Source organism: Rhipicephalus microplus, chromosome X (assembly GCF_043290135.1).
Source record: "Rhipicephalus microplus isolate Deutch F79 chromosome X, USDA_Rmic, whole genome shotgun sequence".
In the NCBI taxonomy this organism is placed as follows: domain Eukaryota; kingdom Metazoa; phylum Arthropoda; class Arachnida; order Ixodida; family Ixodidae; genus Rhipicephalus; species Rhipicephalus microplus.
Window position 1 is genome coordinate 447,874,780 of NC_134710.1, and position 144,179 is coordinate 448,018,958.

General features: G+C 45.5%; 1 protein-coding gene across 2 annotated transcripts; it reads right to left on the reverse strand.

Moving 5' to 3' along the window:
- Window positions 1–2,505: 2,505 nt before the first annotated feature.
- LOC142776623 (uncharacterized) lies at window positions 2,506–100,672 on the reverse strand. 2 transcript variants are annotated; one of them, XM_075880591.1, is made up of 6 exons: window positions 100,434–100,672; window positions 99,406–99,569; window positions 96,530–96,653; window positions 93,871–93,964; window positions 77,102–77,397; window positions 2,506–3,084 (listed from the first exon to the last, which is right to left on the reverse strand). In XM_075880591.1, exons 1-3 carry the CDS (start codon window positions 100,518–100,520, stop codon window positions 96,641–96,643), a joined length of 264 nt encoding a protein of 87 aa, XP_075736706.1. In that variant the 5' UTR covers window positions 100,521–100,672; the 3' UTR covers window positions 2,506–3,084; window positions 77,102–77,397; window positions 93,871–93,964; window positions 96,530–96,640. The 2 variants fall into 2 exon arrangements, with proteins under 2 accessions (XP_075736706.1, XP_075736705.1); XM_075880590.1 differs by having other exon boundaries at window positions 2,949–3,084; window positions 93,871–95,842.
- Window positions 100,673–144,179: the final 43,507 nt, after the last annotated feature.

Here is a 144,179-nt window from a genome sequence, read left to right on the forward strand (position 1 = left end):
GAGCTGCCGTAGGTGGTGTCATGTTTATCGTCACTTGAAGCAGAAGTGATCGCTGAAACCATCCAAATGTTCTATGTTACAGTTTCAGGTGTTCTATGAACTGTTTGAATCCGGTGCGTGGTAGCAAATGCCTATCAATAACTTAGAGGACAAAATTGTGCAGGCCACCCAGATAATCTCAAGCTCAGAATGTGTGTTGATAAAAGATGACGCAATGGTCTTTTTAATACCTATCATGACACCGCCCCCTCTTTTGAAAGAGCGGTCACATCTATATTTGTTATACGTGTTAGAAAAGGAAAAAAACCTCTTATCTTTAATTGCAGGACGCAGCCATGTTTCTGGTAATACATTAATATGTGATCTACTTTCTTCCAAAAAGAAAGAAATGATATCACGTTTGGATGGTATGCTTCGTATGTTGGGGATTGATAGAGACAATAATGATAAGATGGGGTAAAGCTTTGGTGCTATGTGAGTCTGTGCGCATGCTTCCAATCGGAGCTATCTATTCAGCAGAAAACCTGCGCTTCCAGCACTACCAAAAATATAAGTTGTCGAGTCGATGCGCAGTTTGTCCACAAAAAGCCTGAACACTTTGTTTTGCACTTACGGAAATCGAATAAGTTTTCGTATCGCATGCCGAGTTTCGGCGAGAAATCTCGAATGGAAGTTGATGTACACATGACACATGACACATGACACACATGACAGAATACGTTCTTTATCTTTAAAGAGGGTCAGCTTGAAAATTACTGGTCTTTGCTTATCGTCTCTACATTTTCCCAACCGATGTCGGGTTCCAATCGCTGTTCATTCATTTTAAGGCCAAGCTTATCTGCAGAGAAGTCAATTATTTTTTTCTCTGACTTTGCCCAATTTTCCGTAGTGTCATCATCCAAACCAAAGAAGAGTAGATTCGAACGCCGCATTCTCTTCTCGGAATCGTTACAGCGGGCCTTAATAGCCGCTACCTGCTCGGACACAACACGTAGAGCGCCAGAATCTGTCCCGACGTCAGATGGGTGTCTTGACGCTGTGGCCCTTTTCAAAGACGCAACTTTGTCGCTTAAAAGATTCATTTTGTTGTCAGTTTCCACTTGCTTCTCCTTGGCGGTCTTCAACTCAGCCAAAGAAGCCTGGTGTGATGGTTAAGGACGTTTGTCACTATGTTTGTTTATAGCGGACGAGAAAGGATTAACAAGAACAATTTAAGCGAACAAAAGAGGCTTTATATTGTACACCAGAGAAGGAAGTGACAGGAGAAAATAAAACTATATATCCAACCCTATACGCCAAGCATCACACAACATGCACGAGACCGCCATTAATATGCGCAGAATTCGCGGCTACGCTAACTCAGTGTACAGCGCGTATAGTTCTTGGTTCGTAAGAAGAAAGCGCTGTCTCACAGTTCGGGTCCCCGTCGTCCCGACATGATGCGGTCGTCGACGTGCGCGAGGGCAAAGGTGGCACGGCTGCAACGGCTGACGGCACACGGGTGCGCTACCGTGTGCAGCGCCGTTGAGTCGGACGTCGCGGCCAACCCAGCAGTCAGGGTCGCAACTCCCGAGGTCCAGGATCAGGCCACGGCTCACGAGGACCACACCCGGAAGGCCTCGTCCACGAACCTGCTCCCGGCCACTGCACCCAGGCAGTAGCCGTTCAGCAGGCCCCGTCCTTGGACCTTGTACAGGCCGACGGAACAGACACACCGAACACTCGAACAGACACACCGGAGCTCGACCTGGCCGACACGTACGTGTCCCACGTCCGGCTCAGGAACGCTGCCAGGAACTCGTCCTCTCGAGCGGCTCACCGCTTCGTCTGCCTTCATGGCCTCAACCCTCGAGCTCCTTTCCGCACCAACTGAGGGCCAGATCGGCGGTACGACAGACGCCGATATGGTGCATGGCAGGAGGCGGTGGAAAGGCGCTGTAAAATGCGCTCACTTGCCGATGTGCGATGCTCTGGTGACGACGGCGTTTGACGGCGTGGGTGCGACTACGGAGCAGTCAACCCGCATCGGAGACGCGATGATCCATGCGTGTAAATGGCCAGTCCGTCCAGCGAACAGCTTGCGTCGAGACGCGATGCTCGGCGCAACCGTGACCATTAGCCAGGCCACGTACGTCGCTGTGCCGAACGTCTGACTAGGGAGACGCCTCACCGAGATCCGCAATGTCCTCGGCAAGGAAGAGAACAGCAGACCAGGCCGCGCCCCGAGATGCAGTACTCGTGCCGGCAACGTCACTGCAGCTGGTAGTTGGACGGCAGTAGCGTGGACAGCCGCGTTCCCTGGCCGGAACCTGGATCACCTGCGTCCGACGCTTCGGCCCGCTGTCTCCCGTCTGCCGCTGCTTCTGCTCGTCCACAGCCACAGAGCTTACCGCCACGTAATGGTCACACGTGGCCCAATCGTGGTACGCCACCTTGATGGGCCACCACAGGTCATCAGCTGATTGGCTGACCTCACGCGCATAGTTGGCTCAAAATCCCACGCGCCTTGCCCCGCACTTCCGTCGTTGACATCGTTTTCTTCACTCATCCCACCTGGCATTCTTCGAATTTGCGAATGGCATCTAAGGCTTGGGCAAACGATCCTGGTTAAGTTTTTGTCATGGGGCCAGGATTACATTCTATATCACCCGAAAGCAACAGCAAAATGGCCGACAAGGATCGACATTTGAAAGTTAACAAAGACACTAAATAATTCAACATGTCAGCATACTGAGGTGGGCACGACACTGCCAAAAAACTATAGTTACTACTCCTAGTACAATTTGTACCTTTCAGGTAACCAACCTGTAACAACAGCCATCGGAAGTTCAGCATCGTAGGTGCGATGTCATGCCCGAAGAGGGAGACTGCTGGTTGTCCTTTATATCCCTCGCCGGCCTCCTCGAACTCACTTGATGTGATCCCAGGTTGCCAGGTGGGCCAGTCGGGTTTGTCTAAGACCAGTGGTGGGTGAATTGAAGTGCGCAATCGTCGGCGCAGCTTGGCAGGTGGCTGTAGCATGTCAGCACTCGTTCGTCCATCTGAGCGTAGACTTTCGGGTGAGACCATCCACGTTAGCGCAGCCTGTAACAACAGCCATCGTAAGTTTGGCATCGTAGGTGCGGTGTCGTGCCCCATATCGTTACCATGCCCCACATTGTGCCCCAGATCGTGCCCATATCGCCCCAGATTGTGCCCCATATCGTGATCATGAAACATATCGTGATCATGCGTCTTTAAGCCTTTGCCAAAATCATACCATACCTTGTTCCTTTTTTCTCAGTGCATGTCGCTTTTGAAAGGGCAGCAGAGTAAATTTATTTTTCCTGTCCTCGCCCTGAAAAACCGAGTACGCCCACTTTTAAGGAATGCTTCTTCACCATGCGTTTCTATCTGACGTGTAAGATAGCAAACGCTGATAACTAATTTTTATGCAGCTGCCTATGCGGCTCAGCGTGGTCGGGGCCTGGATTGATGGATGTATGAATGCAACGTGGTGTGCCACCAAGCTCGAAAGAAAAAAGCTGAAAATAAAATGTCCTTTTTATGTTGGCCTAATGCCTTATCTATTTCGAGAAAACTGGTGTTATTCCAATAAAGACAAATAACTATTCACGGTCCATCTTTCTGCCTACTCAAGCAGAATGACATCATTTCCCTGATTGATTGATATGTGGGGCTTAACGTCCCAAAACCACTATATGATTATGAGAGAAGCCGTAGTGGAGGGCTCCGGAAATTTAGACCACCTGGGGTTCTTTAACGTGCACCCAAATCTGAGCACACGGGCCTACAACATTTCCGCCTCCATCGGAAATGCAGCCGCCGCAGCCGGGATTCGAACCCGCGCCCTGCTGGTCAGCAGCCGAGTACCTTAGCCACTAGACCACCACGGCGGGGCGACATCTTTTCCCTACTCTTTCTGTACTATCTCTCTACTTTCCTAAAACCGATAACCTAATCGTCTCCTAGTCACTTCTGCCGCGGGCATGATGAGCTTTCCATGCTTGTCTGTAAGATGCATTACCTCATGTAGGCTCGTATCCACACGTATACCTTAGCTGAGTATTGCCACTTTGAACAATAGCATGTTTCGTCGTTTTCATAGCTCCCCCACAGCTTCTACATTGTTATTCGTCGTTATTGACGGTGATGATGTTTGATGTTTTGTGGCGCAAGGGCCAATTCATAGCCAAAGAGTGCCAGTTCAATTACTAGAGATATGAACAATATTTGCCATAAGCGGCTGTATAAGGGCCATAAATTCCTCGCGCTAAGGCGGGTAAAACGTAGAAGTAATAAAGTTATGACCATGTTGTGAAAGGTATGGTATTAATGAATGACAAAAGTTTGTGATAATCAAAACGATGGTAGACATGTACGGCATTAGCACAAGTGTCTCACTCGTTCACATCCTCGCGTCGAAGGGTAGTAAGGCAAGTGCATTGTTAAGAGTACCCACCGCATCGGAGACCTCTCTGGAGACGTCGTGCTACAGAATTCCCGGGTATATGACATGAAAAATATGGACCTCTCTTAAAAAGCCAACTATAATTTATCTGTAAAAAGTGGTTCTCTTCCAACGAACATTGCAGGATGAAGTGGTTTCTGCTGTGGGTAGGGTAATGGAAAGTGTTGTCTTCTTAGCGTGTCTAATTCTTTGCACTGGATTAGAATAGGAAGTCCGATGAGCGCTTCCCGACATCTTTCACACAAAGGTGGATTGCCACCAGACAAAAGAAATGAATATGTAGCATATGTATGTCCTGTTCTTAACCTTGTAAGCATTATTTCTGTGTGGCATGATTTTGATACTGGTAACCAATGACCAAGTTGCTGTTTGATGACATGCAATTTATTACCTTTGTGTGTGTCCCATGCGCTCTGCCAATAACCCCGGAGCTTTTCTTTTGGAAAAACTTTCAACCCGAGTGCAAGAACTGGTATCGATGAATTGCTAGCCGTTTTGTTGGCGGATCCAGCTAGCTGGACCACCTGAACGTTGTCTTGTATTTCGTGGAGTCCTGGCACCCAGCACACTACAATCTGCTGCTTAGACGAGTACACTGTGCCTTACTGAATAAAGCGAGACAAGGACAAGGTTTTTGTGCTTTTTAGGTGTTTTCAGAGCTTTTATTACACTTAGGAAATCTGTATATAATATAGCCTTCTGTAGTTTTCTTTGTTTATTGTGTTTTACACCCCAAGTATCGCATAAGCGTCGCCGGTGAAGATGCTTGTATCATAGCGCAGAATGCCGGCTTCTGAAAAGAATGGGCCGACGGCTGCGAGTGAGACAGGAGTGTGAGACTTTGAAGCATCCGTAAAGAACTCAGAAAATATTTATTTATGTTGTAGTTCAAGAAAGTATGTCTGAATATGTGCAATTGGTGCGTGCTTCCTAACCTCCAAGAAAGACACGTCACAATCTATCGCCTGCCACTGCCACGGTGGAATGCATACTGCGGGAGCCATCAAACGGTACTTAAGTGGCACACTGGTTTCTTTCGCTAAGGCTTTTACACGGAGTGTGTAGGGCTGTCTCATAGAAGGCCATTTCTTAAACACAGCAAGGCTTGACATATCGTTATTTGTGGAATTTGAAGGATGTTGCTTGTCTACGTTCACTTGAGATTATATTTAAAATACATGTAACATCTCTGTAGGTGGAGTGACCATTCGTTCGATTCCACGTTCAGCCTTTCCACGGGGCGAAGCACCCGTAGAAAGGCGGCTGCTTTAGATGATAAACAGGATCAAGCATTTTAAAAGCAGTAAGTGTTGCGGACTCATATGCTATTGCGCCATGGTCTACGTGGGTACGTATGAGGCTTTTATATAAATTCATTAAAGACTTCTTGTCACTTTCTCATGTAGTGCGTGTGAACACATTTAGAACATTTATGGCTTTTATGCACTTGGTTTTTAAATGCTTGATGTGTGGTATGAAACTTAGCTTAGTGTCCAATATTAGGCCTAAGAATTTATGTTCATTATTAACAGCAAGACGATGTCCACACAGTTGAATATGAGGTTTGAAATGAAGGCCTCTCTTCCAGGAAAATCAGACATACGTGCTTATCTGTGCATTCAGCAGGAGCCAGTTTTTTTCTGCCCAATTAGAGACTTTGTTAAGACAGAGCCGAATCTGCCGCTCAGACTTGGCCAGTATACAAGACTTAAAACCTAACTCGACGTCGTCAACGTATGTGGAGTAAAAGATATTTCGAGGGATAGACAAGCGCGAAGAATTCATTTGAATAATAAAAACTTTGCATCTAAGTACACCACCTTGCGGCACTCTTGTTTATTGGACCAATGTTTGGAAAAGAACGCTGCCCACTCGGACACGGAATGTCCGATTTGACAAGTAACTTTTGAATATGTTAAACATTCTTCCACGCACGCCGAGTTGAGACAGGTCTCTTAATATTCCAAAGCGCCATGTCTTATCGTAAGCTTTATCAATATCGAGGAACACAGAGAGAAAATATTTTTTACGAACAGAAGCGTCTCTGGTAATGTGCTTCTTTACGAACGAGGTGGTCTGTGGTGGATCTTCCTTCTCGTTACCTGAACTGAAATGGGTCAAGTAAATTGTTTGTTTCAAGGAAATGTACAAGTCAGCAGTTTATCAATTTTTCGAAGACTTTTCACAAACAGCTCTTAAGTACAATAGGCCTATAACTCGAAACTGAAGAAGAGTTCTTGCCCTCTTTCAAAATGGGACTAATGATGGCATCTTTACAGGAAGTAAGGATAGCGCCAGAAAACCAGGTGGCATTGTACGAATAAGGTAAGTTTTTGTGTTTCGATTGGTATAGGTTTTTAAACATTTCATACACCACACCGTCAGAACCTGGGACAGAATTACTGCTGGAGTTTACAGATGTTTGGAGCTAAGCTAAACTGAAAGCTTTGTTGAATGCCTCGTATCTGGTATATTTGTGTTCGAGAGTCTCCTTTTCTATTCTTGTTCTGTTTTTTGGGAAGCTTCAGTACAGTGTGACGAGCTGGACACCCGTTCGAAGTGAGCACCAAGGAAGTTCGCCTGATATTCCAAAGTATCACCCTGTGTGATTGCGAGTGGCAGTGTGTGTACTTGTTTTCCTGTTACCCTACCAATCGTTTTGCAGACTTCGGCTTCCTGTGTGTATGAATTGATCCCTAACAAAAACTTCGGCCAGCTTTCTCTTATGATCTGCTGACGCGTTCTCCTGCTTTGAGACTTTATTTTCTTAAAACTGTCAAGATTTTCGGCTGTCAGTGTGTTCCGAAGCAACCTCCATGTTCTGTTTTGCTGTTTGCGCGCGTTTCGGCATTCAGAGTTCCACCACAGTGCACGCCGTTTTCCAGGGTGTCCATTTGTTTGTGGGATACATTTCGTTGCAGCATCAATCAAAAACGCTGTGAAGTAGTTTACAGCAACATCAATGCTCAAAGTACACATACCACTCCAATCTAAACAAGCGATGGAATAAAACTGTTGCCAGTCGGCTTCGTTTATGAGCCATTTGGGAACACGTTGGGGACACTAAGTTGCTGTAATAATGCTCAAAACTACGGTGAAGTGGTCACTTCCATACGGATTACTTCACTTCACATTATTTTCATTAAAGACCTCGCAGGGTGGTATTACATAAGGGGTGGGGTTAGCATATTAGTGGCTACATACAAAACAGTGGTTACATACATATACAAGATAGTGACTACAATGCACGTACAGTATAGTGGCTACAATACAGTTATTTAGACATACCAAGTTTTTTTTTTGGAAATTGAGGATAAGCAGATAGTTTCGACGATATCGCGGGGCAGGCCATTCCAGTCAGCTGATGATTGAGAAAGTCGTAGTGTGGCTGTGGGGTCGAGTAACTTGTAAATGGTGCCTTGTGCGATTACTGATGACTTTCCACTGGAGTAGAGACACGAGATGGCGATACTATGCTTAGGCCTATGGATGAGTAGGTATTATTAGCGAGTTTGTAATATGTTGGTGTTTTTCGATTTAGGAGACAAGCGCTCGACGAGAGAAGGAACTGTTCAATCAGTCGACTTCGGACGTCGTAACGAGAGTCACCCCGTAGCCTGCTATGTGCAATAAAGTCTCCAAGCAGAACATAAGGCTCCGGAAGTTCATAAATTAAACAATGTAAATCACGTTTTTGCAGCTGATAGCTAGGAGGCATATAAATAGTGCAAATTGTGATCAGTTTATGGAAAAGAACAGCTCGAACAGCTACTTCCTCAAGGGATGCTTCGAGTTGTATGTGTGTGCATGCAATGCCTTGATTCACTATAATGGCAACACCTCCGGATGATGTCATGGCATCATCACGGTCCTTTTGGAAAATAACGTATATAAGAAGAAAGTTGGTGTGTTCTGAATTTAGGTGTGTTTCTTGTACACACAGCACTTTAGGTGAGTGTATATGTAAAAGTTCTTGGATGTCGTCAAGGTTTTTGAGAAGACCCCTGACGTTCCATTGTATAGCTTGAGTGTTCAGGGTGAATGTAAAGTAGTACTGTGTGTACGAAAAGCGAGTGGCTGTTTAGGCGGGGAGTTTAAGTTCACGTAAGATGGTTGTTACCAGGCCCTGTTTTCTGATTTTTGTTTTCTTTGCGCGCTCTAAGGACCCACGCCACTCTTTCGGCAACAAGGGTAGCGACGCATCCATTGCCTCCTCGGAGGCACTGGATGCCCGCACGTGTGAGCTGTTAGTTCGAATTTCGGACCTCGCCTGGTGAGGGGAGGCCTTGAGACCTGAGGACCCTGGTGTCTCCGGTCTCTGTTCGTGAGTAGGCTGTGTAGTCTGGACTACAGCCGCTTTGGGGGCAGGTGTCACAACCACCGGTTTGGTATGCACGGGCCGAAGGAGTGGCCGGGGCTGGTGCGGTGGTGCCCCCTGACGCGCCGCATCAGCATATTTAGGTTGATAGAAAGGTGAGACTCTTCGCCGTGCTTCCTTAAATGAAATGTTTTCCATCACCTTTAACGTAATATCTCTTTTTCTTTTTTCCAGTACTCGCAGGAGTGTCAATTAGTGGCATAGCTTCCTTCACAGTTTACACAGTGTGGCGGTTGTTTGCAGTTCCCAGACACATGGCCTAGGACTCCTCATTGTGCACAAGTCTGGTGACTACGACAGTTTTTTGAGCCATGGCCATACCTCTGGCATTGTAAGCAACGACGAGAGTTAGGCATGTACGGCCTGAGAGAAGTCTTCATGTACCCTGCTTGAATAATTTCTGGCAGATTATTGGAAGCGAACGTGAGTATTAGGTGTTTTCTTGGTGTTTTCTTGTTTTTTCTGTTGATGAACCTTTGTAAATTGGTCACATTCTGACTCTTCCACCCCTCCAGAAGTTCCTCTTTGGTAAGGCCAACCAAATAAGCGTCAGATACCACTCCACGAGTTGTGTTCTTTGATTTGTGTGGAGTTAGAGTGATTGGAGCGTCACCAAAAGATGAAAGATTGTCTAGCTTCTCAAACTGCTCTTTTCCTTGAACTTCGAGGAGGAGGTCTCCGCTGACCATTTTGGTAACTTTCTACCCCGCCAGAAGAGTTTCTGTAACACATCTACCACTTTTCTCACTAAGCATGACATGAAAATGGGGGAAGTTTTTATTTGAATGGCTGAAAAAACCAGTCTTCGGTGCGTACGCGCTTTAATGCGGTACGATTATTTAACAGAGGAAAAGTTCTGTAGCGTCATCATCACCATCATCATTTCTCAATCACCACGCCGTGGCTCTCGCGCAGCTGATGCTAGCTCGAGCGGCGCGAGGATTAGAACAAGCTAGGCACTTGGTGTGTCGGACGTGGACAGCCACCGTGTCTCCGTTTGAGGCGTGGAATAAAGTGGCGAGAGAACGACACAACCACGTTGGCCGCCGTCTCGTCTTCCTCTCTCGCTACATAGGTGACCACGGACACACGAACAAGCGACCTGCGCTGCACTACTGCCACTGAGCTACGCGGCCATGCTCCAGTCAGCACAAGCCTGGCAGCCTCAATTCGACCCGCCACTGCCCCTGTTCCGGACCTCTCGCCTAGAGTAGTGGTTCGAGGAGTTCGCGGCGGCCTTGTATCACAACGGCATCTGGATCCAAGAGCTCATGTACGAGGTTGTTACAAGCTGCCACTCTAGCGTCGCCAGCCCGAAGTCGGCGACGGGAATGGCAGCAGGTTGGTTCGTTCCGCACGCAAGCAGAGACAGTGAAGAAATCAGAGACGTGAGAAATCAAAACAAACTTTACTCTAGTGATATTGCAGCACACGGAATCTAATACAACATTTCAATACAACTAACAAAATACATCAACACTTGATACAACTCAAAATTATATAAAACCAAAACAATAAACCAGCTTAAGAGAGAGAACTATTACAAGCTACACAAACTAACAACAATAGAACTACGGAGTAGAACAGGTGAAGGCATACGTGTGATGACCGGCAGCGTGGCGTCTCCGACGATCGGAAGCGAGAAGTCGAAGAGAGTTCTGGCACGACTATGATGTCGGCGGTGTTGCAACGCTGGTGGCTCCAGGAGGCTAGTACTTGCAGGTGACTTCGAGCAGGTTGAGCTAACTCGAGGCGAAGTCCCGATGTCTACGTTGCAGACGTTACTATCGCGTCACAACTAGACGAACGGCTAAGTTTAGGTGGCCAGCCGATACAGAGCCACACTAAAAACTTCTAGAAGAGATGCTTGTTGATCTGTTTCTACACCACGTTGGTCAGCGACTAGTCTGCCTAGCAGGGCAAAATCCTGCGCTTGAAACCCCTCGTGTCTCCTCGCTCTCTTCCTTGGGGACAAGAGACCTCTACCTGGGTCCAATCATGCGCGTTTAATTGATGGGAAACTCCGCCCCAAAAATATTTTGACCCCACCCCTTTTTAATTGGGAGAGGGCCCTCAACTAGCGAGAGTGACAACCTGTCGGGTTGTTGTCATACGGCTTGGCCACCAGAGCGTTTCCCATGCATTTCCCCGTGGGAACGGTCAAACGTTTGGCTCTCAGCCGGTGCGTCTCGTAGTCTAATCCTTGTTCGGGGTATACCGCGGCCTTCTACGACCTTGCAGACGCCGCCACAGTTACAAAAGGATTAACCGTCGGCGGCGACGTTCTAGGAAGAGCACCCCAATTTGCACTTCTCGGCTCCCTTTCTTGCGCCGCCGTTCTCACGGTCAGTCGGGGAGTACGGCGCCCGTTAATTGCCGTGACGCGGTGACGCCAAAAATGGCCGTCCGAGACATTGCCCTCCACTTTCAGAATGTTATTCATAACATTTGTTCACAAGGAGGGGAATTTTTCGACAACAAGGAACAAAACACCACCAACAAGGGAGACATGAGAACTGTCCCTCTCGTACACAACATAAATAGGCAGAGTGCATCAAAGTGACAACAAAAGGAAAAACAAACAATTGTTAGAGTACCAGATTCATTTACACGCAACAATATCAATGCGCCATACAAACAAGAAGAGGAAATAGCCGTGTACGGCAGCCATCAATACAGAATACACTTCACGAATGTATACTACGAAACAAAACGGAACAGGTGCGCTCCTCTACTGTAGTGCAATCCTTCGATGTGCATTACAACAAGTAAAAACAACCAATGCACCAAGCAAAAAGAAAATAACTCAAAATACACTTCTTATACAATGAAAAACGCACATACAAACAAAAAACAACCGACGAAAGAAAGAAAAACATGCTCATAGACTTCAAGTCTCAATGCGCGCAACGACAACTGTACCGGGTCACGCCAATCTTAATCAATTTACGAAATCATTCGGTTTATGCTAACATCTTCCTCAAATGCTCATCCATGCCACATCCCCATGGCAGTGGAGGCATACGATGCCACACTAAACGTTTGAAAAAACCTGAAAAATGATACATTTTTCGGTTTTTCCCTTATGCAAATTTTCGCACTCACGATTAAACTAATTCGATGCTAACTTTCAGCCTTTGGCTCGGCGGTTTTCCTTCTGAACAGTTTACACCGCATCACGTAACTTGCAAAAATTATGACTGAAGTCTGCATCTGCAAAGCAACACTAAGTAACCATACTTAGCACGCACGTGCAACAATTCTTCAAACTGCCCGCCCCCCTTTTCTCAATTAGATTCGCTTGAATCGCACACGATGGGGTCGCGCTCCCGGCGGCTTTCGAGCACGCCAGAGGTTACAAGAAGCACGAACGCCAGACTGTGTCCTGCTGTCACGCCTCATTCTGCATTTCGGTCGGCTCCCCTCAGGAATGTGCAAGGGACGCCAGAAACAGAGGGGAAGCCTGGGTAATAGTGTCTTTGTGGTCGCCCCCACGCAGTACTTAGCCGTTGTGCCTTTTCGACTTTGAACCTTCGGGCAAGGCCGCTTTCCCGAAGTCGTCGAATGAACCGCGCCTTTCGTTCGGGTGACGCACCTCCTTTTCCCCCTCTACACCGGGCTCGCCGCTTTGGGCCTCCATGAACGCCACCATTGACGTTTCTTGAAACGGATGAATGGCCTAGCCTTTCGTCTTTCTCGAGATAGAGTGGGATCTGCCCTAGGCTTACACAGTGCGGTGCGCTTCTGCTTCTTTCGTTTTCGGCGATGTTTGCTTGCCCCCTTTCTCTCGATGTCATCATCAAGTCGCTTCGGGACCTCAAAAGTTGGGAAGCAGCTCGTTGGAGCTGGTGCTAGGTCTTCCCTCCCGATAACGCTTTTTGAACTCTGCGTCACGACGGCCTGTCGGGCCAAATTAGCTTTGGCAACACTGATGAAGCCATTAACTGGGCCCCCTCCGACGACATCGCTGCATTCCTGAAGCGTCGCGTTCTCGCTCTGATTCGCCACTGTGCTAATCATGCCTACATTTGACGATGTCGAAACGTACTCTTGAGGCACGAAGGAGGTTTCCAGCATCTTACTGGGCCCAATAGGGCTGCTGGCACTCTCCTCATCCACGCAAGGAGCGTCTTTCGACATCGTCTCTACCTCCAGACCGGCCAAGGCCTCGTTCTCAGCATACTCTACCTTGATGCATTCTAGAATACGCGGGCCCTTTTCTGGCGCGATCTCTGGTTCTAGCGCTTCCTGCCACACTTTAACGTTCATCGCTTTCCGACGTGCCTCGCTTTCAGACTGTTGTCTTTCTGTTTCGCGCTTTCTTTCAGACTGTTGTCTGAGCTGCTCTTCTTTTGTCCAGACAGACGTTCCGAATATCCGGAGCATCTCTGCCTTAACTACCTCGTAGTTGTTCGCGTTCTGCTGACTGAGTCGAGCAACAGCTTCATTTGCCTCGCAAGGCAGAACCGTGAGTAGCCCTTGACACCAGGTGTCTCCCTCAAATGACAGTTTCTCGCCGGCATCGCCGTGCTCACTGCTGGATCGGCTTACCCTGCTACCCTCACTGAGGCGAATCTTTAATTGCAGTAACTGCACTTCCCGTTCTCCGGCTTCCCTTGCCGCTTTCCTTGCCGCTTCTCGTTCTTTCGCCCTTTCAACGCGTTCTCTCTCCCTTTCCTTTTCCTCCCGGGCCAGTGCCCGCTCTTCTCTGGCTAACGCCTGTTCCTGCTGCTCCTTAACCCATCGTCTCAGTTCGGCGCCCTCGAGGCCTAACTGTTTACCGTACGCGATCCACTTATCAAAATCCATACACTCCATACTGCAACTGTCACTATAATGCCACTATAAACACAGCGCAATCATTGCAGGATGCAACCGCTTCAACTGTGCGGCTCTATCACAACGCTGTCCGCACGGTTTTCGTTCACCCCTCACTGTCTTACTCTTGTACGGAACGTCCTGTCTCGCGGACGTCAGTTTTATTACAAGCTGCCACTCTAGCGTCGCCAGCGCGAAGTCGGCGACGGGAATGACAGCAGGTTGGTTCGTTTCGCACGCAAGCAGAGACAGTGAAGAGATCAGAGACGTGAGAAAACAAAACAAACTTTACTCTAGTGATATTGCAGCACACGGGATCTAATACAACATTTCAATACAACTAACAAAAAACATCAACACTTGATACAACTCAAAACTATATAAAACCAAAACAATAAACCAGCTTAAGAGAGAGAACTATCACAAGCTACACAAACTAACAACAATAGAACTACGGAGTACAAAGTTCGAAGATATAAACAGGTGAAGGCATACGTGTGATGACCGGCAGCGTTGCGTCCCCGACGATCGGAAGCGAGAAGTCGAAGAGAGTTCTGGCACGACTGCGATGTCGGCGGTGTTGCAACGCTGGTGGCTCCGGGAGGCTAGTGCTTGCAGGTGACTTCGAGCAGGTTGAGCTAACTCGAGGCGAAGTCCCGTTGTCTACGTTGCAGACGTTACTATCGCGTCACAACTAGACGAACGGCTAAGCTTAGGTGGCCAGCCGATACAGAGCCACACTAAAAACTTCTAGAAGAGATGCTTGTTGATCTGTTTCTACACAATGTTGGTCAGCGACTAGTCTGCCTAGCAGGGCAAAATCCTGCGCTTAAATCCCCCTCGTGTCTCCTCGCTCTCTTCCTTGGGGACAAGAGACCTCTACCTAGGTCCAATCATGCGCGTCTAATTGATGGGAAACTCCGCCCCAAAAATATTTTGACCCCACCCCTTTTTAACTGGAAGAGGGCCCTCAACTCAGCGAGAGTGACAACCTGTCGGGTTGTTGTCATACGGCTTGGCCACCAGAGCGTTTCGCATGCTTTTCCCCGTGGGAATGGTCAAACGTTTGGCTCTCAGCCGGTGCGTCTCGTAGTCTAATCCTTGTTCGGGGTATACCACGGCCTTCTACGACCTTGCAGACGCCGCCACAGTTACAAAAGGATTAACCGTCGGCGGCGACGTTCTAAGAAGAGCACCCCAATTTGCACTTCTCGGCTCCCTTTCTTGCGCCGCCGTTCTCACGGTCAGTCGGGGAGTACGGCGCCCGTTAATTGCCGTGACGCGGTGACGCCAAAAATGGCCGTCCGTGACATTGCCCTCCCCTTTCAGAATGTTATTCATAACATTTGTTCACAAGGAGGGGAATTTTTCGACAACAAGGAACAAAACACCACCAACAAGGGAGACATGAGAACTGTCCCTCTCATACACAACATAAATAGGCAGAGTGCATCAAAGTAACAACAAGAGGAAAAACAAACAATTGTTAGAGTACCAGATTCATTTACACGCAACAATATCAATGCGCCATACAAACAAAAAGAGGAAATAGCCGTGTACGGCAGCCATCAATACAGAATACACTTCACGAATGTATACTACGAAACAAAACGGAACAGGTGCGCTCCTCTACTGTAGTGCAATCCTTCAATGTGCATTACAACATGTAAAAACAACCAATGCACAAAGCAAAAAGAAAATAACTCAAAATACACTTCCTATACAATGAAATACGCACATACAAACAGAAAACAACCGACGAAAGAAAGAAAAACATGCTCATAGACCTCAAGTCTCAATGCGCGCAACGACAACTGTACCGGGTCACGCCAATCTTAATTTACGAAATCATTCGGTTTATGCTAACATCTTCCTCAAATGCTCATTCATGCCACAGCCCCATGGCAGTGGAGGCATACGATGCCACACTAAACTTTTGAAAAAACTAGAAAAATGATACATTTTTCGGTTTTTACCTTATGCAAATTTTCGTACTCATGATTAAACTAATTCGATGCTAACTTTCAGCCTTTGGCTCGGCGGTTTTTCTTCTGAACAATTTACACCGCATCACGTAACTTGCAAAAATTATGACTGAATTCTGCATCTGCAAAGCAACACTAAGTAACCATACTTAGCACGCACGTGCAACAATTCTTCAAACTGCCCGCCCCCCTTTTCTCAATTAGATTCGCTTGAATCGCACACGATGGGGTCGTGCTCCCGGCGGCTTTCGAGCACGCCAGAGGTTACAAGAAGCACGAACGCCAGACTGTGTCCTGCTGTCACGCCTCATTCTGCATTTCGGTCGGCTCCCCTCAGGAATGATCAAGGGACGCCGAAAACAGAGGGGAAGCCTTGGTAATAGTGTCTTTGTGGCCGCCCCCACGCAGTACTTAGCCGTTGTGCCTTTTCGACTTTGAACCTTCGGGCAAGGCCGCTTTCCCGAAGTCGTCGAAATGAACCGCGCCTTTCGTTCGGGTGACGCACCTCCTTTTCCCCCTCTACACCTGGCTCGCCGCTTTGGGCCTCCATGAACGCCACCATTGACGTTTCTTGAAACGGATGAATGGCCTAGCCTTTCGTCTTTCTCGAGATAGAGTGGGATCTGCCCTAGGCTTACACAGTGCGGTGCGCTTCCGCTTCTTTCGTTTTCGGCGATGTTTGCTTGCCCCCTTTCTCTCGATGTCATCAGCATGTCGCTTCGGGACCTCAAAAGTTGGGAAGCAGCTCGTTGGAGCTGGTGCTAGGTCTTCCCTCCCGATAACGCTTTTTGAACTCTGCGTCACGACGGCCTGTCGGGCCAAATTAGCTTTGGCAACACTGATGAAGCCATTAACTGGGCCCTCTCCGACGACATCGCTGCATTCCTGAAGCGTCGCGTTCTCGCTCTGATTCGCCACTGTGCTAATCATGCCTACATTTGACGATGTCGAAACGTACTCTTGAGGCACGAAGGAGGTTTCCAGCATCTTACTGGGCCCATTAGGGCTGCTGGCACTCTCCTCATCCACGCAAGGATCGTCTTTCGACATCGTCTCTACCTCTAGACCGGCCAAGGCCTCGTTCTCAGCATACTCTACCTTGATGCATTCTAGAATACGCGGGCCCTTTTCTGGCGCGATCTCTGGTTGTAGCGCTTCCTGCCACACTTTAACGTTCATCGCTTTCCGACGTGCCTCGCTTTCAGACTGTTGTCTTTCTGTTTCGCGCTTTCTTTCAGACTCTTGTCTGAGCTGCTCTTCTTTTGTCCAGACAGACGTTCCGAATATCCGGAGCATCTCTGCCGTAACTACCTCGTAGTTGTTCGCGTTCTTCTGACTGAGTCGAGCAACAGCTTCATTTGCCTCGCAAGGCAGAACCGTGAGTAGCCCTTGACACCATGTGTCTCCCTCAAATGACAGTTTCTCGCCGGCATCGCCGTGCTCACTGCTGGATCGGCTTACCCTGCTACCCTCACTGAGGCGAATCTTTAATTGCAGTAACTGCACTTCCCGTTCTCCGGCTTCCCTTGCCGCTTTCCTTGCCGCTTCTCGTTCTTTCGCCCTTTCAACGCGTTCTCTCTCCCTTTCCTTTTCCTCCCGGGCCAGTGCCCGCTCTTCTCTGGCTAACGCCTGTTCCTGCTGCTCCTTAACCCATTGTCTCAGTTCGACGCCCTCGAGGCCTAACTGTTCACCGTACGCGATCCACTTATCAAAATCCATACACTCCATACTGCAACTGTCACTATAATGCCACTATAAAAACAGCGCAATCATTGCAGGATGCAACCGCTTCAACTGTGCGGCTCTATCACAACGCTGTCCGCACGGTTTTCGTTCACCCCTCACTGTCTTACTTTTGTACGGAACGTCCTGTCTCGCGGACGCCAGTTTTATTACAAGCTGCCACTCTAGCGTCGCCAGCACGAAGTCGGCGACGGGAATGACAGCAGGTTGGTTCGTTCCGCACGCAAGCAGAGACAGTGAAGAGATCAGAGACGTGAGAAAACAAAACAAACTTTACTCTAGTGATATTGCAGCACACGGGATTTAATACAACATTTCAATACAACTAACAAAAAACATCAACACTTGATACAACTCAAAACTATATAAAACCAAAACAATAAACCAGCTTAAGAAAGAGAACTATTACAAGCTACACAAACTAACAACAATAGAACTACGGAGTACAAAGTTCGAAGATATAAACAGGTGAAGGCATACGTGTGATGACCGGCAGCGTTGCGTCCCCGACGATCGGAAGCGAGAAGTCGAAGAGAGTTCTGGCACGACTGCGATGTCGGCGGTGTTGCAACGCTGGTGGCTCCGGGAGGCTAGTGCTTGCAGGTGACTTCGAGCAGGTTGAGCTAACTCGAGGCGAAGTCCCGTTGTCTACGTTGCAGACGTTACTATCGCGTCACAACTAGACGAACGGCTAAGCTTAGGTGGCCAGCCGATACAGAGCCACACTGAAAACTTCTAGAAGAGATGCTTGTTGATCTGTTTCTACACAATGTTGGTCAGCGACTAGTCTACCTAGCAGGGCAAAATCCTGCGCTTAAATCCCCCTCGTGTCTCCTCGCTCTCTTCCTTGGGGACAAGAGACCTCTACCTGGGTCCAATCATGCGCGTTTAATTGATGGGAAACTCCGCCCCAAAAATATTTTGACCCCACCCCTTTTTTAAGTGGGAGAGGGCCCTCAACTAGCGAGAGTGACAACCTGTCGGGTTGTTGTCATACGGCTTGGCCACCAGAGCGTTTCCCACGCTTTTCCCCGTGGGAACGGTCAAACGTTTGGCTCTCAGCCGGTGCGTCTCATAGTCTAATCCTTGTTCGGGGTATACCGCGGCCTTCAACGACCTTGCAGACGCCGCCACAGTTACAAAAGGATTAACCATCGGCGGCGACTTTCTAAGAAGACCACCCCATTTTGCACTTCTCGGCTCCCTTTCATGCGCCGCCATTCTCACGGTCAGTAGGGGAGTACGGCGTCCGTTAATTGCCGTGACGCGGTGTCGCCAAAAATGGCCGTCCGTAACAGAGGTATTGGAATACCGTCTTCCACATGACCTCAAACACAACCTGACATACTTCTCCTGGAGCCCTCGCCCGTAAGATCACTTGCAAGATGCCGTGCTCAAGTTTTACGGCCTTAAACATGCTTCTACTCCCAAAAATGACACAACTACACCTGGCTCATCACCTTCCAGGACGCCTCTCGCTCCACAACCAGTCCAGACCATTCCCCTGCCAGCAACTGGCCATATATATTCGACACCGGCTGCTGCCCCGTGCACCGTCGCATTCGCCGCAGAGACTTGGTCGGCTGAACTGTCTGTCCCGGGCAATTCGACGACCTCAGCTGGGCCAGCTGACCTTCCTGCAGACTGCCCACCTGTCCCGGCACCTGTGGAGGCCCGCGACAGCACTCACACTATGGACCCAGAGCCCGCTGTGACACTGCACGCCATCAGTTTCCCCTGCACACCGGTGCCTGCTGCTCAAAACCTCGTGGAGTGCCAGCACCTACTAACATCATCCTCGATGTATCCTACAGAAGTTCAAGCCCCTGAGCATGCACGGCTGAACGTGAATGATGCTGTGACGATGTAAGGAAATCCCGAGGGCCGCACGCCTGGCTCACCACAGGGGTAGCACACCGTGCATGCCCCAACAGATGCGCAGTTAAACCATCCACCTACTACTACGTACGCGTGCTTGAGCATTTCAACACCGTCGACGGCCATGACAACTACGACGCCACATACCCGCCGCTCGATCTCGCATCACCAAACGTCGGTTCTAGCTCGAACAACGTTATCTGCACCCTACTCGGCCGACCAGGCGGCCGCCACAGCCGGTAATGTGCCACCGGAAGCGATGGTACCAGCACGGTAAACACACTACCAGGGTTGACCGCACTCCCTGTCGACGTTCCTACCAGCTCCAACAAGGAAGTAACACTTGACCCTCGGGACTGGCCCTACTACGCTCATGCTACAGTCCATCTTTCAAGCATCAGTGTCTGAGTGCGCGCGACAATCGACCGCACCGAAACGGCCCGTGGGTGTTCTCGGCCCTTGACCATTTTTCACATTGTCGTTTTACTCGCTATCGACAAAACTGTCCCTTCATCACGACCCTCGCCCGCTCCTTCCAACAGCGCACCTGCGTAGCCACCTTAATCCACTGCACCATTCCCAGTGTCGCCCGCCAGAGACCCACTGGTTGCCGATTGTCCCTTCCAGTTGACGACCTGGACTGCTCACGACCGCGTTTCGTTTTGCAAACCTAACTCGCTTGTATATACGCTCTCATTATTTTCATTCCGGCTTCATTTCTGCGGGGGGGGGGGGGGTAATCTGAAGCGTCATCATCATCGCCATTCATCATCATCGTCATTTTTCTAGCCACCGCGCTGCGCCTCTCGTGCAGCTGATGCGACCGCTCGAGGCTCGAGCTGTGGAGATCGAGCTCACGTGCCTGGTGGTTCGGACGTGGCGGCCACCACCGCTCCGCTTCAGCGCGAGAGAACTACACGACCACGTTGGCCACCGTCCCGTCTTCCTCACCCGCTATAGCTCTATGCACGCCTATTTCATTTTCTTCAAAAGTGTTGGTGGCAACCCACCACGGAGCCTAACGAGGGGACGCTACAAGTTTGCGGATGCAAAAACCCGCACACGCCAGCCGTACAACGCAACAATAACCCAATGTGCCTAGAACAAGGTAGGCTATTTTCACAGGGTTAACCCTAGCCGCCAGGAAGTGTGGAAGTAAACGGAAGAAAGTTGGAGACAGGGCAGATGAAAAGTGAGAGATAGAGACGAAGAGGTAGGGAGAGCGAGATAGAAAATGGCGACTGCCGATTTCCCCTGAATGGGCCAACCTAGGGGTGCCATCTACGTGAAGATGGGGTCAAAGGGGTGTGCTACATCTGCCGGGGGGCCTTAAAGGTCCAATCAAATCGCCCGGCACCGGGTCAACTCCCAGGATCCCCTTTTCTCTGGACACGGCTCAACCACGCAGGGCTAGGCGTGGGAGGAGGTCGAGGCACCATTGTTAGCTCGGGTCCGTGGTGTCGCTAACTCCAAACGCCTGCTTTCACAGACGCCCCTGCGGGTTATTCGTCTTTATTGAACCTCACTTTATATCTACGTGTTTCAAGTCAACCCGACTTCGCCTTCTATAGTACAGCGCTTCTTCTTCAATTATCCTACAGCTCTCCTGCCCTATTTGGTAATTCTCATTTCGGTAGTTACGTGGAGCCGGCTTCTTTTCCGTTGCTGTCTCTCTGCTGCAACTCCGCTTCTCCACTTGTCTGACTTTTCGCCTAGTGCTCCTTGTTGTCATATCGCCCACACTGCCATCCGTATATTCACTGGTGAACCTCACAGTTGTTTTTCTTCACTTCGTGCTTGCGCTCTTTATATACAAATACCTGAGCACCTTCTCTGCCGATCTACAATCCTTCATTCTCTAAGGCTCTCTTCAAATCGCCTCTTGCCCTGAGCTTCCCTTAATTCAAAGTCTGTCAATGCCATATCCCTTTTTGCAGCCTCACTTGTTGTCTTCCCGTGAGCTCCCAACTTCAGGCATCCCACAGTCGTTTGATTGACATTCATTCGTGATTGCACCTCTGACATCATGCACACCACCGCGTTCCCAAATGTAAGCCTCGGCATCATTACGCCTTTCCACAGACTTCTAAGCACTTCATACTCATTGTGTGCACATTGGGCTTTGTGCGTCATTATTATAGCATTCCTCTTTCCCTTTGTTACTGATGTTCTCAGCGGCGAAGCTCCTTATGGCGTCGCCAGAGCGTCCCCGTCGTAACTGCCGGTGGTATATACCCGCACCTTATTAATTCTTTAACCGATCATAGAGGGCAGTACTTGTACTATACGCTGAAAAATGCAAATGGTATGACACTAGAGGCCGTTACTTGTAGAAAGGATTGACGTCACATGCACGGAAGGAGAGAGGGACGATCGCGCGACTACGATCGTGTGTTCTCCGGTGGCACCTAACGCCAGGGGGCCTTTTATAGTACAATAAAGGCGCCGTTCTGGCGCGCGCATTCAGAGGCTCGGCGACGGAGGATGGACAAGGCTGCTGAAAGGCGTGTGCGCAGGGCGGTGGCTGCTCATGTTCGAAAAAAGGACTCCGACGTGAGACGCGCGAGGCAGATGCGCGCCGCGAAGCTTTGCGGCAGCGCCGCGGGGACCATACAGTACGACAACAGGAGGCCGAAGCGGCTTGGCAGCGGCGTACGGACCAAGCTTCGCCCCACTCTCCATGATTTACTCCGTCGATATGATGTCATGTTTTCCCTGCACCACCGTATATCTATCACTGTCATTTACCAATACATGGAGGGTTTCGTACTAGCTTATCCTCGCTATTTACTCACCCTGCATTGGGGCCGCCTGGTCTTTGTGATCATTGAATACCATCAATCTACTCTTTCTCGCACCAAATCCTAACCCTAGAGCCTCGCCTACCCTTCCGCGTATAATGCTAGCCACTGTACATCATATTTACTGTCCACAAATAAGACAGTATCGTCAGCAAAAATACACTTGCAAGCTCCTGCTAAACAATCATGCCAGCCTGTTTGTATGACACATTAGGCCTAGTATGGTATACAGTCTAGCGATTTCTTCCATTCTCATCATGTACAGCATGAATACCAGCAAGCACAAAGAACATCCCTGCCTCAGCCTTTTGCTAATTACAACGGTCTCATTGCTAGTTATTCCTTCCCAATCTATGCAAACTGTATTTTCTTGGTATAATATCTCTCCAGTGTTGTAAAAAATTGTCACTTAGGCACAGTTCCATCAATGTAATCCACGAAAGTTCCTCGTGAATGCTGTCGTACGCCCAAGCGATGTCCGCCAAAGCTACGTAAAAGAACCTGTTTCCTGCTTCGGCTATTTACATGTTTTCTGCATCGGATAAACAGCGCCTATACGGCACTACAAATGTCACTAAAGAAAATGCGATTTGCGCTAACAAGTCCTTCGTGCGCTGATCACGTGGAGAAACATGGACTACTAATTGACGCCACTTGACGTGCCACATGCCTTTGGGTGTCACGCACTAGAACAACGTATGACGAATAAATTTTGTTTTGCCACAGTTGGGGCAGCGATTAGTGAGAACTACTCCCCACTGCGACAGCCTCCGGCCAGTTGGCGACAGGTCAAACCACCAAAGCTAGTCCAATTCTCCAACCACGTCTGGAACCTAGTTGTTGCGCCATATATTCCACTTTTTTAGCTTTCATTTCCGTTCCTCTTCGTCGGTAGTGAAATGACCGATTAGTTCTACGCTGGTTCATGCGGGTACTAGCTTTGTAAAGCAGTCTTAGCGGTGTCACCACCGACGAAATTCTGAGGCCCGCTGCTGCTTTATAAAAGTAATGCGGGTGGTCTGCTTGTGGCCCGTATTGTTTTTCAGATGTGAGTGCTAGTTCTGAGTAACGACACGTTTCTGCGGGACGCTGTAGCGATGGAGTTTGCAAATTACGGCCACCTGGAGTTTTTGTAGAGAGCGCCTTTTTTATCCCTCTGCATTCATAGAATTTGAACCACCGCAGCCAAGTTTGATTCTACGAGCTTGAGTTCTCACTAGACCACCATTCCAGCAGACGCCGCTGCAGGTAGAGGCAGATAAAAAATAAACTTTTTCAGAAAAAAACTTTATTCCTACACAGCAAATGTCATGAGTGGTTTACAAGCAATGAGGATAGCGTCAGTTAACGAGGACGAGCGATGAGGACAAGTGTTGGAATTTGACTTTGGGTTAAAGACGTGAGCACTTCATACATGACTTTGGCAGGGTGCATGACATTTTTTGCAGCGTAGTGGCTCTGAATTGTGTAGGTTCAGCACCTTAGACCATTATCAGAGTTGAATGAGCACTATTAAAGTAAAACAAGAATAAATTCTCCCGAATAGGTGAAATTCTAGGAAGTTTCGATGTACCCGTGCACGCCTTATACTGTTGTAAGTACACATACATTCCCTTGGCCACCAAACAGAAATATCGGCCCGCCATCACGAGATTATTATATTACAGTCAATGTACGGCTTCCCAAGAGGCGGAATGGCCTTCCTCTGTCGCTGTGACAAAAAAAAATCAGTCATAGAACGACCGTGGAGTGGTCCGATTCTTCGTCCGTTTATGCAACGAAGCATGTGGACTTGTGATGAATTTCGTGCTTTCTGCCTCTTTGAGGCCTAATGTCATTAAACCTTTAAAGTTCTGTTTCTGCTCGATAAACCTCTCGATGAAAACTGCTTCTAAAATATTGATCAAGACAGCACCATCTATTGCCGAAGCAAAGCGATGTCGCAGATTTTCAGTACCCAAATAGAGCCACGTAGCCAATAGGCTTCCAAACCTTAGCCAGAGGCGCTCCGCCACAGGCATATCGCAGCCTTTCTAGCAAAAGCCGGTCGCTCGGTACACCACTCCCGCCTTCTGCCTGCACATCCCAGCGCATTCACGCGCTGTTATCTGGTCGCCATGCGCGTGCAGCATCACCTCAGCCTGTGACTTGCTCCGAAGGTTTTAAAAGATTGTGATGTAAAGGGGGTTTATTGAAGGACTGAGCAAGCGGGTGGTAGCTCTAAAGGAACGCAGGCGAACCCAGATGACGGTGCTTGATCGCCGATCTCGTGCCTTCTTCTTGTGCTGATGATAGCTGACCTGATGGTATCAACGTCTTTCTTATTCACTACAATTACCCCCGGCGAAAAAGTTGAAGCCATCCTGGCGATCTAACACGTGGGGACAAGCGGGTCAAAGTACGGCTTCAGACGGTTTACGTGAACGATATCACGTCCACGCCGACGACGGTCACTCGGTGGCGTGAGGGGTTCAATGGCGTAGTTCACGGGTGAAGTACGCTCGACCACGCGGTAGGGACCATGATAATTGGAGAGTAGCTTGGGTGATACACCAGGGGCGCAGGGCGGTACATGAAGCCATACAAGTGCTCCAGGAACGAACGTCGGTGCAGAACGATGGTCGTCGTCACGGATCTCCTTCTGGCGCTGTTGGTCGGATGTAGTAAGCCGCTTGGCTAGCTTGCGGCACCCTTCTGCGTAACGAGCGGCTTCCGAGACAGGCTTGTATTCGGAGGGATCTGGCGAGTATGGGAGTAAAGTGTCGATGGTGTGTGATGGTTCGCGACCGTACAGGAGAAAAAATGGGGAAAACCCTGTAGTGACTTGCGTAGCGGTGTTATACGCGTATGTCACAAATGGGAGAACGAGGTCCCAGTTTGTTTGATCAGAAGCGACATGCGTAGCGAGCATGTCCCCCAGAGTACGATTAAACCGCTCAGTCAAGCCGTTCGTCTGTGGGTGGTAGGCTGTACTCTTCCGGTGAACCATATGGCACTGTTGAAGAAGTGCTTGTATTACATCGGAGAGGAAAACGCGCCCTCGGTCACTGAGAAGTTCTCGAGGAGGACCATGACGAAGCACAAAACGATTGAGTATGAAAGTTGCGACGTCTTGTGCTGTAGCTGTGGGGAGAGCAGCAGTTTCAGCGTACCGTGTTAGATGATCCACTGCCACGATAGCCCATCGGTTGCCTGCCGTTGTTAATGGTAGTGGTCCGTAGAGGTCAATTCCTACACGGTCGAATGGGCGGTCTGGGCATGGAAGTGGCTGCAATGAACCTGTTGCAGGATGTGGCGGGCTTTTCCGCCGCTGACATTCGTGGCAGCCGCGAATGAACTGGCGGACGAAGGTAAACATTCCGCGCCAGTAATACCTTTTTCGTAGGCGCTCGTAGGTCTTGAAAACACCGGCGTGAGCACATTGCGGGTCGGAATGAAACGACGCGCAGATGGTAGAGCGCAGCGTTCGGGGAATGACTAGTAGCCATTTCCTACCATCTGCTGAATAGTTGCGCCGGTACAAGAGGCCATCCCGAATACTGAAGTGCGGAGCCTGGCGGCGCAGGGTTCGACTGGTTGGAAGTGTCGGTGCCTCAGATAACGCGTCAAGAAGCGAAGCGATCCATGGGTCATTACGTTGTGCAGAAGAGATGGTGTCCTCGTCAAGCGCTGACAACGTGTTGTCCGAGGAAATAGATGCGATGTCCGGGGATAGGGGAGATCGTGACAGTGCATCAGCATCGGCATGCTTGTGGCCGGAAGGATATACCACGCGAATGTCATATTCTTGAAGCCAAAGAGCCCAACGGGCAAGACGACCTGATGGGTCCTTAAGCGACGATAACCAGCATAATGCGTGGTGGTCCGTTACTACATCAAAAGCACGGCCATAAAGGTATGGGCGGAACTTGACAAGCGCCCAAACGATCGCCAAGCATTCCTTCTCGGTGACGCTGTAGTTTGATTCAGCCTTGGTAAGAGTTCTGCTGGCGTAGGCGACGACATACTCGGCGAATCCAGGCTTGCGTTGCGCGAGAACCGCACCGAGGCCGACACCACTGGCGTCGGTGTGGACCTCAGTTGCTGCCGTAGGATCGTAGTGACGCAGTATTGGTGGCGAAGTGAGGAGACGACGAAGGGTACAGAAGGCTTGGTCACACTCAGAAGACCATGCCGAAATATCAGTGGTGCTGCCTATAAGTTCGGTCAAAGGCGCAATGATAGAGGCGAAGTTGCGCACGAACCGGCGAAAGTAGGAGCATAACCCCACGAAGCTCCGTAACTGCTTCATAGTCGTTGGTTTGGGGAAGTCGGCGACAGCACGTAACTTAGCCGGGTCTGGAAGTATACCGTCCTTTGATACGACGTGCCCGAGAATCGTAAGTTGGCGAGCAGCGAAGTGACACTTCTTGAGGTTGAGTTGGAGCTGAGCATTCTTCAGGCACGTGAGGACGTGTTTGAGGCGCTCGAGATGTGTTCCAAAGTCTGGCGCAAAGACGACTATATCGTCGAGGTAGCAGAGACAGATTTGCCATTTCAAACCCCGAAGAACCGAGTCCATCATGCGCTCGAAGGTGGCAGGCGCATTGCAGAGGCCGAAGGGCATGACATTAAACTCATGCAGACCGTCCGGTGTCACGAAGGCTGTTTTTGGTCGATCGGCATCGGCAAGGGGGACCTGCCAGTACCCTGAGCGCAAATCTAATGATGAAAAAAACTCGGCACCTTGTAAAGTATCAAGGGCATCGTCAATCCTGGGTAAAGAATACACGTCTTTTCGAGTGATCTTATTTAGGCGCCGGTAATCCACGCAGAAGCGAACGGAACCATCCTTTTTTTTAACGAGCACTACAGGTGATGCCCATGGACTTTGTGAAGGTTGAATGACGCCACGTTGCAGCATATCGTTCACCTGTTCGGTAATAACTTGGCGTTCCGTCACAGAAACACGATATGGTCGCTGTCGTAGTGGCGCATGGGAGCCGGTATCGATGTAATGTAGAGTGGTAGAAATGCGGCCAAGTGAAGGTTGAACAACATCGAAAGATTCGCGGTACTGGTACAGCAGTTGGAGGAGTTCAGATCGTTCAGATGGTGACAGTCCGTCTGCGATCGCCGAATCGAACACTTTTGAAGCCTGTAGATGAGAGTGGTTAAGAGCACTGACGGTGGCGAGGTCACTTTGGGATGATTCTTGCGGCACTGTAAAAATTTGTCCGTTATCAATGGGCTGTACGCATCCAAGAGACTCGCCTTTAAACAGTTTGATGGTATGCGGAAAGGGATTGGTAAGGCAGAGTGCACTGGCTCCATCAGAAATTGAGAGGGCTGAATAAGGGAGCAGAAGTGGTTTCCGACTTAGAAAGAGGCGTGATGGCTCGAAAAATGCTACTTCATCACGCATGCCGTCGGATACCACAGGGAGCAAAACAGCTGTTGTCGGTGGAATGTCAGTGTCTTCTTGAACAACTAGCTTGTGCGCGGCTTGATTAGTGTGGTCGTAGGGCTGCTCGAAGAACGGAAGCAGTTCAAGTTCGGAACGGGCACAATCTATAACGGCACGATTACGGGATAGGAAATCCCAGCCAAGGATGACGTCATGAGAGCACGAGGAAAGGACGATAAACTCAACAATGTAGTGGTCCTCCGCAATTTTGAGTCGGGCAGTGCAGGCGGCTATAGGTCGAACAGGTTCTCCATTTGCTGCACGTAAGAACATATCAAGCGGCGTGGTCACCTTTCGGAGCTTGCGGCAAAGTTTGGCGTCTATAACAGACACAGCGGCACCGGTATCCACAAGAGCGTATGCATGGGCGCCGTCTACAAAAACTTCGACGATATTTGACGGCAAGGTGCGAGGACTTGAACATTTCGATAGCGCAGTTCTTGCCCCTTGAACTGCGACGGCTAGTTTCCCTCATTTTGAGGGGCTGGTCGTGGACGCATGGGTGACAAGGAGCGTCGATTGGGTGAAGGTGAGCGACGAGACGAAGTTGCCGGATAGTCACGGGAAGACGTGTTTGACTGACGATCCGAACTTTCATAACCAAAAGGTGGTCGGTCCATGTAATTGCTTCGTGGTCGGACGTCTGTGTAGGCGGGCACGCGACGACGGCAGTATCGGGAGATATGGCCAGGTCCACCGCACGCAAAACAAATCGGCCGGTTATCGCGCGTTCACCAGGCATTTGTAGCAAGGGGCGCCGCCCACGCGGCATACAGCTGAGTCGAGGCTGTGGTAGCGAGGGGAGGAGCCCATGCGACGGAAGACTGAGTAGGAGCGGTGACATGCGGCAGTCCATTGAACGGCGAGGGCTGGTGTGGCTGCTGCCTCTTTACTGCGTCAGCATAAGTAAGAGGCGCGGCGACGACTTGCTGCTGAAAGGGCACTGGCATAGCCTCGGCAATCTGGTCCTGAAGTGCATGTCGGAGCATGGGAGCTAACGGTGTCGGTGGTTGCTCTTGCTGCTGCTGCGGGAGCTCTTGGCGCTGACAAAACGGCAGGAGGGAAAGCTGACGTGCGACCTCCTCACGCACAAAGTCTTTCATTTGTGCTAGAAGGCGGTAGTGGTCAGGTACGACGTCCAGTGCAGCGAGTGGTTGGTTAGGCTGAAATGGACGACGGGTGAGAGCTCGTTGCCGTCGCAATTCGTCGTAGTTCTGGCACAGAGTTACCACTTCAGACACCGTGCCAGGAGACTTCGCCAGGAGCATTTGAAAGACGTCGTCATCAACACCTTTCATAATGTGCTGGATCTTGGCACTTTCGCTCATTGCGGCATCGACGCGCTTGCAGAGATCGAGTATATCTTCGATGTAGGCGGTAAACGTTTCGCCAGGTTCTTGTGCCCGTGAGCGCAGGCGTTGTTCGGCGCGCAACTTCCGCACGGCAGGGCGACCGAAAACCGAGGATATTGCCTGCTTGAAAGTGGCCCAGTTCTCAAACTCGGATTCGTGGTTTGTATACCACAGTTTCGCCACATTAGCCAAGTAAAAGTTGACGGTGCTCAATTTAGCAGCGTCATTCCACCTGTTTGGTCCACTGACTTTTTCGTAGGACGACAGCCAGTCCTCGACGTCCTGGTCTTCGGCGCCCGAAAAGATCGGGGGGTCTCGCTGGTGAACCGGGCCGGGGCAAGTAGGAGCCGCGAGAGGTGCTGTCTGTTGGGCAGCGTCAACTTGCATGGTCGACGGCAGCGTGCGGGATCGGAGTTCCAGGGTGTAGGTGATGCAGTTACCCAGCACGATCCACCAAATGTAAAGGGGGTTTATTGAAGGACTGAGCAAGCGGGTGGTAGCTCTAAAGGAACGCAGGCGAACCCAGATGACGGTGCTTGATCGCCGATCTCGTGCCTTCTTCTTGTGCTGATGATAGCTGACCTGATGGTATCAACGTCTTTCTTATTCACTACAGTGAAATTGTTTTCACAGTGAGTCTCGCGAAAATCAAGAGCGATTTATTGATAACTTTTGCGGGATCAAGCAAGTTGGACACGATGTCTTTGAGCGAGTGCTATATATATGTACATGGCAATGACTAGCAGCCTCCTCTCTATGACATTAAGGGTGAGGTGACTGTGAGAATTATATATATATGTTACCGGTAAAACGTGTGGCTGCTGACCCGCAAGTCGCGGGATCGAAGCCCGGGTGCAGCGGTTGTGATTCCGATGGAGGCGGAAATGTTGTGGGCCCGTGTGCTCAGATTTCGGTTCACGTTAAAGAACCCCAGGCGGTCAAAATTTCCGGAGCCTGTTGCGAAGCGCACCTCCGACGACGTTACGAAGGGCGCCACGAATCTCACCGCTGTAACCACTTTTACGAAAGACGGCGACACCAACACGGTCCCGAAGGCGCCACTGCTGCGGACTCCGCCGGGAAGGTCACCAGCCGTTTGGTAGCGTAGGTTTCTCAGCTCGCGACTGCTTCTGCGCAGAGCTGATAGACGAGCAGACGAGACGACGGTGAGTTAAACAAGGTTTACGTACAGCATATATACAGAGGCGTTACAAATTCGGCACTAGGGCCGACAGCTTAGAGACCCGAAGAGCCGAGCTCTCCTCTCTAACACCTAGGTCTGCTACTAACACATAGCTCCACTGCTCGCGACGCGCCGCAGGCTTCTTTTATATGCACCGGGTGGATCCTTTGAATAACCAAATGTCCAATCAGAAGCGCCACTGGTCGTGAGGTCAGACTCCTCAAATGGGGCCGCCGCTGGGCCGCGTCATTCTCATCAAATCAGGAGAGGCGGCGCTGCAGGTGGCTGCACCCAAGGACGAGTGACGTCGACAGGCATTGCGTCCGACCCGCCAGACAGGAAGGCGCCGGTTGCTTGCTCGACGGGCTCGCTGGCTGAGGTGAATCACTGTTCGTGCGCGGCAGAGAGGCACCGCCGCGTGTTGACGCCGTTGAGTTGTTCGCGTCAGGCGGGCTCGCGGGCTGGCCTTGACACAGATTGCCTTTTTCAGAGGCATGGACGTTCGCTGTGGACTCGCAGGCATAACAGCACCCTCGCCGCCAGATAATGCGCCGGAAAGACGAGCTGCTTCCACGTGACTCGGATGTCAGGTGCGCTCGTTCCCCAGGTTCCTCTAGGTTCGCCTCGAGGGCCATGGGGAGAATGCAGCTCCAGACTTTGTTCCGGGAATACATCCCATTCTTGAGGATGGATCCCAGCTCCACTGGCTTGTCGCCAAAACTTGTCAACCAGCTTCGCTCGTCTCTTCTGACGATCCTTGGTTTCAGCACTTGTCGATGGTTTTGCAACCTGTCGAGAACGGTTCGACAACAGACAACACACGACACAAGCAAGTGCCCTCGGTCACCCGACAGGACACCAGACAAAGTATAGTACAACATATATCTAGCTACGTGTCTATCGGAGTTTCGTTCCCTCTATATCAAGAGGCACATGTGGGGCACAAGACTCCTAAAATGACAACTCAAATTTTTACACGCAAAATCAATTAACGAAATAGAATAGAATATAAAGTTGGCTCATTGAGCTCACTCTGGACGAGGGCGCTCAGTTAGGGTCGTGATGAGGTCAAAATTTTGCCCCGAATCACCAGCGAAAACCCGAAAGGTGGAGAAGGTACTATTTAAACGTACGGCTCAATGCGTCTGCATTAGCGTTTGGCTTTTCTTTTTTTAACGAACGTCAAAGTTGCGCTGTCGGAGTATCACGCTCCATCTCAGTAAACGGCCACATTTAGGCGACAATACCTATGCGGTAATAAGGGCTGCTCGTACTTGTGACGATGCACATCTGTGTAACTACAATAAATGGGAGTCCAGATTTCTCACAAAAAGAAACATTTCTTCTCAGGTCCTTCTTCTGGACTTCACTTAACCTAGGCTCTAGGTTCAACTGCTCCAAGATTACCTCCGATCCCCTTTCGATTACATCACTAAAACTCGAAATTTCTTCTCCCTCTTCCTCTGAAGCATTCAACAGCAGATTTACGACCACCTTCCTAATTTCACTTCATAATTGGTATCAGAAAGCTTCGATATTACTTTGGCGGGCCCTTCCCAATGAACCTCAAAATTGTTCTTTTTGGACGGCTGCAGCAGCATTACTTGACTACCAACTTCAAATGTGCGCTTCTTCGCCGATTTGTCGTAGTACTCCTTCGACAAGACTTGTGCAGCCTTCATGTGGCTTTCCACGAGATCTTTCGTTTTTTCAAGCCCCTGAAGGAGGTCTAAACAATACGCAACTACATTAGGTTCCTCATCGAATCCCTCCCAGGACTCGCGTAGCATTCGCAATGGTGTTCTCAAACTCCTGCCATACACAAGCTCTGCAGGGCCAAAACCAGTGCTCTCATGAGGAGCTGATCTCAAAGAGAACATAGCGGGAGGAATACACGCTTCCCAGTCGCATTTGTGGTCGTATCAGAGAGCTCTCAGTATCCGTTTCAGAACGGAATGCATACGCTCTACTGGATTAGATTGCGGGTGATGGATCGTGCTGTGCACTAGTTTTATTCTACATTTATCCATAAAGGTAGAGGTAAGGCAGCTGGTGAAGACACTACCATTGTCGCATTGGATTTCAGAAGGAAATCCGACGCGTGCAAAGACAGATAGCAGTGCATCCACGACATGAGGAGATTTGAGCCTCTTAATTGGTATCGCTACCGGAAATTTTGTGGCTACACAGAGAGCCGTCAGGATGTACCGACAACCTTGCCTTGACTCTGGCAATGGCCCGACTATATCAATTACTAGGCGCCGAAAAGGTTCTGTGATAATTGGCACAAGCTTCATGGGTGCCTTCCACTTGTCCGTTGATTTCCCCGCTCTCTGACAAGTGTCGTATGAGCGTACAAAGTGTTCGATATCCTTCCAGCATTTCGGCCAATAAACCTCAAGGGAAACTCTAAGCTTGGTCTTTTTATGCTGAGATGCCCTGCCGAAGCGTTTTCATGCGCCAGTTCCAATAGTTGGCGGCGATACTTTTCTGCCACCAAGAGCTGCTCATACCTGCAACCTTGCGCATTTGTGTAGCTCCGATACAAAAGCCCTGCTTTCTCAAAAAAAAAGAAACATTCTTTTTCTTTTTTCCCAAGTTTACGCTTTCCATTAGCGCTTTATTCAAGAGGTCCTCACGCTGCTCTCGAATGAGCGTTTCTCGATCAACCCTCGACAGCTTACTCCAACTTTCCGCTACAGGCGAGAGCGTTGCTCCCCTCTCGCTCTGATTCAATGGCGCCATGTCGTCTCCCCCTGCTACCGAAACCGCGCCGGTCGCTTCAGCAACGGGCCGCTCGAGTGACTGCTCACATGACTCACACGGAGAATTTTCTCTCTGACGTTCCGTCGACTCGCCGCCAAGGTCACTTGAAGGTTCACAGCATTGAAAAAGATCAAGCTCCTGCGAACGCTTCCGCGCTTGCGATCGTGTGAGAGCCATGTACGCTAAGTTGGGGAAGAACAATTTGCCCTGCTCTTTGAGATGCTGCTCTGAATTGTTAGAGAAAAGATAAGGAAAACGATCGGGAAGCGCGGCAGACACAGCCGCTTCGGTGCGAAGCTTACCAAACGGGCTTCCAATAACAACCATAGTGATTGGTAAGTAAGCACTATGCTCCTCGGCGACTTGCCTGATCCACGTGCATTCTTCTGTAAAGCCATCCGGAGACACCAATGAAGGATGGACAACGTCCATGGTTGCCGCTGAGTCACGAAGTGTTTGACACGTTTTCCCATTCACCCTAATTTCTTGGAGATACGGCTCTAACAACCGCATGTTCTTTTCCGATTCTCGGATTGTTGCAAAAGCAAACTTTTGCTTACACTTTATCGCGATGTGCCCTTCCTTTTTGCAGTTGTAGCAGATTAGCGGCTTCCGTGATTCAAACGCCCGTGTGGTATTAGTGCGTTGTTTAGGAACCTCACTCAATTTCTCCGCTTCCGTTTGCCCTTCCCCTACAGTGTCCTTCGTAAGAGACGGGTCCTTCTTGATAATATGGTGCGGAGCGGGTTTCCGTTGATCAGGTTTCTTTGAAAAACCCTCTTTCCTTTCATCCTTTTCAACGCGCACTGCCCTGCTATGCATCTTTCGGCGAGTATAATACTCCTCAGCTAACTCTGCTGCCCTGTTTAGCTGTACTTCACCAAGTCTGTCCTGCAGCCAAAGCTTGACATCCTCCTCGATGCAGCGGTAGAATTGCTCCCATGCAATGCATTCTACCACTTTATCGTGGTCGTCATAAACACCTTCGCCGTTGAGCCATTCAATTAAATCGGCATTAAGACGAAACGTGAAGTAAACATGTGACTCATTCCCCTTTTTAGCTTACCGGAACCTTTGCCTGAAAGCCTCGAGTGACAACTTATAACGTCTCAAGAGCCCTTCCTTAACCTCGTCATAGCTCTCAAATGCCTCCCTCGACAAGCAAGTTATCACGTCGGACACTTCGCCGGGAAGAAGAGCTAACAGGTTCTGCGCCCAAAGAGACCACTCCAAAGCATTTCGCTCACAGACATGTTCAAACTTGACGAGATACTTCGCCATGTCCTCGCCTACTACGAATGGTGGCAATTGCTGCCGAATTCTATACCCGCTGACCTGAATCGTCGAAGAAGCTACGCTAGGCGCCTATGAACACTGTAGGATTGCCAATTCTATTCGTTTCAAGTCGAGGCACTCCTGTCTCTCGGCCTCCTCGCGGCGCTCCTGCCTTTCAGCTTCTTCACGTTCACGAGCTTCTCGCCTTTCAGCCTCCTCGCGGCGTGCTTTGATATCCACCCAGGCCTCATCGACTTCCTCAGCCGACACTCCCTCATCTTTCATGATCTCAAGGATCGCTTGCTTTCGTTTCGCACGGCCCAAAGTAATGCCGAGTTCCTCACAAATTTCGATGAGTTCCTTCACTTTAAGGTTCTCCGTCGTTTACACTAGCCTCTTGCTGTTTGCCCCTGTTAAGAATTTACTTGCGATACCAACAATAAGTTTACTAGCAAGACGCGCAAGCAATTTTTAACACTCCCGTATTTACCCCCTCCGCATTAACTTTGGTTTCAAAGCACTTCGACTTTGCTTGAAACAATCAAAGCTTACTCTAATGCTTCACACAGCCCTTCTCTAAACTACTATAACCTGATCTACAGTAGTCCGGTGAACTGAGGGGAAAACATCAGGCACTCACCGCATCGATGTCGCTGACGCCGGCCGATCCCGCAGCTGCCAACCACTGTTGCGAAGCGCACCTCCGACGACGTTACGAAGGGCGCCCCGAATCTCACCGCTGCAACCACTTTTACAAAAGACGGCGATGCCAACACGGTCCCGAAGGCGCCACTGCTTCGGACTCCGCCGGGAAGGTCACCAGCCGTTTGGTAGCGTAGGTTTCTCAGCTCGCGACTGCTTCTGCGCAGAGCTTATAGGCGAGCGGACGAGACTATGGTGAGTTAAACAAGGTTTATGTACAGCATATATACAGAGGCGTTAAAACTTCGGCACTGGGGCCGACAGATTAGAGACCCGAAGAGCCGAGCTCTCCTCTCTAACACGTAGGTCTGCTGCTAACACATAGCTCCACTGCTCGCGACACGCCGCAGGGCTTCTTTTATATGCACCGAGTGGATTCTTTGAGTAATCAAATGTCCAACCAGAAGCGCCGCTGATCGTGAGGTCAGACTCCTCCAATGGGGTCGCCGCTGGGCCACGTCATTCTCATCGAATCTGGAGAGGCTGCGCTGCAGGTGGCTGCACCCAAGGACGAGTGACGTCGCCAGGCATTGCGTCAGACACGCCAGACAGGAAGGCGCCGGTTGCTTGCTCGACGGGCTCGCTGGCTGAGGTGACTCACTGTGCATGCGTGGCAGAGAGGCACAGCCGCATGCAGACGCCGCTGAGTTGTTCGCGTCAGGCGGGCTCGCGGGCTGGCCTGGACACAGATTGCCTTTTTCAGAGGCATGGACGTTGGCTGTGGACTCGCAGGCATAACAAGCCCTCCACTACCGCGTCTCTCATATACATATGGTTGTTTTGGGACGTAAAACCCCACATATTCATGTCCATCGGTAAAACGGTGATCGAAGTTGTCAGCAAACCACTACAGTGCTTTCGCGTGCATTTGTATATAGCGTTCGTATTTCCATTGATTCAATGTCAAGCTTGTCGCGCGGCTTTAAATCATTAGGAAGTTGGTGTGAGGAGACTGAGCTTACTTCTGTTTTGTTTACTTCCTCACACCATTGCAATGCACAGTGTTAAGCTGCATAAGAGTTTCACTTTTGCCGAGGTTTTCATCAGATGTCAACAACGTCGTATTGTGAGTTCAATGCCTCTTTGGATTTTTACAGCTCCTTTGAAAGAATAAAGATGCACAAAGTGTATGTTATGCCCACTTCAACCATGGATGTTTCCCGCTGCGCACTTTCATTTCAGAACAATATCCACGCCTGATCACGCAGAATGCTCACTGATTCGAATGTCACTTTGGTTGTTTTGACAGCTCACTTGATTTTTGTCATAATATACAATACCTACTAGTATTGAGCATGTTTGTAGTTACGCCGAGATTCGCCCCTGATAACCGCGTCTGATTTCGCAAAATTATCGAAAATTGAATTGCTGCCTTGGTTCTTTTTCCAACTTGTTTTTATAGCGGCAGCTGTATATCACCCGCAGCTCGGGTGCATAAGAGGATACAATGTTTTACGTGCGAAAACCATACCGTTAGTAAGAGGCACGCAGTGCTGTGAGACGCCAGATTAATTCTGGTCCCCTGATTTTTTTAACGTAAACCCATTTGAAGTGTAAGGCGCGACGACGACTATGGAGAGAGGGTGCCACACACCGAGTGTCCCTTCTGTTTACATTGAGCGTCATTCCACCGTACGCTTCAAATATGTAATACTTACAGGCCCTGTCTGCCATTCTTGCACCTAAATCTAACCACAATGTTACTACGCTGCGCTTCCATGGAAATGCAGCTGGCGTACGGGAGAATCAAACGTGACTTCGATCCTAGCATTGCAACACCTGAGCCGGCTGACTTATCGGTAGGTGTTGTTTGAAGGACCTGTACAAGTAAATGCGCAGCATAAATTTTTTGACATTGAGCGGTGACGAGACGTCTACACCAATCAGCTGAATAAAACACTTGCCGGGCTCACGGTACGGTAAATTAAGAGTGCTGTATAAACTTTCAAGCTCAGCCACTTTCGCATCACAAATGGTTATGTTGGAAAGATGGGGCCCGATCTCGAAATGGACTGCAGTTGTGTATTTGCTTTAGCTTCAGTTTACAAGTGCATTTTCTTGTTTTATTTGGCCGATTTTCAAGCTTCTACTTATTAATAGTTCGTAATACTGTGCACGACAAAAAAATATTTAAAGTGACAAGGCTGTGGAAGTATCAAAGAACTGCCATAATTCACTCTTGACACCTTTGCTCCTCGCACTACTTGCATAGGAAATAGTAGAATTTCATGGGAAGTTTTCAGCTCTACAACATTCTTTAACTTTTGCCGCGGCAGACAGTGTGGCGGGAGTGCACGTCTGCTTTCTAGAATGACGAAGGAGCGGCACCCATGGCGTACAAAATGTCGGATAAATGCCCCAAAGAACACGTCTTCCGTGCCCGCAATGAAAAAACCAAGCAAGCGCGGCCCATCCGAGCAACCAGAGCTTTGCCCTTTCTCCGCTAGGAAGGTGAACGGTGCCTCACAAACTTGAGCCTGTCTTCCCTATTCACTGAACTACACATCAAACTTTTTTTCTGTAGCCCAATTCAGCTATGTATAGACAATACGCCGCAGCTACTTTTTCTAAGCAAAAGTAGATGGTGCCACCACACCGAAGCATCACGGCCTTCTCAACGTCATGGCCGCGATGTGGTGTGTGATGGACGTTGCCCTGCAGCCTATATAGCGAGAAACTGGTGGTGTCGACATTGCCGGCGTGGCTGAGCACGCCAAGAATATGTCTCGTTAGCAGTTTGCCGAGCCCACTGTGCTGCCGCACAAAGATGTGACAGTGGGAAGCAGCGGCGCTCACCGCACTGTCGAAAATGTCAACACCTAACCACTGCACCCGGTTTGCTGGCGTTCAACCCGGGAGAAGCGCCGGCGAATCGGCCATTCGTTGGCGACAAAGGGGAAGTGGAAAGGAGAAGGCCGTGAGATCACGTGTTCAAACGTGGCAGCAGCCGTTCACCGTTGAGGAAAACCGTCTATAGTCGAACCAGGCAACAGTGTGTCCATTTCGGCAGCACACGTTCAGCTACTCAAAAAAAAGTGAACCTTGAAGTCAGCTCGCCCTCAGCCACGTACAGTGCTCAACTCGACTGTCTATAACAACGGAGCGTCGAGCGCGAAACAGCACGGGCGACATCTGCAATCGTACATACGCCACATCTGAGCATGCGCGGAACCAGTGATGTGCCTGCTTCGCAATACTAATCCCTGTTTATCGCCTTGGATGCAACAACCGCTTTAACCGTCGAAATTCCTCTGAGCGATTTCGCGAAGAAACAAAACCAAAACAAAAAAGAAGTAAAACCGTTGTCGCTGTGATATGATATCAAGAAGCGAGGATATTTCTTTTTTTGTTGATATTTTATTTTGATTTTGTATTGTTGACAGTGCTTCAACGGCCAAAGCAGCCATCGTGACCGCGGAGATGAAGAAGGGTGGAACTGCAGGGCCCGCACATCGTTGGCGCCGCGCATACTCTGATGTGGCGTATTTGCGACTGCAGGTGTCACTCGTGCTGTTCCGTGCGTGACGCTCCGTCAGTATAGACAGTCGAGTTGAGCACTGTACATGCTCTTAACGCACTCACACCTTCTTAGCGTAAGAAGAAAAAGAATGAAATCTACAGAAACAGAAAGACATACCACTCCCACCCGAAGCCAGGGGACACTGCGCCACGCGTTTCCCCACCTTTCTTGCAAAAACCGGTCAATTGTCGGCCCGCGCCCGCCTTCCCAACGTGCCTCCATTCAGCGGCTGTGTCACAAGTCCCCATCGTGCCACCTGGCTCCCTTGCCTCCACTGGCCGTATGAGAGGAGAGTGTTAGAAACCATGGCTGCTGCCGACCCACCGCCCTCTAGTTGCGAGGCAAAAAGGATGCTGAAAAAAGAACGCAAACGCGCACAGGCATGCAACCCCTCTACTACCATCTCCTCGGCAGTAACCCCTGGCCACACATACAGCTTAGTCGTTTCGCCCTGTTCAGCACCTAGCAGCGAGTGACAAAAGGACGTTGGAATATATGCACTCACCGCAGCTGTCCAGGCCTTCATCGGCACCTTCCCTCAAGACAGCCCAGTGTTTGCACAGTGCAACGTGGTTCTGGCTGCCTACGCAGCACTCAACCAGCATGGATAGCAGCAAGATCTTTCGGCCGTGGATCCTTCACTGGAACGCCCGTTCACTCTGCTGCATTCACCCCGAGCTGTCTGTCTATCCAGCTCCTCGGTCACTGATATGATGTCTTGTAGTTCCAGTAAACTCAAATTCGCGCTGAATCCCTCAATTTTCCGGGCTTCGTGAGATACCACAGCACCATGCAGTGAGAACTCTATGGGTGTCACGCCATTCGGTGCAGAGATCTCTCGCATCCTCCCGGCAAGTCGCGACCTTCGGTTTTTGTGCACGCCGACCTCGACAATCCTGCCATGAACCTCGAGGACATTCTGTGTGATGCTACCGCACTGTTGCCCTGAGAGCTGTCGGGTTTGCGGATACCATCGCGAGTGTATACGCACGCACGGCGAATCTCTCAGCGCACTGAGGTACGCCTTCGTCTGCTGCCCCGCCAACCACCTCAATTGCGAGGCGGTCATCGGCGGTGACTTTAACTCGCACCACACTTCGAGGAGGTGTGGTTCAACTGACCTACGCGGGCGCGAGCTCCTCGCAGCAGCGCACAGAGCTGGCCTGCTCATCTTAAAGTCGAGCAGCTGCACTCTGGCGCGTCGTGATGTGTCCAACCGTGCCATCAATTTAAATCATGTACGTGGTGTGGGTACTAATTAGTGGCATTCCGAGGACTTTAACCATTACCCTATCGTGGTCAGCCCCCCTCAGCGAACACCAGGTACACTTGTACCTACAGTTTAGTGAAGTGGACGCGGTTCAGAGAACTATGTGCTTCAGCATCAGACTCTACAGGCTCACCACAATAGCAGAGTGCCACAATGCCGCCAGCACTCGATGTACCATACCCACTGGCACCCCCGCGTCAGCTGTCTGCCTCCTTAACCTTCGCGCCACGTGTCACAAAGCGAAAATTGTGGTGGTGAGCTCGCAGAAGGTGGAACACCGGCTTGTCTACAACGGAACTTATGCGGTGTGCCGCAGGCGTGCCAGACACCATCGCGACCAGTGCTGGCGGCGCCTCTGCTCGTCACTAGACGAGCCTCAGAAGCATGCCTATGCCTGGCGCATCTTCGCTGCCGTTCTACGCACCAGAGAGCCTCGCTGGCCGGTTCTCTGTGTTGCTGTTGCGATGAAGATCACCACGCAGGAGTTGGTGGAGCTGTTGCTTGTAGATGCATTTGCCCTTCCTGCTTCCCCACAGCCACCGCAGCGACTACCATATGTGCCCGCGCTCAACAGGCCCGAGCTGTTCGCTCCCGAGTGGTACTTCCCCACCAAGGGCATTCTGCTGGAGACCCGCGCGTTGTGCACGGAGGAGTTTACTGTCAGCAAACTCACCATAGTGCTCAACAAGTGCACGGAGTGGTCTGCACCCGGTGCGGATGACCTCACCTACCAGGTGCTCCGCAATGTTGTCCCCTCCATGCAGCCCTGATTACTTGAAGCCTACAGTGAGGTGTGGCGCACGGGTCATCTGCCTCGCGGCTCGAAGGAAGCGCTGGCGGTGCCCATCCTGAACACAGGGAAGCCGCCCACGGGGTTTTCATCCTACTGGCCAGTATCACTCGCCCATATTGCAGGAAAATGCCATGGCACTGCGACACTTTCGCTAAATTGCCACCGCAACCAACGCATTCTCTGCCGAACAGAGCAGATTTCATCCAAAGCGACACACATTTGACTCACTGGCGGACGAACAGCGGTTATTACGGCATCCACATGCTGCTCGACGTGAGAAGTTCGTTTGACTGTTTGCGCCACGCATCGATTCTGGACGCACTTCGTGACCTCGGTGTGTGCATGTGGATGTTAGACTACCTCAAGAGCTTTCTAGGCGACAACACTTTTAGCGTTTGTGTTGGCTCCACAATCAGTGGTTCCCGCCCTGTAACCGTGGGCGTCCCCCAGGGCAGCAAATTAAACCCATTTCAGTTCAATCTGGCTCTTGCCAAGCTGCCAGACTACATTCGATGCAACACGATGTGTGAAATGCCTGTGGCGTTTTACGCCGATGACATTGTGCTGTTTGCCTGCAGCCCCGATCACCCCCGGAGAGCCGTTCTCGAGTCTCGCCAGGTGGCCATCAACGCGGTTGATGCATTTTTTGTGGGATTGGACAGGCACTGGCTGCCTCCAATACAAATTTGATAAAATTGTATTGTATAAAATTGTATAAATTTGATAAAAAGTTGGGTGTGAAATGTACCTCAACTGGCAGAATTCACAGACTTGGAAAAAAAGGTGTAAACTGTCCAAAGGGTGTAAGCCGTCCCGTAATTTTGTACTTGCAAGACTTTAACGAAAAAATGAATATCCTCAAAAGCGCAAAGAAATTGAAAGGCACCAAGATATTCATAGAAAACGACTACTCTCGGCAAACGCTCCGAAAAAGGAAGTTGCTGCGGGAAAGTGCCAAACCAGATAAAGACAGCGGCAAAAACGTGTACCTTCTCAACGATAAGCTTCACATTGACAATGACGTGTACATTTGGGATGATGTGAAAAACGCGCGTGTCAAAATTTCTTCCCCTGTTCGCCCCGAAGTCAGTACATGACAATCTACTGCCATCCCCCCGTCTAATTTTTGTCTTTTTAACATCAATGCAAGAAGCATTGTAAATAAAGCTAGTGAACTCGAATCTGTCCTGCTAACCCATGATCCTGACGTGACCGTAATATCGGAGACTTAACTTCATGATGGGATACCCGATTCTGATATTGTTCCCCCTTCCCACCACATTCATAGGCGGGACAGGCCTTCGCACGGCGGAGGCGTTGCTGTTGTTCTTAGGTGTAACGTAAGTGCTGATCCGTTAGATCAGATTGACGGCCATGAAAGTTTATGCCTGCGTATAAGCTGTAATGGCAAGTCATTTATTTTAATTGCGGTTTACAGGGCGCCTTGTGCTGATTCCTCCTTCTTGACTAAACTATATGATCATATAATCAGATTCTCTAAAAGTAACATTATTATTGCCGAAATTTCAACCTTCCAAATATTATCTGGCCCTCTTTATCTTCCCCCTCTTCCGATGACCACTTGGTTTTCGACATTATGCTTCCATGCAATCTTAACCAAGCCGTAAACATTCCTACGCGAGTACAAGGAAATTCTTCTTCAATTCTTGACCTTGTGTTTTACAGTGCCACCTTGTCTGAAACAGATGTTGCAGTGGTAGACGGTTTGTCTGATCTTAAAATTGTAATTTTTACGTGTCAACTGGGTGGACGATTGGGGCATGATTCCGACAAAAAAACTGTAAAAGACTTCAGTAGGTCTAACGACGAAAGTGTTCTTGATTATTTAGACTTTGAACTCGACAACTTCGCCGATAACGATGTTAACTTACTATGGGACAAGTTCCAAACAATTTGCCATTTCTGCATCGATAACTTTATTCCCGTGAAAACGAAGAAGGTGCGCCGCGCAAACCCGTGGATCAATCGCGATATCATTCATTTAGTACGCAAGATCAACAGGTTGAAAAAACGTAAGGTAAACAATTCGTTATCCAGAACCCTGCGCCAAACACTAGTGGATAAAATTCGTGCGAATAAGCAATTTTTCCATTCCACCACCTTGCCTAATTTTATTAAAACTAATCCTTCAAAATTCTGGCGTCACCTAAATGCGAGAGAGCGTGACGACATTAATAGCACAATAATAGGAAATCAAACTATAACCGATAAACAGCTGATTGCGAATGAATTTAAATGTTTCTTTCAATCCGTTTATTCTGATTCAGTGCCTTGTAATGATATTGGAGAGATACGTAATGTAACCGGACTGAACTCTGAATTTATCAATTATGAAGGAATAGTTTCAATGTTACTTAATCTTAAATTGAAATCCTCTGTAGGCCCTGATAAGATTCAAAACATGTTTCTCTATCGGTATGCCGAATCCATAGCTAAATTTCTAGTTGTTATATTCCGTCTTTCCTTTTCTGAAGGTGTTGTCCCCGCCAAGTGGCGTATTACACGTACAGTTTCTGTTTTTAAAACTGGTGATCGAGCCATCGTTACTAACTATCGCCCTATTTCGCTTCTCAATTCCTGCAGCAAACTCATGGAGCATATTATTTCCAACTATCTGGTCGACTTTTTAAATTCCCACAATATTTTAACACCCTTCCAGCATGGTTTCCGTAGGGGCCTATCTACTACCACTCAACTCGTTTCTATTGTGCATACCTTTTCTTCAGTTCTCGACAAGTCCGGCCAAGTTGACGCAGTATTCCTAGATCTAAGCAAAGCATTTGACAGGGTTTCGCATTCAGGTCTTCTCTATAAACTTAATACACTTAATGTCCCGCATCTTCTAATAAAGTGGATTGCCTCATACCTTGAACATAGAAAACAATTTGTTGATGTCGGTGGTCACGTTTCAGATCTTGGATCAGTTAACTCCGGAGTGCCTCAGGGAAGTGTCCTGGGGCCTTTATTATTTCTGGTATATATAAACGACGTAACCTCTTGTGTGCACGAAAGCGTTGCTATTCGTTTATTTGTGGACGACTGTCTTCTGTACAGAGCTGTTGAATCAACTAATGACCAAATTACCCTTGACGACAGCCTGAATTTAATATCTAATTGGTGCGACACTTGGGGAATGAAGCTTAACCAAACTAAAACGATGTACATGCGCATAACTAATAAAAAAATGTCCTCTTATGTTCAATTACTCTGTAAAGGGAGTCGAAATTTCTCAAACCAATAGCTTTAAATATCTCGGCTTAACATTTACAAATAATCTAACCTGGTCAATGCATATCGACAAAATCTGTGCATCAACTCGGCGTAAGCTCGGCCTCTTACGTCACAAACTAAAAAAATCTCCCTCCCATGTTAAACTTCTTGCATATAACACGCTAATCAGGCCTCGTCTTGAATACGCGTGTATCGTTTGAGACCCGTTCACTAAAAAAGACATTAACAAACTTGAACAAATTCAGAGGCTGGCTGTATGATTCATATATAATCGTTATCACCGACATGACTCGCCTACCTCTTTAATGCAAACAAACAACATCATGACCTTACAGAGCCGCCGTAAAATAACAAGACTAAAATTTCTTTATCAGCTTTGGAACCGTAAACTTACACTCGACCCCGCTCCTTATCTAAACCTTTTGCCCCATAGACCCACCAGGAACTTTCACCCTTTTAAATTTAACTCGATTTTTTCACGCACAAACATATTCAAACATTCCTTTTTCCCGCGCACCATAAGTGATTGGAATGCTTTACCATCTTAAACCTTCTTATGAAATAATGTTCTTCAGTTGTTTAACCAGCTCGCAGAATAAATTTGTAACGGTGCCTTTATCCTGTGATTGGTTTCCCATATCTAGTTGTGTAAAATCTGTGCTACGCTACTGTTATGATCATTGCTGCCTTGCTTCGTTTTTTTATGTGCCATATATCTGAAATATGCACTGATTAGTCCTCTCTTGTTCTCTGGTGTTTTCTTCGATTGTTCATTGCTTATTTCTTCTTGCTCTCAATTTGTATTTCTTTTTTTGTTTAAATCTGGCTTTCATTATTGATATACAAACAAACCGCTCCTGCTTGGGCCGCCCAAGGCCTGCAGTATTGTATAAATAATAAATAAAATAAAGGCACTGCTCGTCCACCCGCAAGCGTCGACATGCCGCTCCATGCCTCGGCTCTCGCTTCGGGGCCTCTTTATCGAGTGGATCACGAAGGTGCTCTCCTTGGAGGTGACTATAGACCAGCTGCTTGCCTGGTGACTGGCCGTCATTAATGTGCGGGCGAGCAACCGAAAGGTACTCGGCGCCGCACACAGCTCCCTCGTGCGAGGTTACGGTTACTCCCTTGTCCTTGCCGTGCGAGTCTACAATGCAGTTAGATTGGCACAAGTGCTCTACACAGCACTAGTGGCTTTACTCAGTGCTTGCTTACTGGCTGTCTTGAGCACGGCTTATCGCAACGCCGTGCGGGAATAATACAGACTTCCCCATACGTCCCAGGTGGGCCCCATGGTGGCTCAGGCGAGAGAATTTCCTATGTCCTTGCGGGTGACCAAGCGGACACCAAATCATGTGCTGCGGCTGGAAACCACAATGCAGGGGCAGCTACTTGTAAACAGGCTGTACGCTCTACCTATCTCATTCATGGAACAGCGCGTGAGTAAGCTCTAGACTGCTGTGTCTGACATGCAGTATCCCAGCTGGTTAGCTATCTCACACTCCCGCCACATTTCTCTGGTGATCCCCAATACCATTAGCGGCATCAAAGCGAAGGTGCGCACCCCGCTGCCAGCGATGCAGCAGAGTGCTCCACGCTCTTTCAAGAAACAGCTCAATGGCCAGCTGCTTGTTTACGTCGACGGGTTGGTGCTTCCCGATGGCCCCTAGGCCACCACCTACGTTGTGCCATCAGCTGACGTGGTTTTCAAGTGCCGGCTCTCCTCGTTCGCCTCCTCCACTGTTGCGGAACTCGCCGCAATCAGCCTTGCAGCTAGTTTCCTGAGCGAGCCGGCACCCATCAGCGCTGCAGCCATCATCTGTGATTCCCGGGCGGCCTTGGCCGCAATCTCGTGCGAGCAGGACGCCAGTCTCCTTGCGCAGAGGCCCACCCGGAAGCTCAACGCGTCGCAGTAATCGAGCTGCGAGCTTTGGTTGCACTTGGTGCCTTTACACATTTGAATACTCGGCAACTAGGCGGCCGACTGGGCCGGCAAAGATGCGCACGACCCCGGCAGCGGCGTCACCAACTTCGTGTGCTCCGGGCATGCCGGCTGGCCGTCGCCTCACCACCCGCTACATGCGCGAGCTCATTTCCGACCCTTGCGTAGCAGCCAGCAAGCAGCCACGGCGGCTCCCTCTCAAGGGATGACCCAGTGGTTTCCTTCCCCGCTTCCGCACCGCACCGTAGAACTAAACTACACCACCGAGCACAAGCATCGGCACTCCGGGCATGGCAGTTCATACTGCAAGAACTTCGGTATCGTGGAGACCATGGACCACCTCTTGCTTCATTGCTTGACTGGTGACGCGAAGTGATGCTCGCAGAGTACGGAGCCGTCGGTCTGCATCGGACAACTAATCCCCTCGTGTTTCCGAACACCTGCCGCGCGCATATTCAGCGTGCGCTTTCCGTACTGCTGGATTTTGTTCACGGAAGCAGGCTGCATATGTGAATTTAAAGAATTCGCGCCGCATGATTTTGGTAGACAATTCCAGGTATATGTAAGCTGGTTGCGTTAGCAGGCCCCGGAAAGTCTCAAGTTCCCGCAATGACCACAGAGGGCGAAAAAATCGACCACGGCGAGTTTGGTCATATGCGCGTATGGTGGAACTACTAACTCATCTTTTAGCGGTCGGATAAGTTAGTGTGCATTTTCCATGCTAAGAGCGCTCAACGTGGCTAAAATGTTTATTTCAGGATGCAAAAAAAGACCTTTGAAAAGTAGTTACTACGTAATTTTTGATTAAAATTTAATAAAATATTTTTGTATTGCTTTTGTTAGCTATACAAGTGCAGCGATTGTTTTAGTTCAAGTATTGAGATTATCCTGACGCTCGAGAAGCAGCAGCCCATTGGCATTCATTGCGTTTCTTTCAGTTAATTTGTTCAAATTGTTCGCTGTACTTTTTGTCGATAGGCATTACGAAGCTCCGTTTCAATTCAGATTTGATATATCAATGCGAGCTTGTTAGACTTCACGGGCTGTTACGACAAAGCGAACGTGTCTAAAGGCTGTGAACATTGTCAGCTGCTGTGCTTCACTGTCGTCTGGCTGCGCAGCCTCCAGCGGGAAAATTCAACGCCAGCAAATCGCTCGAAGACTGCCTACGAAGACTGAATAATCTGGCACCATGGACATGTTCGCCGGAGAGTGAAAATGCGCAGCTTTGCGTCGTAACACGGCCCTTTTCTTTTGCATGCGCTACAGTTGTTGTCATTTCGTAAGGCTTTTCGACTTGTACAGTTAATATGATGCACGCCATGTGAATGTTTGAGAATGTTTAGTATGCTCTCACATTCGCTGAAAATATCTTTAGTGCTATAATTTGTAGCACAGATCACTGCATAAATTCTACCTGCTTCTGCTAAAAATGAGTCTGCTGCAAAATATTCTTATCAACTCAATACGTAATAGAGCCAGGTGAACCTTTAGTACATATACGCGTTTCTACATTTTTCGTAAGTTTACAACGAATCATATTTTATTTGCCTGAACCGTATAGTCCATCCAGTTGGGTAATTACCTAGTTTTGTCCTCTGAAGAACGTCCCTAAAACGAATTCATTATAATGCCATCTACAAGACAAATTCACAAAAACACCAATGTTATGTCCACACTACCTTTCTTATATGCAGTGTTCCCGTATGCATTCTTCTTAGTCATGCATAAAAAATCCGTTCATGCTTCCGCGAAAGTAACTAGGACTGTTTTTTTTTCTTACAGCCCAACCTCAGACCCCAAGAACTACTCATATCAGTGTACGCTAAGATGTCTCATCACTCTGAACCTGCCTGAAGTCAGCGGAAAATATTTTATCACTAAAAGCAACCTCATGGGCAAAAATTCTCGTAAGGTATGGTTGAAGACACTTTATTTATTGAACATATTTTGTTAGACCATTTCTGTTTTACCCTGCTCATAACTCTTTTTTGTCAGAGAACTGGACTAAACAGAGACCACGGATTTCCAAGCTACCCCCATCCAGTAGTAAGAAGCTCACAAGCTGCCATTGTGACAACCCGAAGTGCCACCGATATGCCAGGTGGACAAATGAAAGCCTTATACTGAAAAGCAGTGATAGCGTACGCTATGTTCAAGCTGTACAATATTGGGTGTACAGATTGTTGTTTCTTACTTTATGAATTACTCAGTTTAGAGGAAATGTGCAAGCTTGAAAATTCTTGGACAGTGCATGTCATGGGGTGCACATACTGTACTTCACTTTATGCGTCAAACTTTGCATAGAGAGTCACATATAACTAGGTAACAATTGGCCTAGTAGTAGTGCATATTTAGCAGCACTGTTTTTTCACATTGTGTATAGATTGCTGCGAATGTAAAGACTGTTGCAAGGTAGTGGTAGGTACAGCTATAGTAGTGTTGAAAGTTACTGATAATGTGTTCATGTTGGGAGTGACACTGTCAAAATTCTAAAAAAAAGAAACTGTGCAAGAGCTCGTCCTTTTATTAGGCAAGACATGTCTTACAGAGCTATCAATCGCGAAACCTAACCATGAGAGTAAAATAACTAGAAGAATAAGGAAGAATAAGAATGGGTGGATCATATTTTGCAAGCAATATGAAACCATGAGTCTTTCACTAACCCACAAGAGGAAGGTATATAACAGCTGCGTCGTGCTTGTACTTACCTACGGAGCGGAAACCTGGAGGCTTACAAAGAAGGTTAAGCCTAAATTGTGGATGACGCAGCTAGAGATGAAAAGGAAAATGATCGGTGTAACCTTAAGACACAAAACGAGAGCATAGTGGGTCAGGGAACAAATCGGCGCTAAGGATATTGTAGTTGAAATCAAGAAGAAGAAATGAACATGGGCTGGGCACGTAGTACACAGGCAGGATAACTGCTGGTCAATAGGGGTAACTGACTGGATTCACAGAGAAGGAAAACGGACGAAGTGAAGACAGAAGGTTAGGTGGACCAATGATATTGAAAAGTTTGTACGTATAACGTGCCAGCAGAAAGCACAGTACCGAGCTGATTGGCCGATCATAGGGGAGGCCTTTGTCCTGCAGTGGGTGTAATCAGGCTGATGATACGCCAAAAGCAAGCACCAACAAGCACGCAAGCAATGAGCCTTAGTGTTGAAACGTATGTCAATATTTCTGGTTCGAAACATGTTTGTTTACATGACAGAGTTAACGCAATCAAAATAAGAAGTATTCAGTAATTTGCATTCGCTTGCATTTCTACCATGCACTGTTACTCCATGACCATCATTCCTAGCAAACGTGGTTGCTTGGGCGAGCTGGCCCGACAATATTCACATAAAAAATAGTGCCAATAACGAGGGACAAGAAAAAAAGGGAGAAAGACAGCGGCACTTACAACAAGATTTATTGGCTGGAACCGCGTAATATGTACTTGAGCAGTATCTGACAATTAGAATAAATGACAAATCAAAGAAAACAGAATTCAACTAACGACCGAGTAATTATCGTGATAGGCAAAATTTATGAGGCTGCAGAAATAGAAAGGCTGGGCAGTGCTTGTGTCAGCAGGCCTGCGATCGCTCTATCACAGAAAGAAACAGATTTTCTTCAGAACGTTGGCACATGTGATGTTCATAGCGCGTTATCACGATGATTACTCGGTTGGTAGGTGAATTCTGTTTACTTTCATTTGTCATTTCTCTTATTTGTCAGATACTGCTCAAGTATATAATAAGCGGTTACAGGAAATAAACCTTCTTGTAAGCCAGTGCCACTGCATGTCTCCTTCTTTTATTGTCCCTCGTTATTGGCGCTGTTTTTATGTGATAATTCATAGCTTGTCCAAGGGCTTCAGTTCACCTTCCGAAATCTCATCTGCTGAGAGATGCTGCTGGTCAGTTGTTCTCCTCCTCTACTAAATTTAACTGAGGTATACCTGAGGTATCGACGTCTTCAATCGACCACGCTCTGAGAAATTTGCACACGGGGGTCATTGGAGGAGTTTACTTAGAGCCAATCTCTGATCACCTACCTATATTTGCTGTGTCAGATTTCCTTATGGGCACCATGACAACAAAAAGTTGCGTCGCAACCAAAATAGATTACAAGATATTACGCCAAGAAATTCGTGGCATTAAATACAACAAAATACAAAATGAGGACATAGGCATCAAAACTGATAACCTAATCAAATACCTACAAAACGCTATAGAAAGCAGTAATCGCAAAATAAAGAAAAGCCGCCATGAAAAACCTATGTGCCCTTGGATGACTGAAAAGATACTTCAAACACTCAAAGCCAACAAATACTGGCATGACGAATGGCGCCATAACAATAACAATCCCTACTACTTACAGCAATTTAAAGCTCAGCGGAATAAGTCTCTCGCTATGATTCGATCGCGCGAAAGGCAGTATTATACTCAACTTATTAGACAGACCGCTGGCAACACGAAAAAACTGTGGGAAATTATAAACGAAATAATAGGTAAACAACGTAAGCAAACTGTGCTTCCCGAAAGCATTGATGAAGACGTTGTAGAAAATTTCAATGCATATTTCGCAGGTGTTGGTCCATCACTGGCCAAAAAATTTATTGACTCGGATATTTCTATATCGCGGAGCCCTCTGCCCAACACCTTCGTTATGTATAACGTTGAGCCTGAAGACGTGATATCAGCAATTAATAATATGTCTACCTTTAAAGCTTCTGGACTAGACGACATTCCTATTCGTATGATCAAAGAATATATAGATGTATTAAGAGCAGTATTGTGCCACTTATTCAATCACTCCGTCAGCTGCTCCAGATATCTATCTCAACAGAAGATTGCTAATGTTGTCCCTATCTACAAAGATGGAGACCGCAATGACCCTTCTAATTACAGGCCAATATCTTTTCTCAGTACCATTATTATTATATTTGAAAAACTTTCGATCAGCCGGTTCCACAAATTCATTCAAAAATATCAGGTTATGTGCCCGCAGCAACATGGTTTCCGCCCAATTTACTCTACTTCATCAGCAGTGTTAACGCTAGCTCAAAAAATTATTGTACCTTTGCAAAGTAATATACTTGTGTGTGTCATATTTTTGGACCTGAAGAAAGCCTTCGATACGGTTGATCACAACGACTTTTACATAAGCTGAAGCATTATGGTTTTCGCGGTAGCCCATTTGATCTTGTCACTAGCTACCTTCATGAGCGAGTGCAGGTAGCTAGAATGAACGATATCACATCATTACCAAAGTATATGGGCACTGGAATCCCTCAAAAAATCGTCCTAGGGCCACTTTTATTTTCATTATATATTAATGACCTACCACAAGTTTTAGAAACTAGTGAAGTTATTATGTACGCCGATGACACTTGTATTGTTATAGCAGCGGACAACATTCAAGATCTGCAAACTAAAGCAAACAAAAAGTTATTTAAAGCAAGTGAATGATTCGTGAAGAACAAACATACTATAAACGTCAAAAAAAACTAAATATGTAGTGTTTCGATCACGCAACAATAGCATGCCTCTTATATCACTAGATTTGCGAATAAACGAATTTCAACTTGACGAAGCCAGCTCATTTAAATATCTTGGCGTGATATTTGATAAAAATCTGCACTGGCAATAGCAAATAAACGCAGTTTGTACAAAGCTTTCCTCGGGATGCTACGCACTTTCACAAGCATGTCATCATCTTGATACCAATACTTTGCGTACTTTATAATTTTCACTCATTCACAGCCACATCTTATACTGCAAGGAATCATGGGGTACGATATATAAAACGTTTCTTGAACTTGTTCGCAAACTTGAAAAACGAGCCCTGCAAACGATCACCCAATCTTGCTACAATGAGCCTAGTATGTCTTTGATTATGAAAAATGTTTATTTGCCCTATGATAAGGTACACGAATTAAAAATTGCCACGTTTGTTTTCAATGCTGTCAAAAACAACCTGCTTTTTCATGTTTCTTTATTTTGCACGTCCTCTCGTGTAACCAGAAATCAAACATACGAAAAATTCAATCTTCTTCCAACGAAGAATACTTACGGACTATGTTTGCTGCAGTTTTCAGGGCCAAAAATTTGGAATAAACTACCAGCAGAAATAATCAGTTAAATAATTTTTCATCAGTTCTCAAGAAATACTTACACAGAACAATGTTTATCAGTGAAAATAATTAAGATGTCATTTGTGTGTGTGTGTGTGTGTGTGTGTGTGTGTGTATGTATGCATACGTGCCTGCCGGAAACTTGTGAAATCGTTTAAAGATACCATTGTCAATCAATGATTGGGTTTTTGTTTTCGGTATTAGCCATGCATATTTTAACCTTCATAATAATGCAACAATCTGCTTTGTTTACTTGTATTTTCGTCAGTTAGAACTGTTAAAAACAATCGTGCAATTACCGACACTTTCGCGCTTCCTTTGTTTCACTCGTGCAAAATAAGGGTGCACGATAACTATCTGTATAGGTGTGATATATTTTTTTTTGTACATGTAATCCTTAGTTATTTAGTTTTTTGGACTCCCAACTAGCCAACGGTTATGGGTCCAACCAGTCGTGATGTTTCTGTATGTTACACAGTTTGCAAATAAAGAATTGAATTGAACGGTCCTTTTTGCTGCTGCGATATAACATACCGCTTCACAATTCACGGTTTTAGAACCTCACACGGTGTTTTTCTTGCAAGGCGATCATGCATCGAGCGTCAGACAAGTGCTTACGCAACAGAAACTTCAGTCTGGCGCATAGTTGTGGCGTGGTGGAAATTGTTGCCGTTAAGAATGGGCAACTGCGCAAATCGGTGCACATACTTTAATTGCACCCACAATGGTAAACTAATGGTGACTTTGAAATCCACAGACCCCTATATCATCTTCCCACCTGGTTTGTTCACTTTCATACTGTGTCCCACAGGTTCTGCAGGTCTTTCACGCCTGTTCTGCACGTATCTCACTCATTTAGGTGCAAGCACAGTGCATATCGCAAAAAATCAAGATGCCCAATTTGCAATAATCAACTAACACACACGTGCAATGTTGCAATGCTCATGTCATTTCTTTTGCGGGCGGGAAACTTTACACGTGCACATTCCAACTTCACCAGTCCCGCAGTGCACACGAATAACCGTGACGGCAGTTGTCAAGAGTAGTCACCTTCAGGCGACAAGCTTGGTGCATCGGAGCAACAAAGAAAAGGGACGTCATTTTATTGTTATTGTAGCAAAAAATAAACGAATAACTTTATTCTCACCATTACTTGGCCATGGCTACCCCTTTCGTCTAACTGTTACGAAAAAAGAAAAAGAACTGTATAGTACACACACATATATACAGACCTACATCGGCGAGTTCAAAAGTTCTCATTTGGGTCATATTGGCTTTTCACTCTGTCACAATGGTGGAATGCGTTAAAGCTCTGCCACTTCAGTGCACTTCAAATGCTTCAACATCAAAAATGCCTGCATGAAATGACGACAGGTGAGGATGATGCCGAGTGCGAGTGGATAACAGCAGGAAATAGTTTCTTCTTGCTTAAGAAAACACCCCAGGAAAGCCGAATGGACGTCTGGTGGTCTTGGTGCGGTAGCACGTTGCCTCTCGTCGTGAAAAGCGCCATATTTACATGGTCTTTGGTTCATCAAAATTGTTACGTCATAGTAAAAAGCGGCCGCAGTCAGAAGTGCATAATACAAATGAACAGCAGTCCACTCAACTTTTTATTCCTAGCTTCACACATAATATACATATGGACAGTACTCACGGATTGAAATATGAGGAACGCGTGGCGGCCCGTACAGATAGCGCAGCTCATGGTTGCTCGGGAAACCAAGATGTTACATTGTGGTATAGAGTGAAGGGGACAAGACCTAGAGTGCCAAACTACCCCTTACGGTCGCTAAGGAGTCGGCATTTAGTTCACAAAGAATTCGCTGCCAGCGTGGCGCTGCTAGTCCTGTCATTGCTTCTTTTTTTTATCTGCCGTGGCAGACAGCACGACATCAACTGATTATGTATTTTTACAGACAATTATGTTTATCATGCCGCAAACGCATGTAAGACGCATTCTCTAAGCCAAATCGTGTTTCTTACTTACATAGCATGCGTGCCGCATCACAAGAACAAGAGCGTCGTCTGCTCGCGTCGCAACACAAGTAGTGTACACCGGCGAGCTATTTCTGTTGGCATGCGAAAGTGTGCTAGTTTCGCAGCGCCATGCTGGCAGCGTGGACATTGTGAACTGGTGGTGGTGGTAGTGGTTAGAAGGTGAGAGAAGGAAGGCACCTAATTTCTGCAACCCGGTCGGGAGCAAGGCGCAGTGCCTGTGGTGCAGGCCGACTCGTTGGCGACCTGAAGAAGCAATCCTGCTCTGCAGGTGTTGTCCCCCTCGCTCTATACCACAATGCGTTGGTTCCCCGAGCACCCACAAGCGGTGCTATCTGTGGCGGTGACCACGAGTTCCGATTGTCCTATTTCAATCCGTGAGCACTGTACTTCAGATTGCTTCCCGATTATCCTTAACAGATCCTGTTTCGGCGCTACTAGTATAAAGTTTGGTCGCTTCCTTGTCGCGTAAAGTTCCGGTCTTACATGACTGAGTGGCCACTGTTCCTGAGCACGAGGTGCGCCCAGTTTCGATCTCGCACCGAAAGGTCACTTATCATTGTTATCAATATACCTAATAATACGTAACTTTAGTGGTTACTGCCGCATGTTGACACACACGACAGATGTATGATAAGAGAAACTGCTCCGTGTTCAATATTCAAATGCTAACAATTTTCTTCGTGCGGACGTGTCAATGGCTTTTTAGTTTCTTCAAAGTATTTACGCCTCGACATAGAGGTCTTGTGCTAAGAAAATAAATGAAACGTGTATTGTCCAGAATAAAAAAGAGCCCTGAAGATCACATTTCATGTATCTATAAAATTCCAGGGGTAAGTACAGACAACAGTAGTGATAGGTGAGCAGTGATATTTTTGAGAGAAGGACGAAATTCATATCGAAACAACAATGCTATCAGTGCCGCTGCAATATACGATTTCACCAGGCTCATTCATTTGGAAGCACATGGTAGAAAAAAAATATCAACAAATTTGTTATTGTGCATAGGCCAATGCTTTCCGGGGAGTCGTGTCAGCGTATCGATAACAGCTATGAGTATATAAGGCAAACCTGACACGAGCCAAGATATTGCTCGAAGGTACTATAAGTACGAGAGCAAGACAGTTGATTTTGCACCTGCCAGACGACAGCAAGCAATGAACCGCTGCGTTTGCTAAACCTACTAAGTAATTTCCCGAGGCGTGTTGTACCGGCACTTCTCGTAGAGAAGCGTGCTGCCAAGAAAGCTCTCTTGTCCGTCAAGCCACTGCCATGTCCGGGGAGGAGAAAAGCACCCGGCCGTTCTCTCCTGATAGCGAGGCTCTGCCATTAAAGAAGGCTAAGCCAGGCAGCAGTAGCGATGAAGCATCTCCTCCGCAGCTGCCATTCTCTCCCGCCTTAAGCCCTGCCCCAGGTGCCTCAGGCAGTCATACCCCGACTAGGCCGCGTTCAAGCAGCCCGAAGTCGCCACAATCCCGTTCAATGTCGCCTTTAGAACGCGTTGCCGCCCTGTTCAAGAGGAGTCCCCCGCCAGCAAAGCCACCCAGTGAAGGGGGCTCACCCAAGGATATTCAAGAGGCGACAGAGCTTTGGGTGCGCCAAGGAAAAATCTCCCCTCCTGTCACCGGAATGGAAGCAGAGCACCTCGCAGCCAGCTCCAGCACCGCACGACCTCAGCACAAGGTTACCTTTGCCTCCGAAGGATCAACGGGCTTCGATCCTCTGGTTGACACTTTCGCTCACAGGGGAGTGAAGTACGAGAAGTTCTCCGATGAATTACTTAAGGAGGAAGGCATCAATCTCGTCCCCCCAATGGCTTCGGTGGAGGATTTGTCACCCGAATCAGAAACATCGCAGGCAGCTTCTACAGCGTTGGATCTCCCGTCGGGGTTTTCGTCATCAAAGCCAAGTGATCCTGCGGACTCTATGTAACATTTGGCTGCTAAAATTCACATGCCAAGTTGGTGTTTATGACGTCACGTGATCTGGTCGATTGATGATGGCTGCTGTTCAATTTTTGTCCCAGGGCTCGTATACTTCTTTTCAAGTTTGCACTTTCAAAGTACCTTTTTACCTTCCATCTCATTCAGTACTAGCTTTAACTACACTGCCAATTCTGTTACTATCTGAAAAACATTTTATCACACTCGCATAATAATGATGAATTGCCTAAAAAAGTTCACCAATTCTTTTCACCACAGCACTCTGTAATCTACGTTTATGCTGCATTCATACTTGCTCTATTTTAGCGGTGTGTCTCGGTCTGACACTGTTCGTACATCTAGAAATGGACACTTGTACAGGTCATTCCATTGTCACAAATATTTTAGGGCAGCATGACACTAATAGATTATTTTTTCTACTCGCCTTCCGCCTTTCATTGCTTTCTGAATAAATACCACTATGACCAACTGCTGTTAGATGCCTTGCCGGCAGCAGTCACAAGATCTACAGTATATAAAAAGGGACATGTTTAACACGCAAGGAACGTTTTAGCGGAGTTTAATTTGCCGTTTCCGTCGTGGGACTGGTCTTCATCTGGCAATACGTAACATAAAAAATCGCGCTATATCGCTATATCGCTATATATATGTATATATATATATATATATATATATATATATATATATATATCTTTTTGCAAAAAGACTGCTGATAGTTCGTTCGTAAAAATATGCGTTCAACAGGACAAGCAAGAAGAATATGTATAGACTTATTGCTTTGTCATTTCTGCATTTTTAGCGAAGCGCACTCTCAGAAGAAAAGTTCTACTGTCAAGATGCTCGGGGCCGATAAAAAAACCGGCTATTGTACATTTGTTGCTACTGTTGAGTGAAATAATTCGCGTGTAAAGAATACACGTCAATGTACCTGTATGCTCAGTGATATAATTTGCTAAAGTAGTATACTTCGATATCAGGTTTGATTAGCGGAGTTAGAGAACATGTGTTTAGTGGAAACCAGATTAAAGACTGGTTGCTTTCTTTTAGTCGATAGAGTGGCCTGGCATGCGAACGTGGCATGATAGCGCTAGATGAGGGAGAATACCAGCATCGAATTTGTGTATATTGAAGCGTATTCTGAGTGTAGTTTCTGAGGGAACAATATATTCTTTTGAACAGGCACTGCATTCCAACATATACACGGCATGATAATTGTAGCAGTCAAATCTACCACGATTCTTATTCTATAGTTCGAAGACGTACTTTTGACATTTCAATAAATGCTAAACACGAGCTTTAGCTAAATGGAAAAGATGGTGCACAATTGCCCGCCTACTGCAATTACCACAAGTGTGAGCCATACATTAATCGTCTTCATAATCTGGGGAGAAGCAGATACACAACGATTTGATAACTCTTGGAAGGATTTCGCTCAAAAGCGCGACGTGCGTTGCGCATAGTGACATTTCATTGTTCCTTCAGCAGGCAAAGAGCATGGTGATGGATCGCAGGTTGTGATTAAGTTGTAATCCTATCGATGTGGATCTTTATTTTTGCGCATGTATATACTTATGAATTGCATTCCACATTACGTTATCTGTTCGATGTGTGTTTCTTTCGCGCATGCCTTCCCCACTGGAGCTCTGGCGCGTACAGGTGCTAGGAGTGTGCCGACACTACATACCTGTGCTAACGGGACGATTTAGATCTCCTCTCACGCTTATCTGTGTGTGTGGTTTAGCCTTCTGTGTAGAAAAGGCGACTCGGGGGGTTGAGCCGACGTTGGGCGTTTGGGCCTTTAATGCCCCCCGGCTGAGGCAATAAACCCATTTCGCAATGGCTTCACGTAAACGGCATGCGTGGGCCAACCCACCTATGAAAAATTGGCGGTCGCCTTTTTCTATCTCTTTCTAGACACCTCTTCATCTTTGTTTCTCACATATAGCATTTCCTGTCTTCTCTTACCTTCCATTTACTTCCTTGTTTCTGGCAACAGGGTTTAACCTTGTGTAGTCATTCTATTTTGGGTAAATCATATTCGTTTATAGTAACGACGTACTACTGGCGTTTCTGAGGCCTGTACATGCTTTGCCACGCCCCCATGTTTGGCTTCATGGTAGGCGGTAGGCGCCGTTACCAAATAATATACTTTCTCCGTGAGAACACCAAACCCTTTTTTCGTTGATCACCAATAGAAGGGGTGGGACACCGAAGCAAATACACAGTTCGTTTCTGAAGAAAAAAAAACAAGACTCATTACTCATGTACCATGTTAGTATTGTGACTCAGACAAGAAAGCACGAAACATATACAACCATTCCTCTTGTCCAGGTGCCTCAATCAGACCTTCGGAAGTGGCTATAAGGCCGCAAAGATGGCCAGTGGGGTCTTTCTGGTAAAGGTCGAGGACAAAAATCAGTATGAGAAGTTCGAAAATCTTGTAGCCTTTGAGGAGAAGCCCGTAACCTTCACTGCTCATGGAACAATAAATACCGTTAAAAGTGACGTACTAGATGACGACATAAATGACCTGTCTGATGAGGAACTGCTTATAGATTAGTAAGAACAGAACGTGGGACAAGTGCAGCGCATAAAAGTTCATCGTGACAACAAAGAGTCACAAACCCGGCACATAGTCATAAAAGACGAGTTAGTATGACGCAACCTTTAGCGGCGTGTTGTGTGTAGCGCAGCTAACGCGGCTGTTGGAGAGCACGGAATTCGCGACCCGTCTACTAGCGATGCCGATCAATCACGGCGAAGGCGAACGCGGAAGACCCGCGCACTGGAAAGAAAGGAGACTACTTCTTTGACGCAGTTTACGAGCGGAGCCGTCAAAGTCGCCCCTGTTTGGAACTAGAAAGGGATAGCTTACTGGGAAGCGTGCCTGGCAAGAATCGCGTCAAGCGCGGTTGTCTGTGTTTAAGTAATTCTCGGCATGCACGTGTCCCATTGAAAATAACGCAGGGACGCGACCACTTGGCTGACCAAGACATGGTTGTGGCGCGCAGACGAGCTCATCCTCCCACGCTATACGTCATTGCCCAGTGTTGTTGGGATAGCAGCGCACTTCGCTGTCGCATGTACACCAGGTCAGCGCACATGGCCTAACGTGTACTCACCGTGCTTAAAGAGGCTCTTACGAAGCGACGTTTATTGAGCGAGCTGACGGAGCTCAAGCGTGAGAACAGCTAACAACGCAGGTTGGCCAGGCATGGGAAAGAGTGCGACATGCGGAGAACCTATCCCTTTGCGTGTTATATTTGGTAAGGTACTTATTTGTAATGCAGTGCTTGTTATGAAAGTGTTTTGGCAATTGGTTGTGGCGATGCGAGCCCCCACGCATAATTGGCTTGTGTGAGATTCTTTGTTCGACCGAGGGTTTAAAAGAGGGTGTTTGAATGTAAAATGGAAGAGCGGGGGTTCGCGCTTCGACTCAGGCTGGTGCCTGAGGCTGCAATAAAACGTCCCTTTTTATATCCCGGCTGCGGCGGCTGCATTTCTGATGGAGGCGGAAATGTCGGAGGCCCGTGTACTTAGATTTGAGGGCACGTTAAAGAACCCCAGGTGGTCAAAATTTCCGGAGCCATCCACTACGGTGTCTCTCATATTATTATGGTGGTTTTGGGACGTTAAACCCCAGAAATCTGTCTATCTAATAAAACGTCCCTTCACTAGACTACGGCTCTACCTTAGCGCTGCCGCCGAGCACTCTAGTCATTGAGGGGCACCCATTCTGAACCTCGAACGCCTTTTCTCCTTAGCTAAATTTAAACCTTGCCGAGGATGAGGAAATTAACTAGTCGGCTCTTGTATACTACCAGATGAAATAGAGACCACCTATACACAAACTACGTCTAAGACCATACATCCTGAATCCGCGACTCTGCATCTAGTAAATAGTTGGGAGACACTTCCCAGAAATGCCGAGGGCAGCTAACCTGCACAAAAAACAGAACTACGGGAGACACCCCTGACGATGACTCCAAAGCTTAGGTACACTACGCGAATTGCGAAGGTGACCACACTGCTTATTCCAGATTCTGCGCTGCGTGGATACGAGAAAAAGAAATTCTAACCGTCAAATTCACTCACAAAATCATTTTTCGTGAGGCGAGACAACATGTCTCACTTGACTTTGTTGGGAAAACATAATTCACTGAAGTGGTTAAACAGGGGCCAGCACCACAATGGCATCACGCAGCTGTCGAAGGCATGCGCAGTGTGCTGAGGCTGCCGCTATTGGCCCCTACGGTGGGAAGAGCCCAGGCTGCAATGATTTTCTTGAACTTAGCCCTATTAGACGTCTCCTTCAGCTGTAGTGCCTAACAGGTCAAAATGCCCCTTCGTCCGCCGGGCTGACCGTGACAAAGGCTTTGTCACTCACGGTGACTCTGACACTACGCCCACAGCACACACTAGAGCGCACGTACATTCCCTCTCAAGAGACAATTGACATAAACGTTAGGTGCAAAGGCAGTGCAAAAGTAGTGGCCAGCACTCCTCGACCACTTTTAAAGAAACGAAACCCTAATTAAAGTGCCTAAGAAACGCTCTGCAAATTAAGCTTTCTTTGCGACAAACAGCAAACAACCTATTCAACATGGACAACGAATTTCAATGCATTGTCAGAAGACTGTTGCACAACCTCGACAACCTAAACGAATGCCTAAGCGAAAAATTTGTAGATCCGACGTACAGTGGAAATTGGTGATATTGCCACATTGAGTAAGCAGCGCGAAGAGGACAACGAAGAACGCGCGCAGTGGGTGAAGAAGACGAGGTTCTCTCCCGATCAGTTTGCCAGTATTCTAATACAATTAAAGTGAGTTCCCTAGATTCGACTGCTGCTGTTTTTGCATTGTGACACTGGTGGAGGTGCTGGGTACATGTTCGGGACGCCTGACAACAGCCCCGCATCTGGTCAAGAAAGACTTCCGCGCATCGACACCCCCGTTCACCGCAGCAGCCGGCGCCTGTTAGGCCTCAGCCCGGAGTTTGGTTCATTGCCGGAAAGCGTGACTGTGCCAGAAAGCATGACGGCGCCTGGAAGCACTGGCCCCAACATGTCCAGCCCCAGCACGACACAGGTGACTGTTTTGAACCCTCGACTTCCGGTTGATTTCCACGGAAACGCATATGAGGATGCACATGACTGGCTCGAGGAATTCGAGCACACAGCGAATGTTAACGGTTGGAACACCACACAGAAATTGGGCTACGTTTATTTTCCGCTTCAAGACGGAGCCCGAACGTGGTTCACGAATCGCGTGTGGTCGTCTTGGGACGAGTTCCGGCAGAAGTTTCTCGACACGTTCGCGAGCACTGAAAGACGAGAAATCGCACAGCGTCTCCTCGAGTCACGGATTCAAAAACCAAATGAATCCGTTACGATGTTTGTTGAGGACATGGCGCGGCTATTTCGTCGAGCAGATCCTAATATGCCCGAAGCCAAAAAGGTTAGCCACCTCATGCGGGGCGTTAAGGAGCAGCTGTTCGCTGGCCTCGTACGAAACCCGCCTACAAGTGTGGATGAATTCTCCAAGGAGGCGACATCTATCGAACGTGCACTGCATCTACGTTATCGCCAGTATGACCGCCCAACTCACAGTGCACCGATCAGCGTGGCAGCCTCTACCACAGCAACAACACCTGACGAAGGTTCTTTGCGCCAACTAATACGAGAAATCGTACAAGAAGAGGTCAAAAAGCTCGTCGGCAAACCGAATGACTGCGCGATCGCCTCAGTAACGGAAGTTGTACGCCAGGAGATCAGGCAAGCGCTCTCGCTTCCTGAGCCGAACACGAGCACTCCCAGGGCAAGTTATGCAGACGTAGTCCGCCGACAGCCAGCGAACGTGCCGACACCACATCAGTACCACCAGCAACATCCGCCGACAGCGCCTTGGTACTACAGAGAAACTTCGATGCCGAGGCGGCCACCACTTCGCAAAACTGACATCTGGCGTACCCCTGATCATAGGCCCCTGTGCTTTCACTGTGGGGAAGCAGGCCACATCGTTCGGTATTGCCCGTATCGCGCCGCAGGGTACCAAGGGTTTCCTTCTACGGTTCCTCGGCGCCATTTCAACGGAACATCTGACGTCGACACGAGTGTCATGACCCCACGGGATGTCCCTCCTGGGTTTCGGTCACGCTCACCCTCTCCTGGGCGTTTTTCTCCATCCTCTAGACGGAGCACCACTGACATGCCAAGAGGGAGATCTCCTAGTCCACGCCGGGGAAACTAAAAGCAGCGACCTTAGGGGGGAAGGTTGCGAATCGTCGAAAAGCTGAAAATCCCCCATTACTGCCGAGCGAAGAGAGACACATTTTGAATGAATCGACGAAAGATGGGGTTGTTACTGCCGAAGTTGCAATTACGATTGACGGACATGACGTCATGGCATTGGTCGACACTGGCGCGGACTTCTCAATAATGAGTGAGAGTCTGGCAGACATGCTCAGGAAGGTTAGAATGGAATGGACAGGACCGCAGATTAGAGGAGCTGGAGGGCAGCTACTCACACCTACCGGAAAGTGCACCGCAAGAATGAAGATAGGGGATGCATCCTTCGTCGCAACTTTTGTTATCCTTTCTGAGTGTTGCAAGCAGGCAATCTTGGGGATGGATTTCTTGCGTGAATATGGTGCCATCATCAATATTCCGGGCGGTGTACTGACCTTTTCAGCGGATCAAAGCGCAGCGCTACACCGAAAATCCCTACGAGTCATTGACGATGTGACCGTACCTCCGTTATCGTGCCGCCTTGTTCCAGTCACGTGCAGCGAGCAGAATACTGGAGAAGGAATCGCTGAACAAGTATTGACGCTCCTATTCTCTCGCGGTGTTGCAATAGCCAGAAGTATCGTCAACGTTGTGTGCGGTGAAGCAGAGGTTCTGTTGACGAATTTTACCAACGAGCGACGACACATTACACAAGGAACTACAGTTGCCTACTTCGACGAGATCACCGAAATCCGCGAGTGCTGTGTAGTACAACAGGACGAGCCGCAAGCCACGTCAGCCCCACCACCTATTGACGTAAGCTCGGATTTGTCAGCAGCGCAGAGACAGCGTCTAGTAGATCTTCTTCACCAGTTCAAAGACTGTTTTTCATCGACCTCGAGGGTCAGTCAAACGCCACTGACGAAGCATCGGATAATAACGGAGGAGACGGCAAGGCCAATACGACAGAACCCATACCGCGTAGCACCGAAAGAGCGTGAAGCAATCCAGGAACAAGTGAAGAAAATGCTCGATGATGACGTCATCCAGCCGTCAAGAAGTCCTTGGGCATCGCCGGTAGTGCTGGTTAAAAAGAAAGACGGAAGCTTGCGATTTTGTGTCGACTACCGCAAGCTGAACCGTGTGACAAAGAAAGACGTGTACCCATTACCGCGCATCGATGATTCACTCGACAGGCTGAGGTATGCCCGCTACTTTTCGTCAATGGACCTCAAAAGTGGGTATTGGCAAATAGAGGTCGACGAGCGAGATAGAGAAAAAACGGCTTTTGTAACGCCTGACGGGCTTTATGAATTTAAAGTCTTGCCATTCGGATTGTGCTCAGCCCCCGCAACATTTCAGAGACTGATGGATACCGTTCTGTCAGGCCTTAAGTGGCAGACATGTCTGGTCTATCTGGACGATGTCATTGTTTTTTCAAAAACATTTGAGGAACACCTGAGCAGGCTGCTATCGGTATTTAGGGCAATAAGGTCTGCCGGCCTGACACTGAAACCCGAGAAGTGTCATTTCGGTTTCAAGGAGCTTAAATTTTTAGGCCATGTGGTGAGCCATGAAGGTGTTCGACCTGATCCCGATAAGATTGCGGTCGTCAGAAAATTTCCGGTACCAAAAGACAAGAAAGCAGTCAGGCGTTTCCTTGGCCTATGCGCATACTACCGAAGGTTTATTGCCAATTTCTCCAACATAGCCTCGCCGCTAACACGACTCACAAGAGAAGACGTTTCGTTCACATGGGGCGACGATCAACAGGTGGCATTTGACGATCTCCGACAACGCCTGCAGACTCCCCCTGTGCTTGCTCACTTTGATGAGGATGCTCCTACCATGGTCCATACAGATGCCAGCAACGTGGGTTTAGGCGCTGTACTCGTCCAGTGGCAAGACTCAGCCGAGCGTGTGATCGCATATGCTAGTAGGACGCTTTCCCGCGCCGAGTCCAACTACTCCACAACGGAAAAAGAGTGTCTTGCTGTCGTATGGGCGGTTATGAAGTTTCGTCCGTACCTCTATGGTCGTTCCTTCCACGTAGTCAGCGACCATCATTCCCTCTGCTGGCTGACCAACTTGAAAGACCCGTCTGGTCGGCTCGCACGGTGGAGCTTACGCCTCCAAGAGTTTGATATGACGGTCGTGTATAAGTCCGGACGGCAGCACGCCGACGCCGATTGCTTATCAAGGTCACCGATAAAGCGCGACGATGACACAGAAGATGACAGCATGGCGTTTGTAGGAGTCGTTGACACCACTACGATTTTGTGCAAGCAGAAAGAAGACAGTGAATTGCTTCCTCTTATTGAATTTTTGAATGGCCGGACAACAACCGTCCCTAGAAGATTTGCCAGGAGCCTGCCGTCCTTCTGCTTACGTAGTGGTGTTCTCTATAAGAAGAACTTTTCTCCCAGAGGAAGCACCCACCTACTTGTCGTTCCGACGTCACTTCGTGAGGAGATACTTTGTGCTTGCCACGATGAGCCAACGTCGGGTCACCTCGGATACACACGCACATTGGCCAGAATCCAACAGAAATACTACTGGCCAAGACTTCCAGCTATTGTGAAGCATTACGTGCGCACATGCCTCGATTGCCAACGACGAAAATCGCCACCGTTAAAACCAGCTGGGCTATTACAACCAATTCAAGTGCCCACGGTACCTTTTGCCCAAATTGGAATGGATCTCCTTGGACCATATCCGACTTCCCATGCTGGCAACAAGTGGGTAATAGTCGCCACTGATTATCTTACGCGCTATGCCGAAACAAAGGCTTTGTCATGTGGCACCGCCGTCGAAACCGCACGATTCTTCGTAGAAAATATCGTCCTGAGGCATGGTGCTCCAACAATCATAATAACGGATCGAGGTGCCGCTTTCACGGCCACGCTCCTGAAGACAGTGCTTGAGCTCAATGGAACCGCCCATCGGAAAACCACTTCCTATCATCCACAAACCAACGGCTTAACAGAACGCCTCAACAAGACTATTGCCGACATGTTGAGTATGTACGTTGACGTGGATCACAAGAACTGGGACGACATTCTACCGTACATCACGTTCGCCTATAATACAGCGCAGCAAGAAACTACACGAAGAACGCCGTTCAGTCTCCTTCATGGCCGTGAAGTGACGACGATGCTTGACGCCATGTTACTGCACGACTGCAATGACATCGACTTGGACGCTGCATCTTTTATCCAACGAGCAGAAGAAGCGAGGCAGCTTGCGCGCGTCCGAATCACCCAGCAGCAAAATTATGACGCCCAACGTTATAATCTGCGACACCGACATGTCGTCTATCGGGCCGGCGACAAAGTCTGGGTATGGAGTCCTATCCGCCGCCGGGGACTGTCTGAAAAATTGCTGAAGAAGTATTTTGGCCCCTACACAGTTTTACAACGCCTGAGTGACGTTAATTACGTGGTCGTTCCTGACAACCCCTCGACAACTCGCCAGCAAAAACCAGAAATCGTGCATGTTGTGCGAATGAAGCCCTACTTTTCGGACTGATTTACACCATACATCTACTACACCGTCTTTTGTAGAAGAGCATCGGGACGCTGCTCTCTGGAGGGGGGCAAATGCCACATTGAGTAAGCAGCGCGAAGAGGACAACGAAGAACGCGCGCAGTGGGTGAAGAAGACGAGGTTCTCTCCCGATCAGTTTGCCAGTATTCTAATACAATTAAAGTGAGTTCCCTAGATTCGACTGCTGCTGTTTTTGCATTGTGACAATATGCGAAGCGCGAACAAGGGAAGTTGAACCGTCACATTGAAATCAGCACAATGCGCGAGGCGGCCCTGCAAGGGCGTCTGCGCAATCAGGCGTAGCGACACCACGAACCCGAACTAACGGGTGAGTCGCGGCGACTCTTTCCCACACCTAGCCGTGCACGTCTTCGCCATGTCCGGAGAAAAAGAGATCCTGGGGGTTAAGCCGACGCTGTGTGATTGGACCTTTAAGGCCCCCCGGCAGAGGCAACACACCTTTTTGGCCCCGCCTTCACGTAGACAGCACCCCTGGGCTGAACCACCCAGGGAAAATCGGTAGTCGTCACCTTTTTCTATCTGTCTCTCTCTCTCTTCATCTTCATCTTCGTCTCTATTACTTTCGATCTTTCCTGTCACCTACTCACTTCTTTGACTTCCACGTTACTCGGCAACAAGGGTTAACCTGGTGTATTTATCCAACCTTGGGTAGGTATATTAGATTATAGTGGTAGTGTGCACCTGGTGCCTCTCTAGAGCTCTGTGGTGGGCTGCTGGGATGGCCGCCGGGTCAGTATGATATTTGATGAGATCCTCTAATCTATTCCAAACCGATCGCCTCTTGAAGAGGTGGCGAACCAACGCAATCTTTGAAATGCTGCCCAAGAAGAAAGACAACTTTCCGAAAACCATATTATTCAATACCAGAATACAGAAAATAAAGCGAGTAATATACCACTCTTCCTCGTTTCAATGTGTCTGATGAAAACGCTGGGCACAGGCTACAAATCCATCAAGACCACCAGTCGTGACCTGCGCCTTTAATTGAAAGATCATGTACAATATGAAAGACAACGCAACTTGACTGCATTCGAGGACCAGCCGATCACCATTACCCTACACCGTTAAATGAGCACCACCAACGATGTTGTATCTAATGGTGACCTAGTGGAACTATCTGATATTGAACTGCTGGAAGGCTGGCGAAATGAGAATGTCATCCATTTTTTCCCTCCCTTCCCTTCCTCGATCCTGCCTTCTCCTCCTCCTCATCAATGTACAGCGCAATTATATACAAAAAAACAAACAAGAAATTCCAACCAAACACATATTCACTTTTGGTGCCACAAGACTTCCTACTGAAATAACAACAGGCTACCTCAAACTACAAGCGAGGCCTTACATTCCGAATCCTCGGCGCTGCTTCAAGGGCCAGTGCTCTGGCCATGGCACTCAGAGCTGCTGAGGGCAGCTTCCATGTGCAAACTGCGGCAGCAGGGGACATTACGCTGACGACAACTGTCAATCCCAACTGCACTGTTACAACTGTGATGGTGACTACTCGGCATATTCCAGGTCCTGCGTAGCCTGGAAGCGAGAAAACGAAATCATCACCACTAAATTCAAAGTAAACATCCGCTTCCACGAGTCGAGACAGCACGTTTCGCCGCATTATTCAGGGAACGCATGGCATGCTGAAGTGAGGTGAGGGGGGACGCCACCACCAAGGTTTTTGGCGAAGCCTTCGATCACGACTGGCGTGACAAAGAAAACGCCACAAGCTCCCGGCGGGAGCAGCCTCGGCTGCCACGCCCTCCATGAACCCGGCCCCATCGAAGGCTCCTTGAACCCTGGCAGCAGCCAGGGCCGAAGGCTCCTCATGTCGGCACGAAGCCTATCCCGAGGGCAGGCCTGTCTGGCGCCTCTCCTTAGGCGAGAGACAACTCCGGTGCATTGACGCATACTGCGCCAAACAAGCGGCGAGGTTCCTGGACCGCTCCGAAAAAGACAACACAGTAAACACAGGGCTTTCCAAAGGCCCTGTAAAATAGGTCACCTCTTTTTGAGACACCAGCCACACTCCTTTCGTACACTCAGCACTGCTTAACTGAATTCAAGCAGGTCAGAAATAAGCTAGTGTCTGATATTAAAAAGGCGTGACTTAGCTACTACAAAAATAAGACTGCAAATATACTCGGTGATCAAAAAGCCATTTGGAACACTGTGAACGATCTTCTGCAAAACAAGAATGCTAAGAGCAATCCTGAACTTCAAGTAGAGGGCAGATCTTGTTCTGGTACAGTACTTGCTAATATGTTCAATGACCATTTTTTTAGATCAGGAGCTTCTGATAATAAAGTGATACTGCCCAGTCTTATCAGTCGCATGTTACGGCATGCATCCTGGAATCATTTTTCCTTACGCCCACGGATGAATCAGAAGTTGCCTTACTGATAAAAAATTTAAATATTAGCTCTGCTGCTGCTTTTGACGACATAAAGGCTTAACCTTTAAAAGCAGTTTCAGAGCATAAAAGCGCATCTTTTGCCCATATATTCAATCTTATCTTGAGCACTGAAACGTTCCCGGACAAACTAAATGTAGCTAAAGTATCTGTCATACACAAATGTGATGATGAAAATGACATGAGTAATTATAGGCCCTTTTTCAAAAATTGTTGAACGTGTCATATATGTACGAATTGCAGCTTTTTGTAGCTCAAAGAAAGTTATGACAGAACATAAGTAAGGATTTAGAAGAACAAGTCCACTGAATAAGCCCTACTATCTATTAACGATAAAATAATTCATAACTTTGAGCACAAAGTACACACATTAGGAATATTTCTGGATTTTAAGAAAGTGTTTGATTCAACAAAGCGTGAAATTCTGCAAAAGCTCAATGAAAACGGTATAAGAGGCTCTTCTCTTAATTTAATAAGAAGTTACCTTTCTAACCAATATCAGAATACAGATATGAAGCACTCAAAGTCTAAATTGGGCAAGATAAACTATGGCGTTCCACAGGGCTCCACACTTAAACCGCTTCTGTTTCTGTTATATAAAAATGATATCATAAATGTACCTCCCACACCAGACATTGTATTGTAAGCAGACGACACTAACGTATTTTTTTCCGGTGAAGATATGTCTAATCTTGAACAACAAGCAAACTTGTGGCTTGACAATTTGTCTCTATGGTTACAAACAAATCAATTAGAATTAAATATTAGGAAAAGAAAGTACATTATTCTTTATCTGCAAAGCCATTCCATTTTTTGTGATGTGCAGCTCACTTTTAGAGGAGTTTTGATTGAGCGTAATCAGACTCAAAAGTTTCTGGGCGTCCTTTTCCACGAAACGCTGAATTGAACAAATCACGTAGATAAACTTCGTACCCAAGTATCGCGGTCCATTGGTGCAATTGGAAAAATAAGATGCTTACTACCTCTCTGGGTTACAAAGCAGCTTTACTACACATTGGTTTATTCAAGCATACATTACTGCGTATTAGTCTGGCGCTTTACAACGAAAACAAATAAAATTGGTATTGACAAACCGCAAAAAAGAATGCTGCGTATCATTGAAAATGTTCCCCGTTGAACGCCTTCTGCTTCACTTTTTCATAAACATTGAATTTTAAAATTTGAAAATATATTTTATAAAAAGCTCGCGACAGTCATCTATGATCAAATAAAAACGAATGCAGATCAACTTAAGGATGCTTACTCCCGGAAACTACAAACGTATAGTTTTAGAAAATCCACCTATTACAGTGAGAGAATTCGGAGGAACTATGGCAGGCAAAAGTTAGCACTTCTCATTCCTTCATTTCTAAATTCAAGCAGCATGGTTATCAGCATAGTGAACGAAAGTCGTTCGACAACAGTTTTAAAAAAAGATACACGCTTATCTACTCTCGCTTCAAACATAACATGTCTGTTTTGTTCTTCTGTATACGATTGCGCATCTCTTGTACTGTCTAGGAAATGTAATGCGCCTTAAATTTGTGCAAGCCAGCTACGGTCCTATTCACTTTGCGATCTATCACTTGTCAATACTTGGTCAAAACTACGACTGTATTAATAAAGGTTTTTTTTTTGGTATGTGTAAGAAGTGCATGTATATGTGTCTTGGAATTTCTTATCTCTTTTCCCACTGCTCTCTCTTTAATTTCTCTGTATCTTCTTTTTTTCCATTTTTTTCTCTCGCTGTATTGCATTTTTGTTCATGCTCTAAAGATATTATTAGTATTGAATTTACGTTCATGCCCTTCCCATTAAACTATTGTATAAAGATATATGCTTCAATGATGAATAAACTTCAAACTTCCAACGTGGGCATGGCGGACCCGGCGCGACCATGGCACTTACGTCTATGTTCTGCCTCATGCAGGGCATTCTCAGATTCGCCATATTCCCAACAGCCGGCCGTCTGCGAATCAGCAAACTGTGTATTAGCGATGCGCACCAACGGGTGCCAATGTGTCATGGCATGGAGCCATTATCACTGAATGACACGGCAAGCATGACAGCGCAATTTGCTGCGCACAGCACAGGAGGCCGCCTAACGGTAGCTATTGGTGCACAGCGCAGAGCCACTTCATCGCTGGACATCGCTATAAAAAGATCACCGCAAGCCTTCGACCCTCGTGGGCATGGCGGACCCGGCGCGACCATGGCACTTACGTCGATGTTCTGCCTCATGCAGGTTAGTTCCAACGTGGGTTCGTTACGTAGAGATTATTGCTGTATTTTGGTCTTGTCGTGCCCTCGGAGTTGTCGGAATATAGCATATGAGTGTTTTCGTCTTGTCGGTTGATTTTATGCGAAGACGTGCAAACAAACCCTGGCCCCAGCCAGGAAGAACTATATGAAGAAGTGCTCAACGGCCAAGCGAAAATTCACGATGAAGTGCTTGAACCAAAGAAACAGTTTATTGAATTGAAAAATATGGTACATGATTTTATTACGGCACAAAAGGATTCCCAAGAACGCAGCATTCCCAGTGAAAAGGTGGGAAATACGTTACAATCACTGAAACATATTGTAAACTTTCAAAACAAAAAGCTTACCGACCTCTAAGAACGTTCCAGGCGGTCTAATTTGATTATTCACGGTATTCCAAAGTGCCCTAATGAAACTGATGCAACCCTCAGGGAAAAAGTGTTTAAGGAATTATTCACGAAAAGCTTGGTGTGAAATGTGATTCCATCGGACGCATACACCGACTAGGAAAACAAACTGGTAAAAGGCCTATCATCCTCCACGTTCAAAATTTTAATGAAAAGAAAGTAATACTGATAAATGCCAAAAAAACTGAAAATTTCTACAGAATCTATTCAGAATGATTATATGCTGTTGACACTTAAGTAACGAAAAAGGCTGTGGGACAGTGATAAGAACAAAAAGCGACAAGGGAAAAAAGTATTCTTAGTACACCACAGGCTTATAGTAGAAAAAGATAAATATTATTGAGATGAATTGCAAAACAGGCGAGTAAAAGCAGGAGACCATGAATCTTGATGATGATGATAATTTGTTGGGTTTAACGTCCGAAAACCACCATATGATTATGAGAGACGTCGTAGTGGAGGGCTCCAGAAACTTAGACCACCTGGGGTTCTTTAACGTGCACCCAAATCTGAGCACACGGGCCTACAACATTTCCGCCTCCATCGGAAATGCAGCCGCCGCAGCCGGGATGAATCATCCAAGCCGCACTCGTGACCTATTCTAGCACTATGTAATAAACAGTAAAGGCTTTTAAATATTAATAACCGAAGCATTGTGAATAAAACTAAAGTTTTCGAAGTTATTCTGCTGCAACATGATCCGCATATTACGGTTGTTACCGAGACTTGGCTAAATGAGCACTTGCCTAATGACGACGTCTTCCCCCCATCCTATACAGTTTTAAGTAAAGGCAGATGCACTAGGTGAGAAGGGGTGGATATATTGGTAAAACAGTGTATCGATGCTGTTTTGGTGATGATCTTGCTTACATAGAATGCATATGTATTAGGGCTACAAGCTGGGGTCATTGTCTCGTTGTAGTTGGGTTGTACAGACCCACAGACGTTACTCCAGAATACCTTAGCACACTGAAAAATTATATGGCCAAATTTGAGAGTAAAAAGGTCTTATTGATTGGTGACCTGAACTTACCTGGAGTAGACTGGGAGCGCCTTGACGCCGGCATAACACTTCAAAACATGTCAACATAGTGTTTGACATCATGCTTATACATGACCTATTGCATGTAGTTCAGGTACCTACGCGCTTACAGAGGTATTCCAACTCAATATTAGATCTTGTGTTTCTAAACCGCAATTTCTTCGAATATACAGTAGAAGTAGGACAAGGTCTTTCTGATCATAGCTATGTCTTCACTTCGTTTCCTCTTGTCCCACTAACTGACCATAAAACCCCAGTATTTCGCTGCTTTAAAGACTTTTCCAGGGCTAATTGCAGACATAAAATGCAGACATAATTGAACACCTACAAACATCTCTTACACATTTCGATGACGTTAATGTTAGCGTGCTTTGGACACGATTTAAACAAATGTGTCCTGTTTTGTTTAGATAATTTTGTGCCTTCCAAGCACAAAAAAGTTAACAAACATCATGGATAAATCGCAACATCATTCATATGAAGCACAAAGTTAGGCGACTGAAAAAAGGCGGGCAACGGCTGATTTGATACATGATGTGCACAACAGTCTCGCTCAAACTGTTCGCAGCTCTAGGGAGTATTACTTTAAAACCTAATTACCTCACTTTATTGCAAATGACCCCATTAAATTCTGGAGTTTTATCAGTGAAAAGAAAAGACCTGTATCCCAAATATCAATTGATGGAACCAACGTCGCCGATCAGACAGACATTGCCCGGCATTCGAATCAATATTTCCAGAGTGTGTTCAACACTTCTGATTTCAACTGTATATCTAATTCTACAGCATTTCCTTATGCTGAAGCACTGTTTATTTCTTATCCAGGCGAGGTGTCTATGTTGCTAAATTTAAAAACTAAGGCATCCAGTGGTCCTGATAACATACCAGACGTATTTCTACGACGATATGCTTTAGCTCTAGCAAAGTTTTTTTGTTATTATTTTTCGCTGTTCTTTGATGTCTTCCCAGCTGCCTAGTGACTGAAGGACAGCCCGCCTTGTACCCATCATTAAAAAGGGGGACCGCTTAGCACTAGGAAATTACGGTCCAATCTCACTAACTTCACAATGTTGTAAAAAACTGAACACATCATAGCTGCTAGTATAAACAAGTGTAACGAAGAACGCTCTATATTACCATGTATCAACATGGCTTTCGGAAAGGATTATCCATCGTAACTCATCTCGTCACACTGTTTCACTCTTTTGCATTAAACATCGATAGACACAGTAGGACATATATGCTCTTCTTAGATTTCTGCAAAGCCTTCGACAAAGTTCCCCATAGTAAACTCATTTCTAAACTTAGAACAATAGGTATACCCGAAATATTCGTTTCTTCAATTTCTGCGTATATAAACAATTGCGAACAGTAGGTTGATGTAGGGAGCCAACATTCGGACTGTCGTCTGGTCACATCGGGCGTACCACAGGGCATTGTGTTAGGCCCTTTCCTTTTTCTATTGTATATCAATGATATTGTTGATGTTATTCACCCTAACGTGGAAATAAGATTGTTTGCAGATGGTTGTGTTTTGTTCAAAGAAATACGTTCCACTAACAATTTGAACGATCTGAGCACTAGACTTTGCAATATATATGAATGGTGCAACAAATGAAGAATGTGTCTCAACGCGAACAAGTGTAGGTGCCTTCCAGTGACTCGCCAAAAGAATCTAAAATCGTATACATACATATTAGGGTCTTCGCCACTGCAACAAGTAAACTCCTACAAATACCTTGGTGTGACACTCATTTCTAACTTATCTTGAAATCTGCATATTGATAATTTTATTTATATTATTTATTTATTTATTCATACTGCAATCCCTATTACAGAGATTTTAGCAGGTGGTACAGATATAGTTTTCACAATGTTGGCACACAAGAATGCATAAACCAAACAAACAAACAAAAAATAGAATGGCATGATGTGAACAATCATGTCAAAATTGCTGCAACCAACTTTAAGGACGCCTCCATCACTTGGTTATTAGTTGGTCCATTCCACTGAGTTACTGTACGAGGGAAAAAGGAATATTTGAAGCAGTTATTTCGGGACCGGAAAGGGGTTATTGTAAGTTGATGCCTTTGGTGGGTGGCGTACCCAGAAAAAAAGGAAATGATATTGGAAACATCAAGCTTGTAATGCCCTTTAATTATTTGGGAAAGAAATTGTAGTCGTGGTAAACGATTTCTTTCGGTAACTTAAGGCTCATTGGCACGATGTAGGAGTTCAGTTATAGAGGTGCGTGCAAAGCTATTAAAGATAAAGCGGACTGCCTTTTTTGCACGTTTTCCAATTTAGTTATGTTAGTTTTAGTGAAGGGGTCTTAAATAATCACTCCATATTCTAACACTGGGCGAATGATAGTCCTGTACGCTAGAGTACGCACCGTGAAATTAGAATGTTTTAGAGCACTTCAAAGGAAGAATAGTTTTCGGTTAGCGTTTGTAACTACGGAGTCAATATGTTTAGTCCAGCTAAGGTTATTGGTAATCCAAAGGCCAAGATACTTAATGTTAGTTACCTCAGAAAGGGTGAAACTTGCGGTGGAATAATTAAATAGTAGGGGTTTTTTCTTGTGGGTTATTCGTATACTGTTTTATCGAAGTTAATTGACATCTTCCATAAATCACACCACTTCACAGTTATAAAAGGCACTATTCAGAATGATTTGATTGGTTACATTCGATATTTCAGAATATATGACACAATCATCTGCATACAACTTTATTTTTACAGGAATTTTATTCACAATATAATTGATAAAAATTAAAAACATAAGGGGTCCAAGAACCGTACCCTGTGGGACGCCAGAGTCAACGGTTGCCTCTTCTGAACAGAATTCATTAAAAACAACAAATTGTTTACGGTTTATAAGGTAGTCTGCTGTCCAATTTATTAGGCGTGGATTTTTAAGTGTTTTCTTTAATTTAAAAAGTAATTTCTTATGCGAGACTTTGTCAAATGCTTTGGAAAAATCCAGAAAGATGGCGTCAGTTTGTGTCCCATTGTTAATTGAAGTTGCGAAATCGTGAATTGTTTCAACAAGTTGAGTACGGGTTGAATAGCCTTTTCTGAATTCGTGCTGGTGTTTTAAGATATTATGCTTACTAAGAAACTCAGAGAGATGCGTATGTATTATGTGTTCTATAAGCTTAGAGGTAGTTGACGTTAATGAAGTAGGACGATAATTCGAGATAAGTTGCTTTTTACCCAACTTATGAAGAGGCTTGACTCTGGCGGCCCTCCAATCATCTGGTACTCGACCTTCGTGTAGCGATTTTGAAAATAAAACATACAAATATTTGGCCATTCACTCGGCATAACGCTTTAAAAATGCGTTTGGAATGCTATCCGGTCCGGGTGTCTTTTTAACATTGAGTTTAATTAGCATATTTAGAATGCCGTGCTCACTGATAACAACGTCAGGTATAGGTGGATAATCTGCATCAAATGAGGGAAGAACATTATTGTCAATGGTGAAAACCGATTTGTATTGTTGATTAAAGGCATTCGAAATAACCTTGCTATCATGCGCATCAACCCCATCAACGACAAAAACATTAAATTCAGTAGATGTAGGCTTAATGCTCCGCCAAAATCTCTCAGGACACGTTTTAATGAAGTTTGGTAATGATTCACCATAATAAATCTGTTTTTCAATATGAATTTGGTGTTTTAGTTTAGTTGCAATTTCTGAAATCTCTTCGTTTATACCAGCGATATTCCCAAGACTACGACGCTTTTTTTAATCGTTTTAACTTCCTTTTGAGATGCAACGTGTCCCGAGAAATCCAGGGGTTCCTTTCTTTCTTCTTTTTAAAAACACATAGAACGAAGCGATCAATACATTCATTCACCAAATCTTTAAATGAGTCCCAGTGGCCTTGCACATCAGCAGTACTGTTTAAAAACGAGTCGAAGTTGAGGGAGAGGATATCTATAATTGATGTATCGTCAGCTCGCAAAAAATTTCGAAAACATGACGTTTTTTGTTTCCGTGCCATAGAGCCATTTGCCAGGGTCAACAGTACAGCACTGTGGTCAGATATAGCAGGAACCACTTCACAGGTGGCCGAAGACTTAATAGATCCACTAACAAAAAAGAGATCAAGTACTGGCTTCGGACTTCCCTGCACCCTAGTGAAATCGTGAACAACTTGTAACAAATTAAAAGTAACGTCGAGCATTGCTTCTCCTATGATATCGTTATGCTTAGTAATTGAAAGAGAGGTCCAGTCCATATCTGGTAGGTTGAAATCTCCTGATTAAATTATCCGAGCTCCTGACTTTGCATGAGTGCACGTATGTTTTTTTTAATTTATTGATGACTTCAATGGACGAGGTCGGGGGTCTGTATATGGAAGCTACAATATATTGAATATTATTGTGGTACATTTTGCAGAATAAGCCTTCCACTTGAGAAATATCTGGCATCCTTATTACTTTGAGACATCTCTTAAATACAACTGCAGCGCCTCCTCCCTTACTTTCGCGATCTTTTCTTAGCACACTATAACCAGGTGGAATTATTTCACTATCAAATATTGTACTATGCAACCATGTTTCTGTAAGTGTTATTAAGTCTGGATCATGAGTAAGAAGCAATAATTCTAATTCAATTGCTTTGTTTACCACACTTCGGCAATTTACATTTAGGATTATTAATGTTTCAGATACAGGCTCACGACGTCAGTTTCCCTTCTTCTTTTGAAGTTTAAAGCGCGATTTTTCGGTTTCATTCCAACCATACAGGGTGTCATCAATGCTCAATTTGTCGTATATTAACTTAACCTTTGCGCCATTTCTCTTTTCTTCAGCCGCGCTCTTCCACAAATTTCTTCGTACTTCCCGTACCCTGCTAGAGAAGTCCTCAGAAATAGACATCGTAGTTCCCTTTAGCTTAAATGCCTTCGTTAATACAGAAGTCTTTTCCTGATAATCTAGAAATTTTATGATTACTGTACGTGGCTTATTTCAAACCTTACGGCCAAACCTATGGCATCTTTCAATGACGGGTGTCGTTACCTCAAGGTTTTTCTGAAAAAATTCTGTTACTTCATTCAGTAGTTCCTCGTTAGATTCTCTAGCAGGTTCTTCTATTCCAATTATAATTAAGTTATTTCTGCGGGATCTGTTTTCGAGATCGTCGACTTTCAATACAAGCATACAAATCTGTTCATCTCGTCTTGACATAGCAATCTCGATAACTTGTACGTTACTTGTCAGGGTAGCTAAAGCAGATAACTGTGCTTCAACCCCTTCTATGCGCTGGGTTAAATCAGAAATTTTTTTCTCGATTCCATGTTGAGAGCACTTTATGGCGTCAAGTGAGGCAGTAATTTGTGCCTGACCATTTAACAGTTCTGACAACATCTGCTCTGCAGGACCTGGGTTTGCCTCTACATACCCGCATCTCAACAGATCTAGCGGCACAGAACAAACAGCAGAAATTAAACCCCTTAAACGTAGTGGGCAGGGCAGCAGCACCAGAAATGGGTCATCACTACGAAAACACTGAACGCATGAATAATTACAAACCTGCAGCACGAAGCAAAAAGGGTTGAGCATCATGCCAGGAATGCTGCTGCCAAGCCCACTGGTGAAGTCCCGTTCCACTGGCGCTCTTATAGCCGGCGATTCTCCCACGTGAGGTGACGTCACCGAAGATAGCAACCATGTTTAGTCATTGGAGTGCAGCAGACACGATCCATCCAGGGCGAAGTTATCACCCTCCGAAGATCACACGCAGCCGAAGGCCACGAGTCTGTGCGCATGCTCGTCTGCGAAGCGTAGTAGTGCGGCCACAAAGAGGCTCCCAGCAGAACGGTGACAGCCTGCAGCACGAAGCGAAAAGGTTTGAGCATCATGCCAGGAATGCTGCTGCCAAGCCCACTGTTTGTTTGTTTGTTCATCTGCCTTTCGTAAACTGTCTTCTTAAACATAAACTTCAAAGTGCTTCCACAAATGTTAAACTACTTTGTTACACAGCCCTTGTGCCGCCAAAACTAGAGTACGCGAGCATTGTATGGGATCCTTATACAAAACGTAATATATACACTCTTGAGCGTATTCAAAGAAAAGCTTTTAGATTTATATTCAACAAGTACTCCAAGTTACACTCACCCTCAGATTTAATGCTAGCAACAACATTCCCTTACTGCAGATGCGAAGACAAAAAGCTAGATTAGAATTCCTTGATCAACTTTTGAACAAAAAAATAGCTCTAGACCCATCCCCGTATTTCACACCCCTTAGTAGCCGGCCCACCCAACACCACCACCCAAAGGCCTTGATCCCGTATTTTGCTCGCACAGACCTACTGAAGTATTCGTACTTTCAAAGAACCATATGTGAATGGAACTGTCTTACTAATACATGTGATGACTGAACTAACCTACCAAACCACCTTCTTCGCCCTTTATTATTTCGTTTCGCAATTATTTTCTTTGTATGTGTATTACCACCCGACTTGGACCGCAAGTCTGCGGTATTCAGTAAATAAATAAATAGATAAATAAATAAATAAATATACTGAGTGTTGGGCATTATTTTGGTCGGGGCGGGGATTGGCACATTTTCAGGCATTTAGTTGCCTTTTCGCCCCTCCCTTCCCATTAAACCATTGTATAAAGTTGTATCCTTCAATGATGAATAAACTTCAAACTTCCAACTTCAATATAGAGAAACAGTTTACAGAATGCAACTTAGGAAGACTACTTCAACGATGTCCAAGAACTTCTACCCAAACATTCTCCAAAAGTGCTGTGGGCACAGGAAGCACCCCTGAAATTCAAGAATACAATTTTTGCGTCAACACGTTATCCTCAGCAATTACGAAGATGATGCTGTATCGTCAACTGGTGGTGTACCCATTATTGTTAATTGAGGAGTAGCATGTACATCCTTACCGCTACTAGCATTCGTAGGGGCAGTGACTGTTCGAACAGCTCTATTGAATAAACTTGTCACCATGTGCTCTCTATACATACCCCTTCCCCACGGCCTAAAAACATGAATTCTAGTCTTTACAAGCTGAGTTACGAAAACCTCATCTGGTCCTAGGAGACCCGAATGCGCACAGCAGTTTATGGGGTGTATGTTGCTGTGATGCACGAGGTTGTGTGATTGAACAGGTGCTCTTTTTATCAGGTGGCTGTTGGTTGAGTAGTGAAGAAGGAACAAATTACAGCCTCGCTAACAATAATTACTCGTCGATCGACCTCACCATCTTATGTCCATCATTTGTATCCCTACTACATTGAAAAATCATGAATAATCTTTTCAAAAGTGACCACTTTCCCGTTGTATTCAGCACACCAGTATTGAACGAAAGTCCTCCAAGGGTTCTCAAATGGCTCATAGAAAAAGCTGATTGTGACCAGTTTTGTAGGATGACTAGTTTAAAGGGGCCTGCGACACTATATAGGAACGCATTTTTTATCAGCTCCGCTGGTGCTATGAAACGCGTGAATATCGTTGCACACATGGCAATGCCGAAATCGATGCTGTTATAATTTTAATTTGCAAATTCCCGGGAGAAACTACCTTGACTTCAGACTACGGCGACACACATCGGCTATTTTTGTCATTGGGATTGACGTCGTGTCATGTGACGTGACGATAAACACCGTTCAATTTCGAATGGCTTTACGTGAGAAATAGCGTGCAATATTCATATGGTGGTAGCCAGGCCGTACGAGTAAATAATAAAAACAGCAAAAACCTTGTTTATACTTTCTCAGAAAGAAACAATTCTTGTTTCAAAATGACGTATTTTCAGAACAATGAACACAACAACAAGCCTGCGAACTAGGCTATGATACGCCGGCAACCAAAGCTTGAGACAGACGTGAGATTTTCTCTGCAATTTGGCGTGCGGTGCGACGATGCGACTGCCGGAGTTCAGACGTTTCGTGGCGTTTCGTGACGTATCATCGCATCGCACCGCCGCATAGCCGGTGCGGCGACCATCCAACCGGTCGGATATTTTTGTCGCAGCATTGCACCGCCGCATTGCAGCAGCCAATCACAGCGCCAAGAGGAAAACCTCATAATGACGTGCCACGAAGCAGGTGAACGAGCTAGTGTAGCTGCCATAGTGCCAAATTTTTGTGTTGAGAAGGTAGCTCCATCGGTACCGACAATTTCTACAAAGCCATGAGTTTAGAAGCGGCCCTATTTTCGAGTGAAATATTAATTTCACTTGTGTGGCAGGAGCCGGTACTGTGGAATCAGCGCTCGGCAAAATACCGGAATGCGGACGCACGCGCGGATGGATGCCTGGCGACGAGTCGTCAGCACGCTAGGCCTTGCTTTGACAGATGGTAAGTACAAGTACTTCATTTTGAAATCATTTTTTTTCTTTCGGGCACTTTTTTTTAGTGTGAACTGCGCACGCAGCTGAGCTTTTCACGTGACATAAAGTTTTAAACACTAAGCTTTACACCCACATGGCGCGAACCTTGAAACGTAACGTACGGCAAATCTGGAAAGTTATGTTTACCAGTTTCAAATTAGCAAGTGACATTCCATCGAGTTACACTCCGTAGTGATTGGAAGAGGAACATAATGACAAATTTTGAGTGCCTATGGCTTCTTTTCATAAAGTAATGCACTCCGGCGCTTATATTATAACCCCCTAGAAGTGTTGTGGCGAGCAAACGAGCCCGCGCCTCTCGAGCCGCAATGTAACCTCGAGTAAAGGGGCCTCACATGAAAGCCACTTTTTACACTTCTAACGGAAAGTCTTGCAAACACGCTTCATGTGTCGTCTAACATAGCTGTTGCAGTCTTAACGTCAACCAAATTGTCTCAACATCAATCATCAGTTATGTACGTATAGTACGAAATGGTTACGCAGTACACAGCTTGTGCAACCTTTGTGGCATTGAAAGGTTAAAAATTGAAACATTTTTTTACTGTGAACAATTGCCCACGTTGCCCACTTTGTTATTGCAAGCATTAAAATTGCCAATGTGTTGCCAGATTTGGTGCATAATATTATGAGATATCTGAGTGGCCAATTCAGAAGCATTGATGGAACAATCAGTAAAAAGCGTGGAATGCCACATGTCATCTTGCCTTCAGAGTTCTTTTGTCTTGCTTCTCAGTTTGTGTCACCAATATTTCATTAAAATGTTTGAATAAATCATGCATAATATGTTTTGTTACCTTTTCCTTTCTAGAAAATGGGAAGCATGAATATATTAAATGGCGCAATTGAAGGGACACCTTCCCTAGAAAACTACCACAACAGAAGAAAAAGAGCAAAGCCGGGACAAGGATGGCAACAACAAAATGGAACTTTTTCGACCTCCTTCTTTTCTTGAAGGACGTCATCAAGCCACGTCCGTAAGACGAAGCTTTGTTTGTGGTTTGTAGTAAAATATTTTACTTGGAGTGGAAACACCGGCCACCCAAACTGCTCCCTTCGTTGTGGCTACAGTGTCACTGACACATACTATACTAAAAAAAAAAATGAACACAACATTGCACTGATTATCACTTGAAGTTTATCATTGAGGCTGATTTACTTGGAATTATGTGCACTTCTTGAAGTATTTTCATTTAACTATTTCAACTAATTTGCAACTAAATTTTCAACTGACCAGCAACAAGTGCCCCTGAGATATCATTCATTTGCTAGTTGTTTGTCATTCATTTGGAAATCGGTATAATTTTTTTGTGGAATCAACCCCTTCAGGTTTAGATTTTTACTACAGTTAGCAGCATAATAGCAATTAGGAAGGTGTTGCTGTCGGGCCTGCACCTAGAAACGATTGAGAGAAATGCGGGAGGAGCGCTGGGCTAGCAATGCTTTCATCTGCTTGTACATGACGAATGTCGATACAAAATGAAAGAAGAGAACGAAAAAATCAACAGGTAAATACTTGGAAAACTGCAGGGGGCCACACAAAAAAGAACTATCGGTTAAGAAGAAGGTGAAGGAAACAGAGACTGACATGTAGATAATTGGCATGATTAAGAAATCCGCACTAGAGATCTATTGAACTTTTAAGCAGGAAATTGCCAAGGAAAGAATTTATGATAATACTCGGAATACGTCTCTACTGTTTGAGGCCAAGACAGGAGTATTGCGAACCAAGACATATCGGGCTAAATATGAAGGGGTAGACACGGTATACAGTGCATATGGAGAGGAGGAAGAAACTGTCGAACACTTCATAATGCTCTGTAAAGAGCTACACCCTATACTTCAGGATGATGGCGCCGAGAACTTCAAAGCACTGGGGTATAGGGACAGGGAGGGCGAAATAGACTTTAAGTGGGTAGAATTAACTAGAAGGAGGTTTTCTGTCTGATGGCTAAAGTCATGGCACGAGTGAAAATTATACCCTTCACTGTAAAGTACGATTCCTATACTTCACTATTTAAAAGAAAAAAGATAAATCTAGTTGTTCGTTCACTAAGTATTACGGCTAGGTGGCGTTAGCTGCCGCCCGACCTAAAGGGTAGAGCCACATCAATCCATCCATCCACTACGACGGAGCATGCCACCATAAAGATGAGTGGCGAAACTTGAGCCGTTGCCCCCCCCCCCCCCCTTGTGAAAGCATAAGAGGTCTGTGTTTCGGCAACGCCACAAGTGATCACGGCTACTGCTGATAGTAGTCATTTTAATCATTTATTTCAAATTAAACAAGGAATAAGTACATAGTAAGAATATACAGGAGGTGCGATAGTCATCAACTAAAATGGGACCTGCGCTTGTAAGGTGGCTATTGTACATGTTGCCCCACTGTTCACTGTCGTAGCTAAGATAAGAATGAAGAAAACCATAATAAAGTAATATGAGAATAGAGAAGGAGAAATACAGTTGAGCTTTGTTGAGAGTGTGTACACTGTATGCCATTTTTTTCATGTTGGAGACGTGTAGATGAAATTTAAGGTGGCGATCAAGTTCCAGACCTACAAATTCTGTAGAGACAATGCTGATATAAGGAAAAGACGACAAATTTGGTATTATTATTGTTAATTTGCAGGTTGTGCTTTTCACATCACGTACAAATTCTCAAAAAGTCTTCATTTAGCTTATTTGATAGTGTACATATGCAGCGATTAGAAATAAGAATCCCCGTGTCGTCAGCAATAGACACACTTAAATGAGAGGCAAGTCAATAATAATACAAATTAGGAACAGTAGGAGACCTAATATGGCTCCCTGTGGTACACTCATCTTATTACTTATTTCAGAATAAAAGCCAGATATATCAATAGTTTGTTTTCTATCATGTAAATAAGTCTGTCTAAGGAGCAGAGGTGGACCGGTTATTCCGATAGCTTCAAGTTTTGTTAAATGATTGGGGTGATTAATAGTGTCAAAAGCTTTTGAAAGGTTTATGAATATGGATGTTGCAAATTCACCTTGATCAGTCGCTTTTTTGAGTAACCGGTAAGTGTTATAAGAGCTATATTTATTGAAGAGCCCGAGAAAAAGTAATACTGATAGCGAGAACGAATACAGAACTTACTCAAGTAAATTGTGATTCACTTCTCGATTATTTTTGCAAAGCAATATGTCTTCTTGTGACAAGTTCTCTGAAACACTGTGAAGAATTATCACTACAAAGAAACCGTAGATAGATTGCATATCTTCACATGTAATTCATCATCATCATCATCATCAGCCTGACTACGTCCACTGCAGGACAAAGGCCTCTCCCATGTTCCGCCAGTTAACCCGGTCCTGTGCTTGCTGCTGCCAATTTATACCCGCAAACTTCTTAATCTCATCGGCCCACCTAATCTTCTGTCTCCCCCGAACCCGCTTCCCTTCTCTGGGAATCCAGTCAGTTACCCTTAATGACCAGCGGTTATCCTGTCTACGCGCTACATGCCCTGCCCATGCCCATTTCTTCTTGATTTCAGCTATGATATCCTTAACCCCCGTTTGTTCCCTATTCCACTCTGCTCTCTTCTTGTCTCTTAAGGTTACACCTACCATTTTTCTTTCCATTGCTCGCTGCGTCGTCCTCAATTTAAGCTGAACCCTCTTCGTAAGTCTCCAGGTTTCTGCTCCGTAGCTAAGTACCGGCAAGATAAAGCTGTTATATGCCTTTCTCTTGAGGGATAGTGGCAATCTACCTGTCATAATTTGGGAGTGCTGGCCGAATGTGCTCCACCCCATTCTTATTCTTCTAGTTACTTCAATCTCGTGGTTCGGCACTGCGGTTATTACCTACCCTAAGTAGACATAGTCTTTTACAACTTCAAGTGCACTATTACCTATCTCGAAGCGCTGCTGCTTGCCGAGGTTGTTGTACATTACTTTCGTTTTCTGCAGATTAATTTTAAGACCCACCTTTCTGCTCTCCTTGTCTAACTCCGTAATCATCAGTTGCAATTCGTCCCCCGAGTTACTCAGCAATGCAATGTCATCGGCGAAGCGAAGGTTACTAAGGTACTCTCCATTGACTCTTATCCCTAACTGTTCCCATTCTAGGCTTCTGAAAACCTCCTGTAAGCACGCGGTAAACAGCATTGGGGAAATTGTGTCCCCCTGCCTTACACCCTTCTTGATTGGTATTCTGTTGCTTTCTTTATGAAGCACTATGGTAGCAGTTGATCCCCTGTAGATTTCTTCCAGAGTATTTATATATACTTCATCTACGCACTGATTCCGCAGTGTTTCCATGACGGCTGATATTTCTACTGAATCAAACGCCTTCTCGTAATCTATGAAGGCTATGTATAGTGGTTGGTTATACTCTGAGGATTTCTCTATTACCTGGTTCATAGTATGAATGTGGTCAATTGTTCAGTAGCCTGTTCGAAATCCTGCTTGTTTCTTTGGTTGATTGAATTTTAATGTTTTCCTTACTCTGTTAGCAATTACCTTTGTAAATAGCTTGTATACTACAGAGAGCAAGCTGATCGGCCTGTAATTCTTCAAGTCCTTGTCATCTCCTTTCTTATGTATTAAGATGATGTTAGCGTTCTTCCAAGACTCTGGTACTCTTCCCATCAGGAGACACCTCGTAAACAAGGTGGCTAGTTTTTCTAACACAATCTGTCCTCCATCTTTCAGCAGATCTGATGTTACCTGATCCTCACCAGCAGCTTTGCCTCTTTGCATGCTCTCCAAAGCTTTTCTGACTTCTTCTATTATTACTGGTGGGGTGTCATCTGGGTTACTGCTAGTTCTTATAGTATTAAGGTCGTGGTTGTCTCCGCTACTGTACAGATCTCTGTAAAGCTCTTCCGCCATTTTAACTATCCTATCCATATTGGTAGTTATTTTGCCTTCTTTGTCCCTTAGTGCATACATCCGACTTTTGCCTATCCCAAGTTTCCTCTTCACTGCTTTGACGCTTCCTCCGTTTTTCAGAGCGTGTTCAATTCTCTCCATGTTATACCTTCTTACATCGCATACCTTACGTCTATTAATCAACTTCGAAAGCTCTGCCAGTTCTATTTTGTCTGTTGTACTTGACACTTTCATAATTTGACGCTTCTTAATTAGGTTCTTCGTTTCCTGGGAAAGCTTGCCAGTGTCCTGTCTAACTACCCTGCCTCCAACTTCCACTGCACACTCCGTAATAATACTGGTCAGATTATCATTCATTGTATCTACGCTAAGGTTGGTTTCCTCACTAAGAGCCGAGTACCTGTTCTGCAGCGACACTCTGAATTCCTGTACTTTCCCTCTCAGTGCTAGCTCATTGATTGGCTTTTTGCGTATCAGTTTCTGTCGTTCTTTCTTCAAGTCTAGGCGAATTCGAGACCGCACTATTCTATGGTCACTGCATCGTACCTTGCCAATCACTTCCACATCCTGCACGATTCCAGGGTGTGCACTCATTAAAAAGTCTATTTCGTTCTTATTTTCGCCATTACGGCTCCTCCATGTCCACTTGCGGTTTTCTTGTTTTCGGTAGAAGGTATTCAAAATCCGTAAATTATTGCGTTCTGCGAATTCTACTAGTAGCTCTCCTCTGGCGTTTCTAGTACCCATGCCATAATCTCCTACTGCCTGGTCTCCAGCCTGCTTCTTCCCTACCTTTGCATTAAAGTCGCCCATCACTATAGTATACTGTGTTTTTACCTTATTCATTGCCGATTCCACGTCTTCATAGAAGTTTTCAACTGAAGCGTCATCATGGCTGGATGTAGGCGCGTAAGCCTGTACTACCTTCATCTTGTATCTTTTATTCAGTTTAATTACGATACCTACCACCCTTTCAGTAATGCTATAGTATTCGTCTATGTTTCCAGCTATGTTTCTGTGAATTAGGAGCCCCACTCCCAGTTCTCTTCTGTCTGCCAAGCCCCGATAGCAAAGGACGTGCCCATTCTGTAGCACCGTATAGGCCTCATCTGTCCTCCTAACCTCACTGAGCCCTATTATATCCCATTTAACACACTCTAGCTCCTCGAATAGTACAGCTAGACTTCCCTCACTAGATAAGGTTCTAGCGTTAAACGTTGCCAAGTTCAGGTTCCAATGGCGGCCTGTCCGGATCCAGAGCTTTTTAGCACCCTCTGCTGCGTTGCAGATCTGACCACCGCCGTGGTCAGTTGCTTCGCAGCTGCTGGGGACTGAGGGCCGTGAGTTATTTGACGTAAGCATGTGGGAGGTAGTGGCCTGATACTGCATCAGGGTGGCCAATTCTTCTCTCGTGAGGGAGTGCGTTCCCGGCGGTGGTTACCGGTGAGGCCGCACCCCAGGCCTCTTAATGCAGTTCCATCAACACGCGGATTTGATTTTATTCTTATTTTTTTTATCCGGTTGGGAACTGCGCGGCACCGGGATTTGAACCACGGGCCTCTTGCATGTGAGGCGGTTGCTATAACCACTACGCCATCGCCGCACCCATGTAATTATGCCACATGTAATTATGCTATTTAAATCTTTCGCTTATTTATTAGTTGCAACAATTTTTAAAACAGCAGTGCAAGTCCAACTCGGTGTAGCAGTGGCTAGGGCGTTCAGCTGCTGACCCGAAGGTCTCAGGTTTGATCCCGGCTTAGGCGGTTGCATTTTGATGGAGGCAAAAGGGTAGAGGCCCGTGTGCTGTGCAATATCAGTGCACGTTAAAAAGAACACCAGATGGTCAGAAGTTTTTCGAGCCTTCCACTACGGCGTCCCTCACAAAACGCAAAACCCTAATACGCAAAACCATTACGCGAAATCGTAGTATAACACCAACCGTCTCAGACTGGCAACATAGAGAATGCTAGAGCAGCTAGATGCTTATTTTCAGTGGAATAATGCATAGTAGCTAGTGCGTGCATTCAAAGAAATGTATTTGTTACTGCTGTATTCTTCATGGCACTAATTATGTAGGTGCTTGTTTTCCTTATAAAACAAGCAGTAACCTGGACCAAGAGGGCAGAGATGCCACCGACGATGCAGCAGTGGTGTTCGCATCGATGTTGCCCTCTTGGTGTGCCAGTGCTCAGAACGAAAGTAATTATTGCTCTGACACACCAGACCACACCATACCCGCTTCTCCCACTTTAGAAGATCACAGTAACTGTTTCTTTCGGCCTATTCTGCTCCACTTACTCCCAACCTTTCAACACAACCGTCCACCTCTACACCTGTCCCATCTACTTCTTCAACGCCCATCCCACTATATAACACGCGACGCACAACACAAACAAAGAAAACAAACAAAAGAAAACAAGCAACCAGCTTGCTGGATAAAGTTGATCAGGAATTGAAAGATGAAAAAACAGAACACAGCAATTTTTACTTTCGCTGGCCGAGCACATAGACGAGGTGTCTGAACACCTGAGGAGACTATGCAAAATGCACCTACTGGAAGGGCTAATGCACTATGAAGTTGGACAAGTTCCGACCGCATTGTCGACGATCCAAGGGCCAGCTGATCAAACAAGCCAACACTAATATGCGTGTTGCCAGAAGTATTGTAAATAAAATTTACTAAATTTTTTCCCGATTTCTTAAAGTTTGTTTTGTCTTCATGAAAAGTTTGGGGCCTAAGCAGCACTTGGGCCCTAGTACTTCGTGAAAAGGAGGTGTTTCAAATTAGGTCCTCAGAGCCAGAGTAAACGGTTGACGCTGAAGTACAGTTTTCTCTCATAGGAAACACAATTTACAAATTTTTAAATCAAGGCAGAACCATTATGCAAGTGAATCGCTATAGACCATGTAGTACTCCAAGCGTGTAGTTATTGCATAGGCAATACAAGTATTGTTTTTTTACATTTATTATTTAGGTTAGGAGCGGCGATGGCGTAGTGGTTAGAGCATCCGCCTCGCATGCAAGAGGTCCGTGGTTCAAATCCCGGTACCGCGCAGTTTCCAACCGGATTATAAAAAATCCGCGTGTTGATGGAACTGCATTAAGAGGCCTGGGGTGCGGCCTAACCGGCAAACACCGCCGAGAACGCACTCCCTCACCAGAGAAGAATTGGCCACCCTGGTGCAGTATCTGGCCACTACCTCCCACATGCTTACGTCAAATAACTCACGGCCCTCAGTCCCCAGCAGCTGCGAAGCAACTGACCACGGCGGTGGTCAGATCTGCAACGCAGCAGAGGGTGCTAAGAATCTCTGGATCCAGACAGGCCACCATTGGAACCTGAACTTGGCAACGTTTAACGCTAGAACCTTATCTAGTGAGGGAAGTCTAGCTGTACTATTCGAGAAGCTAGAGGGTGTTAAATGGGATATAATAGGGCTCAGTGAGGTTAGGAGGACAGATGAGGCCTATACGGTGCTACAGAATGGGCACGTCCTTTGCTACAGGGGCTTGGCAGACAAAAGAAAACTGGGAGTAGGGTTCCTAATTCACAGAAACATAGCTGGCAACATAGAGTATTACTATAGCATTAATGAAAGGGTGGTAGGTATCGTAATTAAACTGAATAAAAGATACAAGATGAAAGTAGTACAGGCTTACGCGCCTACATCCAGCCATGATGACGCTTCAGTTGAAAGCTTTTATGAAGACGTGGAATCGGCAATGAGTAAGGTAAAAACACAGTATACTATAGTGATGGGCGACTTTAATGCAAAAGTAGGAAAGAAGCAGGCTGGAGATCAGGCAGTAGGAGATTATGGCATCGGTACTAGAAACGCCAGAGGAGAGCTACTAGTAGAATTGGCAGAACGCAATAATTTACGGATTTTGAATACCTTCTACCGAAAACGAGAAAACCGCAAGTGGACATGGAGGAGCCCTAATGATGAAAATAACAACGAAATAGACTTTATAATGAGTGCACACCCTGGAATCGTGCAGGATGTGCAAGTGATTGGCAAGGTACGATGCAGTGACCATAGAATGGTACGGTCTCGAATTCGCCTAGACTTGAAGCAGGAACGACAGAAACTGATACGCAAGAAGCCAATCAATCAGCTAGCACTGAGAGGGAAAGTACAGGAATTCAGAGTGTCGCTGAAGAACAGGTACTCGGCTCTTAGTGAGGAAACCAACCTTAGCGTAGATACAATGAATGATAATCTGACGAGTATCATTACGATGTGTGCAGTGAAAGTTGGAGGCACCCTGGTGCCTCCAACTTCCACTGCACACTCCGTAATGTTAGACAGAACACTGGCAAGCTTTCCACTGCACACTCCGTAATGTTAGACAGGACACTGGCAAGCTTTCTCAGGAAACAAAGAACCTAATTAAGAAGCGTCAAATCATGAAAGTGTCAAGTACAACCGACAAAATAGAACTGGCAGAGCTTTCGAAGTTGATTAATAGACGTAAGGTATGTGATGTAAGAAGGTATAACATGGAGAGAATTGAACACGCTCTGAAAAACGGAGGAAGTCTCAAAGCATTGAAGAGGAAACTTGGGATAGGCAACAGTCGGATGTATGCACTAAGGTACAAAGAAGGCAAAATAACTACCAATATGAATAGGATAGTTAAAATAGCGGAGGAGTTTTACAGAGATCTGTACAGTAGCCGAGACAACCACGACCTTAATACTATAAGAACTAGCAGTAACCCAGATTACACCCCACCAGTAATGATAGAAGAAGTCAGAAAAGCTTTGGAGAGCATGCAAAGGGGCAAAACTGCTGGTGAGGATCAGGTAACATCAGATCTGCTGAAAGATGGAGGACAGATTGTGTTAGAAATACTAGCCACCCTGTTCACGAGGTGTCTCCTGACGGGAAAAGTACCAGAGTCTTGGAAGAACGCAAACATCATCTTAATACATAAGAAAGGAGATGACAAGGACTTGAAGAATTGCAGGCCGATCAGCTTGCTCTCTGTAGTATACAAGCTATTTACAAAGGTAATTGCTAACAGAGTAAAGAAAACATTAGAATTCAATCAACCAAAGGAACAAGCAGAATTTCGAACAGGCTACTCAACAATTGACCACATTCATACTTCAATCAGGTAATAGAGAAATGCTCAGAGTATAACCAACCACTATACATAGCCTTCATAGATTACGAGAAGGCGTTTGATTCAGTAGAAATATCAGCCGTCATGCAAACACTGCGGAATCAGGGCGTAGATGAAGTATATATAAATATTCTGGAAGAAATCTACAGAGATCAACTGCTACCATAGTGCTTCATAAAGAAAGCAACAGAATACCAATCAAGAAGGGTGTAAGGCAGGGGGACACAATTTCCCCAATGCTGTTTACCGCGTGCTTACAGGAGGTTTTCAGAAGCCTAGAATGGGAACAGTTAGGGATAAGAGTCAATGGAGAATACCTTAGTAACCTTCGCTTCGCCGATGACATTGCATTGCTGAGTAACTCGGGGGACGAATTGCAACTCATGATTACGGAGTTAGACAAGGAGAGCAGAAAGGTGGGTCTTAAAATTAATCTGCAGAAAACGAAAGTAATGTACAACAACCTCGGCAAGGAGCAGCGCTTCGAGATAGGTAATAGTGCACTTGAAATTGTAAAAGACTATGTCTACTTAGAGCAGGTAATAACCGCAGTGCCGAACCACGAGATTGAAGTAACTAGAAGAATCAGAATGGGGTGGAGCACATTCGGCAAGCACTCTCAAATTATGACAGTTAGATTGCCACTATCCCTCAAGAGGAAGGTATATAACAGCTGTATCTTGCCGGTACTTAGCTACGGAGTAGAAACCTGGAGACTTACGAAGAGGGTTCAGCTTAAATTGAGGACAACGCAGCGAGCAATGGAAAGAAAAATGGTAGGTGTAACCTTAAGAGACAAGAAGAGAGCAGAGTGGAATAGGGAACAAACGGGGGTTAAGGATATCATAGCTGAAATCAAGAAGAAGAAATGGACATGGGCAGGGCATGTAGCGCGTAGACAGGATAACCGCTGGTCATTAAGGGTAACTGACTGGATTCACAGAGAAGGGAAGCGGGTTAGGGGGAGACAGAAGGTTAGGTGGGCAGATGAGATTAAGAAGTTTGCGGGTATAAATTGGCTGCAGCAAGCACAGGACCGGGTTAACTGGCAGGACATGGGAGAGGCCATTGTCTTGCAGTGGACGTAGTCAGGCTGATGATGATCATGATGATTTAGGTTTTACAGAAAGAAGTTTATTATCTTAGTTTTCAGGAAGTGGAGCAAGAGCTAAAGGCCACGTGGCCTCACAGAGGCTTGGTGTTCAAAAAAATACTATCGCAAGCTTCCAAAAGAACCATATATTCCTCTGATGACAAGCAAGACCTATTTTACAGGATATGCTGCCAATCGCAGTTCATTGTTGTTACTCCAAAAGTGCCCCCTCTCGTATGGACGACACTAAGGTGCATATTGTGCAATTTTCTGAATGCTTGGGGTTCTATAGAATATTAGGCCGTTTAGTTGTTGGGAGAAATCTCGGAGCACCTGGCATTGCGATGCGACTAGCGCTGCAATCGTGCACCGGCAGCAGCTTATGCGTGTGCAGACGCTTCAAGAGTGTAGAGTTGAACCACGTCATCTGCTACGACACCACACAAACCGCATTATTACCCAGCGCACGAATATCATTGTTCACGCAGGGACTGGACCAATACTCTGGAGTAATCATTAAAAAACTGCACCGGAAGATCGGATACAAAGAAACAAGGAACGAAAAACTACAAATGCGATAGTGAAGTACAGATGCTATTATCAAGTTATAGTGCAGCATATTGCACCTGGTTTAGTGTCTTCTGGCTTGACAAACGTTCAGGAATATTTTAGATTTGCAAGTTCTTTTAACTTCGCTTTATGATCGAGACAACTTTTGGGAGAAATTTACTGTGCTGACAGGACACTGCAGTCAATATGACACAAGAAGTGCTTGATTGAATTTAATTATACAAGAACAGCATCATCCACAGTACCTTGGTTAATATAACCAGTCACTATCAAAACTCTAAACACTCTAAACACTAATGTGGCTGAGCACGTATGGTGAAACTCAAAACCCAGAAAGACCTCCCAGTTGATCTAATGGTAATACCACATAACTTTGTTTTCTTATCTGCATGCAAGTAATGCAAACTTACTAGCTGTTATTACAACTAAGTAATTTATGACAGTACAAAACAATGTTAAACATGTTGCAGAGACTTGGAATGCTGTAGTGGGTCATTCTTTCCAGTGCCTTCCTGCTGGTCGTCTTATTCTGCTATTCTGAGCAAATGCCCCTGATACAGGGAGTCCGCCTTGACTTGCCGTTGCGCTGCCTGCTCATAGTGCTGTCCAATCAACACCTACACAAATTGGGGCGGAGTGTTGTGGCCTCAAAAAACTTCTATTCTCCTTCTACAACCTGATCACAATCACACATTGAAGGGCCTGTTTGTGTTTTTTGTGACTGTGTGTTTCTCGGGCAAGGTGCACCATTTGCCAGCAACTGATTCACATAGTACATGGTTAGCCCTTGAAGACGCAGAAGATAATAAAGCGCCTGATGACATGCACTGTCCCTATTCTAGTGCGCTCTGTGCAGTTTCTTAGTATGGTTCCTCACTCACTCATGCATTTGGTTTCTCTATTGCTGACAACCTTTCGCCGGCCAGTGTTCTCAGCTTCTGTGCCTGTTAGAAAAACTTCGTTTATCTTTTGCGAACTATGTTTCTAAATTTGATGCTTCATATTAAATTTATTATCACCTCTCGTGAAGCTTCTTGGAAGTGATCAGCACCTGTATTTACAGTAGTAGAAGTGCGACGAAAAATTGCGAAGACCCACTGGTTCTTGACGCCTGCTACCAAGCTCCTACCCACCGCACAAAATTCACAAATTCTTTCCATACATGCCAGATCTTACCGAGTGTGCGTCTATTTTTGCCACAGCCAGACATGCTGTAGAGTTTCGTGATGATTGGTGTAGGCTAAACAGAAGAAGGGTACCAAAAGATAACAAAAAATAATGGCCAAACAGAAAATAAAAAGGTGGCCAGCTCACCGAATGACATCAAGTATGGTTGACAGACGAGGGAGGTGGCTTTCAAAAGTGGGTGATAAAACGATGACATCATCCAGATAGCAAGGGCAGGTTGACCATTTGAACAGTCATGGACACACTGTTACTGAAACATTGAAGACAAAGTCTCGGTGAAACCAAGTGTTTGCACCTCTCGGAGACTACGGGCAAGTCATTGTGGTTATCAGCCTTCAATCAAGGTCTTCTCGCAGCTGCCATCACCTTTTCTTTTTCTCATTATTTTGTCGTTGTTGGTATGCAATGTCGTTTGCACTCCATCATGACTTCACGGCCATTTGTTGGACCAACTGTAGCCATCTTCATCTTTAGTTGACTAATAACGAGTAGTGGGATTGACACAATTTGTGTGGCACATGCCCATTTATGGTGGTGATAGTTTTCAGCTGGGTTCCACACTGGCACGTATTCTTTACCACTTTTACTAAAAAAGATGCACTTTCGATGGAGGCAGAAATGCTCTGGGCCCGTGTGCTCAGATATGCGTGCACGTTAAAGAACCCCAGGTGGTCGAAATTTCCAGAGCCCTTCACTACAGCGTCTCTCATGATAATATAGTGGTTTTGGGACATAACACCCCACTTATCAAATTACTAAAAAAGAATTCCTCTTCCCTGGGCAGCAGGTAGTGCTACATCGAGCCATGTGTTGCCAGGACACCAGCTCTTATCCTGCCAAGGCACTTTGCCTACTTCACTGAAGAAACAACTAGCATACAGGTTCCTGACCTGCCGAGCTGCTTTGGCAAAGTGGCATGTCTGTGTACGAGCCACTTGCATCGGCGGCTGTGCAAGAAGCTCACGTCAATGGCCAGACCACTGCTGCCCAAAGCCATCCACGGAATCAGCAAAGCCAGGGCCACAATATGCATTCTCATCTACAGTGCCTCTGTGCATTATAAAGTTTTGGAGAGCACAAAGGGCCCTCACCATCTTTTCAGCTTCTTTCGGCTCTTTGCCTATGGTCCGCGCCAAGATTCTCCACCTGGTCACCAGAATCCCAAAAGCGTTCTCGGCACACCTCCTATTTTATGGAGAAAAAAATAAAAATAATAAATGATGAGTTAACATTTGAGTTCCCATCCCATCACTCTCAGGTAAACATATACTTTGAGCTCTATTTCTGAACAATCACCAACAACAGTAGCAGAAATTTTGGTGCGACTTCATGGTGCCGAAATTGACAAAGAGAAAAGCCGCAACTTTCCGTCGCTAGACTCCCAATGAAAACGGGTTAGGGTTGCACATCACATCGGCCTTCTCTGATGAGGTGTAGGTAAGGGGAATCACTGATGTGAGCCCAGGTGACATGCTGCCCATCCGAGAATTCTGTCCCCCGTATAAATGCGAAATTAAAAGAGCACTGCCACGAAACAGTCAAAGCGAACATTTTGTGCATGCAAAAAATATGCAAGACAGCAACGGCAAATTTAAACAATGCACATTTAAGGAACATGGTAATGCACATACTGTGGATCTGAGGGCAGAATGAAACATGTCACAACGTAAACTAGATGCCATGGGATCACGTCCGTACCACGTTCTTCCTGTATGGTGACATCACATAAAAAAAAGCTTGTCCACAGCACCACAGCAGTAACTAGATCACTCCAGAGCGTTCTCAAAACTACTGGACAGAATTGTTAACTTGACTTCTGTCAGTGTTGCTACAGTCGCCGACCAATATTTCATGCTCGGTGATGACTGCAATATCGTCAAAAAAATCTAATGCACTGAAAATTAGTACAGGCACTAAAAATCAGTTCATTGGAGTTATAGTGAAGGTGGAGAATACGTAATGCGCAGGATGGCTCAGAAACAGTTGCCACACGACTTAAATGACCACGTTCAGAATGACACCTACCAAAATTTTCCATGCTGTCCATACATGTTAAAAAAACCCGCAACAGTTTGCCTGCATTGTGTATCTCAGACAATCATTCCCTTGGTAGATATTGATACGTCAAAGTGCCGCACAACAGTAGTTCTTATTGGGAAGTTAAAGAGTGACAAGTAGTCCGGCCAGCAACGTTTCCTGCTACTACAGTAGCAATATGCAAAGTCTTGGAAGCACAAGAAAGCAAGGGGGTAGAGCCTATCGAGGGAGTCGCTTGAAGTACAATCTCTACAACACATGAGCGATGGAAGATGACACCGGAAAGTTTACAAATACACTTTCAACTCACGCCAATATTCGAAATGCTTTCCCGCTTGTTCATTTCCCCTTGCCGTTGTCTCATATTCGAAACAATGCAACACTTGCAAGATTGCTCGATAACTCAAATCTGAGTACTTGTTTGGCAGAGAGTTTAAAAGTCAGAAGATTAAATGCGGCGCAATATGTTCGTAAACATACTGCAAGTCCATGGCTTCTTTTTGGCATGTGGTATCGAAAAACAAACTATAATATACCCAGCGATGAAGAGCTCATGCTCAGCTGATACTGCACATTTTTAGTTGGTATAAATTCATTATTATCTTCAAAAGCAAGAGTTTAACAAACTTTTCACAATGAGTATCAAGTAAACACACTGGGACCAAAAAAGAAAAAATCAACACTTCCTCTCAAATCCAGGCTTGTCTAATTTATCTTGATTGCTCTGCTCAATCAGTAATTAAAGATGCGCTTCTCGCCCTCTAGCCCTCGTCCAGGGTTTGGCCGTAGGAAGTCGGTGCGAAGTTGGAAGGCTTCGTCTCCCACAAACACACTAGGCGCTGGGTGGGACGAGTTGGGAAGCTCTAGGTCTCGCAGAATATGAAGCTTTCCATTCTCCAAGCGACACCCGAACTTTGATTGCTCTAGGACCCCACCATCGCTCTGTTTGCCGTAAGCAACAACGTCGACGATCACGAACTTGTAGTCGCTATCGACCATGGCAAGCAGAACAATGGAGTATGTGCCCTGCAATGAGTATGCATAGAATAGGATTGTGTGACATTATTCTAGATGCTTTAGAATGCTGAAGTGCTGAGAGGCCAAACTAATGTGGTTGCAGCAAAAGAGTTCACATCTAGTGTTTCTAATTTAACACAAGGTTAACGTTTAACAATGTAGGCATGGAAACTAGAATGTAATTTATTTTGCACATGCACCAGCATTCCATCCAAATTTCAAGAAGAGAAAGGGACATAGGTAGAGCTGTGTGCATAGCAAAACTTTTGGCGTAAAGCCGATTCTATTATTTCTTGATTACTTTGTAACAGTTCAAAGCGAACTTGACAAAAAAAGTTGGAGTGAATTCCTAAGCATATTATCATTAAGGTTACCTAGAGTGCCCTGTTTTAATGCATGTTATCGAAAAAAAGTACATGAGAGCGTTAGGGAGTACTATCATACTTGCTGCAAGTATGATACAGTGTATGAAAAACCAACGTGCATGTGTGCTTTGTAAAGATCATGGCATTATATTCCACACATCGGAACATTTGATGCCACCATTGATACAGCACACTGAAACGTATTATGTTTTCAGTGCTTACAACGGCACATAAAATACATGCACAATAAACAACAATTTTAACAGAATTAAATAGTCTGCAGAGTGCATCAGAACATTATACATACTAACCTTATAACTGGAGTACATACCTCCGGAGTTCGCAGGACACTTAATCTGTATGTGCTTTCCATCAACAGCCCCAATACAGTTCGGAAACTGCCATGTCTGGCTGAATCCTTCAGCGATATGCAGTCATGTTTTCATCTTTGGCTTCTAAAATGAAACAAGCAGTGCTTTTATCAGTAATGGTAACATTGTTTGTGGGATCGGTGCCATGGGAGTGGAGATATCTAGGACAGTGAAAGCTTCATTTTATCGCTGAGAGGAAGCTTCAAACATCAAAAACTGTCCACAGTTTAAAACCTTAGCTTCATTTACCATGGCCGAGTGTAGTTTTTGCGTGAGCCGCTATGCACTGTTGAACCCTTCAGGCCACTGGCAAGCTAATGAACTTCCATATGCATCTATTTCAATGAAAGGCCATTCCTATCCTCTTAAAAATAGCTGACGAATCCTCTCGATGGCTTGAATAATGCAGAAGTGTGCATTTTAAAGTAAGGTACAAAGCTGGACATGTTGAAGTGGACTTGACTTTCACTTCTGGCTACATTTGGCAAGCCACAGGGTGCCCTAGATAGCCAGAAAACACAATTCTTTTTCAGTATGCTCTGCTCACAACATAGCCTACTTCTTCCATGTCTGCAACAGCATCTTTGTATTTATTTATCGGATTTCAAGACGGGCATTTGAAGGTTTTGACCTCTCTTTTCTTTAACAAGTGACAGTGCCAAATGAAGTGCTAAGTGCACTCGCACTTAGCACTAGATTTTTAGGTTCTTCAAGAGACTGGCCTTTCATTTGATGCAAGAAAAGAAGAAATGAAAATTGTCATATTAGTAACACTTTACCAAGTCAGCAAGATCAGTAAGAACTATAAATTTGCCTTACAAATAGGGTACAGAAAGAATTAACTACTGCAATTGAATATGCCCATGAAAGGTAAAGCACGAAATATGCTTCAGAAACACAAACTAAAGCTGGGGAGACGAAACCCAGTCAACTAGGTTATGGTGAATACTCATGTGCTGAAGTGACCACGTTGTGTCGCAACAAGTAGATTCTGTAAAGGTGGTGCTTCTGATGCATGTGTTAGTGCCACATTGAGGCACTGTTTCATTTAGTTGACAGTCAGCAATTGGTGATTTATTTTGTTAAAATGTACAAGTGCATTTCACAATTCATTACAAATGTGTGGCTGTACGGTCATTAGTTATCGAAATCGGTTAATGATTCCGACTCTATGACTTATTGTACCTTCCACACACCACACTGTCATATTGAAATCATTATACGGATGGCATGTGTGTAACTGCCTTTGGAAGGAAACTATGGTTACAAGATTTCAATATTCAGCCACATTTTTGCATGTTCATCTACTTGCAGGCATGTACATTGGTTTCAGTCTTGACCAGAGTGCCGCACATGTCTTTTGCACGGACTCACGAGCTGTGGATATGCCCACACGAAATGATAGGGCAATGTCTTGCATGAGGGCTTCTGAGGACAGATAAACTCAATTAAATTTAGTGGGTGTCTAGTCCGCTATTGCTTAGCCATATAAAGATTTTATATTGCCATAACAAAATTCAATTGCAACTCAAACCAAGTATCTATATTCTGTATAGTTATTACATGTGGTCTGTAGGTGTATTAAAGGCTCAAATGTTGAATGAGAACAGAAAGCTTTAGTTCCGAGTAGCCACTGGATATTTGTTGGGGCATCGTATTGCACAGGTCGTTTCTTCTATCTGTTTAACAGCCACATAAGAGAAAAAAGAAACAAAACAACTAGTAACAAAATTAGCTTGTGTATACAAGTACTTTAGGGGCCATGGCGCTAAAGCTCTGTAATGACAGGAAGTCGTACAACACTCAAAACTTGCCATTGATGAAGTACTCCTTAAACAACTAATATGCTCTCCACATTCTATTCTACAGCACTGTTTTTATGTACGTACATCCAATTAGCTCGATGACCATGTGAGGTACTGACAAATGTGGTAAAAGAGATTAACTACTATAGATATTTTTGGAACTATTGGCAAGCAATTTCTCTTGTCGTATTGTCATCACTCCAAGTAGCATAAATAATGCAAATTGAAGCTGACATGCATAGCTGTGTAGGCAAAGCAGATTTGTACGTAATCATAATATATGTCAACACGACGCAATGCTTTAAATAGAGGTGTAAAAATTCTGCATCTCATAGATTCCGCTTACAAAACTGCTGTGCTTTTGTTTGGAAACATTATCCGTTGTCCTGCCATGACTTTGTTACTGCCAACTGGTTTGGGGAACCCCTAGCGACATCAGCTGGCTAGTTTTTTTTTTCAGAAAGTTAGAGTGCCTACAGCTTACATATCAAACACAATGGCAACATGCAGCTGAAATCAAGGTGGTGCTGCACAATCAAATCAGAAATAAACTGCAGGGTACATTGTAAGATTGCTGCATATCTTGCAAGACAACAGTCCTCAATACATAGTGTGCATGTGCGTCACACAGCGCTCCTTCGTCACTTCCGAAATGCGCCACCGACATGCCCGTGTACCTACCGACTCCGTCCCCTACCGCTGCCATGTTGTCTCCTTGTGCTTGCGCCCATTTAGTACTCTATGCATGACACAGTGTCCATTGCTGTGCACGGCTGTCGCAATATGCGCCAGTTCAATTGGCCATGGGTAACATGGACAGGTGCTGACAAAGCAAACTGAATTGCCATACATGAGAAAGTTTACATGAGAAACAATCACAGTATTTACTAAGTAGGTGAAGTTATGCACTATAAATGTGTATTATGCATGTAATCCTACCGTACATTTGGTATTATAAATATTCACCATGCATTAAACCTACATTTTAAATACAAGTTTATTGCCACAAGGTTCCAGAAATATTGTATTACCTCAGGGTCATAGCAAGTCGTTCTGCTGAAGATATGGGCTCTAGGATTAAGGTCTCTCTCTCGAAGTCTTCCTTGACCAAACTGAGGATATAGTCAAATTGTGATGGCGACATGCGATAGTACTTTTTGAAGTAATCTAGGTCCCAAGCATGCACTTTTGTCATCTGAAATAGAAACAATAATTTCGCTTTTTTTTCTTTCCCAGCAAAAATCACACAAGCATAACTATGCATATTTATGTTGACTGGCACCTAGGCCGGCAGAATATTCATAGCTCAACACTTCTAGAATTATGTGTCGCGTGTATTGCATGTGTATTGCTCCATACAGGCCAAGGGGATTACTTCATGCATGTTCTAGAGTCAGTCTCAGATGACCAAATTAGAAATCATATCTCTGGCAGTCAAAAGCACAATCGAATAACTTTAAATAAATAAAAAGGCGTAGTTGTGCACTGATTGCCCGAAATCGCCCTCAACAAAATGTGGTCGGCAGAATACGACTGTCATGCAAGGTGAAATCGATTTGTGCCAATCTGAATAATGAAAAAAGTGGTTCACTTTTAGGATGATAATATATGAAAATAAAGTACGCATGAAATATTTATTTTTATCGAAGCAAGCAGTGTATTGAGCACAGGACGGCTGTGCACTAATGTGAAAAAGAAGGGGGGAGGCGTGAATCATCCCGATAACCATGCAGTCACAATGATTGATTGGTCCACGTGGAGTGAGTTGCTGTCGTGTTTCCTGTGTCGTCGCAAACACTTTTTAATTGACAGCTCACGCGCACAGTCGAAGATCAACTTACTTTAATAGAACGTTAAAATCACATAAACAAACAAGACTACAACGTTTTCAAACAACGCTTTCTTAGAAAATAATAAATCGCAATGCACATTTAATGCTCTGACGAGGAATCATCTCGAGTTAGTATTATGCTTCGTTTTAACGCGCAGCGAAATGTTTAATGCGTGTGCAACTAGCAATGTAATTTATTGGCGGTAATGCGATAACTGGTATACGTACCGTGGTGAAGAATTTACTCTCAGCGTGCCGCGTTCGCCATGACGGGCGCACCCAATACCGCAGCTGGCGTTGATCCTCCAGCATCATTTGGGCCAAAAGGACCTGCTTTTTTAACAGAAGCAGTCGCTTTCGGCGCTTAGTCAAAGCCACGTCGGCGACCCGCGAACAACAATTACAGACAGCCGAACTAGAGTGACTGATCTCTCTAATGAAACACGACACAACGCGGACTACTGCCACTGTTGCCAACATCTTGAAGCGACTCCTTCTAAACTGAGTGGTAGTTACACAGACAAGCGTTTACAAACTCACTACGTTCCTCAGAATAGATTGCAGTAACTTAATTTTTTGAGCTTCTTTTTATATTTTGTTATGTTGAAGTCAAGAAAGAGAGGACTTTTACGTACTTTTTCTTTTGTAAATACATTGCTGGTCAGGCAACGCTGCGAAAGGCGGAGCCTCAACTATCCGGTGAAGCGGCAGTTTTTGCTCCATGTGTCTCAAAACATCGCATGCGGCACGCCGTACCATGCGACGCCGCACGTCGCATCGCAGAGAAAATCGCACGTATGTCTCGCACTGATAGCGCGATACAGACGTGCGATTATCCGTGCGATGCGGCGTGAGGTGTGACGATGCGACTGCCGGAGTGGTGACGTTTCGTGACGTATCATCGAATCGCAGCGCCTCAAAGCCGGTGCGACGAGCATCAAACCGGCCAGATATTTTCGTCGCTGCATAGCACCGCCGCATGGCAGTAGCCAATCACACCGCGAGCATACGAGTGGCGTCACGATGCTAGTGGCACCATCTCTCTGTCGCCGCTGCCATTGCCCGTGGTCCAAGGCTCCAGGCGAGTCGATGGAGTGGTGCGAGCATGGATTTGCTGACATCGCCGACTGCGGTGGCGTGACAGACATCGAGCAAATTTTCCTGAAGACGTGATATTATTCCGGATTAAACAAAGTGATGATTGTACTGTGCCTTTTCTACACGACAACGCCCGTTTTGAAACCGCTAGCGAGATCGGAGATCGTGAGCAGCGATGAGAGGTCATTTCGCTGGTAAACACGGCTACCGGCGTCTCTGCGCTGGCTCCCTTCACTTCCACCTTTGCTCTTCACATCGATAGCATCAATATAGTAATAATATATGCTAACGCAATACATACGAGCGCAATGCTTGATAGTGTTGCCAAAAACAAGTGCTCGATGACGAGCTCACGTGTGAACGGCGTAGGTGACGGCCAGCGCCCGCCATGCTAGGCCTACCTGTCGGAGTCTTGAATAATCAACCCGCGGTTACGACGTGCTTGTCGTTCACGAATGCAATTTATTGTTTATTTTTATAGAACGAAGCGTGGCTGTGCAATGTTGTTTGTTTTGAGCCTCATTACGAGGATACCAAGTCGTTCGACCCTGCATGCCGAGGCGCCGCATGGGGGCGGAGCCTGCCGCTGATGGCTCCTTTGCCCTCGCGTGTCCCGAAACACCGCATGCGGCCCGCTGCACCATGTGACGCCGCATGCCGCATCGCACAAAAATTCCACGTCTGTCTCACGCTTAAAAGCGGAAACGCATGCCGCCTTTTTAACGAGCAAAAAGGGCAACAGGTACTGGGCGCCGGCGTTGCTGTATAGAACGATTTTTGCATGCAAGATGAAAAGTGACTCCGCCCAAAGCGTATGTGTTATCTTACACAGTATGACCGTGGGAGCGTCTGCTACCCGACGCACGTGGTTCGTATACAACGCCGCAAAAGGAGAAGTAGCGAGGTATCGTGTGAGAGCCACTATGAGGAAACGTTTCCGGAATGTCTTTGTGAGACGCGTGCTGTGGTTGGTAGTGGTCTTTGACGTCAGCAGGCGAGTGAAATGTGAAATAGAACGTTACTTATCGTCGTATGCTCAAGTTTTCAACTTTGAGCACTCATAACTTGACTTTCGTGCACCAATTTTCATCATTCTTGTTGCATTCGTCTCCATAATCGTCCCTATACGCATTTTTGTGCTAAATAGGGCTGTCCCAAAAGTGTCGCAGGGCTGCTTTAGGTAGGGCTGACATATCGTGTTTAAGCGTGAATGCAGCTGTAGAGTACTTTACAGCCTTTTTTACTGATGCTGCAATTCAATGCATCCCTAAAACATCTGGTCAGCCGAGCAAACCACGTGTACCATGGTGGAACAATGAGTGCAGAAATGCTCACAAGAATCAAATTAAAGCATGAAAGTTACTGCGTGACTATTCGACAGCGGAGAATCTTATAAACTTTAAAAACATAAAGTCGCTTGGGAGAAGGACACGCCGAAAGACAATAGGCAATGTTGCCACAAGATTTTATTAGTCATTGCCTCTTATGCACAAGAGGCTAAAGTCTAAAACGGGGTTCATAAGGTGATGAGAAGAGAAGTGCATTTGATCCCTCTCCTAAACACTCAAGAAAACAGCTTGGAAGACCAGTCGAGCTCTCCTGGTGCTTACTTCGAGCGCATTTTCAACATCGCACCACTCCCAAGCATTCCAGCAGTACAAAACGAGAATAGAAAAGCAGAAACTAGAACGCATTTGTTCAGAGAATAAGCCATACAACCAACGTTTTAGCTTCGCTGAGTTGCAGGCATCGCTAAATAGCTGTAGTGTTCTGCCTCAGGCTCAGACCGTGTGGCCTATGAAGTGTTAAAAACATACCTCTCAAACACTAAAAAACTTTACTTTCTCTGTACCATACCATTTCGTTTTCCGGTGAGATCCCTACTTCTTGTGAAATCCCTACATCTTGAAGCGAGGCTACTGTCGGTTTCATTGGGCACGGTGGCACCGCAGAAATGAAGTCTAACCCTTTCGTCTTCCTTGCGCAGTTGCTCACCACACTGCTGCTGATACCGGCTGCGCAGGATGGAAGAAGCGAACCACAACGAGGCAACACAACGCAGCTCGTCGCCGAATCCAGTTTTGGTGTGTCGTCCGCGCAGCACATGTGCCATCACAGCGGATATCGGCACGGAAGCCCTACAGTGGCGACCATCAGCGTCGACGCAGTATGCGGCAGAGCCCAGGGGGCGCACCTCGCGCCCAACATATACGCCGCCGGAGGATCACTGCTGGACATTGGGCACGGTGGCACCGCAGAAATGAAGTCTAACCCTTTCGTCTTCCTTGCGCAGGTAAGGAAACGTTATGGGAAGTGCTATTGATCGAACGATTTGTGCCTACTTGTGCTGCCGTGCCCAAGGCTGCTATGTTTATTTTTGTATGACTTGTCATCTCATGTTGTGAACGTATTGTTGCTTGCTGGCGATGTAGAGACAAATCCCGGTCCAGACTTAGCGCACATCGCGAAACAACTGCAGGTAATTGCAGGCGACTTAAAAGAAATAAAAGAGGAGAGGCTAACCGCCATAGATAAGAAACTAGAATTGCTTGACTCGCTTCATAGCAAAATAACAATCTGCACGGATCAAGTAACGCACCTGCAAAAAGTAGTTTCAGACCTTGAACTAAAGCTTGACGACCTAGAAAATCGTTCTAGAAGAGGGAACCTGATTGCGTACGGCATTCCCGAAAAGCACGATGAGGACGATGTCTCACTCGAAAAAACTGTTAACAACACGATTATTAAAAAAACACTGGAACTAGAGCCTGTAGCAATCGAAAGAATTCACAGGCTCGGAAAGCCAGACGCTAATAAAACCAGGCCAGTTATTTTAAAACTTCTCGACATGCATGACAAAATCAAAATCCTAAAAAACTGCCAAAAGCTCAAAGGAACTAAATTAGCGATTAGTGAAGACTTTTCAGCTCGTGTTCGTAGCATAAGGAAAAAGCTGTGGGATAGCGCCAAATCTAACAAAGAATCTGGTGACAAAGTATGGTTGGTATACGACAAGATTAGTATCAATCGAGTACGTTACCGCTAGGATGATACCGCGGGCGATAAGGTTGAGATCGAAACAAAACGCAATGCTCCCTCTAATCAAAAAAACCCAAAAAACCAAGAAGGAACACCACCCATGCGCACTCGCCGCCATCAACCACGTCCAAAATAGTTTTTGTCAATGTGAATGCACGCAGCATACTGAATAAACTCGACTCGCTAGAATCAGTACTTCTTACTGTCGACCCTGACTTCTTGGCTGTGACGGAAACGTGGCTTTCAAACGAGATTGGAGACGCCGAAATAGCACCTCCAAACTACTGCATTGTGAGAAAGGACCGAGCAACACGCGGTGGTGGAGTTGCCATTCTTATTAACAAACGTATTCGATTCACACGGATGCCTGTTGTTGAGGGTGCTGAAGCGGTGTTCTGCAATTTATTGTGCGGCTCATTTTCAATTGTAGTTGTTTGTGTTTATCGCAGTCCAGGGTCAGACCATATCGCTATGCAATCACTGCACGCATACATGCAGCGCAATGTGAAAGGCAAGAGACTAATCTTTTTGGGGGACTTTAATCTGCCCGACATAAACTGGCGGACCATGCAGCATGAGTGCTTAAACTCAGAAACCGTTTTTGATGCAATGCTATCTTTTAACCTCAATCAGATAATAATGGAGCCAACACGGGTGCAGGCGGAGAGCTCCAATATACTTGACCTGGTATTCTTAAGCGACCATTTTCCAAGTGACAAACACAGTGTAGAAATTCTCGATGGGATATCGGACCACAAGCTAATCGTGTGCAGCGCATCAATTTGTGCCAAAAAAAGCCACTGCCACTCGCAAAAAAACGTTCCAGATTTTCAGAATGCAGATGACACCAGCATAATTGATCATCTATCAATGGAATTAGCACCGTTTGAAGAAGATTCGAAACGCGCATCCATAAGTGTCGATGAATTGTGGTTAAAATTTAAACATATCATAACGCACTGTATGAAATTATATGTACCAAATAAAACAAAAAGATCAAAGAAATATAATCCCTGGATTAATCGTGATATCATTCACGCGAAACGCAAAGTTAAAAGACTCAGGAAATCCCTAAAACTAAGTAAAAGCAAATCTAAGACTGCTCTCACAACTGCCATCACCGACATGAAATTAAAAATAAGAACCGCAAAAAAGAACTATTTCACTAACACCCTTCCTAGTTTCATCAAAAACTCGCCGCAAAAATTTTGGGGCTTTCTTAAAAATTCAAAGTCTAGCGAAAACGCTAGTCATCCTCAAGATGGCCTTATTACCCCTTCTTCGCTCAATGAGCACTTCCAATCAGTTTTCACGGCCGATGACGGCAATCAACCACCAATCGACATTTTGAACAAAGAACCATTGGAACTGCCCGTGATAACCGAACAAGGTATCTTTTATCTGCTCCTCCAACTTGACGCAAAAAAAGCCTCAGGACCAGATAACATTCCAAATTTGTTTCTCAACCGATATGCGGAGTGGATGGCAAAATATCTGTGCATCATATTTGATAAATCCCTAGCAACATGCACCATACCGGATGATTGGAAAAAAGCGAAAGTTAAACCGATACACAAATGAGGCCCAAAAGATGACGTAAATAACTTCAGGCCTATATCTCTTACTTGCACTTGCAGCAAACTTCTTGAACATATTATCTTAAAACATATCAATATATATCTTGAAAACGAACGCATCCGGTCGCCTTCTCAACACGGTTTCCGTAGGGGGCTTTCTACAGTCACGCAACTAACAGAACTAACCCATGATTTATCCTTAAGTGTGGACAACCAAAAACAGGTCGACCTTATCATATTCGACTTTGCAAAAGCCTTTGATAAGGTTTCGCATAAAAAACTGGTACAAAAGTTAGAATGTACCTTAGGCAATGGCTCCGTTACGAAATGGATAAAAAACTACCTTACCGGTCGCACACAATTTGTTGATTTCAATGGACAAGTATCCACAACAGTTCCCGTCAAATCCGGTGTTCCCCAGGGTTGTGTTCTTGCTCCGACCTTATTCCTAATTTTTATCAATGACCTACCCTGTCAAATTCCCGTCCACGTCAGACTTTTCGCGGATGATTGTATAATTTATCATGAAATAAACTCTGCAGAAGATCATCTTGCCTTAAACAAAGCCCTCGAAATAGTATCAAACTGGTGTTCAGATTGGCAAATGATACTTAATGTTAAAAAATCAGCTATAATGACAGTAACAAGAAAAAGGGAATGGTCAGAGTTCTCATATACCATCAATAGTATCCCACTTCCTAGAACAAGTCATCATAAGTACCTTGGCCTCACCTTTACTAGCGATCTGAGATGGGATGCCCACGTTTCTAACGTTACAGCTACCGCACTGAAACGACTTTTTTTTTCTGAGACGATGCCTTCGACTAGCACCTTCTGAAATTAAACTGTTAGCCTACAACACGTACGTGAGATCTGTTCTTGATTATGCGAACATTGTTTGGTTCCCGTACACAAAAAAACATATTGCGAAGCTAGAAGGCGTGCAAAGAAAAGCTGTTCGATTTATTTTTAACAAGTTTAGGCAAACAGACTCACCAACTGAAATGCTCGAAGAAGCGGGCATGCTAACGCTGCAAAAACGAGCAAGACTAGCACGCCTACGATTCATGTACCAGCTACGCCATAAGCAAACCAACATCGATGCCTCCAGGTACATTACACTTCAACAATCACGACCCACCCGTAAGAAGCACCCCGAAATGCTACAAGAATACGCATTCCGTACGGAATGTTTCAAACACTCATTCTTCCCAGCATCAATAAGGGAATGGAACAGCTTAGCAGCTATGATTACTAGCAGCAATTCTTTAAATATTTTTTCACGTCTTGTTGAAGAACATTTGCGTTTGGAACCCTAATATTGCGCTCTTGTGGTCATCTTTGCGAAATCCATTGTTTTAGACTGTGTTATTTTGACTCTTTCACACTTTAATCATTTGGATATAGTACAATTACTGTTAGAACTTTGTTGTTAGAATTTGGTTAGAATTTGTTTGAATTTGATTGTTAGGAATTGTGAGAACTGGTAGCATCAATGTAACGCGTATCCTAAACGATGTATAACTTACGGATGTTTTTATTGTGTGCTTTTATTGTGTGTTTTCCCGATGTCCTTTCTGCGAAAATCCCGACAAGGGATTGCCAGTATTTTTAAAAAAATAAATAAATAAATAAATATTTAGGTATGGTAACGATCCATCATCTGTAGCGAGTTACAGGCCGCTCGCATTAACAAGTTGCTCCTGTAAGCTTTTTTAAAACATGATCAATCATAGAATAATGTATTTCCTGGAAACAAACAACCTGCTGGACTGATACCATTGCGTATTTCGCGAAGGTAGATCGACCACTGACCACCTATTACGCATTTGAGTGCAAATACGTGACGCTCTCGTTCATAGACAACTCTTCTTTTTAGTATTCCTCAATACACAAAAGGCGTACGACGCCAAACGGCGCTTTGGCATACTGCGAGACGTCTCACACCTAGGCGTGCGAGTTGGTAAGCTGACCATAATCGAAAGGTGTTTGTCAAAACGCACTTTTTGTGTCCGAGTGGGGAACGTCTTGTCTAAAACATTTGTCCAGGAGACTAGAGTGCCGCAAAGTGGTGAAATGAGCTGCACAAGTTTTAATATAAAAACGAATAGCCCACAATCACAAAATTCCATGTAATATGGTTTATTGCACATATGTCGATGACGCGCAAATAGGTTTTCAATCATGCAGCCTTTCAATATGCGAACGGTAAGTCCAACTTTGCTTGACTAAGGCAAGAAAGTGGGCTGATCAGAACGAGTTCACCCTTGACCCACAAAGGAGCACATGCGTTCCATTCACAAAAAAGAAAGGTCTCCATCCAGATCCGGCCATTTACTTGCATGGTCAGCGACTATCAGCGAAATCGGAACAAAATTTTCAGGTATAATTTTATACATTAATAACATCAGCATCCTACATCAAAAATCTCAAAAACAAGTATTTCAAAATCATGAACATTCTGAAAGTGTTATCACGCACTTCGTGGGGAAGCGACATAAAACGCGTGATGAGTCTTTACGAAATTCTCATACAAACACGACTACATTGTGGTGCGATCGTCTATCAGTCTGCAACATGAAGCAGTTTGCAAATGCTGGATCCTATCCAATAATTGGGCATTCATCTTTACGGTTGCTTTTCGCACTAGCGCCGTAGAAAGCCTCTACGTTGAATCAAATCAGTGGTCGCTCAATATCATAGATGTTATATGTGTTTTATATATTACCTTAAAACGATCGTAGACAAGGAACACCGCTAGTACTCAACTATCACTGATTTATCCTGCTCCGCTCTATTTCATAACCGTACGTCATTGAGAAAGCCCTATTCGCTTCATGTAAGAGACTTAGCCGAGAAATCGGGCGTTGCACTGCTTGAACACTGTCTAATGGGAACCGCTGCACATCTCCCGCCGTGGCAGTGGTGATTATAGAATGTTTTATGTCGTTTGTGAAAGTTACGAAACATGCACCTGTTGCACACATCCACACATACTTTCTGGAACTGAAGAAAAATACAATTCTCTGTAATTTTTTACAGACCCCTTAATGTCTCACTCCTGTATGTCATTCGCAGCGGTCGGTACGTCCTTTCTGGATGCCGGCGCTCTGCACCCAAATACAAGCATATTCACAGCAGAAACCTATGCAATAGTTGCGGCTGTTAAACATAATAAACAGTCAAAAATACAAAATGCAGTAATATACACCGATTCCTTAATTTTAGTAAAATTTCCGAAAACTCTGAAAAAGCACAAAAATCCGGTCATTGTCTTACTTTACTTACTGTTATGCACAGCATACACCCTCAAACAACACATCGTAGTTTGCTGAGTGCCATCGAATCGCGAAATCCAAGGTAACGCTATGGCGGATCAGCTAGCTGGATCTGTCCACATAAACACTGCCAACGCATTCATAGCCATCCCTGCACTTGACCTCAAACCTTTCCTCAAACGACAGCTCAGAGCTCATTGGAAAAGCACATAGGATAGCCGAACGCAAAACAAACTACACGTTATAAAGCCACAGCTTGGCAATTGGGCGCCAGTATCGAAGTCATGCCACGCAGACGTAACAGTAACAAGGCTAAGATTAGGACACACACAGTACACATTCATATCGTCTGTGTGGTGGTGATCTACCCTTGTGCGAGAGTTGTAGTGAACCACTGACCATCCTCCAGATATTAGTCGCACACTTTTCGAAAAGAGCACTTCCTATTACCCTACTGAGAGCAAATACCACTTCATTTATCGATGTTCTTCCGTACCAATCCCCTTTTCAATTATTGGTGATTATTTACTTTTTAGAAGATGTACGTAGTTTTAACCTCAACTACCCTGGTAATCTGTAGCTCGACCTCTGAAGAGAGGTTGCTGCTGCAGAATACATATTACAAAGCACCTGTCTCGCGACCCTTGGAGACAAAGGCATTAAGAGACATTGGTGCTGTATTTTCACTCTATGTAATCATTATCGGAACTGTTAGCTGATCATCTTCACTGAACACAATTAATGTCACTCTCGCGATATTATTATCTTTATGCTTCACCCGCCGTTAGTGCGAGGAATTTCAGGCCTCTATACAAATTTATCGAACCCTATGCCCACATGTTTTGTATCGTGTACTGGCGCTCCTTGGCCATCACATGGCGCTTGCATCAATAAACACCACATATCATCAACATCATCATCATCATCATCCACGTTACGAGGCTAACGTAAATTATGCCATCCATGAAATAAATATCAAGATTATCATGTCTAGACACGTCAATTATCTGCGTCGCCCGTTCGCGTCATGTAATACTAAATTCGGTATATGTAAAGCTAGCAAAACGGCCGCAAGCACATCATGAGCATGACATGTAGCCATGTTTTACATGACAACCATGTCATAATTATCGTGTTTCGACGTGTCAATATGTCATTTACCTTCGTCGTCTGTTCGCGTCACGGAATACCAAACTTGGTATATGTGAAGCTAGTGAAACTAAATGGCCGCGAACCATGTCATGTCACACTGTCACATTGCCCGCATGTCATGATTGTAATATTCGGACGTGTCATTTACCTTTGTCCTTCATTCACATCACGTACAACCAGATTTCGTGTATACGAAGCTAGCGAAATGGTCGCAAGCGCACTATGAGCTTAGCATGTAGTCATGTTCTACATGGCGCGCATGTCATACTTATCATGTTTGGATGTGTCATTCCCCTTCGTCGTCCGTTCGCGTCACGTAACACCCAATTTGTTTTATGTGAAGCAAGCTGAATGGCCGCGAGTGCATCATGAGTCTGGCATGTAGTCATGTTCTTACATGACACATGTGTCATGATAAGCATGTTTGCACCAACAACATACCTTCGTCATTCGTTCATGTCACCAATTACCAAATTTGGTGTATGTAAAGCCAAAGAAATGACAACGAGTGCATCGTGCGCATGGATGGCATGTAGTCATGTTCTTACATGACACGCACGCTGTGATTATTACGTTTGCACCCGTGATTTACCTTGATCATCCATTTGCGTCACGTAATATCAAATTTGGTCTATGTGAAGCTTGCGAAACGATTGTGAGCGCATCATGAGCGTAACTTGTACTCATGTTTTACATGACACGCATGTCGTGATTTCTACGCGTTAGGGCCTGCTACTTATGTTCGCCATGCAGTCATGTCATAATATACCAGTTTTGCGACATGTGATGTGAACGAAACCACCGCAGGAGCAGCAACATCATGACATGTGAATTATGACATTCATGCGGTACATATGATTTTCATGTTATGAGTAGTCACTTATGCTCGTCATAGAGTCTTGTTATGCCTTTCAATTTTAGTATAGATCCCATTATCTGAAAGGCCAGGAGAGCTGAAAGTCGTAGGCGGCTAGATAGATAGATAGATAGATAGATAGATAGATAGATAGATAGATAGATAGATAGATAGATAGATAGATAGATAGATAGATAGATAGATAGATAGATAGATAGATAGATAGATAGATAGATAGATAGATAGATAGATAGATAGATAGATAGATAGATAGATAGATAGATAGACGGACGGACGGACGGACGGACGGACGGACGGACGGACGGACGGACGGACGGACGGACGGACGGACGGACGGACGGACGGACAGACAGACAGACAGACAGACAGACAGACAGACAGACAGACAGACAGACAGACAGACAGACAGACAGACAGACAGACAGACAGACAGACAGACAGACAGACAGATAGATAGATAGATAGATAGATAGATAGATAGATAGATAGATAGATAGATAGATAGATAGATAGATAGATAGATAGATAGATAGATAGATAGATAGATAGATAGATAGATAGATAGATAGATAGATAGATAGATAGATAGATAGATAGATAGATAGATAGATAGATAGATAGATACGCTCAAACTCACCGAAGTTCGCTAAGAAACGTTTAGCATTTATATTGCCCAAATGCTATGTGTACAGAAGAGAGACCTCCGTTCGAAACACAGAAATTTCCTCCGTCACTATGCCATTTTAGGAAACTCCGCCAGGATGCTCTCCCAACATCTGGTGGTGTTACAATTTTAATAAACTTCGCGTCTCAGCCCAGTTCTCTGCGAATGGCACTAGAGGTAGTGGCCGTTCTAGGTATATTTGCAAATTAAAAAAAAATCTCATAGCTATATGCCCCTTATCCATTCCACCACACCTTCAACTACACAAACACGAACTTGAATCTTTTATAGATGAGTTGCCGGAGCCGTACCATGTTCTAGGTGATTTCGTTGCCCACTCCAACCTGTGGGGCGACTCTCGCACCGATGCATGAAGGCAACTCACTGAGAATTTTAACGCGATAATATTAAAGGGCTAGTTTCGCAGATGTTACGGCATCGGCGTCAGCGCCATTAGTTGTGAACGAAAAATCAGCATCTTGGGCGTGATTTAAAAATCCAGAAGGATGCAAAAATTTATTGATAAATAAATCTGGGTCTACGGGGGAATCTAACCTGTGTCGGTTTGCGAGGCAAGCGGGTGTTCCAACAGTTACTCGCAAAAAGTTATGCAAAGACGTGTGATGTTCTACCTGAGCACTGGAGGTCAAAGATGTGCTTAAGCGCGGCAAGAGAATGCAAGGAACCCTTGCCTCGAAGTGCTTCTTTTGCAAGCTTCACACTGGTGCATTAGCTGCCAGGACATTTGAAGCATAACGTGTTTTACTCCCCTTGGGGCCCCACAGTGGCGTCTGCTTACGGAGGCGTTTGGTGTGTAGCGACACCACGGACCCGAGCTAACGTGGGGGAGGGGGGTTCGACTGCCTCACACGCCTAGCCGTGCAGGGTTGTCACAAGTCCGGGGAAAAGGGGATCCTGGAACTGAACGGACGCCGGATGATTGGACGTTTAAGGCCCGCCGGCAAAAGCAATACACCCCTTTGGCCCCGGCTTCACGTAGATGGAGCCCCTGGCCTGACTCACCCAGAGGTAATCGGCAGTCGCTTTTTCCTGTCTTTTCCTCCTTACATCTTCGTCCTTTTCTCACACTTTTTACCTCTCCTGGCAACTTCTCTTTTCCGTTTACTTCCAAATTTCTTGGCGGCAAGGGTTACCGTTGTGCGGATGCCCAGTCTTGGCTGTTCGAGCGTAACTTGTAATGGTCACTTTCTCCACTAAATGACAGCTGGCACGACTTGTTAGCCACCCCAAGGATGACACTCCGATTACTATTGTCGCAGATTAACCCATCGGAAACACTGTCCTGAAATTTCGAAGGCTACGATTTGCAGTCCAAGGCCCGTCATGGCTGTCATGTTCATTTTTCAAACTGCTAAAATGCATCAATATCGGCGTTGCACGGCAGCACACATGCAGGCAGGCATGTAGAATGCCTAAATCAAATTCATCCGTGCCTGCATGTGAAGCCAAAACCTTGTGGCGTGACAGCTTCGTCAAGCGACCCTGCAGCATGTCATTTGATTCATTAAGGAACACTCTGCAAAATAGCAAGCTTGCCACAGTAGGGGAAAGTCTGTAGTTTTGGAACGGTTGGAGCGGTGAGACAGCACATCTATTTCTTCTGCACTTTCTTCAAAGAAGTTAGCCAACAACCCATACAAAGGTGCTGATAGACCAACTACATAGATGTAATGACAGGCAGCTTCGGCAAATGAAGCTTTCTGCGACTGTAAGTAGCTTTTTTCACGTGACAACAGTAACTTTCTGATATAAAACCATAACACCCTCAGATTACAAATGTTTTGTTGATGCTAATAATAACTTTTCTCCAAAAACATCCAGTAGCTTTGTACTTTTCGAAAAAAAGGTTTAGGTATTGTGCTTGATCTACAGCTCTGAATATTTGCTTTGAGAAATGTAGTTTCAAAGAAAGTTGAGCTGATGGAGGCACAGGGCACTGTCTCATTCTTCTATATATTACTGCCACACAGCGTTAAACAGCGTAAAATAGAAAGGGGGGCAACAAAAGTCGTTTATTTACAATGGGGAGCACACGATTGAACAAATATTCACAAAGGTTAGCATGAAAGTCTTAAAAAAGGAGCGCAGTACAGTCAAGATTCCTGCTACAGCTCATCCAAGAAGGAAATGGCATTGTCTGAAAGATTGCTGTTGTACAAGGGAATGAAACGGACTTGCCATTGCTTTTGATGAGTCTAGCAACAGTTCAGGTTTTTTATTATGACTGGCATAACATTTTTGAAATCAATTGGCCGAATGAATACATACAAGCAACAAAAGGCATGTTTTACTTTGAAAGGCCCTCTCACTAGATTTGACAATTTTGAGATGACAAGTGCAATGCATACACTAAGTGTTCACAGTCATGTGTTCCACAATTCACAATGCTGTGCACCACCAAAATGGGTCAAATTTTAAGCTTAACGCTCCTTTTCCTTCCTCTCCCGCGTTTGAGCCTACAAAATAGGAGGATGACGTACACGATGGAATTTCTCTAAATATATGGTAGTGCTCTGACAGCACTCATTCCCGTAGACTGTGATTGCTGAATAATAATCCGAACCAGAACTACCTGGAGCGGTCCGGACTTCATCGAAGTGTGCGAGTCTTCTTGGCTTCTCTGCGTAGATGTTGCAGAATATTCTCTTGGAGCTGGCCAGACATTCGAAGAGGACGAAGTGGAGGTAGGCACGCGCTAGAAATGCACAGCTTGGGCTCCATGACGAATAAACGGGTCGTCTTCATCTAACGTCTGCGAACCAGTAATTTTCTTACATTTGATGCCCGAAACCCGGGATCCGCCCCTTCACAGACTTCCCTGAACGTCATGACCTTAGAGACCACTGACCATCATCGGAAAAAGCGCGGCTTGATCAGAGCTGGTGTCACCCAAGCCCTGGCAATGTTATCGTACCTGCTGCAGCAACCGTCTCCAGACGCCTCCCAGATTACCGGCCACATGAATTTCCTGAAGAATAAATAAGCAGCACTTTCGAGGCTCGATGACGTCATTCTGACTACAACGGATGAATAAAACCTAGATCATGAAGTGGAAACAGCAGATGAGTACAACGCCAAGATTATTTACGTCATGTCACGAGCAAAGTTCTGGCTACAGGAACGTGACAAGGCAGCCACAATGCAGTCACGAGCCACTGAACCCGGGCCAAGGAACCTAGAACTTGCGAGCTCCGGCGAAGCAGCAGGGCAGGTGAGAGCGCACCGTCCGCTTGTGGTTCAACTGCCCAAGCTCCAGATAGCAACTTTTGATGGTAGTCTTTGTGGATGGCAGTTTTTGGGACCATTTCGACACTACCATTCACAAGAAGACCGAGCTACCACGCATCGAAAAATTTAAGTACCTCCTGAGTTACGTAACTGGGTGCGCGAAGAGAGCTGTCGAAGGCATCCGTTTAGCAGAGCAAAATTATGACCTTGCAATTAAGACCTTCACAGATTGCTTTGGACGCCAGGATCTCCTTGTGAACGAGCATGTTGACAATGTCCTTGCGCTAATTCCTGTGAAATGCTCGTCAGACGTTCGAAGGCTTCGTCTGCAGCACGATAGTGTACAGTTACATGTTAGTGCATTGAAAGGTCTAGGAGATGCACCCGACCAGTACACTGTGGTCTTAAACCGTGTCCTAATGCAATGTCTGCCGGAGGATCTCGCCATTATGTACAGACAGAACTTCAAAGAATTCAACTGCGCCTCCAGCATCGTCGAAGTGTCTGAAGACCGAACGCAGATAGCCAAGGAGTTATAACGTTTCTCTGCATTCAAGAGGAAATCCGAGAAGAGGGCCGGTTACAGTCTCGTAGTGTGTCGCAAGACGAAGCCAGAACTCACATATCTGAAGAAACGTATGGCACAGAAGTGATACCGTCAGCGTCCGCCCTAACGGCATCTTCCTTGTCTGTTAGACTGGCGTGCCCACTGTGCCACAGCAAGGATCCCTTGATTGCTGCATGCAATGCCAACCTATTGGCTGAACAGAAACGGGCAAGGCTCCAGTACTCTAATTCTTGCTTCCTCTGTGCAACGCAAAACCACGTAGCTAGAATGTGCACGAAGTCATTCAATCTTAGGGGTAGTACCTGCCAGTGACGCCACCTGATCATCCTCTGCGAGTTATAACGCCCAGCCAAGGATCGGCACCCCAACACAGGATCTCCAGCATTTTCTCAACCACCCCCATTAACTATGCAAACTGTCACTACCACCAAGAGTCAAGTTGAGTCTACTCACGTATTGCTACAGACAGGTCAAGTTCGGGCAGAGTCTGGAGACCACCGATTCCTCGTGCGGGTACTGCTGGACAACGGCAGTCAGCGCACTTACATTCGTGCAGACCTGGCAGGATGCTTCAGTGCTCCTTTGTGAAGAAAGTAGAGCTCTCTCTTGTCACGTTTGAAGATTGCAAGTCACGAAGGCGACTCTGCACCGAGCGTGTCAGCGTGCGGCATCGAAGCCAGTTCGACGATTCAACAGTTACCTTAGAAGTGTTGACGATTCCTTAAATATACTCTCTCACAAGCGCACCACTTGACTCCAACATTTCGCACCTAGTTCTCGAACGGAAGCACAATGTAGCTGACCACTTTCAACCAAGTACACGGCAACCGGACGAGATCGGTGTCATCATAGTATCTGACGCCTATTGCAAGGTCACCACTGGCAAAATCGACCGCTTAACTGAAACGCTAACAGCAATAGACAATGTTTGGCTGGATGGTAAGAAGACCCATGTCGTCTGACAGCATCTAGCGCCCGTCTAGCAGATTGTTTGCATGAGCCGCAATCCTCCTGCAACGCACAAGACATATCTTCTATGTGGCGTTTTGGTGCCATAAGGAGCGAAAAAGTGTCTTCACGAACCTCAAACAAGCACCACGACCTATCTGTATGGGAGTGAGGTGCCTCGATCTCAGGAAAGAAGTACCATCAGCCTGACTACGCGGTTGCTGTCGGCAGGAACTTGGAAGACGTGGAGCCGCCGAACAACCACGTCGATGCTCGTCAATGCCGTGTGTGTCGACGTCGTCAGCGCCAGCATGTCCATGGTGACGGCGTACTTCAACAACTCGTCTCAGACCACCACCTTTTGGGTGACCACGACGAGAGACAACGCCCAGCACGTCAGCCTAACGCACGCCAAGCATACCCTCCGTCTCATCAGCATCGGTTCCGGAGACAGCAAGGGGTGCGACAGCCACGAATCAACGGCCGTAGTGCACAGGCAATCCCGGTAGCAAAGCAAGTGCATTTCAATACGAACTGCGTTCTCGGTGGGTACGATTCTCCTGGGACCACCTGGAATGATGTTGAATAATATTCCGCATCAGAACAACCTCGAGTGGTCCAGACTTCATCGAAGTGTGCGAGTCATCTTGGCCGCCCCAGGAGGACGTTGCAGAATATTCCCTTGTAGCGGACCAGACTATCGAAGGGGACGAAGTGGAGGTAGGCACGTGCTAGGAATTGACATTTGGCTCCATGATGCACAGACGGGTCGTTTCCATCTAACGTCTGCGAACCGGTTATTTTGTTACGGTGCTGTGATATCACCAATAGTTCTATAACTTTTCAGTCACCAACAGTGCCATAATAATTTGGCACATAGTGTAGTTTGTGTATTTGTTGCTTAAATAGACAAAAAACGTTTGAGCAATAACAAAACAAACTGAATGTGTGCAATTTTTTTTTATTTTCTCAAAATTGCAGCCGGCTGCGAGGCTTATGTACCTCCGTTTTGCACACATTCATGTTCTCGTGTTTCTCGCACCATGCAGAGACTATCTCTCACAACACAACAAATTTTCTACCGCGTACCAGTGCTCACTGAGCTAATTTATCCTCCTGCTTTTAACTGAATGTTCATACACAATATCATTTGTCTTGCGTCTGTACAAGAATTGCAGCTTTCATGATCAGCATACGTTGAATGCCAAATGAGTGCCGCGGGCGTATTCACATAGCCTGCAGAGACGAAGGGCACCGAACGTCGCCACAACACCGCTCGTGTCTCAGGAAATTGGGATAACTCGGGCATATCATGCGCTTGTGGCAGTGCGTGCGCATGACGTGTTCATATGTATGCGTCATGTTATCCTGCTATTCGAATGCCAAAGAGGTCAGGGAAGAGATTTCGTTTGCAAAAGTTACACGGGGCAAGCGGCAAGGGTTTCATGCTAGCCTCCTCACAACAAGGTTTGGTGCTATTTGAAAACATTGGTTTTCTTAGCTTCTGATGGACTGATTAGAAATGTTTCTGTGACATAATGCTCTTTATTGTGCGTGCAATACCTTTCTGTGTCTAACTGAAATTTATTTAGTCACTTGGTTAGGGGCCTTCGGAGAAATTCGGCGTTAACTACATTGATAGAGTCTAGAGCAGTATTAACCTGTCAGCGTCAGTGCACAGTTGCCGCGAAAAAAAAATAGAGGACCTGCCGATTCTACTTTCCCCCTTAGAAAGATATGGATACTACCAAATACAGACATTGTGGTGAAGCTGACAGCGTCAGAAGCTATCAGGGCAGATAAATTAGTGCAACCTTGTTTCATGTTGTGCTATACATAATGGTCGCTGTAGACGCTTGGACAATTGTGTTACATAAGTCCCAATCCTTTCAAGTCATGTCCCATCCACCCCAAGAGGTAGGTGGAATAGAACAGATGTTAGCAATCACAAACTTTTTTTATACAGCAGCACCAGGAGCTTTAGAAACCAGGCTATCTGAGACGTTTTGTAGTATGTTTAGACCTGTATTGTCATCAATTAGACACTCTTCTGTGCTTATGAACAAGAAAACAAAAAATATAATTCTGAAAAGGGTCCCTATCCTCCAGACTGTCCCCTTTGCTATATTTTCTGTGAGATTTCTTTTTTTAATGTTTGGTGTGGCGAAGATGACACTACCAATACAAAGGAAGTCACCGACTTCGAAACCCACACAAAATCAAGGTTGCTGCGAGGACAAGACCGGAAAACATTAAACATCATCTGATAGTTTGGCATACTTAGTTTTTGCCCTCATCAGTGGATTAAAAAAATGGAGCCTAGTATATTGCTGCAGAGACTATTCAGCAAGTGGAAGCTACCTGAAGGCTTCAATCTCCCCGACATCAAAGCAGGGCTCATGTCGCAGCATATTATGACACACAAGATCAGCAACCTTCATATCGCTACAACAATGACAGCAAACGCCAACGCTCTTAAATTGCAAGTAGGCTATACTGATTTCACCTGCCACAGCTGTTGGTGCAACGTTTTTAGGCAAAATATTGCGGTGTCAAAGCATGTACGTGATGAAAGGGGCAATATCCACGGAGTGAACGATGAGTGGCGCGAAGTGTCCGTCCATCTGTTTGTGTGACAGACAGACGGACAGACGCTTCACCGCATTCATCATCATTCACACCGTGGATATGCTGTGAATTTCTTGGTAAAACAGCGCCATCTATACTCTTTCATATTCCACTAGGCCGAAACGACTAATGCTATCTAGTGATATTTTTTTCCAAAGACATATACACACTCGTAACTAATGAGCAATTCTTGAAACCTACTTTAGGTGGCAACTACCACAACATACTATTACGAAGAAATGACCCACACCTTAAGGAGCTTCACCCCTAAAACAAACTTGGATTGCTGCGAAATAAAGCTTAGTGCAGCAGCAGGCATGCCTTCTGGGTCTACGCGTAACCACGGAACCGACAATCATTACTCGGTCTTTTTGTAAACGAAACGGCCGTGCCACAAAACAGAGTTGTCTGATAACTACGTAATGTCTATACCTTCTTTTTTTGAAGCAAGTTAAAAATGTCTTGCTTAGAAGCATGGTCAGTACTGAAGTTTCTATATTTAACTTAACTTTTCACTGCAGGTTTGCTGGTCTCGTTTAATTTTCAATTTTTCTTTATTTTTACTACTAAGATGTGAAAAATCATTACTGTATCTGCACTCATTTAAAAAATGATTGATGTTACAAAGAAATAACAGTTGTCATGACAACAATGTATGTGTATAGACTACAGAAACACATTACCAGAGGCCAAGGTAGAAAATTCTGCCACCTCCTCTTGGTGGCCATGACTGAGGGCGATGCTACAAAGGCGCTAAAATTCCTGCATGATGTTGTCCAGGATGTTTTTTTTTTGAAGAGTAGGTGGGATTCGAACTAAAACTGAAAAGAAAGACCACAATGTTTACCACAGATTTCACAAAAAAAAAGGTGGGAAATAAGAGCATACAGAATGTTCAGTGACTAAGAATGCGTATTCTAACAGCGCCTTTTGCATAGTCATTGCTTCAAGCCACTCATGTATTTCTTTGGCGGTAGTGAGGAGGCGTGGCTGCAGCTCATCGTCACCTGCCGTGCTGGCATTCTCTGTCAGCCACTCGTGGTGCCTAGGACGCTCCTCAGCAGTCTCACCGTACACAATGAGTTCTGGGTTGTCCTGCAACATGGGAATAGAGTGGCCACTTATTAGTGTACACCTAGCACAATTAAACTAAAATAGGCACCAAAAATATGTGCACCAGTGATGACATTTCATCTGCAATTTTTACAGAAGGCAAAAAACTATTGTTTCACCATAGAAAATCTATCTTCAAAACACTTTCAGACAGCCGGCGCAGCTTCTTGTTAATTTCCTCTGGCACTGACACCCTGGGCTTATTTGGTGTGTTCATATTTCAGATGGCCTCAATTTCTTCTGAGATGTCCCGAGTATCTTTTCGATTATTGTTCAATTTGTTTTTTAACGGTAGTTTCCACGATTCCTGCACATTGTGTGAAAACACAAGCCGGAATGAGATCATTCTCACAGCTTTTGTCATGAAGTTCAGTGAGCTGAATAGCTTTGTTACGAAAGAAAAGACTTATAAAACCTTACATGTTTTCTATGTGGTCGTCTGCTGCAAAATTTGTAAATGCGAGCGTTTTGACAGAACTCTATTTGTTTAGCTGGCTAAAACCTAATGCGAAAGAAGCGAACTCTCTAGCCACTTTTAGTCCAAAGTAACTAATAGTGAAATTGAAAACTACTCACTGATTCGACGTTTCGGAACGAATGCAGTCCTTTTTTCTGGGGTGACTGTCAATTTGGCAACTTTTCTTTGTGGGATCCCCCTTAGAGCACTGCAAGGGCCTGGACCTTGTTTATTCTTACCAGTCCAAGCCCGGCTCGCTGGCTTAAAACGAGACCCGGGCCGTACACTTACCCGAGGAAAAAATGCCCCTACCCGGCCTGACCGCAGATTGTACCTGACATAGGTGAGAGCCAATAATCTAGGTGATGTTGGTAGAATACAGAATTGACAACACGGTGTTTTACGTGGCAACTATTAGTGCTTTGATTGCGCATGCTTCACAAAGAATTATGCTTTAACTTGCGGAAATTTTAGCGCAATGGAGAAAACTTTGTGGCTGGTGGGGTATTTTCCCACACGGTGACACAGTTTCGGCACATTTTGTGATATTGGTGCAGCTCGATACAAATATTGGGAATTAAATCAAGTTGGTGCAAGTAGCGCAGCGGTTGCACCCCTGAGCAGTGTTGCACCGCTTAGCAAGCTGCTTTCTGCTTTTTCCTATTTTAATGGAATATGGCTCCCCATTGATGTACTGGTAGAAGGTAGTCACTGGTTTATGCGAGCATACGACTGACAGGAAGTGGAGGAAGATACCTCTATCTATCTTGAAACATTTTACCAGGTTTTGTAATAAAGACGCGAATAAGCTTTTTGACGCTTACTCATCAGATGAATATAATTCGAGGACAAGTTACAGCTGCCTGAATCTTTAACTATCGTACTCGAGTGGCGACATTCCTGTGCATCAGCATCACACAATAGAGCTGAGTTACAAACAAGGCGAGAGTATGTGTAATTCTAGAAAGTGCGTTCAGCTGTTCTCATGGTCTCCTTGGCTGTTCCGTCTTCAGGGCATAATCCCATATCTTCACATTTAAAGGGGTACCGACCCAAAAACTTTGACCTCACATTTTTCTGCTGCGATGTGTTGTTGCAGGCCTCTGAGCTATTACACGACATATCATTTGCTACAGCACATGACAGATAATTTACTACAGGCCTCTCATTATCCACCAGCTTCAGTTTCAGTTCGAGACAGCTTCAAAAACCGCGTGCAACTATTGCCACCTAGCATGTGCATGTCATCACACAGAACTGTGACCCACGTCCGCACGGTCCGCATCAAGAATCAGTTTTGAATAGGAAAAAAAAACTGCAGTGTCGTCAGACAGAAAGCTTTTAAAGCATGCGCCACAGCAACCAGCCGTCAATTAGGAAGTATAGACTGTGAGAATAAGCGCAGCAATGAAAAAATGGTGGCTATGATGTCATCATAACTTCAATTATTGACTGCAGCGTGGTGACGGCAAGGAAGTAGGGGTCTCCAAAAAGTTCTCTTCTAGGGTGGTAATGGCACGATGGAGTCGAAGGCTCACGCAAACTTTAAAATTAATTTAAAATACCATCCATGTTATACCTATTCGCTCTTGATATTTCGCAGATGATATACGAATGTTTACGGGAATCGACCTTGCAGGCTATCTCAGCCGCGAAATTTTGTGTCATGCCCCGCCGCGGTGGTCTAGTGGCTAAGGTATTTGGCTGCTGACCTGCAGGTCGCGGGTTTGATTCCCGGCTGCGGCGGCTGCATTTCTGATGGAGGCGAAAATGTTGTAGGCCCATGTGCTCAGATTCGGGTGCACGGTAAAGTACCCCAGTTGATCAAAATTTCCGGAGCCCTCCACTACGGCGTCTCTCATTATCATATGGTGGCTTTGGAACGTTAAACCCACATATCAAATTTTGTGTCAATACCCCTTTAAGAGCGCCACGTTTTTCCATTTCATGGGTAGGGGTGTGCCGCGTATCGTGAAATAGTCGCTCAATTTCTTACAGCCACATACAGCGTCGAAAATTATTTGATTATTTAGAATACGCTTACGGTCAATGGCATTGCAGAGGGGGTGGGGATAAAATACAGAAAATTGGAAGAAGTTCACAAACAGGTCACAAGACAAAAAAATGCAGAAAAATAACTCACAATTCATAACTACATTTCAAGACGATTATAAGTGTTTACACTATTTATAGTGACACAAGAAAGAAAACAAAATACATGATACCTCAATTATAAACAAAACTCAAATTTTTTGTATCAACAAAGATAGACGCATAATATATGTATAAATGGTGGTGCCTAGTTTAAAAGATAAAGAAAACTTACAGAAAGATATTACATACAGCTTGTTTAAATTGGTTAGTATCCTTGATGGTGACAACATCTGGAGGAAGGTGATTCCACTCATCCCTTTTGTGTGGCACGAATGAGTGAAGGAAAGAAGAGGGCCTACAAAATGGAAGGCCGACTTTGTGTTGGTGATTATTGTGAGATAACATCTAATGTTGTGCAAAATACAAGCACATTGCTGAACTGGACAGACTCACAATTATGAGCTATATACGTTTCCCTCCCAGTCACAAACGTCCGGCATTCTCACCGGCGCGCCCCTTCCCCTTTCTATTGCGCGGACTTCCAGCAACTAACTATTCGTCAATGGTGCCAGGGGTGCTTCCCTGCACATGTACCAAAAGAGATTCAATTGAATGATATGTGGGGTTTAACATCCTAGAAAGCACTCAGTGGAGAGCTCCGGAAATTTAGACCACTTAAGGTTCTTTAACGTGCAGCCAAATCTTAGCACACGGGCCTACAGCATTGTCGCCTCCACCGAAAATGCAGCCGCCGCAGCCGGGATTCCATCCCGCGACCTGTCTTCAGCAGCCGAGTACTATAGCCACTAGACCACCACGGCGGGGCTGTACCAAAATAGAGCATGTATTGTTTGGGAAAGTGACCGCAAGGGGGGGGGGGTGCATACAAGGCGAAGAGATGTTGACTGCTTTGGCAGTTGACAACGACCAAGCGAGAAGGATGGTCACCAGTGTCGAAAGTGCCACGAGCATGGAGTGTCCCACGCAACGTATTGAGACGGCTGTAACACTAGGCACCATCGTCGTTCACTAAGCTGGCGATATGTTGAACGTGAGCCCGTGAACTCTCCTACGTGTACGACGAGCTAGCCTAGTCCGTGAGGAACTTTTTATTGTCATTTTTTCACCCATTATTAGTCACCACAAGGCCGTGTACCAGGGAGGTACATAGCCTTGTGGTGACTGGGGCGGGCTGAAGTCCGATGGCCTGGCTGTATAGGGTTGTTATGATGAAACGCATGATACGTTTTGTGGTAGAATGAGAGTCTAGAAATATTACGACGTAGGTCAAGGTCAGGTAATCCTGCTTTACTTTTTAGGGTTGTAACACTGGTTTGGTATGAGTAGTCAGAATAGATGAATCTAACTGCATGGTTTTGAATTAGTTCAATAGATTTACTTAGGCTACATTGTTGTGGGTCCCAAATGACAGATGCGTATTCTAGTTTAGGGCGAATAAGAGTTCTCTAGGCTAGTAATTTTACTGAATGAGTGGAGAGGTGTATGTTACGACGAAAGTAACTGAGAGTTTTGTTAGCATTGTTAGCTATATTACTTACATGAAAAGAGCAGTTCAGATTCAGTGAAATGTCAACGCCAAGGTATTTAATACAGCTGAGGGAAGAAACTGTGCAGTCATTATTTATATAGTTAGCAGCGGCAATGTTCTGGTGCGTGTGGAATGAAACAACTGCAGTTTTATTAGTATTTAAAACCATGAACCATTTACTGCACCACTCGCTAAGTTTTTGTAGGTCACGCTGGAGAGTAACTCTATCTGAAACGTTAGTAATGGGTCGATATATTACACAGACATCAGCAAAGAGGCGAATGTTAGATGAAATATTATCGGGTAAGTCTCTATGTAAACTAAGAAGTGGAGAGGGCACATAACTGTTCCCTGTGGTACACCAGAAATGACGTTAGAAAGAGATGAATACGTATCATTAGCTTCTACGAATTGCTGACGGTTAATGAGAAAGTCTTTATTCCAATTGTAGACAAGTTAGTTAAGGTTTAATTAGGAGAGCTTTAGTAGAAGGCGGTTGTGGGGAATTTCGTCAAAGGCTTTCTCGAAATCTATAAAAATGGCGTCAACTGGTATGTTAAGGTATACACTTGCGCTTAAGTCATGGATGAATAATGCAAGCTGAGTATCGCATGAGAGCCCTTTTTGGAATCCGTATTGGTTAGGGGGAAAAACTTCAACTGAGACGAGGAATTTAGTGATTTCGGAATGAATTATATTTTCTGTTATTTTTTAACAGACGCTGGTTATGAATATGGGTTGGTAACTAGATGAACCTGGTTTTGCAACTGGAACGATCTTACCCACTTTATAGTCACGAGGAACAGTGCCGCATGAGAGCGATTGTTGAAACATATTAGAAAAAATAACACTGGTAATTTTTTCGTGTTCTTGAGCACCTTAGCATTGACGCCATTGATGCCACTGGATGAAGTAAGTTTTAACGATTCGATGATTTTCTGGATGCCTTGAGGTGAAAATACGACATCGGTCATGGGAGGGTAGTTGAAGGGAGATACATCAGGGAGGTTATCAATTGGTTCTATGGTAGAGACAGAAGAAGAAGTATGGTTGATTGCTTCAGATACTTCGTTATAGGCGATAGTCTGTCGAGTATCATCCAATATGTATATGGATTTGTTTTCGTGTCGTGGTTTAATCGCCTTCTAAAACTGTTTATGGTTAGTGCGAAGTAAATTGGGCAAGGTTGTTTCATAAAGAGTCGTTTCGCTTTATCTACAGCAGAGCAGTACAGTTTTGCTGTGGCCTGATACATTTGCCACGTCACGGCATCGTTGGTGCTTTTTGCGGAGCAAAACTATCGCTTATTCTTGTTTTTAAGCCTTTTAGGTTCAATATTAAACCAGCCGGAAGTGGTACGTTCACGAACTTCCCCCGCAAGGGCGCCTGCGCAAGCAGGCGTTTGGTGTGTAGCGACACCACGGACCCGAGTTAACGGGAAAGTTTTGACTCAATCCCACGCCAAGCCGTGCGTGGCTTTGCCGTGTCCGGGGAAAAGGCGATCCTGAAGGTTGAGCCGATGCTCGGTCATTGGACCTCTAAAGCCCCCCGGCAGAGGCAACACACGTATACTTGGCTCCGGCTTTACGTAGACGACATCCCTGCTCTGACCCACCCAAGGGAAATCGGCAGTCTACTCTTCCTGTCTCTCTCTTCTTACATATTCGTCTTTTTCTCCTCTTTAAATATGTCCTGTCTTCTTCTCTTTTCGGTTAATTTCATTGTTTCCTGGCGGCTAGGGTGACCCTTGTGTGGCTATTCTACCTAGGGTAAACAATATTCGGTTAGAGCAATGGCGTACTGTTGGCGTAGGGCAGATCTTATCACATGATTTGCCACGTGCCCTTGTTGGGCTCCGTGGTGGGTGGTAGGCGCCGCTGTCCAAGAAGTCATTTTTCGTGGGACCTCAGAACCCTCCTGTAACCGATCGTGCCCTTAAAAGGGTACGCACCGATGCATCATCTATGTTTTTCACCAAAGACATTGAAACTTTCCGGCCTCGCCGCGGTGGTCTAGTGGCTAAGGTACTCGGCTGCTGACCCGCAGGTCGTGGGTTCAAATCCCGGCTGTAGCGGCTGCATTTCCGATAGAGGCGGAAATGTAGGCCCATGTGCTCAGATTTGGGTGCACGTTAAAAAAACCCAGGGGGTCAAAATTTTCGGAGCCCTCCACTACGGCGTCTCTCCTGATCATATGGTGGTTTTGGAACGTAAACCCCACATATCAATCAATCAATTGAAACTTTCCCAAGATACCATGTTCTTCACTGTGAAGAAATATCAACTAAAGCCAGAGCAATATCATCTTTTCTCGTGACCAAGTGCTTAAAAGACACTCTTGAGACCGGCTATAAGGCCACAGAGATGGAAAGTGGGCATTCTCTTCGAAATAAAAGACAAAGTACGGTACAACAAACTTTCACACCCTGTAGCATTTGGCAATACCCCTGTATCAGTTACTGCAAATTGTACTTTGAACACTGTGAAGGGCGTAGTACCGATCAAGACCTTTGTCACTAAGCGAAGAGGAACTCCTTGATGGATGGAAGGACCAAGCATAACACATGTGCTGCGCATAAAAATCAGGTGCAACAACACTGAAACCGCAACAAAGCACCTAACACTTTCAATTCAAGCATTCTACTCCAGACAGTCGAAACCGATTATGTGAAACTTCGTGTGCGTCCGTACGTGCCTAACCCGAGACGTTGCTTTAAATGCCAGTGATTCGGTCACGGGTCTCAGATCTGCCGAGGTCAGCTTACTTGTGGTAAAGGCGGCATAACTGGTCACGATACTGATGAGTGCGAATATTGCCACGTTCCATTTCCCAAGTTTTTGTTATCGTCCCAAAACACCACACGATTTTCAGCGCAAACCGCGCCTGCAGTTTTCGAGAAGGTTCCGGACTGTAGTAGATCATTTCGATAAGATCACGCCCACTGTTCGAACGGTACAGATTGTTCTGGAACCTACGCCACCGCCAGCGATAACGCTAGAACATTCGACGGCAAGAGTATAAATGCCGACGTGCTTCGCCGCTTGTCAGTTGTTGATCGAAGGCCGACGCTGCATTCGCCGCTATCAGTCCGAGACTGCTATCTGTGCGAGACTGCTGCTGTAATTAGACTTTCCGTTTACCGGGCACAGGTTCGCTCAAATAAACAGTTAAATCCCAACACGAAGTCTCCTGTCGTCGGCCACGTCACGACCCCGTGACATCCCCATACAAATTGGTCTACGGAAGGAGCCCGGCAACGACGCTCAATGACATGATACCCAACGTCACCGACGAAGAATACCTCGACGTGAGCGAGTACCTTCAACGCGCCGAAGAAGCCCGACAACTTGCGCGTCTCCGTATCAAGAATCAACAGACGACCGACAGCCACCGTTACAACCTTCGACGACGCTTCGTGGAATACCAGCCCTGTGAACGTGTTTGCGTGTGGACGCCGATACGCCGACGTGGACTAAGTGAAAAGCTTCTGCGACGATACTTCGGACCGTACAGGATGCTTCGACGTCTTGGCCCACTTGATTACGAGGTTGTCCCCGACGGCATCACGAACTCTCAACGACGCCGATCGCGACCTGAAGTCGTCCATGTCGCGTGCCTCAAGCCGTTTCATGCGCGTTAACAAACTGAACCAGTGTTTTTTTGTATTATTGTTATATCGTAATTTATTCATTGTACTTTCTTGCAATATTATTGTACTTTCATGTTTAGTTAAAGCATCGGGACGATGCCTTTTTTCAGAGGGGGGCAATGCCACGTTCCAGTTCCCAAGTTTTTGTTATCGTCCCAAAACACCACACGATTCTCGGCGCAAACCGCACCTGCAGTTTTCGAGAAGGTTCCAGACGGTAGTAGATCATTTCGATAAGATCACGCCCACTTTGCGAACGGTACAGATTGTTCTGTAACCTACGCCACCGCCAGCGATGACGCTAGAACATTCGACGGCAAGAATACAAATGCCGACGTGCTTCGCCGCTTGTCAGCTGTTGATCGAAGGCCGACGCTGCGTTCGCCGCTATCAGTCCGAGACTGCTATCTGTGCGAGACTGCTGCTGTAATTGGACTTTCCGTTTACCGGGCACAGGTTCGCTCAAAGAAACAGTTAAATCCCAACACGAAGTCTCCTGTCGTCGGCCACGTCACGACCCCATGACAATATGATGAGGTTCACTGTGCAAACTGCAAAGGCAGCCATGCCACATACTCCAGAGCGTGCCCAACCTGTAAAAAAGAAAAGAAAGTATCACCATACTAGTTAACGAAAATATAACGTTCTGTGAAGCACGACTGCGAGTCTCACCTACTTTCGAACTAAGAACTTCCTTCGCTGAAGTGGTGCAACGAGGGGCGGCACCACAATGGCTTTGGCAGCTACCTGGACCGCGCCTAGCGTGCCCAGGTCAAAGCCACCTGCCCCTCTGGTGGGAGCAGCCAGCGCTGCCCCACCCACAGCCAACCAGTTCACACCGCTGGCATCTACAAGCCCTGGCAGCAGCTAGAGCGTTGAGGAGACCAAGGAGGCCCCAACAACCTCCTGTCCGGTGGGAGCAAAGACTTTGTCGACTGAGGCGAAGTTTTAAGCGACACACAGATTGCTTTTTGGAGCGGGTGTCCAGTGCCTCACACGGGGCTATGGGCACCACTTCTAGCCAAACGGCGCTGGTAGCGCCAAAGGAGCGGCGACATCTTCTCGACCACTTCAAAAAGACAAAACACCAATTACAGGGCCTCACAAAGGTCTGTAAAATGAACCAATCTTAATCTTGTCTACAGACAGCACTTTTTTTATTTCATAATGGATAAAATTATTCAGCGGAATGTTGGAGGGCTCCTCAGCAATCTAGTTGATGTTCAAGAACTTCTCAGAAAGTTCAATCCAAAAGTGCTGTGTGTGCGAAAACACACCCAACTCCTAAATACAGCCACTTTCTCCGCCAATACGTTACTTTTAAGAAGGACCATGAAGACGCTGCCGTATCATCCGGCAGAGTAGCCAATATAGCTGATATAAGTGTGGCATGCCAGTAGATGAAGCTCCGCACAGCTCTTGAGGCAGTGGCCAATCGAGCTGTACTCTTTAACAAACTCATCACTTTATGCTCTCTGTATATACCACCCCACCATCAGCTTAAAAGGCACGACTTGGAATCATTCGTAGATGAACTCCCAGAACCTTTTTTGATTTTAGGTGACTTTACCGCACGCAATTCCCTGTGGGGCGATTCCCGCTGTGACGCTTGAGGACGTCTCATTGAACCACTTCTTTTCTCGTCTAGGCTATGTCTCTTAAATACAAAGGAGCCCACGTATTTTAACCTCGCAAACACTTCATACTTTTTGATAGATCTTAGCATTTCATCACATTCACTTTTAGCCAATTTTAAATAGAATGTTCTTAAAAATCGTTATGGCAGAGTCCACTTTCCGATCATTCTGAGCGTACCAAACAAAGGCCAACTATCTTCGCTGGTTCCGATGTGGAAGCTTGACTCAGCTGATTGGGAACAGTACCAAACTCTTACCTACACAACATGGACTGAGTTGTCTGCTCTGACCATAGATGATGCTGTCGCGTGTTTCACAGCTTTATTCTTGAAGGCGCATATAAGTGCATTTTTCAAACGAGCGGAATGAGTTCTAAACGGCGAGTGCCTTGGTGGAATGATGCTTGTAGGAAAGGTCGGATGATTCAGAAGAAAGCGTGGGCATCGCTTCGTGATTTTCCAACAGTATAAAAGCTGGAAAATTAATAGCAGGTCAAATCGCAGGCAAGGAGAACGCGCAGACAAGCCAGACGAGATTTGGACAAGGTACACTACGAGCATAAACTCGTACACATATGAAAGAAAAGTGTGAAACAAAGTCCAGAAAATGAAAGGCCAACAAACATATTCTCTCCCATTACTCAATACCCTCGGAGAAAGCTTGGAGGACCAAGCCAACTTTCTTGGTGGACAATTTGAAAATATTGAAAATATATTGAGCTGCTCATACTACTCTGACACATTCCAAAAATACAAACACACTGTTGGAAAAACAAAATCTAGAAAGGAAATTTAAAAAATCGAGGCTTTTAATGAGCCCTTCGGCTTAGCAGAATTGCAAAGAGCACTGAACTGTTGCAACACATCTTGTCCAGGTTCTGACGCCATAATGCATGAGATGCTGAAGCAACTACCCTCCGAAACACAAAAAACTCCCCTTTTCCTTTACAATCTTATCTGGTTTTCTGGTGTGATCCCCTTCTATTGGAAGGAAGCTGTGATAATACCGATTTTGAAACAAGGTAAGGAGCCGTCGTTTGCATCAAATTACAGGCCTATAGCATTAACCAGTTGCATCTGTAGAGTTTACAAAAAAAAATTAAATGCCGCCTACTCCACTTCCTAGAATCAAGCAAACTGCTAGACCCAAACCAATGCGGGTTTAAAGAAGGCCGATCCACAACTGATCATCCTGTACAGGTTGAGACTCGCATACGTGAAGCCTTTGTCCATAACCAGATTTTTCTATCTGTATTTCTCGACATAGAAAAGGCCTATGATACAACGTAGAAGTTTGGGATATTGAGAGACCTCTCTTATATGGGTGTACGTGGTAATACGTTCAATATCATCGAAAGTTACCTGTCTGATCGCAAATTCCGAGTTCGAGTGGGCAATGTCTTGTCCCGAACCTTTGTACAGGAAACCGGAGTACCACAGGGTGGGGTACTGAGGTGCACGCTCTTTATTATAAAAATGAATTCTCCGTTAGTATATCCGCCATAACATATTTTACTCCACATATGTTGATGACATCCAGAGAGCTTTTCGATCGTGTTCCCTCGGTATCTGTGAGCGGCAGGCCCAGCTTGCTATAAACAAAGTGTCCGAATGGGCTGATGAAAATGGGTTCAAAGTCAACCCACAAAAAAGCACATGTGTCTTGTTCACACGGAAAAGAAACTTACACCCCGATCCTCAAATTGTCATCAAAGGCAAACCTCTGCCCGTAGGCACAGAACATAAGTTCCTAGGTATAATCCTGGATGAAAAACTAACATTCGTATCACACATCAAACACCTTAAAAATAATGCATGAAGACAATGAATATCCTGAAGTTACTGTCGCACACATCCTGGGGCAGTGACATAAAGTGCTTCATGAATCTGTACAAAAGCTTGGTACGTTCACGTCTTGGCTATGGGGCAATAGTATATCATTCAGCCTCGCCAAGCACATTGAAGATTCAGAATCCTGTACATCACTTGGGCATCCGCCTCTCTACATGTGCTTATTGAACGAGCCCTGTAGCGAGCCTTTACGATCAGTCGAATGAGTGATGACTCTTCCTGTAGAGGTCCTACATGTATTTTAACTAATATCTGAGAGTGAACGGTGATAAGGAACACCCTACAAATTCCATAATAATGATCTATCTAGTGGTGCACGTTTTGGAAACCAGCCCTCGATGAGGCAGCTTGACTCACTTTGCGTGAGGGGCCTAGCCGAGATAGCAGGTGTGCCGCTTTTTGAACAGTGTCTCATGGCTCCTGCTGCACACCTACCGCCGTGGCAGTGGCAGGTCATAAAATGTGATGTATTCTTCGCCGAAGTGACGAAGCATGCACCTATTGCACATATACACACATACTTCATGGAGCCTAAACAGAAATATGCTTGCCCTGAGTTTTTTACAGATGCCTCCAAGTCTCTCACTTCTGTGTCCTATGCAGCTGTAGGGCCATCCTTTTCAGCTTTCGTATTCTGCAGCCACAGACAAGCATTTTCACCGCAGAATCCCATGCGCTATCTGTTGCTGCCAACCATATTAAGGAATTAAAACTAGAAGGCGAGGTTATACACACGGACTCTCTGAGTGTTGTAACAGCTTTGAAAACAATAAAAACACATAAAAATTCTGTGCTTGTATCGCTTTACTCGCTTCTATGTGCAATCTACGCACTCAAACATCATGTCGTGGTGTGCTGGGTGCCAGGACACCGCGAGATTGCTAGAAACGTGGCCGCGGACCAGCTAGTTGTATCCGCGCACGTCAAAGCTGCACTAACCCATCTTTGACTGTCCCTGCACTTGACATAAAGCACTTCCTAAAACAAAACCTCAAAGCATACTGGCAGCGCCCATGGGACAGGCAGACTGAAAATAAACTACCTATTATCAAAGCCATATTTGGATATTGGCCACCGGTATCTAAATCACGCTACGGACAACTAAGACTTACCAGGCTACAAATAGGACACACACACAGCGCACATTCATATCTCCTGTATGGTGGTGAACAACCTAGCTGTGATAAATGTGAACAACTTACAGTTCTCAACATCCTTGTCCAGTGCAACGAGTTGGATGGTATCAGAAAAAAAAATTTCTACGACCCTATCGACAGCAGCTACCACTGCACCCTTATATGTTTATTGGTAGGGATGCACTGTTTAAACGAAAATCATTGATGGCATTTTTAAAAGAAATACATGGTTTTAATACTCCATTTCGAGGTGACCCGTAGCACGGCCTCCGTCCGGAGGTCGCTGTTGCGGTGGCTGCACAGACAGCACCCTGCCTCGGGGCTCTTCTGTTCAAAGGCACTGATGAGGCAAATGTGCTAAATACCATGTCAGTCCCAAAGCTTTTTTTATTCTTTTACTATGAGTATTGTTATTAGTATATAGCTAATCATTTCACCTCACTCACATTTTTTGAATATATTATGATTTATCTGCCTTAAGGCGAGCCATTTTAGGCCCTTATACAGCCCTGTAGCATCATGTTAGTGATTGTTAATTCAAATCATTGCCACTCCTTCATCTTTTCGATGGCGCTCTTTGGCCAAAACATGGCCCTTGCGCATTCAAACCTACATATCATCATCATCATCATCATCATCATCATCATCATCACGAACTTCGATGGCTGGGATGTAAGTACTGATCAGCTCATGCATTTTGAATTTAAACATTATCCACTTTGTTGTAACAGATCGTTCATTAAAATCTTTGAATAATAATTGCCAGAATATTTTTAATTCTTTATTGAAGCTGATATAGTCACCCTTATCCTATAAGGTGAGCTTTTTGCTTGTTTTCGTGGGCCGGTTCAGTCTACTATAAAAAAAAAGCCATGAATGACCTTATAATCGCCGATTCTGTTGAGGTATGAAATTGAGGTGATTCTCTCTGGAAGGGTAGTTTTTACGAGATCAAGTATATTGGCAGAATTTTCGAATTGCCTTCTTGTTGCATAAACAATTTGAGTTAGAAAAAACGTTAAACATGTATTGACAAAGTTGCTTTAAATGTTTTGTTTTGATGTGACGAAGACGAGATCAGACTAATCTATGTTCAGAAAATAAAGTTGCTGAATAAGACAACAGTGGCATTAGAAAATTGAGTCTTCAGGGATTATATCACGCCATGTAACATGGGAATGAAGATGCTGTCAGAATCTGGCGGGCGATAGCATGCTCCTAAGATTACGTGCGGATGAGCGGCTTTACAGCACACAAACACCATTTTAAGTGAGGTAGGTATATCGATGCGGGAGCAGTTAAGGTCTCTGTGAGTAGCAATCAGCACGCCACCTTCACGCCGGCTGTCATGGTCAGTACGAAAAACACTGAAATCAGGATGAGCAGGAAATACTTCGACGCTATTGATTGATGAGTTGAGCCACATTTCAGCTAGTACTATAACGTTGGAATCGGAAGAATCAATTTAGCTGGCTAATATATCAGGCTTTGGTAATACGCTACTCAGGTTAGTAAAACGAAAAAAAAATAGTCCTAATCACCAATAGGGCGACCACTGGCTAACTGCTACGGGGCGCGAAGAATGACCTGTTGCCCAACTGGGTCATGCACGTAGGTGTTCTTCCGTGCTACAAGCTTGTTGTGACGAAGGCTGCTGGAAAGTGTTTGTGTTTTTTTTTTCATTCGACCAGTTTTTTTCTGGCTAGTCGAGTAGATGGACAGAAATCTTGTGCAACATTATTGAGTGGGTGTTTGCTGTCTCTACTTAAAAGAAGTATTTTTTCTTTATCTTTAAAATGAGGGAACTTTACCAAAATTGATCTGGTTTTGTAAGGTGAATAAGTTTCAAGTCCGTGTGCGTGTTCTATGTCTCTCGGGAAAATAGTAAATTTAAAGTGATTGCTTGAAAACCTGATAATTTGTCCTCGGATTTTGCCCAATTCTCGTTTGACTCATCATCTATCCCGTAGAACTCCAAGTTATTTCACTTTGCTCTGTCTTCTGCGTCATCTGTGCGCGCAGTTATTTTTTGAATGTGATGCGCGTTTGCGTCTGCAGTCTCATGCACATTCTTTATATCGGCTTTGTTTGCCGTCAGGAATTGGCACTCCCTTTCAATTTTCTTAAGTCTCTCTTTTATGTCATTCAGCATTTTATTGTTATCAGCCTGTTTTTCTCGAATACTTTTTATTGCGTCGAGTAGCATTGACTAGCCGCTTTTTAGTTCACGCAAAGCAACCAACACATCAGAGTGTTTATCACCTGCAGAGGCACGAGTGGCAGGTCCTGGGTTTAGTTCGACATCGCCACACTGTATCAAGAGACTCTGAGTGATCTTCACACAATCGCAAAGAATAGCCCGCACCAGTCACTTCAGCCCGCACCAGTCACCACAAGGCCGTGTACCCCCCTCCTGCTTGCACTACAGCCCACCATCATTCTTTCTTCCCTCAGGCAGCCAGGAACTGGAACGATCTTCCCTCAAGTGTCGTCCACTATTCCAACACAGATACGTTTAAGAATACCATAGAATCGTTGTTTTTCTAAATCTTTATTGTTTGTCCTCTCCCTCATGTAAAGCCCTCTCTTGAGGGCATTTGAGGTATATTAAATGAATAAAATAAATAAGTAAATATTATAGCCGGTTTTCAATAGCTGTAACTGTGTGCACTGTGTCGCACATTGAAACTAAGAAGCGCGAGCACGATTATTCTGTAATTCTTTCTGTGTCTGTAATTTTCCATAAAGTAAAAAGAACAAAAAGATAACTAGCCACTGGCAGGCTTACCTACAATTTACCTTTTCACCTTCATAGCTTTTTTTAAATTTACATTGCCATCATTACGAATAGCATCCTTTACACAAACCTTGGCTTTCTGGTCAGTTAGTTATATATAATGTTATGCTTAACAAAGAATAAAAAGCCCTTAAAGTTTTCCTTTTTTTCAATGATTTGACACTACAGTAAGTCAGAAGCACTACATACCTTACAACTTCAAAGCAGGCTTGCAAAATCCTGTTCACGATGGCCCGCCTCACAGGCCGCACAACTGGCTCTCCTCTTTGAAGAACCTCCTAATATCATCGAAAAGAAGGAAGTTTAAACTTTAAGTAGTCATACTGTTTTTTAGAGGTACTTGTACTTCCAGAAGCTCTGTTGCGCAGATGGAGTCAGCACTGAAACCGAATGTTAGTGGCAATTTTCAAGCTCACGGAATATTAAGCAATTGTTTTTCACGTAACAAACATTGAAGGACGTTTTATATGATGACACAGTGGAAATAACTTTCTCAACAATTATTTTTCACCGTTCTGTATTGTGCAGAATTGCCTGGGTAAAGTTCTAGGTCTTACCTCTGATTAAGATGCTCCTGTGAATGATCATGTGCCCTGGAGCTCGGGCAGGCCTGACTGCATTCACTGCTGGTTGGCTGCACAACAAAGAAACTTTCAAGCTATAGCTCTTTAATTCATACCACAACAAATACTGTGAACCACAATATCTATGGAATTTCATAAATGAGTGCTTTAAACAACATGAAGTACAAGCACATCTCAGGAATGACATACAAAACTGGTATAAACAATCACAGCTCTCTTGAAATAAAGTAAAACATACAAACCGTCAGGCAGCAAGCAGCAATTCTGTGAAAGCTTCTGATAGCGAACAGTATCTCAAGTATTAAAGTCTACGTAGAAAAGAGGAAGAGACTATTCCTTGCATTATCATCATTAGCCTGACTACACCCTCCATTTCTGGCTAAAGTTAGAGGCTCGTTAGGCAGGTCGAAATAAAAATAAGAAATCATATTAAATTAACATTATTGGTGCAGCTGTTGCACCCCTGTGATAGCTGCCTTGATGGTGACGTAAGCATAACTGGTGCATTACGATCTTATGCACAAGGACACAAGAGCTGTTTGTTTTGAAATCTTCCTGTTGATCTGCATAATCCAAGTGCCTCTTTACATGCAAGACACATACGTGTGTTTGAACTGGGCCATTGTATACAGGTCAAAGGTACATTACTGATCTTAGCTTGTTCCATTGTTCTCTGGTTCAGTAGATGAACTGGCAAACTAAGCATTTGATAAATTATAATGGCTTTAACAAAAGTCAGAGCCGGATAATATAGGAAGGCCAAAGATACTGTCCACCACTATGCATTCATTTATGGTGGTGCCGCGGCCTCGGCGGTGTATAGCGCGAATGGCCGGCCTTCCTCTGCACGCGACACCTTGCAGCCGTTGTGGGTTGTTCCGTCGCGTGCATAGCAGCATGCGCTGCCTTATAGACATGGGGACATGCTCTGCACGGGTGAAAATATTGAAAGATGTGCTTGTTTAGCCGAAGATGCACGCTCTCTTAGGACACTTTTGTCACACCTATTTCATAAGATGAAGCGCATTTTGATTATTATTACACACCTGCATAAACGACGCACTCTTTTTGGCAGTCTACATTTTGTTGGCCATCTTGGCCAATATTGGCATCTTGATATAATCGCATGCCTCAAAACAGTCACAGAGCTTGCATCACTGATGCAGGTGTGTTTTATCACTCTAAACGCACTTCAACTTATAAAATAGTTGTGACGAAAGCGCCATAAAGAAGCACGGATCTTTGGCTAAAGAAGCACAGCTTCCAATGTTGTCACCTGTGCAGAGCGCGCCTGTATGTCAGTAAGGCAGCGCATGCTCTTTTGCACACGACGTCCTTACCCATAATGTGTCGCGCCGCAGAGTGGAGCAAGCGGCTCGTGGGCTATACACAGATGTGGCCGCGGCTGTGCACCTCACAGTTACGCCGCACAAACTCGCTTCCATTAGGACCTAAGTACATTTCCATAACACGGTAATTATGCCAGTAAATAGCTAACACTATACGAAAGATGGTTCCATTCAAACTGGACCTGCAAAGCTGTATCTGGAGGTTGCATAACTTTCATCTTTGAAAAACATACATCTGTTGGGGGGGGGGCACCACTTTCTTTCCCACCTTGATTTTTGATTTTGGGAGGATCGTGCAATTCTTTTCCAAGTCAATATACTCTTCAACTTTGATGTCAAAAACCAGTAGCTGAATGAAACATTTCGTTCATAAAGTTGAGTGAAACATGTTGTGGCACACATGTTAACAGACAAGTATGCAGCGTTTTTCATGAATTGCTTTCCGTTTTTGATGATCTCCTATGTCACTTGTGCTCACTAAACTAACTGGCATTTCTGAAGGCCAGAATCGCTAAGTTTATTCAACTTTGTTATACGATTTTTAAAAAATGCGACCAACAGTACAGTGAAGAGCATGTTTTTTCACGTGCTCTTCTTGGCATGACATGCACAGAAATAAAATGCTGTTTCCTGTGCTGTTCATCCTGTTTTGTGTTACATATTTCTCTTCACAAGATATGCGCTAGTTCGGTATATTCGTACAGAGACTGTTGGTTATGCGTAATTTGTTATGAGCTAAATGCACTTATGACAGCCATAACATCACAAGAACAGCTTACTAGTGCAGTAAAGGAACCGATTCGGACCTTCTTAGTTGTCTTTTTGAACTAAGAATTTCAAGACAATATGGTTCTATTGCCTCAAACTGGTGCACCACGTGACACCAATGTAAATATAACTGTGCTGAAAATGGGTGAACAGCACTTTTCTTCCATCAATGAAAAGAAGTTTCGAAATACTCAATTGGTACTCATGAAGGTTTGCTCGTCTACTGTAGTGTGTGCAGAGAAAGCGTGCACTAGCTTGTCGTACGACCCAATAGGCAGCACAATTTCCTTTTTCTCTGGTCTAGTGGCTAAGGCACTCGGCTGCTGAGCCGCAGGTCGCGGGTTTGAATCCCGGCTGCGGTGGCTGCATTTTCAATGGAGGCGGAAATGTTGTAGGCCCGTGTGCTCAGATTTGGGCGCACGTTAAAGAACCCCAGGTGGTCGAAATTCCCGGAGCCCTCCACTACGGCGTCTCTCATAATCATATAGTGGTTTTGGGACGTTAAACCCAACATATCAATCAATTTCCTTTTTCTCGCTTGTCTCTAGACTCACCACGCATGCCACGACCACCATGCTTCTAAAACTTAGCACAGTAGGAAAATATACATATAATACGCCCCGGAATGAGAATTCGCGCGCCATATGTAGGCATTCCGCGCGCAAAAAAAAAGATGTGGTCACGTGACCCAGCGTTGCCACCCTAGAATCATCTCACTTCCAAGGTGTAAGAAAGCACCTGCTAAAAAACGAAAACTTCACCAAGTTAAAATAACACTAAAAATGTCTCTGACGTTTATTTATTTTTAACAGTTGTACTTGACACTGTTGTACTGTCACCTTTGACACGATATCATTACGTCCCAGCGTTGCCAACATCCACCACTGCATCGACTGCGCACGAGTGCAACATATTGCATTTGATCTGCATCACCTTCAGTATGATGTGCAACATCGCCAGGCGCCTTGACAGATTCTGAGCAGCCGCAACGGTAAGTTACAGCGGTGCTCCACTTTCTTCATACTATAATGGCCAAAACCGGTGGCTGCATTTTTAGAAAATTACAACAACGTAGTAGCAATATTTTCCCGCGGAGAGCTCGTGCCCCTTAGGTGTTCCAGCCCTTCAGCTGTTGCCTCGAATCACTACTTGAACATCTTATCAGCTCATGGAATATACTTTTACAGCGCAAACATAAAACGATCCACAAAGAAAGCGACGACACACACCGCTCTTCCAGAAAAAGAAAACTGCCAAGCGGGCGGAAGCCGTACAGGACAAAGCGAGGCCTGTGGTGGTCCCGTATATGCATGGGATATCCCATCAGCTCAAGAAAGTGGCAGGCAGACATGGGGTCGCTATGGCGCTGTCTGCCCCGAACAAGCTTTCCAAGCTGTGCTCCCGCACTTGCGGTATGAACAGAGGAGGTTGCAAAATCCGACACGGTGTGACTTATGTCCCGTGTGCCGTCGGCGTGGTTTATGCCATCCCGCTCTCGTGTGGCAAGTTCTACGTCGGAAAAACTGGAAGATGTATCAACGAGCGGCTCAGGGAACACGCTCAAAAAGTTAACAAGAACGAAGATAAAGGAGCCCATCTTGTGGCTCATATTAATTCTTGCTGCAATTGTGAGCCACGTTTTGAAGGGACGTCGATCCTTGGCAGGAGTAACAATGAACATGCGCTGCTGGCTTTGGAAGCCTATCATATCAGAAAAAGGGCTCAGCTTTGTATAAGCGACACGTCTCTGACGCTGCTTCCATCTGAGTTTCAGTTCATTTCATCACGTATGTAATACACGGTTTCATTTCTTTTGTCAACTCTGATTGTTCCTCTGAGTGTCTGTTATCTGTCGAGATGTGTGGCGCATGTGCGGTGAGGTTGCCCAGGAGGTATTTATGCATTGACATATCCCGAAATAAAGTCAGTTGTTAGTCAGCGCTGGTGTGTGTCGTCGCTTTCTTTGTGGATCGTTTTATGTTTGCGCTGTAAAAGTATATTCCATGGCTATGAACCAACTAGGCCCTAAAGAAGTTTTACTTATCAGCTCAGCGCACAATCGGCAGCTCACGAGAGGGATAGGTCGGGAGCTTATCGCTACCCATTTGTTACAGGTATATACCAGTTAGCTGCCAGCTAAGACAGTATTGAATCGACAAAAAATTATAAAACCTTCGACCTCCCCCCATGTTCCGTCAATGTATGGGGTCCAGTTTAGCCCTCCCCCCCTCTTTTACGTGGCTAGGAAGGTGCCCCGCCCCCTAGTGCCGTTGTCCGATTCAATGTAAGAAGATTTCGCGCACCCCTGTTAGATGACTTAGGTGAGCGGCCGCCCTATCTGCCCCCCTTATGCGCACACCTACGTTTATTTATTTATTTATTTATTTATTTATTTATTTATTTATTTATTCATTTATTTATCACATACTGCGGACCAAGTATGGTCCATGCAGGAGAGGGCAATACAGTTCAAAATTCTTCAACATACATACACTTCTGCTGCAGTATACATTCACTGCAGAACAAAATTCATGTACATTAAAAATTCGTGAAAAACAAGGAACAAATACAGACAAAGAAGCAGACTTAAGCGACAAGAAAAGGGAATAGTTTCGTCTCGGCATGTCGAGCATAGGGGAATCATGGGGCAGAGAATTCCAATCAGAGACAGTTCTCGGGAAAAATGAATACTTGTAAATGTTAGTGCGTGCAAATATAGGTGTATTGCTACGACTATGTTTATGACGTGAGGCCCTGGTTGTGTCCTGTGTTATGTAATCTGGTGCATGCAATCCTGATCTGGAAAAGTATAAAAGGCGGAAAAAGGTAAGCCGTGCAGTTTTCCTTCGATCGGCCAAAAGTTGGAGGTTCGCATCCTGCAACAGAGCTGACGGCGAATCGCGACATCTATACCGGTTGTATATAAATCGAGCAGCTAATCGTTGTATTTTTTCTATTTTCTGTATATTACCAGCTGTGTGGGGGTCCCACACAATGCTCGCATATTCAAGAGAGGGACGAACTATGACTTTATAGGCTCTAAGTTTTAGTGAACTAGAAGAACGACCCAATTTATATTTTAGGAAGCCTAACTTTCTCCTGGCAGCAGAACATATACCATCAATATGTGCTGTCCAGCTAAGCTTCGATGTAATCGTTACGCCCAAGTACTTGAATTCTTCTACGTGCCTGATAGCGTATCCACCTACATTATAAGTAAACTCCAGTTTTCGGATTTTGTTACTCAGAAATAAATATGCAGTTTTCTCAAAATTAATTACCATTTCCCACTTTTTACACTATTCTTTTATGTAGTTTAAGTTCTCACACAAGTCACACTGGTCAGAGATAGAATTTATGGTATTAAAAATTAAGCAATCGTCTGCAAATAACTTAACAGACACGCCAGGTCGGATGGCTTGAACTAAATCGTTAATATAAATATTAAATAGTATTGGCCCGAGAACTGACCCTTGCGGGACTCCAGATAACACCCCCAAATAACCAGACGTGAAACCGTTTATATCTACGTACTGCTTTCTGTTCGTTAGGTATGCTATGACCCAGTTAATTATTTCCGGAGGAATGCCAATATCCTTAATTTTATCTATTAGCTTGATATGCGGGACCTTGTCAAAGGCCTTGGAAAAGTCCATAAAGATGACATCAACCTGTCCAGACTTGTCCAGAACTTTGGAGAACTCGTTAACAGTTGCTAATAATTGTGTGGTGGTAGATAATCCCCGTCGGAAGCCATGTTGCGTGCTGTGAATTACATTGTTTTGTTCAAGAAAAGTATTTAAATATTTCGCTATAATATGTTCAAGTAATTTGCAACAAATAAAGGTAAGGGAGATTGGTCGATAATGGCTGACTAATAATCTGTTACCTTTCTTAAAAACCGGACTTACACGTGCTAGCAGCCAATCGTCGGGCACTGTACTAGTTTTAATCGAAACATCAAATATTATTACTAGGAATCTAGCTATAATTTCAGCATACCTCTTCAGAAAAACAGCTGGGATACCGTCAGGGCCGGTCGATTTTTTTACGTCTAGCCGCAATGATAGTTCTGTCACCCCTTCCAAGGATATATTTATTAGGCTTGAAGGACCTGGCACCGTCATAATACTCAAGTTTTGTGGTCTTGAGAAAACGCTCTGAAAGTAGGAATTAAATGCGTTTGCTATTTCGTTTTTATTTATGACAGCAGTTTCTCCGTTCATTATTTCATCAGGGATACGGTTGTCTTTGTTTTGTAAGAACTGGTAAAATTTTCGTGGACTCTCTGCCGCAAAGTGGCCTAGTGTCTCGGTGTAATAATGTTCCCTAGCCTCCTTCAACTTGGATGCTAAAGTATCTCTTAGATCGTGCAGAACTACATCATTAGCTATTGTTTGCTTTCTTCGCCTTTTAATTTTGCGTTTTAGGTGAATTAGATCGCGCGTTATCCAGGGGTTTGTACGGCCAACTTTTTTAAGTTTATCTGGAACGAAATTGCGAATGCAGAAGTGGCAACAAAATTTGAATCGTGTCCATAGCGAGTTAACACTGTCGTCGCAAAATGATAGCAAAGCTTCTTCTAGGTGGTGAACAATCAGGAAATCGTCTGCAGCAGAATACTGTTTTACAACTACGGGCTCAGGTCTAGATGACCTTGTTCTACAAGGTAAAGAACAATTGAAATTTGTGATCAGAAATGCCATCTAAAACTGTTGCCATACAGGATTCAAAACTTGCGGAACAGAAAACGAGATCTAGTATTGAAGAAGCTGAACTTGTCACGTGCGTAGGATCAAGGACTGTTTGCGTAAGGGAGTAAGCAAGCGACATGTCTAGTAATATTTCAGCACTCTGCACATCAATAGAACCACATTTCATCGATTCCCAATGCATGCCTGGCATATTAAAATCACCTGCAATAATGATGTTTTGATTTCAGTATTTTTCTAAGTGCTCTTACAGGTCTATCAAGAAGGCCGGTGGGGCGCCAGGGGGCCTATAGACTCTTGCAATAATAATAGGGTTACCAGCTATTACAGCTTTACAAAAAACACTTTCATGGCAGCTATTAATATCAGGCAAGGAAACGGACGATACCTCGCGTTTAACAAGGATAGCAACTCCGCCCCCTCTTGTTTGACGATCTTTCCGATAACATGTGTATGAAGGAGGAAATATGCAATTATCTGGAATTTGAGGGTGCAGCCATGTCTCCGATATTACTGCTACGTGTGGGTCGTAAGAAAGCAAAAGGTGCTCGAGTTGCTCTTGCTTGTTGCATACACTTTGAGCATTGAGGCACAGCAATCGGAGAGTCTTTTGCGCATGCTCAGTTTTATTTTGGGTTTGTCATTTTTCCGCGCGGGAAGACTTGCGTAGAAACACCCTGCGACCAGCTGTGTCGTCCCACCCATAAACGTCATCGTTTAGAAACAACTTGTCATGCACCAATTGCATCTTATCACCAGTACGCTTGTCCTGTAAACCAGATTGCCACAACTTATTTCTTATGCGCTGGGTGGCTTGAGAATAATCGTGGGAGATCGACACTTCAGAACCTTTGAGCTTTGGGCAGTTCCTGAACAATTCCATTTTTTCGTTGTAGTCGTACAGCCGGAGGATAACTGGCCTGTGGCGGTCTTTTTGCAGCCTTTCTATTCGGTGAATTCGTTCTACAGACTTGACGGAAACACCAAGTGTTTCGCCGAAAACCTTACGCAAAACCTTATCCTCTAGATCCTGCCTTGTTTCTTTTGGTTCCTCAGAAATTTTGAAGACGACTACATTGTTTCTGCGTGAACAATTTTCATAATCGTTCAGTCTCCGGTCCTGCCCAGCCAAAACCTTCTCCAACCGCTGTACTGTTCCCTACAGTTTCTGTATCTTTTCTTCGTTTTTGTTCGATATTTT

Bases quoted from the DNA above. Each gene is read 5' to 3' on its own strand.
- LOC142776623 (XM_075880590.1), bottom strand. From the start codon at position 96,571: ATGGAAAGCACATACAGATTAAGTGTCCTGCGAACTCCGGAG. The intron at 95,843-96,529 runs GTATGTACTCCA...TACTCATTGCAG, and splicing joins GTGTCCTGCGAACTCCGGAG to GGCACATACTCCATTGTTCT.